We start from the raw sequence: 144,179 nt of genomic DNA, 5'->3' as shown, positions 1-144,179 counted from the left end.
AATTTCCCTGACATGTCAACCCACCTTTTGTGCCTCCAGAGGTGGCCCCCAAGAGCATGTGACCTGGGGTGTGGGATCTAAGGCAGGGCTCCCAGAAACCTCCAGGGAGAGAGCAGTTGCCAGGGTGCCCGTCTGAGGCCCACGTCCTGCCACGGGGAAGGAAAGTGGACAGAAGAGCTTCCTTTGCCACCTTGACCCAGCAGTCAGTCCTTTTAGGGACCTCAGACAAGCCTCTACTTTTCCAAGCCTCAATCCCTTCAACTGTAAGAGGGAAGCCATAACAAGCCATAACAATAGCCCCACTGTGAGGACTGAAATGAGCTACTATACATAAAAATACCCAAGAAATAAGCAAAACACAAATGTTTGTGATATTGTTACCATAGATCATCCGTTCTTTCCCTTTTTACAAAGCTCCAGTTATTTTTTCTTAGAACTCAACCCTCTCCCCCATCCAATATTCATCATTAGCAGACTTTTTCTGTGCCACTGTCATAAGCCTGGAAATGTTTGTGACAGCCTTGAATTTTCTAGAAAGACAGCAGCATTTCTACAGTGCAATCCTCTCTGGCCTGACTGCTGTGATTTGGCATGAAAGGTTGGACTAATATATGTACAGGGTCCACCAGTGCCAACACCTTGAGAACCCTTATGTGAAGTCATCTAGTCCTACTGGGCTAGAGATTGGCCAGTCTGTAGTGACCACAAGGAAAAACTAGAGGTTGAGTATAGTATTTAATCTGATCATTATAAGTAGATTGTATATTTGGGAGATGGCAGGGATGGGGGTGGGGAAGGTTAGCTTTCAAATCACTGAGTGCCATTTTGTGTGAAATTATTTGCTAAGAAGTATTAGCTCAGTTCCTGGAGCTTCTGGAAGGATAGCAGATGATGCTTGTTGGGGAATCTCCACCCAAAGGTGGAACTTGGCTAGGACTGGAGCCTCGCCCATCTGGCCAGAGTTTCATAAAATCAAAGTGTACAGAGAGAAACTTTAAACCAGGGCTTCCCAAACCATGTGGGATGAAAGGACTTAAAAAAAATCTTCAATCTGTCACAGACCAATATTTTTGTAAAATACAATAAAAATTAATTATCCTAAAAAATTGAAATTAAAAAATGACATAAAAATACAAGCCCCAAATTTTCATTATTAAATTCAATATATATAAACTATTCCATTAATAGCCCTGGAATGTGTCCAAACACTTGCTCTCAATTATTGAACATACCTTGTAGAGCAAGGTAAGTTACCCGCAGCAGCACCCATACACCACATTTTAAGTGGCTTTGCCTTGAGCCACCTGGACTTTCTACCTTCTAAAGGGAAATTATGAACATTGTTTTTGTTTGAAGGCAGCCAGAATAATTATTAATTATATATTACAGATAAGTCAGTATTCATCTAAACTTCTATGTCTCAGCTCATTGGTTTATTTTCTAATAATTTTCAGTTTGCTCTCAAAGGCTGCCAGGCACTTGCAGATACAGCATCTAATTTTGTTTTGGTTCCTCAAGCATACCTGTATATCCCTCTAAGGTTCATAGAGGCATGCGGTATTTCTTATTTTACCGATGGTATAATTGGACCAAGAAAGGTCATTTGATGATGATGGTGGTGGTGGTGGTGATGTTGGTGATCAGGAGGAAAAAGCAAAGAAGGTGCTCTTTCACTGCAGCTCACACTTCAGGTGGCTGACACTGAAACAGGCCCAACCCCACCTTGCTGGGCTTGCCAAATGCCCCAGGATGTGGTTGGTGAAAGAATCATAGCAGCTTTATCCTGAACAACATCAACCAGTTCAGCTGTGAGCTTCTTTCACTCAGTACAGCCCTGGCAAGTAGGCCAGCCCACCTCTAGAAGAATTGCTCCTGCCAGGGGAAAACACTGTCTAGGGCCTGTGGCTTCAGAGATGCAGGAGATTTTCCGGCTGTCACACTGGACAGGTGAATGCCTGGCTTCAGACAGCTGCCATCTCCCAGCATCATCAAGGTAGCAGACAGGACGGAACCAAATCAGACTTCTCCACACGTTCTAAACACTCAGTGAGCCCTGGACACAAATTGGGGAGGAGTGGAACCCCAAAATGTCCTTCTGTTTGTGGTAATGGACATGCTGCCAGTATTGATCTGGCCATAACATCTTGGGCATGAGTGGTGAAGGTCAGCTTTGTACCCCATGAATATTCATAACCAATAAAAAAAGTTTAAAAAAAAAATTAAAAATTTAAAAAAAAGAAAAATAGAGAAGTAAAGAAAAAAAAGTCCTTCTGTGTGCAGCATGTGGAAGGGGGGCTGGCAATGCACTCCAAAAGCCAATGAGACAGGTGCTTTGCCCTTCAAACCAGAGATGGACACCCCATTACATGGATGCCAAGGGAAAATATTTAACTTATCTAATCTATCAAGAAATAATCGTTTCCACTTTCACTGTCTGTGTGATGAATGAGATAAAAGTCCAGGCTGCCCTCCCCTTCCTAGCACATTCTCTCATTCATATTTTAAAGTCATTATTAAAAGCCAGGTCATCCCTGGATATGGGGGTCTGGTAGACGTGGTCTCTGCATCAGTTTGGGGTTACATTGGCTGCAAATTCTGGAAACCTGACGACAGTAGCTTCACCATATAGGGTTTAATTTTCTTACACAGGTAATTGAAGCAAGTGGTTCTGAGGGGCTGTGGCTCCATCATGTCACCAATGTCTCAGGTTTCTTCTATCGTCCTTCTCTTCAGCTCTCCCCTGCCCCACCATGGCCTCTTCCTTTAAATGATGGTCTGTGTGCTCCAGCCCTTCTTCCCTGTGCCAGGAAAGTAGAAAGAAGCTACAGGAGAAAAGAAAATGGAAAGTCCAGTAGAGGTTCATAGAAGTCCCGTTGGCCAACACCATGGAACACGGCCACCTCCGGGCCACAAGGGAAGCTAGAAATATTGCTGCCTTCTAAGAAAAAAAAATGTCTTTGTTAATAAAGAATAAAAGGAGAATGAATAATGGGGTAGCAGCTGGTAGTGTCTGTTCCAGTCTCTCCTTGTTCATCTTGGGAATAGGGTTACCTCATTATTTTCCCAGTAGGACACCTAATAATAAAGACCACTCATTAAGTACCTATTGTACACCAGAAAGTTTGTCAAATCCTTGATCACTTTTTTCTTCAATCTTTGCAATAACTCTGAAGGTAGATTATTACCATCCTCATGCTATAGATGAAGAAATGGAGGTTGAGAAATGTGTCTTGCCCAAGGCTTCACACAGGCAATGGGTGACATGGTCTAAATTTTAACCCTGATCTCTCTGTCCCTAAAATCTAACTTTCCACTATAACTCCGTATGCATCTTGATTATTGCCTCAGAGAAAAGGCTGGTGCTGAGAGATTCTCACACTGAAGATGCTTCTTCCAAGTGCAGCATCCTTTGCAATCTGGTTATGTTCCTCTTCTGCTTTGTCTCATGGGTTAACTCATTGACATAAGCAATCGGGTATCCAGTCTTAGATGGCCATCTGCTTTATTTTGGATTCTGCAAACAGTTTTGTAGCAAAATTTCTGTAAACACGAATGCTGAAAAGCTCTCCTTTCTCTCTTTCTTGGGGGCCAGTGAAGCCTGAATCTTAAGAAATTGATCAGCCAAGTCTTAGTTCTGAGCAAGAGAAATAAGACTCTGGACAACTAAGCAGAAAAGGAATAAATTAAAAGGATATGGGTGGGATACTTAATAATGCTAGTGTTTTTTGTTTATTCTGTTTGTATGATGAAAGGCTATAAATTCCCTTAAAATAAATAAATAAAAAGATATGGGATTGCTGGTAGAATTGGGGTTGTGGAGAGGTAGAGAATCAGATTTGCGGTTCTAAAGCTTTAAGAACAATACCCAAATCTGATGAGAAAGTCCCTGCAGGATCTGCCCTGCCGAGCCCTCGAAAAAGCCACCAGGGCTACCTCTCCGATACCCCTCAATCTGGCAAACTTATGAATGTGCCGCCACTACTGCCACTTCCATAGACAGATTCCCACTGTCCCCCACACACCAGGCCAGCAAAAATACAAGATCCACAGGAACCTATTTTCTCACTTTGCCAACTTCCAAATCAGTCTTCCGTGGATGTGTCCTGCCTATATCCTAGCTTCAAGTTGAGTTTTCATTCTTAAACTTGAAGGCAAGACTCCAATATGCAGGAATTTGTCTAAGCACAGAGAGACTATTCAAAAGATGAGGGATAGGCAGCACGAGGGAACCTGGTGGCGATGGAGATGTTCTCTATTTTAATGTCAGTATCCTGGTTGTCATAAAGCACTCTAGTTTTGCAAGATGTAACCATTGAGGTAAACTGGGTAAAGAGTACATGGGGTGTCTCTGTATTATTTCTTGCTACTACATGTAAATCTATAATTATCTCAAATTAAAAAGTTTAACTGTGAAAGACACTGTTAAGAGAATAAAGAGACAAGCCACAGACTAGGAGAAAATGTTGAAAAATATCTGGTAAAAGACTTGTATCTAAAATATACCAAGAACTCAAAACTCAATAGGAAAACAACAACCCAACTGAAAAGTAGGAAAAGGATCTGAACAAAGATATATAGATAGCAAATAAGCATATGGAAAGATGCTTAACACTATACATCATTAGAGAAGTTCAAAATCAAAACAACAATGAGATACTACTACAAACCTTATAGAGCGACTAAAATCCAAAACACTGATGGCACCAAATGCTGGCAAGGATGTGGAGCCACAGGAACTCTCACTCGTTGCTGGTAGGAATGCAAAATTGTACAACTACTTTGGAAGACAGTTTGGAGATTCCTTAAAAAACTAAGCATACTCTTACCATATGATCCAGTAATCACTCTCCAGGCATTTACCCAAGTGAATTGAAAACTTATGTCCACACATAAACTTGTACATGAATGTTTATAGAATGTAAACTTGTATATGAATGTTTATTCATAATTGCCAAAACTTGGAGGCAACTAAGATGTCTTTTAATAGGAGAACAGATAAACAAACTGTGACACATTCATTTAACAAAATATTATTCAGCAATATAAAGAAATGAGCTATTAAGCCATGAAAATACACAAAGGAACCTTAAATGCATATTGCTAAATGAAAGAAGCCAGTCTGAAAAGGCTTCATACTGTATGATTCCAACTACATGCCTTTCTGGAAAAGGCAAAACTATAGACTGTAAAAAGATCAGTGGTTGCAAAGGTTCACTGGGGAGGTATGAATAGTCAGAGCACAAAGGATTTTTTAGGGCAGTGAAACTATTCTGTATGTTACTATATTATTGGATACATGTCATGCATTTTTCACAACCCACAGAACTATACAACACAAAAAGTGAATCCTAATGTAAACTAGGGACTGTAGTTAACAATAATGTATCAATATTGGTTAGTCAATAATAACATCTACCACAGATTATAATTATTAATAATAGAAGAAACTGTGAGTAGGTGGGGGGTGTATATTGGAACTCAGTTCTTTGTGTTCAACTTGTTAACTCTAAAAGTGCCCTAAAAAAATGAAGCTTATTCATTTTTTTTAATAGTTTAACTTAAAAAAAGAAAGAGAGGGTCATGATTACAACAGGAAGTTAGTGCAGAATTACCTAAGGGGGTAGAGGGTCGCACCTTTGCCTACTGAGAGGGTGCAAACGGTCAAGTTGTGTAAGAGGCAGCATGAATCATAAATAAATACAAAGGCAACACTGGCAACTGAGGAAAAGTATGTTAAAGGTACTGCTTTACACATTTTAAATCAATAAATTGTAAATTAAGGTACTATTTTACACCCATCAAATTAGCATACAATTTAAGACACCAGCCACCTAGTGTTCACCAGGCCTGTGAGAAACACGGTATGCTAATACCCAGCTGGTGGCAGCACACTTCACAAACACTTCCACTTGCCAGTGTGGTGAGCAAGAGCTATGATGTTCATGCCCTTTGACTAGATAATTCTAGAAATCCATTATAAGAAATGTTTCCTGAGGACCTAATTCAACCAAAGTTAAAAACCCACTGTGGGGACTTCCAGTCAAAATGGCAGAATAGATGGTCCCAGCATCTCTCTCTCCCACAAATCAATTTACAAGTATAAAAAAGTAATGACAGCCAAACCAGGGCCACTAGAGCTCAGGGGAAGAGGAGGAGAAACCTATGGAGTGCATGAAGGCAGGAGAAGCCACGATGAGAGAAAGAAGAAAACGCTCCGATCGTTTTGAATCCCAGCCACTTCCAGGCTGGAGCTGCTGAGCACATGGAGCAGGAGCCAGCAAAGCCACTGCTGTGCCATTCAGATGAAGTTGCTTGGAGGCTGCAGGGGAGAAGAGGGCCTTGGTGGCCTCCAGGTGAGCAAGACCACTAATAAGTTTCCTGTGGACCCACATAGGAGCAAGGAGCCACAACAACTGAAAAAATGGAGCCACTCAGAGGCCAGTGAGTCATCGCAAGGGACTGGTACCTGTTCCATCCCACGGGAAGTGTTTGGAGTGCAGGAGGTGGGGGTGACGGGCCCACCAGGGGAACACTGGGGCACAGCAAGGACAGCTGATCTGCCCCCCAGTCAGCACAGGACTACTCAGTGGAGACTGGTCAGGAATACAGAACTGTAGCAGGTGCAGTTTGCTGAAAAGACTCAGGCCCAGACCAGGGTTTCTACACAAACTGGGTGTGTCAGATCTCACAAGTCCCAGAAGTACCTATAAAGTCAACCATTAAAATCTGAGCTGCACAAAAAGCCTTCCCTGGGGAATCAGCAGCAAAGCAGCAATTAGCTCAACCACAGAGCTCAAGTACTGGTCCCCACAGAAAATTCCCCCATTTTACAAGTAAGCAAATTAGTTCCAGCACACAGTTTAAGTCGTAGAAACAGCAAATAATCCAACACAGAACTGAAAGAAAAAACAAAGTACCTACAACCAGAGACAAAGTTTGATATAACTAGTAAAGGTCTCATTTCACCAAAGAACACGTATACTACCTAGAAGGACTGGAAGTCCCCTGGGCTACCAAGCCAGAAAGGGGGTAGGGCTGGGGGCCTCAACCATGCCCCCTGATACCCACAACCAGTCCCAAGGGTGGAGGCCTCAGGCCTTGGTCACATCCCCTGACAAGTGCAACCACCCCAGCAATGACCACTGAGCCACCGCAGGAAGTGCCCCGGGCTCTCCTGAGCCAGGGCAGTGGGGGGCTGAGGGCCTCAGCCACGCCCACCCAACACCCACAACAAGCCCAGTGAAGACCACCAAGCTGCAGCAAGAAGGGCCCTGGGTTGCTGAGCTTGGGTGGTGGGGGGTGAGGGCTTTTGCCACACCCCCCTGACATCTGCACCCAGCCCAGAAATGAACAAGCCACTGCTGGAAGCCCCCTAGTCTCCTCTGTGGGAATGAGGGGGGTGCCACAGACCTCAGCCTTGCCCCTCTTCCTTTCTCTTTCTTCCATCCCATTTCCTTCCTCTTTCCCCTCTCCCCCTCCCTCCCAACTGCTCCACAACAACATCATAGAATATAAAAAATAATAATAGTAATAAAAAAAAACCCATTGTGGAATTATTGTTCAGGAAAAATGATCTGGTCTCTAATAAACTGATAATACTTTTTAAAGTAGGGACAGGGAGATGTTACAGGATGAAGAGACTTATAAGATGTGATAACCAAATGCAATTTACGAACTTTGCTTGGACCCTGATTTGACTGAATAAGTGTTAAAACACTTTTCTTTAGACATATGGGGAAATTTTAATATGGACTGAAAATTAGATGACATTAATGAGTTATTATTAATTTTATGTGGCAGATAATTGTTTTAAAATAGTCATTATCAGAGATGCATTCTGAAATATTTGTTGGTACAATGACATGTTAAAATAATCTAATTTTATGTATATTTTACAATAAAAAAACAAAAAAAATGGGGGGGAAGGAGGTAAGGATGGGGAAGAGATTAAACAGGATTGGCAAAAGGTGGTCATGGTTGAAGATTTGTGATGACTACATTGAAGTTCATTATACATTTTTTATATACTTTTTTATATACTTGAAATTTTCCATAACAAAAAGTTTTAAAATATCCTATGATGGCGACTAGTCCTTATACCTTACTGTCTGTCCTAGGTGGTTAGCTCGGCACCTAGCCACCTGGCAAAGACTCTATTTCCCAGCCTTCCTTGCAGCTGGGTGCAGCCAGGAGACTAAGTTCTGACCAATAAGATGTAAGTGAAAGTGATATGTGCTACTCACAGTTCTTGTGGTAGAAATGATTGTACACCTGTCCCCTGGTCTCTGCCATTTTCCCATGTCTATCCTGCTGGAGTCAGAAATACTGGGAAAGAAATCAAAGAACCCAGACCCCTTTTTTGCCCTGTAATCTCAGAAGTTTATTCTCTACTACATAAAAATTGGTCTGAAAGATACTTCTCTGTTGTCCAATTTTAGGAACAATTTCTATGACTAAATCAAGTGGTTGTTCATTCAAAAGTCACTCGTGGAATATTCCATGAACAAGAACTCTCATTAGCTTAGTTCAGGTCTCGTAAATCAAGAAGGAATCCATGAACCTCAAAGCCACAAGCTGGGAACTTTTGCAACAGCTTGTTCAAGAATTTTATTAGCCTCCTGGTCACATAATATTGATTATGGAAAATTAGAATTCAGCATCTTCTCTGTGCCAAGCATTGTGCTGGGTTTGAAGAAAACATATAAATAAGATATTGTTTCTCCCCTTTCTAAAGATCATGTAGTTTGGTGATTTAATTTATACCAGACTGAGAACAGAAATGCATGCACTGTTGAAGGAAAAGTAGCAGGCTTTTAATATGCTTAAGCAAAAAAGTATGAATTGATTAATAACTGTCAAAATGTTAATAATTTCATCTGATATATGATATACAGAGTAAATCACAGTGAAATATATAGCTCCATCTACTGTAAATACTTTGAATTGGACATCTCTAGGTTTTGTCTTTATGGGTTTACTTTCATAATGAATTTAGGAGTTTTGTAAGCGATGTCACACTCAGAGCCTTTTGCCAGACTCTGAGGAATATAAACATAATTAACATTAGGATGCTGCCCTCAAAAAAGGCAGCCTCTGGTCCAGGATGACATTTGGTGACCTGTCGACCTTGTGCTGCCCCAGAAGGGCTGAGGTTTTAGGGTGCAAAAGGAATTACTCTGCTTTACCTAAAGCCACAGTCATTGGAGAGGGATGAAAGTAAGTGATGAGCAGGGGAAGGACTTTGGGGAAGTGCTAGAGAGGTGGGTAGGGAAATGCAAGTGCAGGGAGAAGGGGCAGGAGTGGCCAGTGGTGCTCCCACTTAGCCTGGGCTGACCAGCACTTCAAGGCAATGAAAGCGTATGTTCAGAGGTGACAGCTCTGGGCCAGACCAGGTAATTTGTTTACAGCAGTTATGCCTAGCACAGGCCAGACAGAACCGGGAGAATCTTCAAGCAACTATTGTCTAGTAGATGAAAAGGATAGTCAAGTAAAAACTATATTCTACTATAAGTGCTAGAATAAAAAGTATATGCATGTGCATTGGAAGTAGAGAGAAGGAAGAAATTCTTTTTGACATAATCACATGGTAAGTATGGCAAGAGCTCTTTAATGTGCTCACTTGCTCTCCTTAAAAAGCCACCACACCACTCTGGTGACAACCCACTAAACCATTAACCCATTACTCCTTGCCACACCAGGGCTCCTATGCAGGAATCACTAGGATAGTTGTTTCTGATGTACAATCTCTTCCCAGGACTTCTAGTTGAAACAGTATTCTTTCTTCCATAACCACTGGAAACCACCGTTGCATTTAGTAATTCTTCCCTAGGTGATTTTTCTCAGCCTCCCAAGTAGCTCTCTTCACACAAATATTGGGATCTAACCCTTCATGAATCTTCTGCTAAGGCCAAACCAGTCTACTTACCCTTCCACAAACCCCTGGTGGTTTTTATAAAGCTCCTTAATTTTTTTTATCATGGTAAAATAAAGATAACATGATTTATCCTTTGCGGGCTGGCCAGTTAGCACAGTTGATTAGAGCATGAGGTTCTAACACCAAAGTCAAGGGTTCGGATCTCAGTACCGGCCAGCTGCCAAAACAACAACAATAACAACAATTTACCCTTTTAACTATTTTTAAGTGTACAATTCACTGGCATTAAGTACATTCACAATGTTGTGCAACCATCACTCTACATCCATTTCCAGAACTTTATCATCAGCCCAAATGGAAACTCTATACCCAACAAACACAAACTCCCCCCACCATCAAACACAAACTCCCCCCACCATCAAACACAAACTCCCCCCACCATCAAATACAAACTCCCCTCACCATCAAACACAAACTCCCTCTTTCCCTTTCCCTTCAGCTCCCGGTAACCACCATTCTACTTTCTGTTTCTATGAATTGGCCTATTGTAGGTACCTCAAGTAAATAGAATCATGCAGTATTTGTCTGTTTGTGTCTGGTTTATTTCACTTAGTATAAAGTTTTAAAGGCATATCCATTTTGTAGGATATATTAGAATTTCATTTCTTTTTTATGGCTGAATAATATTCCATCGTATACACACACACACCACATTTTGTTTATCCATTCATCCATCGATGGCCACTTGGGTTGCTTCCATCTTTTGTGTTGTGTGTGTTTTGGTTTGTTTTGTGCTGCTATAACAGAATATCTGAGATTGGGTAATTTATAAAAAACAGGGAGTTATTCCCTACAGTTTTGGAGGCTGGGAAGTCCAAGGTTGAGGGGCTGGCATCGAGTAAGGACCTTTTTGCTGCATCGTCTCATGGCAGAAGGTGAAGAGCAAGACAGCATGTGTGTGAGAGAGAGCGAAGGGGCTGAACGCATACTTCTATGGGGAACCTATTCCTGCAGTAACGGTATTAATAAATACATAAATTTTGGGGAACACATTCAAACCATAGGACTGTGCGTGTATCTGTTTGAGTCTTGGCTTCCATATCTTTTAGACGTATACTGAGAAGTGAAATTGCTGGATCATATGGTAACTCTGTGTTTAACTTTTTGGGGAACCACCAAATTGCTTCCACAATGGCTGCACTATTTCATATTTCCACCAGCAATGCACAAGAGTTTCCAATTTCTCCACATCTTTGGCAACATTTACTTTCCTTTTTTTTTTAGTAGTAGCCATCCTAATGGGTGTAAAGTGGTATCTCACTGTGGTTTTGAATTGCATTTCACTAATGGCCAGCTTCTCACAACACTCTTTCCCTATCAGTAAAAATTCAAGCCCAGACTCTTCCCCACCTCTGCAAATCCCACCTGCTCTTTAAAATCAAGTCAACCTCTTTCACTGATAGTGAAGCTAACTTCTTTTCTTTTAAATTTCTATTTATAATTCTTCTTTGGCAAATAATCTTGGACTACCTTGTGACATCTTTCTCCTATGGGATTGTCAGCATCTTAAGAGCGTATACTGTGTGCTATTTTCTCATCCCAGAGGGCCCAGCACAGGGTTATAAGGGTAGGGAATTCCTATCCCTCAGAGGTGCTCAAGTATGTGTTTCTATCCTTGTTTATTTCAGTTATTCTTGCTACATGTGTCTAATGTTAATGTGATCTACAACTTATGGAATGCTTATTACGTGCTCATAACTTTATACACATTATTTCATTGAATTCTCTCAACTCATTGTAATGGGTACTATTATTATTCCCACTTTATGAAGGAGGGAACTGAAGCTTAGTAAGGAAACCTAGTAAGAGTTGGAGCTGGATTCAAATTTAGATTACCTGACTATAGAGACGACGTCTTTCCCACTATATATACTATCTTATGACCACACTTTATGGAAAACATGCCAAGAATCAATGGAATTTCAAACTTAGTATTTTTCATAATCATGACAGAAATGCAATTTGAATAGCTTAAAATATAATGGGGACAGAATTGGGTAAAACTGGTTTTAAGGATACCTTGTGTCAGGGACTTAAACAAGTAAAGTTGGTTAATGTTAATCTCTCTCTCCCCCCACTCCCAACTCTACTCCCTGTCTCCATGTCTCATCTCTACTTTTCTGTTTCTCAGCTTCGTTTGCTTCTCCTGGAATGGGCTCTCTTTATAGTTGGGGAACATGGCTTCCAGCTGCTTCCAGCACCACACACTTCCAGCACCCTGGTCAGTGAGGCTAAGGGATTCATCTTCACTAATTCCAGGCAGAAAACCCTAGGCAAGGATTCTGATTGGCCAGGCTGGGGTCATGTGGCCAGGAGAGCAGTGAACAGTGATTGCTCTGCCTTCACATGCCCAATTCCAAGGTTAGGTAGGGGTAGGGTCTGTGACTGGAGTTCCCACAGAACGACACTGTTGGAAGTGGAGTCATGTGGACGAGAATTTCCACTTATGAAAGGGTGTTGTTCTGAGGTTGTCGCCAGGAAAGGAACCAAACACTTAATTAAGAATTTTAACAGAGTCTTTATTAGCTGGCTGGCGACTTCCTCCCCTAAGGTATTTTGGGAGAACAGCCCCAAGCTTTGGTCTTGTGGGGTTTTTAAAGGCAAAACCCACATCCTGTTGGCATACGGTTTTGTTCAGGTGCACAAAGTAAGCTAGGGAGCTAGGTTACAGAAGTCAAAAGTGAGCCATTAGAGTAATCAAGCATACAACTTTTTATTGTGTATGGTTTTTGTTCCTATGTAATGGTTCACTGTGTATATTCCTGCTTCCATGCAATGGTTTTTGTTTCTATGAGAAGGTCAATGGTTTTTCACCTGGAGGGGGTTTAGCCACCTAAGAAGATGGCATTGGTATTGCTCAGGGTCCTCTGTTACAGTGTGCCATACCAGAACAAAACAATGTGTGTGCACTATGCTACAACATGAGCCACTGTCTTCTGTGGGAGTGAGTGAACTGTGTAACTTGCTTTGAAACTACTTGAAAGAAGGTATTTCTAGCTGAACTTTAAGCAGAGAAGGGTATCTTCATACTAGTCACATGATGAGTGAATATGTGTTTGTTATATGGAATCATACTAAGACTTGGGTCTTCTCCTTTCCCACCCTCTCACCCTTCCTTCCTTCCATTTTTTTCTTTTTTGCTATGTGCTGGACTTTGGAGCTACACAGATGAATAAGACACAAACACCACCATCTATGCCCCTGAGGAGCTCTGCTTAGTGGGAAAGGGCTGGGGTGATGGTGGGGAGACAGGGAGAAGAGCAAACATTATGGCATCAGCGCTATGATCAGGGGTGAAGTTGCTGTGAGAAAACCCTCTTTGCAGGAGAGGAGCCAGGGAAGGTGACATGATGAGGTGACATCCAGGTGAAGTTTTAAAGGACAAGTAGCTCTGCAAACAGAGACAAGGGGAGAAGGCTTCCCAGTAAATACTTCTAGAATAACTAAGTTAACAACCCAAGTAAAAACATAGGCATCAAAACATCCTGTCTCTGGAAAGGAGAGCATTTTCACAGCAGCACGAGGAGGTCACTGTTGCCAGAACACAGACAGCAAAGAGGCTGCAAAAGCAGAACATAAGGCTGGAAATCCAGGCAGAAGACAGGTTATGGAGGACTTTGAATGCTGCACTAGGAAGTATGGATGGGTGCCATTGAAGATTTTGAGCAGTGGGACAATTCAATCAGATTTGTTGTTATGAAAATCAGTCTAGAAACAATGTGGCATAAGAAATAGAAACAGATGATCCTAGATATGGAAAGAGAAGAGTCTTGAGGTTAAGGAGATATCAGGGAATTCATACCTAATAGCCTCTTTTTTTTCCTCTGAATTATTAGGTAAGGGGGAAGGTCATAATTGGACAGTAAATAAGCAAGGAGGTGGCTTCCACCAGTGTTTGGTTTGGGATGTCATTCCAGGGGCCAGTTACACATCTCCTGAGACCTCAGTGATGGTAAAAGAATTACAGTGTCACGGGGTAAACTGGGTCCCCACAAAGTTCTTATGTTGAAATCCTAACCCCCAGCAGCTCAGAATGTGACTATGTTTGGAGATAGGACTTTTACAGAGGTGATTAAGTTAAAATGAGCCTGTTAAAAATGAGTCTACCCAGTAGATTGATGTCCTTATAAGAAGAGGAAATTTGGACACACAGAGACACTTCGGATGTGAGAGCACAGAGAAAAGGTCACATAAGAACACAGTAAGAAGGCGGCCATCTGCAAGCCAAGGAGAGAGGCCTCAGAAGAAACCAAACCTGCCAACGCCTTGATCTTGGAAATTCTAGCCTTTAGAACTATGAGAAAATAGATTTCTATTGTTTACCCCATCTGGTCTGCAGTATTTTGTTATGGCAGCCTGAGCAAACTAATATATACAGTTTGTTAAAGTACTCCCAGGCACTCGACGTACATAGGTAGCTACCCTGGCAGATGCCTTAGTCAGATTTGCATGGTCCATATCACATGGGGGAAAATGCTAGAGAATTCCATGGAAGAAATTCTGGCGTGTGAGAACTAAGGGAAAGAAACCATAAGAAGTTCCACATGTCTAGGAAAACGGGGGTCAGTGAACAGTAGGGAAGAGTAAAGGAATGAATGATAAAGCTACTTAAAATCAATTTTAAAATCTGTAGTTCTGTTTAATAGCATTTTTAAAAAGTCTGGCAAACTTGATTTTGTAATTTCAAGCTCCTTTAGAAATTGGTTTTTCAGAACTACTAATACTGCATGAATGTTGTTTACTAAGTAACAATTCAATACTAATTAAGATTATACTTTTTTTTTTTTTAAAGGAAACACAGCTGATGCTCAGATATGGGACAATTATTATATTCCAATTGGGGGAAAAGTTGATTGAATACTATGACACTGATGTGATTACCACATGGTTATAATCTTCTGTTGTTTTATTTTCCCCTGCAGGGGTGAAAAGATACTGAAACTTTATAGGAGAGCTATTCAGAGTACTGGGAAAAGCAGAAAGTAGTTTTAGATAACTTTCACTGGTGAAATACTGCATAGTCTGAAGGTCAGGATTCTTTAGTTCTAAATGAAATGAGTCTTGGGGATTCAGTACTAATGTGAGGGTAGAGGACAGATTGCAGCAGAAGTGTGAGTCACACCGAAAAAGGAGATGCCAAGAAATAATGAGTTAATTTTACTCAAAACTAAAAAGAGGCATGATATGCTTGTGATCTAAAACCGCAGAAAAGGGATTGAATGTGCTTGATTGGTATATATTTTTTCCGTACATTTTATTCTAACTGAAAATGCTGTTTGAATAGATTAAGGTTGATGTTTAGCTATTTTAATTATTTTGTTAAAAACTAAGTAACAACAACAAAAGAATTTTAACCCTGTGGCAAACACTGTTAGTCATAGTTAAGAAGGCCTTTTGGTCAGATCTCGAAGCTCTAATGGTGGGAAATGTTTTACCCTAATTGCACTCTCTACTTCTAGAAAATACAGTCTTGGTGGCCTTGAAACCACAACTACATAGGCATATAAAAGAGAAAAGTATAAACATTCACACTTTTACTTCCCAAGTGTCTCTAATTTAGCTCCTTCTCTCTACCATTAAGACTATCCTCACAAAGCCACTACATCTTTCACACTACTGCAAGTGGACTATTGCAATTTTGCTCTTCTCCACTGTCTACGGTGGGTGGAGTTAACTTTTAAAAATGTAAATCTGATCACATTACTCTTTGCTTAAAAACCTTTCAGTGTCTTCTCTTTTAGATGAAATAGTAAACTCCTAGCATGACACGTCAGTTCCTTTTCTGTCCTGGTGTCATTTTCCTACATCTCTCCTCATCTCCTACACTTTGTTTGGATCACTGGACTTCTTTTTTAGTTTCTTGAATAAACCACACCTCCTTGCTTCTGGACTTTGGATATCCTGTTCCCTTGACCTACAACACTCCCGACCTTTTAACTGGCTAGTAATACTTCAGGTCTCTGTTTACAGGTAGGTTCCTTACTTAGATCTTTCTTGACTCCATGGACTAGGTTAGGGTCCCCCTATTGCATGGCCCCATATCCATCTATGTGCATCTGCTATCATAGCAATCATCAAACTCGACTGACACCATTTGTCATTCTTTCCTGCCAGACTGCAAATTCCATGAATGCAGGGATCACATCTACTCTCTTCAACTCCATCGCTCTAGCACCTAAAATACCGTTTCACACAAAGGAAAGTGCTCAGTGAATATTTATTGAACAAATGAGTGAAAAAAAGTTGTAACAGCTGTCACTCAGAATTTCCCTAAGGAAAAATCTCTTGGGGGAAATATGTTGATAAAGCTGATCGGCGGGGCGAACCCTTGCTAGTTATGGATGTCAGTAACCACTGAGAGGCCACCAGTTAATATTTAAATGAAAAAGCTGAATTTAATGTTTGCTTCAGAAAGGGAGAGCTGTACCTGTAAGGCACAGTCTTTCTAATTAAAGCAATTCTGATCATAAATAGGTATTCAGGAAGTTTAGAGTTCAGGGAATGGTGGAATTTCAGAAACATGAGTATCTAGGGATTGACTGATCATTAGCTATAGAAGCATAGCTATAGTTACTAGACTGGAGACTTGTTAATATACTGACTCAGGGCCAGTCCCATGGCTCACTCGGGAGAGTGTGGCGCTGGTAGCACCTAGGCTGCGGGTTCGGATCCCATATGGGGATGGCCGGTGCGCTCACTGGCTGAACGTGGTGCCGAAGATTGCAATCCCCTTACAGATTAAAAAAATTTATATATACTGACTCAGAAAGTAGGGGTTGTCACTGGCCAGTTTTCAGAAGCATTTGTACTGATTGGAGCTGATCGATCTAGACTGTTTCTGGGGGTTTCTTTTTATAGCAAAAGAACCATTGGTTGTTCTGGGAGGTTGAAGGGTGAGGACTTTTACTCTCAGACCCTGAGAAATGAAAAAACAAAAACAGTAACAAACTACCAAAGAGGACAGGAAGAGAGAGAAGCAAAGTGAAGGCTCAGAGGAACTTCACAGTAAAGGGGTATCCAGGGGACATTTTGAGAGCAACTATTTAAAGTTTTTTTCACTGATAGGCAAACCCTCCTCTTTCTCCCCATACTGTCTCCCTCCCTTCCTCCTCACACTCACTTGCATTCTTGGTAAGGGTTGTTAGGCTTAGCAAGAGTGAAAGAGGTTGCTGGGGAAATGGAGCAAACTCATGTTTGAGTCAGTGTGGTGAGGCAAAGATGGTTGGTGCATTAGTTGCCCAGAGCCCAGGGTGGCCATGAAAAGTGAGCTCCACTGGGAAGTCACAGATTTTGTTTTAAAGTTAGGTTTGAGCTGGTCGGTTAGCTCAGTTGGTTACAGCATGGTATATAACAGCAAGGTCAAGGGTTCGGATCCCCATACTGGCCAGTCAACCAAAACAAGTAAACAAACAACCAAAAAAGTCAGGTTTATTGAAGACTAATTTAAATTCAGTAAAATTAAGTGTATAGTTCAATTAATTTCAACAAGTATTTACAGATGTAACCACCATCACATCAGAATATAAGACATTCCTATCACCCTCAGAAAGATCCCTCATGGTCTTTTATATTAAATCCCCTCCCTCTCACCTTTAGCTCCTAATAACTACGGATACGATTTCTTTCCCTGCAGTTTTGCCTTTTTTAGAATGTCATAGAAGCACAATCCTATAGTATGTAGACTTTTGTGTCTGGCTTCTTTTGCTTTGCTTTTGAGATTCAATAATGTTGTTGCATGTATCCGTAGTTCATTCCTTTTTTATTGCTGCATAGTGTTGCATTGTATGAATGGACCACAATTTGTTTCATGCATCAATTGATGGACATTGGGGTTGTTTCCAGTTTTTGGCTATTATAAATACAGTTCCTATAAGCAATCACATATGGATCTTTGTGTAGACATCTATTTTCATTTCTTTTAGGTAAATATCTAGGAGTAGGGTTGCTAGGTTACATGGAAAGTATATTTTAATTTTATAAGAAACTGCCAAACTGTTTTCTAAAGTGGTTATATGGTTTACATTCTCAACAGCAATGTGTGAGTTCTATTTGCTCTATATCTTTGTCAGCACTTGATAAGGTCAGTGCTGTGGACTGAATGTCCCCCAAACTCGTTGAGACTTAATCTCTATTGTAACAGAGTTAAGAGGTTAGGAAATCCAATTATGGTATTTGAAAGGGAGGGCCTTTAAGAGGTGATTAGATTGTTAGGACTGTACCCTGGTGAATGGATTGATCTATTAATGGAGTAAAGGGTGTGGTTCTGATGGATTCAAAAGGAGAGCAAGTTAGAAGTTAGCTCTCTCTCTTGCTCACAATGTGACATCCTGTGGTGCTGTGAAGAGTCACCATCCACCAACAAGGCCCTCACCAGATGTGTTCCCTGGATTTTGGACTACCCAGCCTCTGAAACTGTAAGAAATAAATATTGGTTTTTTACAAATTACCCAGGTTCAGGTATTTTGTTACAAGCAACAGAAATGGACTGATACAGTCTTTTTAATTTTAGCCATTCTAGTAGGTATACATTGTGGTCTTAATTTGCATTTTTCTAACAATCAATGATGTTGAGCAACTTTTTATATGCTTCTTTGCTATCTGTGTATCTTCATTGGTAAGGCATCTGTTCTAATCTTTTGCCTTTAATTTTCAATTGTGTTATCTGTCTTTTTGTTATTGAGTTGTAAGAGTTCTTCATATATTCCAAATACAAGTCATTTGTTAGATATGCATTTTGTAAATATCTTCTCCAAGTCTGTGGCATTTTTGTTTTCTTAGCTGTGTCTTTTTCAAAGAGAATTTTAAATTTTTGAGATGTCCAATTTGTCAATTTTTAAATCTTCTGGTTTACACTTTTTATTCCTATCCAAAAATTATTTCCTAACCCAAGGTTACAAATTTTCTCCTATCACTTTATCTAGAAAACTTACACTTTTAGGTTTTACATTTATGCCTATGATCCATTTTGAGTTAATTATATATATATAAACACACACAGGTATGGTTTGAAGTTTTTTTTTTTTTTTTTTTTTTTTTGCATACAGATGTCTAATTGAGCCCTAGTTGTTGAAAAGACTGTCCTTTTTTCATTGAGTTGCTTTATCATCTTTGGCAAAAAAATCAATTGACCATTTATGCATGGATCTTTTTTGGATGTCCTTTTCTTTTCTACTGATCCATATGTTTGTCCTTATGTCAATACTACACATCTTGATTATTGTAGTTTAATAATAAGTCCTGAAGTCAAGGAGTTGCATCTTCTAACTTGTCAACTTATAACTTTTACAAAAGAAAAAAACACCTTCTGGGATTTTGATTGGAATTGCATAGAATCTATAGACCATTTTGGGGAGAACAGACCTCTTCATAATACTGAGTGTTTGTTCCATGAACAAGGTATACTCTCCATTTATTTAGGTCTTCTTTACTTTCTCTCATCAATGTTTTGTAGTTTTAGTGTAAAACTCTTGAACATATTTGTTAGATTAATCTCCAAGTACTTCAAGTCTTTTGATGCCACTGTGATATTTTAAAATTTCAATTTCCAATTATTCATTGCTAGTACATAGAAATGTAAATGATTTTTGTACATAGACCTTGTATGCAGTGATCCTGGTAAACACTTATTAGTTCTCGTATCTCTTTGGCAGATTCTTTAGTATTTTCTACAGTTTTACTTCTTTTTCTTGCTTTTAATTTTCATTTTTTTATATGAAAATAATTACAAATATAAAAATTGCAAGAAAGTATAAAGAACTCCCATATGACCTTCACAGAGAAATCCCATTCACTTTTGCCAACTATACCAATAATATCTTCTAGGGCAAAAAATCCAAAACAGGATTGCACATTGCACTTAGTTGTCATGTATCTTCAGTCTCCCTCATCCTGAAACTGTTTGTTTCATTTTCCTTTGATCTTCATAATTTTGTTTTGTTTTGTTTGGCTGGTACAGGAAACGAACACTGGACCTTGGTGTTATCAGCACCACACTTTAATCAACCAAGCTAACTAGCCAGCCCTATATCTTAAATTTTTTGACAATTATAGGCCAGTCATTTTGTAGGCTATCCCTCAATTTTGGTCTGTCTTCTGTTTCCTCATTATAAGGCCCCTTCAAGCTGATTGCTTTGTCCTTTTGAAATATCTCCATCATTCTTGGAGCATTTCTATACTTTCTGGCACAATAGGATGTTCCAAGGTCATCTTATACTTTCTCTGGCCCAACCCTGAAATCAGACATTTCTCCAAGGAACCCTAGTTCCTTTTAGTGGAGAATGGTGTTTAGATCTGGGTGTTAAATACTCTCTTGGCTACTGTGGTGCTGCTACTCCAAGGTCCTCTCAGTGGACAGAGCTAGGAAATATATGTATGTATATACATTTACAGATATATATGCATATATTTTACTATTACATTTTTATTTGCATCTACATATATTGAAAACCATGACTTCTCATTAATACCTTAAATCCAATCTCACCAGTTTCTTGCTTTTCCTCTTATTTCTTACCCCCTCCTCCAACAGTGAGAAATTTGGCTCCCACTATCCTCAACACAGATTTTTCTTAGTATAGTTCACCTGTATGTGATCACCTGCCTGACCTTTCAGGGAGGCTTCCCCACCTTCCTTGTTTGGGCTCTGACCCCCTACTGAGTTGACTTCCTAGTTGAAAATGGGGGTGGCTCTATTCTCCTACATAGATGGAAAAGAAGAAAGAAGCAGTCAGTAGAGAGAGACACATAGAAAACAATCACAGGGAAGGGGCACAGAGAGTACCTTTTGGTTCCTGGAAGCTTTCCAACTCCTAGTTCTAGTCTTTTGCTAAGATGTAGCTGTATTCCTGCTCCTGGCTTTTGTGAGAAACTCCTACATCCTTACGATAAGTTCTCTCATTTTGGTTAAGCTAGTTCAGGTTGGTATCTGTTACTTGCAAACACAGCGATTTAAACAAAGGTACATTTATATCCTGGCTTGCTCTACAAAAAATTAAACAAACTGTGGAAATAATCAGGGCTAAGGGAAAATAAAAATTAGCTTACAGAAAATGCATACCACATGGTGCTATATTATTGCTTAACGTGGGCTGAAATATTAGCTCTAAAATTTCTAGTGATCCAAACAAAGTGTGAAACACTATCCCTCACAAGATTTTATGTCTCCAGATTTAAAACAAACCAGCAACTGGAGCATGAATAGATAGACCACTGGAACAGATAGAGCCCAGAAATGAACTATTCAATAAGTGGCCAATAGCCAACTATGTAGCCATCCAGAAAATAATTAATTTGGATCCATACCTCACCCCATACACTGAATCAGTTCCAAATGGATCAGTGTTTGGGTTAGGGTTAGGGTCTAAATGTCTATCAATAAAGAATTGGTAAATTATGGTATATCCCTACAATAAAATGTTATGAGGGTTAAAAAAATAGCAAGGAGCTATGTATATACTGCTATAAACATATCTTCTGAATATATTAGGTAAGAAACGCAAGGTATAGTAAATGTGTATGGCACGTGGGGATTATTTGTAAATGAGGAACACAGCTTGTATATGCATAAAAATTTTGAAGAATAAGCAAGAAACAGTGGTTAGCGGTTTGGAGCATGAGATCAGTTGTGGGGGAGAGACTTTTTTCACAGTGTATCTTTTATATGCTTTTTCATGGATGAACCATGTGTATGAACTACTTATTTCTAGAATAAAAATAAAAAATTAATGAAAGTCAACCAAACCTTCTTGGCTGATGGAGAAGCCCAGCTAGTCTTGACAGATTGTGAGGACAGCAGGAGGGGCTACCGGTTTTACCTGGCCACACATTTCCACTGCCAGTGTACCCCAGTGTCTACCCCTATACTCAGATGCCATCCTTCGCATAAAGGATTATCCCCAGAAAGCCTCTGCATATATTACTGGGGAGATCTATTGCTCACAGTGCTTGACACATTATTTTTTTGAACAGGCAGGTCTAACAAGAGCATTCTGACTAACTTCCTAATTTTGCCCATAAAGTTGCTATGTTTAGGTGAAACTTCAAGCCAATTTACAGTACATATATGATGAAAATTTGAGCACAGTAATGATTGAGCACACCAGCCCCGACGCCAGACTACCTGAGTTCAAATCTCAGTTGTGCACTTATTAGCTGCTTACTTGCTGAAAGTTACTCAGTTTCTTCATCCGTTAAAATGGGGAGCAATTACAGCACTCACCTCACAGGGTCCGCATAAGGATCATGGGCATGTAAACCCCAGGCCAGCCTGTCCGATAGCAATATAATGCCAGCCCCATATGACATTTAACATTTTCTAGTACCCACATTAAAAAACAAAAAGAAACAAATTAATATTTGTCCCAATATATTAAAAAATATTATCATTTCAATATGTAATCAATATAATAAATTACTAATAAGCTGTTTTACGTATTTTGGTAAAGAACACATACATCTCAATTCCAAATAGCCCTATGTTAAGAGCTCAATAGCCCTACGGGCTGGTAGCCGCTGTACTGCACAGCGCAGCGCTAGTCAGTGGTGAGCACATAGTAGGTGCTGCTAAGCGCTAACTCTTGGGGGCAGAATGACACTTGGTTGCTGTTGCCATACCTCACCTGCAGTAAACCAATCTATCGGGGGAGTCTTCTGAAAGAGAAGCCTACATTTTGGGATAACTTAAAACGATTTCCTTTAAGCCAGCCACTTCAGTTCCACCGATGTTTGAATTCCTAGCTACTAGGTATGGTAGACGGTTCTGGCCTAGGCAAACGAGCAACTTACATAAACGAGGCTACCGCCCACCTCTCAGTGTCTGGTTACCCCAGTTGTGGGGAGGTGGGGTGCTGTGCTATTTCCTCAAACGCGGAGGCTCCTGCACCACTAACGCGGGGAAAAGCAAGCGAGTGGGAAGAGCCTTTTAAAAGGGGAAGGAGTTGGTCAAAGGAGCGCTGAGCTCTCGAACAATTAGGACCGTGGGAAAGGGCCACGTTTAGGGGGCGGTGGGTGCCGGAAGGTGTAACAATGGAGGCCAGCACACGACCTCGGCGCGCCGGTTCCCGGACGATTGCCGAGGCGCGGGGCCGCAGACGAAGCAACGCCGGGTCCCGTCCAGCGCTGGGCCTCAAACGCCGCCTGGGCCTCCGCGGCCCGCGCCCGCTGTCTCCCTGCTCCTGACTGGCTGGGGAGCCGGGATTTAACCTTTCACCGCCGCGCTCTGTCCAATCACAAGCTCGCTCTCATGCGGCCGCGGGGCGAGTGCAGCGCGGGGGCGCGGAGGGGCGGTGCGGGAGCCGGTGGGATTCTCCAAGCGGCTGTGCGCCGTTGCCGCGGGCCGTGCGCGGGCTGCGGGCCGGCCGGGCGCTGCGCATTCTCCGCAAGCGCCGGCGGGAGGGGTCGAGGTGGAGGCGCGGCGAGGCGCGGGCTGCTCCAGGCCCAGGTGAATGGAGTAACCTGACAGCGGGGACGAGGCGACGGCGAGCGGGAGGAAATGGCGGCGGCGGCGGCGGCGCCGGGCGGCACCGGGAGGCCTGGGCTGTGACGCGCGCGCCGGAGCGGGATCCGATGGTTCTTGAAGGCCCGCGGCGCCCCGTGCTGCAGGTGAGGCGGGCTCCCGCGGAGCCGCTTTGTGTCCGGGGCCCGCGTGCCGGCCTGGGCCCGCGCGGCGCGTTAGGGCCTGGCCCGGCCAGCGCTGGCAGATGGCGCGGCCTCTGCGTCCCCGGGCGGCGCGGCCTGCGAGTCCGGCGGCCCCCAGCCGGGCTCTGCTCCTGGGCCCCAATCCTGGCGCCTCCTCCCAGGTCAGCCTGTGGAGACGTCCTGTGGCCGCTCTGGTACAGGCTGGGGATCTGGGATGATCCCCGTTGTCACTGCTCATCCCCCAGCCGCGAGCAGAGGGTTTTTGACAGATCTAGTCGCGCACAGGAGAGTGGTGCGGGGTTAGCAGAGGTGGGCGCGCATGACGGCGGCTCGGAAGCATCCGCGGGCCTGCGCTGGGCCCCGGGGACACCGTCGAAGGGGCCGGGCGGGGATGAAGCCGGGCTCGTGAGGCTGGCAGGAAGCGTGAGCCTGGGGTCTCTCCCGGGAAGGATCGCGTGTGTTTATTGGCAGGTGACCAGATCCGGGTCCCAAGGGGCGGGTGGCCGAGGCCATCTTTTTGCCCCTCCTCTCAGATGTTGTTGTACCCAAATGCCTCGACTCTGCGAAGGAGCCTTTCTTAAGGGTCTTTAATTTTGGGGAAATCAGTGTATGTTTTAAGTTAGCCGTCAGATTTATGCAGATTATCTAGAAAAACTGAGCCTCCCTGATGGCTGTGCCTGCAGGACAGCTAACAAACCATTTAAAGTGTCTTCAGTATCCTGAAGATTTGCAAAAACACAGAAGGGGGGGGGGAGTTCTTTCTCTTCAGGGTTCAGCCAGTGCGTTTGTGGAGAAAGTCGTGGTTGAAAGGAAACGTTACTGATATACGGGATAAGTCTACTCCAATTATATAAGTATTCTTACACTCTCAGGTTTTAAAAACGTTCATCTGATTAGGGTATTACTTGGAAGTCTGTGCTTCTCTTTGAATTTTCTCAGTCTTTACGATTATGATTTTCAGTTGTCCTCGTGGTGCTTGTTTTCAAGTGCAGCACACTCTGTCAGTGGAAAAGGGCTCCAGTTAGGAGTTAAGTAACTTGCAAAATATTTCTCAAAAATGTGCTTTAAAGGCGGGTTAACTAAACTGAAAATGTACTGGTATAAACATTAAAATTTCTAAATCAAAATACCCCTCCTTGACAAGAGCTCAAATAATTTATTAAAAGATGGATCCTAGATGAGCCTTCTAGCGAATAGTAATTACTGATATTAATATTTTGGGGAACTAAGTTTTGGAATAAACAGTTTATTTTGCGGAGTGTCTTCTTTAAAGCGATGTGGCACACTTATATGCAATGTATGCTATATATATATACACACACACACACATAAATATATTATTATTTCAAAACTTCGTTTAGGACATATTTTGTAAAACTCTGTCTATAGATTAAGAATTCTAAAGATTGCTTTTAATATGGTTACTATAAACATTGATAATGGTAACATAGGTTTATGGGTTTACTTGTGGCACCACACTGCTGTTTTAAGGAAAAATGAACTAGTCAATTTTAATTTGGGGAGAAAAGACCTTTTCCTGTAATTGTTGGGGCTTGCTTTGCCTTCTATGCTACCATCTTATCAGTAAAGTTTAAGTTTTGAATGCTGTGATTGTGTCTGTGGCTCTGTGTATGAGTTGTATAGCTAGGTTGGTTTGCCATTGCTGAGCTTTATCAGAAGACATTTTTATTTTGATGTGGCTCACATTCTTATTTGATAGTAATTTTGTGGTGTTATATAGTGGGTAGTACTTGTAGTGTAGTGCTACCTTCTAGGGAGAATGACTTTTATTGCATTGAGAAATTTTATTCTCTGTTGATGTCTGCCATATGCAGATGCTTGTTTCATTTGAGAAGGTATCTATTTTCATAACATTCTCTCACTTATGACCTTAACATGCTATGGTCAAGTTTGCATGTACTTGTGGCAAAGGAGATAAGGGAAACATTTTATTAAGTGCCTCCTTATTATGTGCCAAGATGTTTCAGGGTTTTTTTGTTGTTGTTGTTCTTTTTTAAATATATATTCCTCACCTTGACCTGAGACAAACTCAGTATTGTTTTTATTTTCCAGGCAAGGAAACTAACACTCAGTGATTATTGCCCCGAGTTATGAATCTATAAGTGGCAGAGCCAGGATTGAATCATAGTTTGATTTCAGAGTCCTTGCATGCTTGTTCTTTTCACAGCATTGCATTTATTGCATTGCCTTTCCAAGTGGATTTTAGGGGGAAAGTCTGCATAACACATAGTAAGTCTTGTGGAATGCATGAAGCTCTAACCTTAAATGTTCAGATGACTCCTCGTTACCTGAATATATTTCAAATTGTTTCTTTTTTGGGGTGGTGGTGGTAAGATCTATGTAACATTTACCATTTCAACCATTTTTAAGTGTATAACTCAGTAGCATTTAGTACATTCACATTATTTTGCAATTATTACCCCCATCCATCTCCAGACTTTTTCATCTTCCCCAACTGCAACTCTGTGTCCATTAAACACTGAACTCCCCATTACCCTACCCACAGCTCCAGGCAGCCACCATTCTACTTTCTATTTCTATGAATTTGACAGCTCAAGGAATCACGTACAAGTAGAATCATCCAATACCTGATCTTTTGTGTCTGGCTTATTTCACTTAGCGTAATATCTTCAGGGTTCATCCATGTTGTAGCATGTGTCAGAATTTCCTTCTTTTTTAAGGCTGACTATATTCCATTGTATGTATATATCACATTTTGTTTACCCATTCATCTGGTGATGGCCATTTGGGTTGCTTCCATCTTTTGGCTAATGTGAATAACACTATTGTGAACGAAGGAATACAAATATCTATTTGAATCCCTGCTTTCTCTCCTTTTGGATGTGTACTCAGAATTGGACAGATTGTTTCTTGATCATCAAAGCACTAGACTCAGAATTTACTGCAATGTGAGTTTCTCAGGGTTCTCAACAGTGATAATTTCCTATAATGAGTTCCTCTGTGTCAATAAAAGACTGTAATCTCCTTGAAGCCCAGGATTTACTCATTTTGTGATCTTGGTTCCTGTCATGGTGTCTGGCAATTAAGTATTCAGATAACTGAATTCATTCAGTTGATCAAACATGGAGTGATGTGCTTTGTTGAATGCCAGAGGTCTTTTTTTAACTTGTGTAAATAAATAGAATGTTGGAGCCAAGCGATTTATTTTGTTTACCTTGTGCTGTGCTGTTCGGACATTCAAGAGTTTAGCTCATCGTGAAAACCCAATGGATGCATATGTATTATACTTTTTCAAAGGTTTCTTTGCAATATTTTCTTTACTGTGTACTTAACGACTTGCCAAAGTATACTGTAATCTTCCAAGGCAGCATTATTTTCTTGGTTCTACCTCCTTAACCTGAGGAACTTGGATCTTTAAGTCCTTATTTTCTAATTCTTTGTTGTTTATCAAATCGTTTGCACAATGAAGGCTGGTTTTCAGTTCTTACTAATTTCTGCTAAAGAGACTTTAGTATGAGTATATTCTATGCAGAGACAACCATTTATTTAATAATTGATCATCTGTCTACTCTGAGAAGGGATTTGAGAATGGTCTTATAATAATAGAAAGGTATTTGAGAGGACTATGAAAATAATGGTAAAAGTTGGTGGGGGTAAGTGTGTGGAGGGAGAGAATTAGATGAGAGGCTTAGGGCAAGGACAGCTCAGTGCCTGCTATATAACTAAAGTGTTTTTTCTTTTATTTTTTATTTTGCTAGAGTGAAAGAGGAAACAGGACTAATTAGAGTTGGCATTGATTAATGAAAGGAAGCATACTAATTAATAGGGGAAGCAGATTTTTCTCTTGTATGAAGAATAATTAATCATTTTGATTCTTACATAAAATAGCATTAACAATATATGGAGAAATGTTTTAAATTTTACAAATGATAGAGAAACATTTCTCACATGCCATTTTAGAGAAACTGGATGAAAGCCTAAGGCATAATAGAAAAGCTTTAGTAACATACATTTGCACTATTACAGTGATTTGATTCATTAGAGTTTGGTTAATTTGTCTTTAAGGTGGTGTCACTCAAATGTCAATTGTCTCATTCAGGCTTTAGACAGATGCCAAATAACAGCCCATTCAGGAGTGAACTCTCGTCTGGACAGTATAGGCTGTCAGGATGTTCCCGATAGTGATTCTCTGCCAGTCTTTAGGAATGTGTGTGGTATATACTCAGTAAATGAATGAATATAGAGAGAAAAGCATTATTTTTGCAGTATAGCTGATGAAATTGAAATTTTCAGTCATGTAAGAAAACCTTTGTTAAAACAAATTCTGAGTACAAAATGGTTTTCCAGTTTACCTAAAATTCTCAATGGATTGCTTGTACTCCTTTAACATGCAGTTATTATACATTTTAATTAAGTTACTAAGATGATGCCACAAAATACTGTCTGAGGATGTCAGTAAGGCTTTTACTGGAAGTAAGACATGACAGGCTTAAGTTTGGCCTTAGGGCTTTGAGTTTTGAGGCTTATGACAACATTAAATATTCTTGGTTATGTTAAGATTTATAGTAATAGTAAAGATTAAGTTCTTCATGCATATTCATTGCCAGACACAGCGCCTGGCGTATAGGAGGCACTCGGATTTGAATGAATAAATTATAAAAGTCTATTTTTTTAAATACTTTTTGAAGTATTTAGAAGCTAATATAATTTTGTGGAGAATAATACTGCTTGCATATTAAGGCTTTTAAAAAGATAATTACTATTCTGATTTTGGACAAATCATGCTACTTAGTCCTTCTCTGTTTGTGAAATACATATGATTATGTACATATTTAACATTGCAGACTGAGGGAAGTGTTCAGAATCATGGAAGAAAATTGCTATAAAAATGGGAGTTTTACTGGTACTATAGACTTTCTCATTTTTGAGGTAGGCTAACCCTGAATGTTGGGTGGTTGTTTTTAAGTGACAGCTCAATATTTGCAATACAGTAAGGATTTTAAAAACACATTTGAAAAATCCTTTTGGGGATTAGAAAATAAGGTCAGATAACCAGGTTAGAATTTTAGAAAATACTATACTTACAGAACTTGAATAATCAGAGAAAGATCTCAATTTAAAAACTGATCTTTGAAACGATATAGAAAGGTTCATTTAAAGGGAAAAAGAAAGGCAGTAGACTTACCTAATACTTTGGGATGTTTTGAGATTCCTGGATTTCTGTCTTCATTCTGTTGGTAACAGCCTAGGAGGGCTAGTGTAACATTGTGAACACATAGCCTCTCCTCTTACGTGCCCTGCTGTGCAAACATTGCTCATGGCTAGCACCGATTAGTGGTAGTTTAACTTTTTCCCCTATGAGAAATTAAATATTAATGTTTTATCATAGCATTTTCGGAATATTTAAGAGCAAGTGTTTTGGTGTCAGAGAAACCAGGGTTTAAATCTTGATTCTTACAGTTTGTAGCTGAGGAACAATGGGCATATGGCAGCCTCTCAGCTTCCTTGTCTGTAAACTGTCATTAGCATTTGATAAAATTTAGGTGATATTATTTTTCCTATAAATATGTGCTTTAGAGAAAATTTTGCTGTATTCTTAATGTGATTAGATTATACTGTGAACCCTCCCCCAATTATTAATATTGAAATATATGTCCAGTTTTATAATGGAAAGTGAAAAGTAAAAGAGGGCTTGAGAGCAATATTTCATAGTCAAATTTTCTATGAGGATTGTCCATTCTGGTTCAGCTGTTTTAGTTGAGTCTGTAATAGTGATACCAAGTGTAATATCTCTGACTTTCCCTAAATAACCCATTATTTATCTATTATACATGAGTAAGCATATCATCCTTGAAACTATACTTTAAACAAGAGTAAGCTTTTTATATGTCATATGTGCTTGACTAGACCAATGTTTCTTACTCTTTGGAGACTTGATTTTATGAAAGATCTGAATTGTATCCCAAGAAAAATATACATGTACATACTTACAATTTTATGTAAAATTGCGGGAGGTACAGGGACCCCTCATGAACCCCATTTGTAGACACCTGGTTTTGGTTATGTTTGCACATACAAAGACAAGTAATAGGTTGATTTTGGAATAACAAGATTCCAGATAACTGAGGCAGATGTGATGGAACTGAATGAACAGTGTAAAATAGTCAGTGATTAACAAACCTGTGTTCTGGTTTGTCTTTACTTGAAAGTAACTAGCTGTGTAATTAAGTGCAAGTCACCTGGTCTTTCTAGACTTAGTATTAATTTTCTCACTAGTAAAAGGAGAAATTTAATAAGTCTCCAGGGTATCTTACAGTCAGTAATCTTTGAAACACCCATATAATTGAGGGGCTTCTCTATTTCTAGCTGGTAATGTAGACTAAGTATGAAATATGTAAAGGAGAGACTGCATTTGTTAAGCATTAAGGTTTGTATATAGTAACCATAAGTAAGAAAGGAGGTTTTAGAATTGTGAGATGTTCTGAGCAGGAAATATAAGATGAAAACCCTGGGAAATAAGCCTTGAAAACTAGATACATTTTGCCTTGAATAGATGGCAGGATATTTCAGAGACAATTGAGTCGTTTCATCTTCTGTTCCCACATCTAGCACCACTTAGTAAATATTTGTTTATGAATGAGAATCTGACAGGAACTCTTTAAAGCTTTGCATTTGGTCAGTATAGCAAAGAGCAAGTAACCCACTGAGAATCCTCTATTATTGAGGAAAGAAGTGTCTGATGAGCACCTTCATGTTCTAATTTTAAACGCTTATTATATTTTATATGTAATACTTTACTAAGATTACCCTTTTTTTTTTTTCAGGGTCATGTATATTGTACAGCTAAACATTAAAAAGGAAAAAAAGAACAAATTTCTAAATCTTTATATAGATCTCTAAACTTGTCATATAATTTTGAGTGTTTTAAGGACAGTGCAGAATTCTGTTGATAAAAATATATGAAAACATAATAAAATAATCTAAATTGACATTTAAATGCAGTATATAAATGAAAATTAACATTGAACTGGAGCTTAAGCAAGCTGAATTTTTTAAATGCAATTAAAAATTTTTTTATTGTAATTCTTTATTGCTTTTGTAACATATGGACTTTAGTTTCCAACCCTTCTTCAATGAAATATGTGAAATAAGGCATTGTCAAACAGTGCTTTTCTTTTGGGATATGTTCATTATAAAAGTTCCCATTGATAAATGACATACTTCTGAAGGAGAATATTGTTTTTACAGAGACTGTAGCACTAAGTCTTTGTAAACTTCTAGCTTTTTTGTTGCTAAACATTAGGATTCTAGGAATTGTTTTTTTATGTATGAGTTTAGTCCATATTTTGGCCAAGAATAGGGAGCTAAGTAATTTTCTTAAATCCACCTTAGCGTAGTTTAAATCTTGGTTGTTAAAATATATATATATATATGTGTGTGTATGTATATTTTATATATATTATATATAAAATAATTAAAATACATAAAAATATTAAATATATATAATATACCCTAACCCTAACTTATACATACATATGTGAAATTTGTGTCCTGTCTAAGCAGAAATGTTCTGGCAAAATACCTGTGTTGTCTAGATTGTGTTAAGTAAAAATTACACAGTACATACTAGTTTCTGTAATATAAATGTACTTAGTATATTTCACTGTTCAGGAGCCCCTAGTATGATGATAAGGTGTCTTAAGGTGGCACTTTTCATTTCACTAGAGAAGTAAAACTTTATGTAGATTCATCCAGGATTGTGCACTGCATTCAGTTGTCATGTCTCTACTCTTTTAATCTGGAAGAGTTTCTCCGCTTTTGTCTTTTATGATGCTGACATTTTGAAGAGTACAAGCCAGTTATTTTATAGAATGAACCTCAGACTTGGTTTTATGTTTTCTCATGATTACATTCAGGTTTTGTACTTATGGCAGGAAAAGTACATAATACATGTTGTCAGTTTGATACATGTTGTCAGTTTGGTGATCTTAACTTGTCACTTGGGTTAAGGTGGTATCTGTTAGGTCTTCAGGTTTTCCACATATAAAAATACCAGTTTTCATTTGTAATTAGAAGATAATCTGTGCAGGGATACTTTCAGACAATGTAAGTATTCTTTTGTAATTTCCACCCAATTTTTAGCATCCATTAAGGGTTTTTGCTTCACTTAATAATGTGATGGTTAAAAATGGTAATTCTTCTGTCATTCCTTCTACATTTATTAGTTGGCATTGAATAGAGTTTTGCCTGAATTTAAAACCTAACAAAATAAAATTTCTGAAATGGAAAATTAAAATTGAGAAATATTGCGAGTGTTTGTGTTTTCCCACTTATACCTGTAACTTTTAAGAACTTTAAGTTGTTTCTGAAACCTTTTTAAGGTTAGAATCAGATTAGTTTGCATTAATGTGGGAGAGAATTTTGTAGTGGTTGTGAATATCTGAAAAGGATACTAGGATGGGTGTGGTTGGATGATGTTAAAATTATCATTTTACAAATTGTACCTCTCTGGCTTTGACAGTTTCTAGTTGGCCCTGAACTCTTCTTTTTGGCTTGGGATGCCAAGGATGACAACATTAAACTTTTAAAAATCATCTGGGTTGTTAAAGTACAAAGTATTAAAATTGGGTTTTGTATTTGACCTTTAAAAAGCTGTTTTAACTCAATAGAGATTAATTTAAGGTTAGACCAGTAAGGCTTATTCTTAACTTAGAATTAATCAATGAAAATGTGTTTATGGATATCTTCTCCCCTACATTTCAAACTACCTAGTCATTACAAACTTAAACAACTAATATGCAATGGCAACTAATATGGGGTTGGCCGGTTAGCTCACTTGAGAGAGCACGGTGCTGATAACACCAAGGTCAAAGCTTTGGATCCCGGTACTGTCCAGCTGCCAAACAAAACAAAACAACTCCACAGAAACAGATAATATGGGTAATAGATATAATTAAGCACTGATTTGGGTGGTAGAGATAGCTCATGTGTGCTGAATGAGAGGGGAGTCAAACAATAGAGTTTTTCAGGGAAATATTGGGAGTGAGGTGCATGAGAGGTGGGGGCGGGGAGTAGAAGATCATCTGTTGGTAGGTACTTGTTGTGGTATTTGTTATAGGGAAGGCAGATATCATGAGATGTTGCACAGAAGCTATGTTGTGGTAATTTACCCCTTGTCTGGAACTTTTAATATATTTGCTTTCCTGTCTCAACGTTTGTTAAACATCCATCATATTCAGCAGCCTCTTAGGTTCATTTTATCTCAGGATTGACCTCTTCTTTAGTATCCAAGTATTTACATTATATTCTCTCAAAACAGCTTGACGTATAGGAAATTGTGGCTCCTTTTTCCTCATGTACGTTCTTACCTGGTATAAAGATAGGCAGAAGATAGTCATGAATTGAATAAAAAATTCTAGCACTTGTAGCAGTGTTAAGGAATTGGAAAGTTACAGAAATTTGGAATCAAATATTAACCTTAAAACTCACCCTGAAAGCTAGTGGTGTATTACATATTTAAGTCTCTTGAAACGAAACTCAGGGTAAATGTCATTATAGGTAACTTGAAGGGGAGGGGTGGTATCTGTGCTGTTTTGATGTGTTGGAATATTGTCTTTCTGACAAGTACACCAAGTAAGTGGGCCCTTGGCTGGCAGCCTAGAGATACTTTTTATATGGAAATTTTGATGGATGGAATTTATTAAAATGGTATTTGACCTGTGTTCAACTCCAATTTTGGACAAATCTAATTTTAGGCATGATTATGTTGAAATCTAAACATAATACATTTATGTTACAGATTTAGAGAAACCCAGAAATTTGTTTGGTTCATAGAGTTTTACATGAAAAGAAGGCTAGGGAATTTGTGGTTTAAATTATAGATACTGAAGTAAATTTTACCACATTTAGTGGCTTAAGAGTGGAGGAGTTTTTTTTTTTTTTCTCATTACCTAAAGCAAACAGAATCATATATCTCTAAACTGTAGTCGTACATCACTTAATGAAGGGGATACCTTCTGAGAAATGCATTGTTAGGTGAGCAAACATCATAGAGTGTACTTATACAAACCTAGATGGTACAGCTTACTGTACACCTTGGCTATATGGTATAGGCATTATAATTTTGTGGGATCACCATTGTCTATGCGGTCTATCATTGACTGTGATATTATGCTGTGTATGACTCTATTGTTTTCACACACACCACTCTCAGTTTGAAAGTTTGTTTTCCAGTTTTAAAAGCAATGCATGTTCATATTGTAGGGAATTTTAAAATGCAGAAACATTTAAAGGAAAAAAATTTTTCATTGTAATTAGTTCATTTTCTGTTGCTTATAACATAATACCCGAGACAGGGGAATGTATAAAGAAAGGGGGTTTATTTCTTACAATTTTGGGGGCTGGGAAGTCCAAAGTCCAGGGGGCACATCTAGTGAGGACCTTCTTCACGGTGGGGACTCTGTACAGAGTCCCATGGCAGTGCATGATACCAGATGGTGAGAATGGCAAGAGCTCTTTTATGTGCTGTCCTTACAAAGTCACCAGTCTACACTCGTGATTACCCATTTAACCATTAGCCCCTTACTCCATGAATGGATTAATTTATTCAGGAGAGCATAGTCCTCACAATCCAATCGCCTCTTAAAGGCCCCACCTTTCAGATATCATAATTAGATTTCCTGTTCTCATATCAGTGTCACAGTGGTGATCAAGTTTCCAGCTCACACTTTTGGGGGACACATTCAACCCATAGCCCTCACCATCAATTTTTGGGTGAATTTTCTCTCTCTCCTTCCCTCTTTCTTCTCTCTTTCCCCTCCTTCCCTTCCTCTGTTCCTCCCTTCTTTCTCTCCTTTCTTGAGTTTTTAAGATACAATCATGATCTTACTGTAAATAAAAAGTTCTGCTTTTCATTTAATGCCATAACCTAAGTATTTTTGTTCATTACAAACTGTCATCATTTTTAATGGCTGGATTAGATTTCATCATGTAAAATGAACCATGGTTTATCAAACCGTTCCCTCATTCACTGTTAGATATGTAGATTTTTTTTTGGTGGGTGGGGTTATTTCTATATGAAGTTTTTCTGTGGTAATGCTGTAGGCTAGATTAATGTACAGGATTTTTGATTAATAATGACAGATATGATAATTAAAAGTAAAAATGTAAGTATTTCTCAAGCTTTATATTTAACTGTCCAAAGGTACCAGTGTTTAAATTCTTGAAATCATTATCCCTTAACCTCTCAATCTTTGATTTGACCTTTGTCTTTTAATAATCTATATTTACTAAATAATAGTTAACTTCTTCAAATATTTATTTTATATACCGTGGCTATTTTGGGTATTCCCTATCTTTTTATCTTGTATTTTATATTTTCAAAACTTATGCATTTGATTCTTTTTATTTCTTGCCCATCTATGGAACATTTCATTGCCTAAGGATGAAAACATTTAGTGAGACCATTAATGAAATGATGTTTTTAGTGATGACTGTCCATCCAGTAGGTAGCACGTAGTATTTTTTGTTTGTTTTTTTCTTCAAAAGTGAACTAGTGGATACAAAGCTATTTATTTCATATAACGTACCATGTTCTGTGACAATTTTTCTTTCTTTTTTTTTTTTCACAGCTGGCTGGTACAGGGATCAAATCCTGGACCTTAGTGTTATAAATACCATGCTCAAGTCAATTGAGCTAACGGGCCAGTCCTGGTTTTCATTTTAATATAAATTCATAATGACTAGGTAGTTTGAAATGTAGGGGAGGAAAAACTTTTTCTCTTAGGTTATGTAGCTGGGATCTGCAAATTAAACTGACCTAAGACAGATGAACAAATTGTCTTGATGACCAAAAAGGCCTGCAAATTGTATTGATGTTAATGTTTTTATGTGCACAGGGGCTTCAAAGAAAAGAAATGAAACCCCAAAGAAGCACTTAGATGCAAAGGCTTATATACCCTCTTAACAAAGGGTGATAAATTGTGAAATAGGAAAGGAAAAGTGGTTTGGCTTCTAGGGCCAATAAATTGGGAAAAGGTAACTAGGAAGTATGTAGAGGAAACTAATGGGTTAGATAAGTGTTATTTAGTAACGTTTGTTTATGCAGACTCATCTCAGTGCCATCTTTGTCTGCCATGATAAAGGTCATTCTTCTCTTCCTGGTACAGGAGAAAGTGGAATTTATGCCTTACTTTTAGGAAGAAAGGGGGAGGGCAGAGAACTTTTCCTAAATCTGTTGATTCTTAATTGCCTTCAGCTCAAAATAATCAGTATGCCAAAGTGGCATATTTGGGGGTGAAATGGCCTGGTCCCATCCAGGAGTTTGTGGTTTTTAAGGTTAATCTGGCTAAAAATACTGTATAAAATCTTGTATACTTTAAATTTATATGGGAATGCATTCTCTATATTCAATCTTAGGAATAATAAAACATTTTAGATTTTTTTCAAAGTGGTTCCTTAAAATTTTAAGAGTTTTAAGAATTGTTTATAAACAGTGGTTTTAGGTAGAGGTGGTAATATAATTTTAAAAAAACTATTTGTTGATCATTTTCTATGTTCTAAGCACTTTTTCCTCATAATAGTCCTTACCACATAATAGTCTCTTCCACATTTAATCCTCACAGTAGTCAGATGTTCTTGTTTTCTAAGCAAGGAAACCACCTTACAGAGGTAGTGGAGTCTGGATGTAAACCTTGATCTTCCTGACACCAAACCTCCTGCTGGCATGAGATAATTTTTAAATGAAAGATATTTACCCAAAAAAACCAAATTGCTTTCTACATCTTTTGTGGCATTACTCAGTGCCTCCTCCATAGGGAGTGGAATGACTGTATATTAAGAGGTGAGAGCATCAGCTTGACTTATGGAGTTAGCTAAAACAGCTGAGAATTTTTCTTCTCTAGCTATAATTTAGAAAAGGGGGATAGGTGGGAGTTGTTTTTAATCAACTTGCATCCTTTTGATGCATGGATTCATTTTTAATGTTTGCTTCCTTAGCTCCACCTTTATCTTTTAAACTTTCCCCAGTCTTCTCAATGTTGTTGAGCAGCATATTTTAAGATTTTTCCAGTATTTAAGTTCCACGAAGTGGACTTTTGTTATTTGGCATAAATACTATGTGAGAATTAGGCAATGTTTAAAGAAGTAAAAACAAAAAAAACACCAAAAACCAGGCTGGTTGGTTAGCTCAGTTCATTAGAGCACGGTGCTGATAACACCAAGGTCCAGAGTTGGATTCCTGTACTGGACAGCCACAAAAAACCAAAACAAACAAAAACCAATGTTGGAGAAATATAATTAAAAACAAAATCTCCTAAGAGAAAGAAAACAATTTTATTATTGAATAAGCGTATGAGACTGTGATAAGCATCACAGGCAGTTGCTAAAGAGATTGTAAAGACAAAGAAATCTTACTCTTATATAACTAAGTGGTTACAATCCAATACATCCATGTTTTGAAGATAAAATTGCTAATTTTCTCATATCTTTATTATTATTGGTAGATTTTACAGTTTGGAGACAGGTGACATATTAAGGCCCATCTGCTCCTAGGAACTGGGAGATTGGGTTTAGTTTCCTTGTTGATTACATTTCAGATAGCTGTCAGATCCTTGAGGAAATATTCCTTATGAGAACATTTCTTATGAGACTATGAGTCATGATACTAGAGGCTTAGATTTAGATAAATTGAAAGGGAAGGAGAAAGATTCTGAAAAAGAAAAGGAGAAGTCTTTTCTCCTTTATTTTCAACAGGGAGAATTATGCCTCTCATTTTTAATTTATATTTGCTCTTATGCTGACAATCATATAAACCCATTATTTTATATCCATAGCCATGGATGTCCTTAGTGATTTAGGCTTGGTTGCAGTTAAAATAATGCCTTGAATCGCCAATAGCACTTTTGTTAAACATTTTTTAGTTTTCTCCGTTAGCTTATAGGAGTACTTTTGACAGTGTTTAATATCACAGTGTTCATAATAGTGTTGTTTTTCCTCTTGTTTACCGTGAGACTTTATGGAAGTTGTGCATTTTGGACTTTGTGAGAGTAGGAATGAAATCTGGACAGTAATATTCGTAAAGTTAATAGTACCAGAAACTGTGACATAATAAAATAGATGAGTTGGAAGTTACAAATTTTGAAAATTCACACCAGGAAGCTTTAGATGCCTTTAGGCTTCAGATGGAAGGGTTAGCTGCCTCTTGTTACTAGCCTTTGAAAGGATAAACCTTACTAGTGCCTTTAGATGCTAATGTGGGTTAAGTTTGTTGGTTTGTATTAAAACTTGTCTGAGTATCTGGTATGTGGTGTAGGGGTGGAGGGAACATTCCTTCCACCCTCTGAAGGTTCGATAATTTCTGCTTCTGGAATAAATTTGACAGTAGAGAGTTTAGGAGAAAAGACATGCAAATTTATTACGTGCCTATGCATGGGAGTTCTACAAAATATGAGACTCAAAGAGGGGTCAGATTGTTGAAACTTAAATAGCATTTGGAGCTACAGAAAGAAATGGTCTGGGACCTCTGGTGGGAAGGTGGCAACACAAGCTTTGTGAGGGTGAGGGGAAGAAATGTATGATAAGCAAAGGTGTCTTATTATGCAGATAAAGTCTCAGGCAGCAGTGGTTCAGAAGACTAGGTGAAAGGTCTGTCTGGGCATAGAGACCGTTAGTCTCCTCTCCTTTAGAGTTAATCTTCTCTGGTTAATGTGGATTCCTGCGAGGGAGTTCTGGACAATTGCATTCCTTCTGGGGGAACTTCTCTTAGTCAGATAAGGGAAACTTTAGAGAAAGCCTCTCTCTGTGCTTCAGGAAAAAGAAGATGGAGAGATGGGCTGGGGGAAGGTCAGAGAGAACTTGGTTCCGAGGCTGCTGCTTTAATTCAAAGTACTCAGCATGTCATAGTGTCATATTTAGGGGTATTGTTTACTGAGCCCCAACGTTGATGTGTCTGTTTCAGAGTTATCTTAAAGGGGCCTATGGAACAGGATTTTGTAAGTTTGTAATTTAAGTTGTGTTCATCAATTAAAATTGGAAAATGACATATTGGCTTTGTATTGTCACATAAAATAAGTTGTCATTGTACTTGGCTTATTACCTTTCTAATGTTTATACAGAATTGACTAGGGAAAGAATTTGGATAACTTAGCAGTAATTTTATAATAGTTGTTGCGTTGAATTTTAAAGGATTGTCCGTTTGTTATTTTGATTATGGTTGTAGGGGCGGAAAAGTGATCCTTCCCCCCCCCATCATAAAGGATGACAGCTAATACCCCATAACAAAAGACAGATTGGCAAGAGAAAAGCATAACAAATTTATTACATGTACACATATGCACGGGAGTCATACAAAATATGAAAACTCAAAGAGATTCTCCATGTGAATGCCTTCATTGGGGAGAGGGAAGTGAAGAATGTAGACAGTTCTTTTGAGGGGTCATAAATGATTATTAGCGAGAATGAATGGACCCATTGTTCAGACAGTGGTTAGTAAATAATTCTCTTTAGAATTGAATGGTAGCAGAGAACAGAGTTTCTCTGGGCTCCATGTGTGGTCTTTAATTTTCATTCTCTTTTTAATATGAGTTTTCATCTTCTCTGGTTAATGAAATTTCAGGGAAGGGATTGAAGGCAATTGTGTTCCTCTTTGGGGGTCTAGTTTCTAGGCAATTAAGGGAACTTCAGAGAAAAGCTTCATCCTGTGCTTTGGTAGAGACAGGGTTGAGAGACAGGAGTGGAGAGGAGGTCAGAGAGACCTTGAGGCTGCTTCTTTAAATTCAGCATGTCATAGCAGCATATTTCAGAGGATCATTTTCTGGGCCCCAACATGGTGTTACTAGAAAAGAGGTGAATATGAATCAGAAACAGTCTAGAGTGTGACACATCAGGCCATGTTGGTGTGTGTTGTTTGCATCTTAGGAAGTGTCAATATAGAATGTAATTAAAGGGCAAATGACGTAGGAGGTAACTTTAGAAAGCACAGACTTGGACATACTGGGACGTAGGAAGATATGCTCATGTAAAGCATGATGCTGATTTACCATAGTGTTTGTTAAGTATTTTTAAAGCCAAATTTTACTTGGGAAAATGTAATTTAATGCCAAGAGGTCTCCCTTATATCTAATTGGATTGTAATAACAAGTTTTTTTTTTTTCCAGTCATATTAGAACATAATACAGATTTTGAAGGACAGCTCTTTCAGCCATGTACTGTCTTCTTCTCTCCCAGTATATAAATATATTATTTTATCAGGGATCTTCTTCTGATAAGTTGAATGAAAATTTTGTCAAGTAGCAAATTTCTTAAAGTTGATTTTTAAAAATGAGGTGTCTCTTCTAAAATATTCTCTCTGATTGCTTTTAGGTTACCTAGGGTATGCATTAATACAGACTTGGAAACTCTGACAGAACTTAGAATCAGCATTTGGAGGTAAATATGTACATACTAAAGTAGTATTAAGGTTGTCCCATTCTTTGTAAACTTCTTAGCAAAACAAATTTGTGTGTGAAATGAGAAAGTTTAACCTCCATGTGAATGCCTTAAAGCACCGGAAGTAGATAAGTGGAAAGAGACCACTGCCTACATGTTCTTCCTGAGCTTATGGTAACAGAGGCATTGCAGTAAGCTAATGAGTGTAAATAAAATCTGGTGTCAAATCTAACAAAATCAATATTTGTTGATTAAATTAAGCTTTTCATATCAATACTTTATATTTTCTTAGTTTTTGATTTATAATCTCTTTTAGGAGAGCTACACTAAATTTAATTTCTCCCCAACATTAACATTGTTAACTGTGTTCTTGAATTCTTTTATCCATAAATGAATTCTATGAAAGAGTATATAGTGTACATTTAATTGTTCTTTGAGTTTGTGTTTTTAATTTCATTTTGGGAAATTGGAATTGCTGATGGATTTCATGCATGTATTAAAGACTAATTACTAGGTTATTTGGATTTTTCAGCCAAGTACCTCTTCTGGTGACCTTTATCTCTTTTGAACATATGAATTTAGAAAAAACACTTAATTTTTTTTCCCTGTAATCAATCAAGCACCTTCTTTAGAATTTATTTACTTTGTTTGAGTTCCTTGTATTCATTTCAAAATCTTTTCTTGAATTTTTCTCTAGCTTTTTATCAACCTGTCCCAATCTCTAGGAATTTGGCATGCTATTGTTGCAGCTCATTCTCTTGTTCTTTGTTATGGGATAAGACTTGGTATCCTAAAATAACCCAAATGCCTTTTGTTTAAAATTTAATACAAAATAATGGTCTTTTATTCAACTCTTTATATCAGTAGGGCTGTCTTGTAGATGTGTTTATATTCAGTTTACAGGAATCTTAAATTTGGCTATTTTTGCATTTATTTTTAGAGCAGAAGCTTGGCATGCTGTGATTTTCCAATAAACTGCTATCACAATGTCAAAATGCAGTTCAGACAACAGCAACACAGAGATCTCAAACATTAAAACGGTAAATCTGTGGTTTATCATATGTGGAAAGAGGAAGACAGTTTATTCTTGTCTTTTACTAAATTTTTCTAAATGAATAGTATATGGAAGCTGTGAAATAACCTCACCAATTTCATGAGTATAAATTGTTTGACCAGAAATTTAAAATCTGTAGTGGAAATACAGTTCCATGAAGTTATTCCTTTGGCTCTGCCAAAGCAGTTAACGATAGTCAGTTCATCTATGAAACTAGAGAACTTTTTTACTTACCAGCAGGGATTCAGAGCTTTTCATTAAGGCCAAGTTAAAAACAATAACAAAAAAATCTATTTAAATGTGCCAGAGAGAATAAAAATTGGCAAAACTATAGGTTTTTCTGTTTTCACATTATTAGATTACCTATTGAGTTTTTAAATCTTGGATTTGCTTTCCCTAAATAAAAATGCATTTCTGGGGCCAGCCACTATATACTAAATGAATGAAAATTAATTTAAATATTATGACCTTTTGGAAAATATAACTGGGAGGGTTATATTGCTGTCTTTCATTTTCTTATAAATCCTCTCTCCTGCACCACCCACCAAGGGGTGGGGTAGATGTGTATTTCCAAAGCAAATAGAAACATCTTGAACTATCCATGATTCTGTTGTATACATTATTGTGAAAATCATGATTCATGAACCTCATTCATGAACCTCTGATTCAGTTTATCAAATATTTATTTAAATGTATGTATGGAATATAGCAGGAATTTAAGAGATGCAGAGAATGAGAGACACATCTTGTTGTTTCGGAGCATGTGTTCCAGTAAAAGAATAAGATGTGTATGTATGTGTGTACGTGTGAATATATGTGATGTGCTATAAAGTATGAAAGGCAAATAGAAGCTCTTTGAAGGTTTCTGTGTTACTCAGGTGAACGTTGTTTTCATTCTACAAACCTTCATCGTTTGCTTGCCATGTCCTAAGTGTGGGTAGGTACAGTGGGTAATATGAATAAGTGTACAATATACAGCTCCTATACTAAAGGAAATCCTAGTCTAATTGGTTATATTTAAGTGAGAATAGAGATTTAAAAGAAATTATCTGAGTGTAGAAGTCTTATAAAATTACAACAGTACACTATTTTATGGATATTAGACATAGGAGTAAAATACAGGATTGAAGAACTTTTAGGTGATCAGTTAAGGAGTATGTTTAGTGCGTTAGAGGCATTCAGCCAACAGATTACTCTTTGGTTGTGAAACTTGCTGGTGAAAGGTGGTGAGAGGTAGGATCACATTCTAAGCTGGGTGAATGATCTGAGCAAAAGGATGGAGGTGGCAGAGGTCAGGCAATAGTGAGTAGGGGACAGTAATGTTCAGAGTACCGTTTGGGACCAGATATCACAGAGGGGTATGCTTTGATTAATTCCCCGTTTTTAAAATTTTTTTAATTTATTTTATTTTATTTTATTTATTTATTTATTTTTTTGGTCGCTTTTTTCGTGACCGGCACTCAGCCAGTGAGTGCACTGGTCATTCCTATATAGGATCCGAACCCGCGGCGGGAGCGTCGCCGCGCTACCAGTGCAGCACGCTACCGAGTGCGCCACGGGCTCGGCCCAATTCCCCGTTTTAATATTAAATTTCTTTTGTACAAATTCCTTTCTAATAGCTTTTATTATTTTCTTACACCTTTTTTTTTTTTTTTTTTTTTTTGGTGAAAGCTGATAGAATCTTTTTCTTTTGACAGGTACACATTTCATTTCTCTATTATCTTATTGCTTGACAGTTCTTTTTCCAATGTAATGTTTCCCATTGTTTGGAGCCTAAATGCTGATTAATGTATACCTTTCATTTCACTGTTTGATGTTTTCTTCACTTTTATTTTCAAGTTGATTTTTAGATACCAGCCACCTATCCTTTTTACCAAACTCTGTGCAGGTCGTGAAGTGGGATGGAGGAAGTTATGAGAAATGGCTTGTTTTCTTAGAAAAAATAAACGTATGTTACTGTTTTGAGATACCAGGAACATAGCCTGGACACTGAGTGCATTTGCATCTCCTTTCCCACCTTTTCCCCTGGTGGTGTGTGGGAATGGGATTGTCACACTTGGGTGAAGTTGGTGTCCTGATGTGAAACTTGGCAGGAGAAACAGTGGCAGTCAAGGGCTTCTTTTCTAAATAGAATTGGGGTCTGCTTTCTTGGTCTTGAGCTAGCTTTCCTGGCCTGCCTGTTTTCCTTTGTGCTCTTACTATCTTATTTTCAAACAAGATTTCTTCCTTATGTTGATTCACTATAGAGGGAAAACTGACCAGATTTTTCCCCAATTTGATTGTTTCTGAAACAAGCATTTGATCCTTTGAAGTTTGAAAAAGGATTTACTGATAGCAAAAAGTGAAAAAAAAAATACTCATAAGGACAAATAAGGAGAGAATTTCTAAGTCTCCAGTCTCAGAAGCTTCAGAACCTGGTTTCTTGGAGTGTCGATGGTGCTAGACTCTTGACTTTTTCCCTACAGATAAAACTTTTCAGCTTTCTGCAGGGCCTCTTCATGATCTCCGTGCTTCTGGTCTGTTGGTTTTCTTCTTTCTGGTCCCTGACTTTCCTTAACGTTCCCCATTTCTGCTTTCTGGTTTCGTCTTTCCTCTTTTTCCTTTTCTTCCTGTCCTCCCTTCCTCCCTCCCTTCCTTCCTTTTGTTTCTGTTCTCTCTCTTCTTTTCTACCTAGACCTTTTATGGGAAGTGATAATAGTGATTTAGAGATTGTTTGGCTTTGTTCATGAGTTGCAGAAAATTCATCACAAGCTAGCTTGGATAGTAAGGAAATTTGTCAGCTCATGTAACTGGAAAGTCCGCTATTAGGCTGGGCTTTCAGGTTGGTTGATCTGCAGTTTGTTAATGTCATCAAGGACCCATTTCTGTATTTTGACCATTTGAAGTGCTAGTTTCATCCTAAGCCTGGTTTTTTTCGTGGGTTTGGGGTAATTTCAGCAGCAGATGGAGCTGATAATTTCCAGAGTTGTCTTCAGAGGGAGAGAAAGAGAATTTTTTCTCTCAGCCTTCAAATTAAAAGCTCTAAACTTTTTGCTGTTGGATTAGCATATAATCAGTTCCTGTGGCCAATGGAGAGTTGTGCACTCATTGGCTTAGATCTGGGTAACTGGCAGATAGCAGAAAATAAGAAACTGGATCCTTGACGACTAAAGTGAGCTACTGCTTGACTGAGACAAAGCAGAGTGGGGCGTGGCTTGTTACCCGTGGAGGAAGTAAAGAGTGGGTATTTGAGAGACAGCCACAGAGTGAACTGTAATTGTTCCTTTGGATGCATAAAGGAATGAAATATTTATTTATATTTAAGCAGAAAATGAAGAAAAAGGTTTATGTTGCAAAATAAGAATAGGACAAAGAATATAAGCTTTACCCATTTTGCCTCCTTTGTTTCATCAGTGCACGTACTCTCTCTCCGTACATCTACATGTAGATTCTTTTTCTGAACAGTTTGAGAATTGGTTGCATACATCATGGCCCTTTTTCCCTAAATACTTCAATATATATATCCTAAGAATGACAATATTATCTTATATAACAATGCGGATATCAGCTTCAGGAAATTTTAACACTGCTGTTTTCTACAGTTTTAAAAATGGGCTCAATAATGTCCTTTATGAATGAGATCAGTATCGCTAAGAGGTACTTGCACTTGCATGTTCATTGCAGCATGATTCACAATAGCCAAGGTATTGAAAAACCTGAATGTCCACCAACAGATGAATGGATAAAGAAATTGTGATACACACACACACAGACACACATACACAGAATGGAATATTATTCAGACCTAAAAAAGGGAAATCCTTCCATTTGTGATAACATTGATGAACCTGGAGGACATTATACTAAATGAAATAAGCCAGAATGACAAATACTATATGATTTTGTATGTAGAATCTAAAAAAGTAGAATTCTTGAAAGCAGAAAGTAGAAAGGTGGTTACCAGAGGTAAGAGGGTGGGAGAAATGGGGAGGTGTTGGTCAAGGGGTACAAATTTTCAGTTATACAGAATGAATAAGAGATCTTATGTACAGCATGGGTATCTGTAGTTATAATAGTGCATCGAATTTGCTCAGAGAGTAGCTCGTAAGTGTTCTCACCATACCTCAAAATGGTAGTAACTATGTGAAGAAATGGGTATGTTAATTAGTTTGACTATAATAAGCAGTTCACTGTGTGTATGTATATCAAAACATTACACTGTGTGCTTTCAGTATAGCTAATTTCAGTTTTTTAAAAAAGTGTTGTATTGCATTGTTCACCTCCAGCATAGGATCCAGTCTGAGATCAGGTATTGCATTTAGTTGTCATTTCACTTTATAGTCTTCTTTAATCTGGAATATTTTCATAGTTTTTCTTTGTATTTTGTGACATTGACATTTTTGAAGAATATAGCCCCTCTCCCTTAAAAAATAGAACATTCCTCTCTCTTCTGGAGTTATTAATTATTGTTATTACTAATGTTATCTATATGAGAAGAAATGGCGACAGTTGTAGCGAGGAGGGACTGCTGCTTGCTGGTTCCTGGATGTACCTGGTTTCTGGAAATGGGGGAAGATGTGTTGGGTATTTACATCACTGCCCTCTTTCCTCCTTCCTTTTATATTTTCATCTGCCACCAAGATGTAGGCTTCTTTCTTAATGCCTTCCACTATGTCTTTGATAAGTCTTGGATTAGTATTTGGGTTGGGTGAAAAGGGAGGGTCAGATTTAGGGATGAACAGTCCTAGACAATGAGCAGCCTGTAGTCGTGAAGAAGTATAGAGCCAGTGGAAAGATCGGTGGAAGTGTCTACACACTGTAGCTTTGGGCCTTCAGAATGGCCTGTTGATTGCAGGAAATTGGGTAAAAGTGACTTCCACATAGGGTTTTTGGCAACTGTGTTGAGAAAAAAGTTTGATTGATGAGCCTGCAAGTCCTGAGGGCCTAAGGAATGGAGAAGCAGATGCTAGGTGTGGGGCAAAAGGAATGGCTGCTGGGGTTTTGGTTCAGTAGAGAATGAACAGATTGTTTCTCATTAAGAACATAGTTCTCATGAAGTACTCTGTAATACTTCGCTTGCCACCTTCCTCTGAGAAAGATCATGAGGGTGACTGTGCCCTGAGGTGCACAGACTTGAGGTGCACAGACTTGCTGTCTTGCCGAGGCCCTCAACTCCTGCAGTGGTATGCCTTTGCACCATTTACTTGACATGGCACTTCGTAGTAACTGGATATTGAATCCTTGTCAAGTGAATTAATCTCTGAAATCAGAATTCGGTATTGTGCCTCTTCATGAAAGAAACTCTATACTTGAGACTTCTTTGTTGATTGGATGCAACAACTTAAGTCATGTGTTGTACCATGGTTACATGTAAGGAGATTCAAATGTTCTGGTTTTAAAGGAACAAAAAGCTGGATTTTCTCTTTCCAGTTTCATAGAGTAATAGCAGTGAATACTCCAAAGCTGTGCAAGGGATAAAATTCTCTTTTATCAGGCAAGTAAATTCTGTTGGCAGTCAGGAAAGCTGGTGATGGACTTTTATACAGATTTGAAACCCTAACCCTCTGTCCACAGGTTAGGAACTTTAAAAAGACTCAATTTTTATTTTGTCATCTTACATAATCAAATTTATCTGTAGAAAAAACTATATGAAATACAGAAGAATGCTTAGACACCATGAAAAAAAATTTAATTTCACAGAATGGTGTGCTTTGTTTTAATTTATCTAGGATATGTATAGTTTTAAAGACACATATTTAAATAGTTGGTCAGCTGTGTGCGATTGTGATAGGTTGTCAATTGAAAAAAGACCTTCTGTGTTCATGGTCTTTTGATAAAATGCCATAATTTTGGTGGGCAACGTTTGAATCTTTCCTATGGTGCAGGCACAGTGCTGAGTGCTTCTCATACATTGTGTCATTATTTTATCAATCATAACATCATAGAATTTACAAGGAATGTTTGAAATATATTTGTGTATATATTTACATGTTTTATATATATACATATATATTTAACAAGGCATCATACACATTTTCTTTTAAAGGTATATTGTGGACAATGTTCTGTAGTAAACATAGATATGTGTTATAATCTTAATGACTTCTAGTATTCCATTATATAGATATACCATAATTTATTTAGCTAACTTTTTATTTAATAGATTTTGAAATTATTTCTTGATTTTAAATAGTAATGCAGCAAGAGATAATCATGTACTTCCATCTCTGCAGTTCTCTGATTCTTTCTTTTAGACAAGTTTCTAGGTATAGAATGCTGGCTTGACTTTTAAAACTATCCTCTTTAGATCAAGAAAAAGCTAAAGCAGTTATAGGAAGAGTTTCAAAGGGCCCATAGGAATGATATTCTGATGTTTCTCTTGTTCCTTTGCTTCCTTTTGTTTTTAACCCTGCATGGTTGTGTAATGGTATTCTTTTTCCCTTTTGTAGTAAGCTGTGCTAGAACAAAAATGCAATGAAAGAAACACTGGATGAATGAAAAGCCCTGCTTTGCAACCCCTCAGCATGGCAGGCCTGCAGCTCATGACCCCTGCTTCCTCACCAATGGGTCCTTTCTTTGGACTACCATGGCAACAAGAAGCAATTCATGATAACATTTATACGCCAAGAAAATATCAGGTACTAATGAAAACACTAATACTGGAGCATTTTTCACTAAAATGGAATAAATTAGCATATAGTTGACACAACTTATATAAAACTCATTTACCCTTACAAGCCTCCCTCTTCTGATTAATTTTCTCATTCAAAACACTTTTGTTCTTAATAGTCCTTTTCTTTTCTAACATCTGCTGGGTAATTGATTTGATAGTTTTATTTGTGAAGTTCCTTATTTTTTCCCCTCTGAAAACCTCACTGTTCCTTTATATCCATTTGGGTGTGTCTGTCCTAATGAGCTGGGTAGGAATCAAGCTTGGTCTGAGAATACCCAACCATGAACTGGCGGAACCACAGTTACTATAAGTTTGGCCATTTATATTATTCTAGAGAAGTATTTTGTCTCTGCAAAAATAATTCTTAAAGAAATTGTGAGTGCCGTTTCAACATATGTTTATACAGCACAACTGTATATTACAGGCATTTTATTCCTCTGATTGTTTGTTATTCTTGTATAAAGATGTAGAAAGTATGCTTTTCTGGCAAATTTATTGGAGAAAGATTTTAGAAAGCAGTGGAATTTCCTGATTTAAAACAAAATCCAGTTTTCTAAATTTCATACTTTGGTAAGAAATATATAATCTTTCTTTCTACCATGTTTCTAGGTTGAACTGCTTGAAGCAGCTCTGGATCATAACACCATCGTCTGTTTAAACACTGGCTCAGGGAAGACATTTATTGCAGTACTACTCACTAAAGAGCTGTCCTACCAGATCAGGGGAGACTTCAACAGAAATGGAAAAAGGACGGTGTTCTTGGTCAACTCTGGTAATAAAAATTATTTTATCAAATTGTGTAGAGGAAATTGGATGAGATTTTATGTTTAAGCAGATTTTCTCTGTGGGTATTCAGTTTTTGAAAGTGAAGAGAGTTTGACAAATTATGTGCTTGTTGAATGAAGCTCTGCTAGCAGAAATATCATTTTGTCCTATGTCTTAACTTTACAGTACTTCTCTTAAATATTCTGATTCTGTATTTCTTTTGAGTGGATTACTTTTGGAACTTAATCTAATCTAAATTGTTATAGTTATTTTTGTTTTTGATGTTTTACCTTCACAAAGTATGTCAAAAAGCACATGATTATGAGGTAGGTAACTTTTTGATTTATGATTTTTTTGTATACTAATTGCAGAAAGAAAGTTACGTGCTTCTTAAAAGTTAGATATTCAATAAGAGTTTAAAATACTGATTTTTATATGTTTAGGATTATCTATCAAAAAAAAATATAAAATGTGAACGTAAGCTGATAGGGACCTAATATAATCATGTGACTCCTCTCTCTTTTTAAAGATTGTCTAACTATGTGCTTTAAGTATGTATTAGATTGTCTTATTTCTTGGTGAGATGTGCTGATTTTATTGAAGAAAGCCGGAGAGGTGGATCTGGAGTGGTTGCCATTCCAGCCTAGGAGGCATAGTCTTAGGTTGGAGGAAATCAGCTGAAAGAATAACGGTGGTGTAGGGTTCTCTGAAGTGAGTGACAGAAGGTGAGGTGGCGGGTGTAGTGCATTTTGGAGGATAACCTTGGAGCTGTGATTTTAAACTGGCTATTTAAAATTTGATAGTTAGGTATAATATATAATAATAAGGATTTCCATAACTGTCTTAATCATTAGTAGACCAGAGATCCAACTAGGTAAGATTTGTCATATTGACATGGAGTATTATGTTTGTAATCAGCAAACCAGGTTGCTCAACAAGTGTCAGCTGTCAGAACTCATTCAGATCTCAAGGTTGGGGAATACTCAAACCTAGAAGTAAATGCATCTTGGACAAAAGAGAGATGGAACCAAGAGTTTACTAAGCACCAGGTAAGACTTTAGAGAAATTTCACTTTTTAAATCCCTACAAGTCCTTGACTTGGTTTGTAGGATGACCTGTATCCTTGGTTGTCTGAGTTAGTTGTGAAAACTCTAACCTGTATTTTATCAGCCTAGAAATTAGCCCTTATGCATTCGCTATCACTAAAAGTCTCATCCTAAAACCAAATTACTAATTTGTGTTCTTACTCTGTAGAAAAGAAACAGCTTTCAGTGTGAATTACTTGCTGGAAAAACACAAATTACTATGACCTATTTCCAACCTGCAGATAGCCTGCTTTTAGAAAATTTAATACTCTTGAGTTAAATGTCTTAAAACTGGAGAAATTTCTTAGATAAGGTCTTTGGGTCTTTGATGCAGATTTCTTCTAACTTGCATGTTTCCATATAGCCAGAATGTGTTGAAGGCCTTTTGTGTGTTGGTGTTGGGGAATTCAAAGTGGTTAAGAGATATTTCCTAACTAACCTTAAATAGCCCACAGTTTGCTTGTATGTCTCAACATATGGGGTTGAGTACTCATTAATAAAGCACTTAAATGCCCACAGAATTGTAGGCTATAAAAAGACTATTTATTCTGTGTCTTCTTCTAGAAAACCTTGTCAGTTCCACAGGGGAAAAAAAATTAAAACAGTGTGAATTGTTTTGACTAAATTTTAGACAGGTTTCTTCAGTCAGATTATGGCTATGGGAACCTAAAAACCTGAAGTAGATTTAGTAGATTTATGATAAAGACATTGTCTCCATTATCAAGAATTTTTTCCTCATAGTATTTTCGCATGTTTTCTTAATTTACTTCTTGGTTCCAATATATGAAATTCTATGCATTTAGAATTTTTGTTTTAATTTGGACTAATGAATTTCTTAATCCTCACCTGTGATACAATGGCCCCTTGATATAATTTCATTAAGTATATCCAGGCAAGTGAATGGCATGTTTTATATACTGATGTCAGTTTTGTTTTAGGTTCTCATTATGACTTGCTGTGTCGCCTTGAATGTTTTGAAAAGTGGTTACTTGTCACTGTCAGACATTAACCTTTTGGTGTTTGATGAGTGTCATCTTGCGATCCTAGACCACCCCTATCGAGAAATTATGAAGGTTAGTCTTCAGACTTTATCAGTCTTAATAATTCATGGTCATATTAGTGAGTATATGCAGGATTTTTTTTTAGATATCAAAAGCAATATATTACTTACCAACATTGAGAACTTAGTTCCATTATATGAATGACTGAATATTGAATATTGAATTTAAATTCTACAATAAATTTTTAAACATCATAATATAAATGAATTATATGCAGTCTTTCATAGCATATCTAAATGTGCCTTTTTAAAAAACAGATCTTTGAAACAAACTGTAGTAATTCCATAAGTAATATTATGTTGTCCTTGGTATATCAATGTTTCCACTGAACAAGTTGTTTTTTGGTATTTGTTAGTGATTTATGATATATTTTAATATGGTGGAGTCTCTCTAGTTATAGCCTTGCAAAATGAAGTCTTTACTGTCAGTATCTTTTATTATGTTAGCTCTGTGAAAATTGCCCATCATGTCCTCGCATTTTGGGACTAACTGCTTCCATTTTAAATGGGAAATGTGATCCAGAGGAGTTGGAAGAAAAGATTCAGAAACTGGAGAAAATTCTTAAGAGTAATGCTGAAACTGCAACTGACTTGGTGGTCTTAGACAGGTATGCACTTCTGATCAACTTGGCTTGAATGAGACTAGTTATAACTGATATTAAGCCTTCAGTGTCTGTTGCAGTGCCTTGCAGAGAGTACCTATTTAAGTGAGCAAATGGCTGTTAAAAGAAGTAAACAAGACTGAGAATTCTTTATGAGAACAGTTTCCTGCAAGTGCAAGAATCTAACCTTGTTTCCACAGAGAGTAGCAGATGGAGGCATTTCTGCCTTAGGAGAAATGTTGCGTAAGCGTCAGCCCTTCCTATTGGTCGATGTTGCCAGCGACTGGGATCTTTGATAGTAAATTTGGATTCTTTTCTGTTGATGTGTGTGCTTTATTGTTTTGACATAAATATATCACATGATGCTTCGAAAGAATGTTAATTTATTTAGAGAATTCAGCAATATACTTTACGATACTTGGAAACACCTGATTGTTTTGAAAATAGATTGCAGATTTCTGGGAAAGATGCTGTTTATTTCTAGGTTTGACTCTTTTTTGAAGGGGTTGCTATTTTGTGTTTCGTTAAAATACACACACAGACACACATACACAGAACCTAAATGTTTAAGTTGGTGGAAGGGAGTCTGTATAAATTAGTAGGAAAATGGGTCTTTGAATAAATAACTAATTTGTCTTATATCCTTATGACATATATTCTTAAACAAGGCTAAAGATTACGAAGTGGTGGTTCTTAGCAGTTATAGTAAATAGAGAAGACTGATTTCTCAGGTTATGGAGTTTAGTCAGAAATGGGTTTGAACACTAGCACCAGTAACTGTAAGTTGTATGACCTTGGGTGAGTCACTTCCTTCTCTGAACCTATAAAATGGCATTGACATTGGTTTCATGGGATTCTTTGATGATCAGTTATATAGACACATGGAAAAGACCTTGCAGTGTGCCTGGCATTTAGTAGAAATTTGGGAAAAGTTCTCTTTGTAGAGTGAGAGGAAGAGGTAACTTCGGTAATTTTGGTTTCATCAAACTCAGATATCAAAATGCTATATGAAATACAGATGTTGTTACTTTTAGGACAGGCTGTTTTTGACTTTCCTGGGCCAACATTAGGATGTAGAAGTAAAAGGCTGTATTTGTGCTTTCATCTGACCTGAGTTAGATTGCTTGGCCTGTGTTACTTGAAGTTTTAGGGAGAAGTAGAGGTATTAGAGCATTTAAGTAAAACTGGTAAGTAGTCTGTTGGAATAAGCATTACCTAATTTTCCAAATGTGAGTTTTTGGTTAAGTATAAATTCTGATATGAGTTGAGAAAAATGAAAACTGTAGTATTTAAGTATATCTTTACTATATTCTATTTCAATTAAAATCATTGTATGTGCTTTTAGGATATTTAGTGCCATTCTTGTCATATTTTATAAAAGGCATGAAAGAGCCAAGGATTGATGTCAGAAATGAATGAAAGGGGAATTTCCCTAATGAGGTTACAGTAAAAATAAAATTGACATTTGCAAATGATAAAATTTCAGTGGTAGGGGACCTCCTCCTCCCCCCATGATCTAACCTCTCATCCCTATTTCTGCTTCTGAGAAGTAATCATTATTGAGTTTCATGAGTATTTTGAACATCGTTTCTCATTCTGGCTGATGCCTAAAGGGGCAAAAGATAGAAATCTAAAACTAAAAAAACAAGACAAAAAAACCTAGGATACTAATGAAATCTATTCCTGAAATTCTTTGAATGCCAGCCTTATGTAGTCATTCTTTGAGACCTAACAGGCAAACATAGTAGAGATAAAAGTGAGTTCCACTTCAGGAAGGCATGTTTTGAGTCTGCCTTTTATCCCAAGTAGGTATACAAACTGAAACTAAGAAGTTTCTTTTCTCGTTTAGATATGTAAATGGATCATAATGTTATAGTGAGTTTTAAAAAAATTAAGCAAAGGGTGTTCAGGGAGACAGTGGGGTTTACCTGAAAGAAACTTCAGAGGAAGGCAGTGCTGAATTTATTTAGATAGAGCCACTTCATGGTTCTGAGCCTTCATCTCCTTCGGTGAGTATAAATCAGACGGTGGTAAAGTCCCCAGCATGGTGCTTGGAATGTGGTGAATCCTCAGTTCGTATTCTTGTTTTTTCCTCTTCTTCACTGTCCTTTTGAAAACATCTTTTGAATAATACTTTACTGGTCTACAAAAAATGTTGTATATATTTACTGTGGAGAAGTTCTTTAGTTTAGAAAAGTGATAATTAAAATACACCTAAAATCCCACCACACTGCTAACAGTTTGGCATATCTTCTTAGTATCTATTTTCTTTCCCTTGTTATTTTGAAAAAACATTTTTTAAAATTAAAAGTTGTGTTTTCACTATTGCAATATTGACAACTTTTTATTCATGTGTTTCTTTTTGTTGGAACACAGTTGATTGTACGTGTCTGTGGGGTACAGCATTGAATATCAGTACCTGTGTACAATATGTGAGGCTCAAATCAGGATGATTAGTATGTTCAACATTATACAACGTAATTGATTTTCTTGGCCCTTTACCAATTCCTTCCTTACTCCTCTCCCCCTTCCCCTTTTCTACCTCTGGTACCCTCCGTTCTGTTCTCTTCTTCTGAACACTCAACATATTATTGTGATTGTTGTATCTTTCTTTTTTTAAAATTTATTTGCTTTTGGGTTTTTTTAGCTCCCACTTATATGTGAGGACATGCTGTATTTCTCTTTCTGTTCCTGGCTTATTTCACTTAATGTAATTTTCTCAAAGTTCACCTATGTTGCTGTGAATGGCAGTGTTTCATTCCTTTTTATGGCAGAGTAGTATTCCGTTATGTAAAATATACCACACTTTCCTTATGGACATTTAGGTTCCAACTCTTGGCTATTGTAAATAGAGCTGCAGTAAACCTGGGAGTGCAGGTATCCCTTTGACATGATGATTTACATTCCTTTGAGTATATCCAGCAGTGGGATTTCTGGATCATACGACAGTTCTACCTGTAGTTGTCTGAGGAACCTCTATACCATTTTCTATAATGGCTGCACCAATTCCCCTTTCTCTGCATCCTCACCAGCATTTGTTATTCTCTGTCTTTTTGATACTGGTCAATCTAACTGGGGTGAGATGATATCTCAATGTGGTTTTGATTTGCATTTCCCTGATACTGAGTGATGTTGAGCATTTTTTCATGTGCCTTTTGGCCGTTTGTATATCTTCCTTTGAGAAATGCCTATTCAGCTCCTTTGCCCATTTTTTAATTGGGTCATTTATTTTTTTACTGTTAAGTTGTTTGAGTTCCTTGTATATTCTGGATATTAATTCTTTGTCGGATGCATAGTTTGCAAATATTTTCTGCCACTCTGTAGATTGTCTTTTCACTCTGCTTCTTTTGCTGTGCAGAAGTTTTTTAGTTTGATGTAATTCCATTAGTTTATTTTTCCTTTTTTGCCTATGCTTTTGGGGTGGTCTTTGCCCAGTCCTACTTCCTGAATTATTTCCCTTATGTTTTCTTTTAGGAATTTTATAGTTTCTGAACATTTATTTAAGTCTTTAATCCATTTTAAGTTGATTTTGGTATATGGTAAGAGGTACGGGTCTAGTTTCATTCTTCTACGTATGGATCATATTGACAACTTTTGTTTCTGATCTTAAAGATATACTTCTCAGCCATGTGAGATTGTGGTAGATTGCGGACCATTTACTGACAGAAGTGGGCTTTATGAAAGACTGTTGATGGAATTAGAAGAAGCACTTAATTTTATCAATGACTGTAATATATCTGTACATTCAAAAGAAAGAGATTCTACTTTAATTTCTAAACAGGTAAGCATATAAAAAAAGTAAGTATAGTAAGTATAATAAAAAAGCTTCTGTTTGTTTTTAATATTGAAATAAAAATATGCTTCTACTGAGGCTATTTTGTACACATTTTAGCTTATTATTAACTATAGACCTCCCTGATTTAAAGAGATGTGTTAGGATTCGTGTCATGTTATATAAGTATAGGGAGTGAGATCAATTTTTTTGTTTTATTTTTGGTCAGATGAGTTAGTTCCTGCTCAAAGCCTTTGAATTCTTCCACTGTTTCCTAGTGTGTGGAACTGGATATGAGCCTGTCGTCCCTGAGTGGTGCAGATTTCAGAAGAGATCCCTCAGGGCAGTGGTTCTCAAAGTGTGGGCTCCACACCAGCAGCATCAACACTCCCCCCACCCCTTGATCTTGTTAAAAGTACAAATTATGGGCCCCACCCCAGAACTGCTGAGTCAGAAGTTCTGGGATAGGATCCTTAGAACTGAGGTTTGAGTTTTGACAAGCCCCCTGGTGATCCTGATGCATTAAAGCTTTGAGAACCACTGCCCTAGGACATTGTAACCATTTGTGAATGTTAACACTGTATTGAGTGTGGGTCTTAATTTCTCTCGTGCCAATTTTTTTCTGGAGCAGCAATGCCCAGACTTAGTCTTTGAATTCTTGATAAGTCTGTATTCAGTGCAATATGTCTTCTGCTTGCCTGCAGAACCGGCGATTCCTTAGTTCCATGCTTGGCTATGGATTTACATTTGTTTCTGAGCTAGTTGTAAGATATGACACTTTGGGCAAGCTCTAAGATCAGAATTTCGATTTAGCTGAGACTTTAAAGTTGAGGACCCCTGACCTTGTGTTGTTGTTCTCATTGAACCTTTAACAGAGGACAGTTGTACAGTGGTACAATCTAACCATTGTAGCCAGAAGTGTTGGCTGTAGACGGGCCAAAATTCACCCACAGTTAGTTCTTAGTCTTTCCCTTTTTAATATTCAGTGTAATGGAATATATGTAAAACCAGGGAATGTTGTACATAGATAATGTTCAAGGAAAATTGTTTCTTTCTTGATACCTAAAATAAAATTGCTGTGCTATATAATTCTTTGCATAATTTTGCAGGAAGTAAATGACTCAGTTGTAATTCTAACTAATCACAGATCTAAAATTAATGTTTATTAACCTTACACCATTGCATCCTTTAATTTCGATTTGATTATTTTTGCTGGAAAAAAGATGATTCCAAGCATATGTGTATGAAATAATAGAGCTTGAAAAGACCACTGGCCTCCCCCCCACCCCCCCACCTTAGATAATTAATTTATAATGTTTATATTGGTGGGGTAAAACTTATTTTAAGGGGCAATTTCAGGATGGCGTAATCTCACTTAAACCCCATATGAAAATGGTACAGGATTATTATTTACTATTTGGCTTTTAAAATTTGTTTTGTAGATACTATCAGACTGTCGTGCAGTATTGGTAGTTCTGGGACCCTGGTGTGCAGATAAAGTAGCTGGAATGATGGTAAGAGAACTACAGAAATATATTAAACATGAACAAGAGGAGCTGCACAGGAAGTTTTTATTGTTTACAGACACTTTCCTAAGGAAAATACATGCACTATGTGAAGAGCACTTCTCACCTGCCTCACTTGACCTGAAATTTGTAACTCCTAAAGTAATAAAACTGCTTGAAATCTTACGCAAATATAAACCATATGAGCGACAGCAGTTTGAAAGTGTTGAGTGGTATAATAATAGGAATCAGGATAATTATGTGTCTTGGAGTGATTCTGAAGATGATGATGAGGATGAAGAAATTGAAGAAAAAGAGAAGCCAGAGACTAATTTTCCTTCTCCATTTACCAATATTTTATGTGGAATTATTTTTGTGGAAAGAAGATATACGGCAGTTGTTTTAAACAGGTAAATCTCTAAGTTTAAGATCTTTTCCATATTAGAACAAGGTAGCTTATTGTTTTGCTAAGTGACTCACTGTAGTAGCTTTAGGAGCTAGCATAAGGGTTACATAAGTGTCCTTTACTTGATCCATTGTGGTTCATATGTAAAGCTGTACTGGGATTTACAGAGAGAATGTTTGTAAATACAGTAGCTTTCCCAAAAGGCTAGTTTTAAAATGACTGAGATTTTTTTTCTGAAAGGATGCTAATCCATCTAAAATAGAGAGCAAGTATAGAAAAATTGTTACATTTAAGTAAAGCACTCCTTGTTTTGTATTCAGTTGTTATATTTAATTTAATTTAGATGGTTCTAGGACCTGAGAGGATGAAAATCTGCAGATGCTCAAGTTTCATATGAAATGGTGTATTTGCATATAACCTATACATATCCTCCCATATACTTTAAATCATCTCTAGGTTACTTATAATACGTAATTCAATGTAAATGCTATGTAAGTAGTTTTTATACTGTAATTTTAAAAAATTTGTTCTATTTTTTAACTATTTTTGTTCCACGATTGGTTGAATCTGTGGATGCAGAACCTGTGGATACAAAGGGCTGACTGTATTTATGAATCTTTATGTGTTAGGAATTGTGTTAAGTATTTCACACCAAGCTTGCTCTTTCAGGTATTCGTAGGATAAATTTTATCTGGGTATTGTGGCTAATTTTTTTTATGTTAACTTTTTTTCTTAAAAAAACCCACATTAATTCAAGTTTTTAAGGCTGTAGTGGAAAAAGTTTAGAACAACTGGATTTGCAATTTGGATTGGTTCATAGACTACATATTAAAATTTTCTGAATCTGAAGAGAATAAGAATGTTGGGGAAGAGTTCTGAGAATATTAGCAAAGGAGACATTGAATACAAGTTGTAGGTTGTGGATTCCAACTCCTTTTCCCGTATTCAATAAATGTTCATTTTTCCTGAATATAGACCTAGCCAAGGAGCTATACTTCAAATCTGTGTCAGATGGTCACTTAACATATGGTCCTTTTGGTTTGTGGATAGATGCTCTATTATTTTCTGCCCCCCAAAAAGGCTCTTTATTTTGTACTTAAGGCAATCTACTTTTCTATAAGATCCATTAATTGGCCAGAGTTTATCCCTAAGAACCTTTTTTGCAAGTAGTGATCTCTGAGGAAAAATTAAGCTTTGTTTCTTGAAGTAATTTGGATTTTTTTTTTTTTTTTCCTTAACTGCTTCTGAACGTTTAGGGGTTTAAAAACTTCTGAGTAACGAGAAATTGGACTCGAGGGTAGTCATCTGGCAGTTTTCAGTCTGGTAGTTTTCATAAAGTCATTGAGCCTGATCCTTCTGATGAATATGAAGTAAAATAACTTTAGGTTCTGAATTACACTTAAATCAGAAGTTTAATGTTGGAAAGGGACCTCACTGACTTATTTTTATAAAAAAAGAGAAAGTGCCTCGGGAGGAAAAGAATTTGCTTTAAGTTAAATTGCTAGTCAGTGGAAGAGACAGTTCTAGAATTCTAATATCCTAACTCTAGTTTCCAGTTCTTTCTACAATCATAATGCCCCTGGGCATCAGAGAACACTAAAAAGCGGTGCTTTACAGTGGGAAGACAGCCAGGAGACGGACCAGGGAAAGCATGACTGTCGAGAGACTACTTAGAATGGGGAAAAGGCATTGTGGGAATCAAAAAAGTTTAACACCAGCACATTCTAAGCCTGCTTCCATGTATGATGGTATAAGGAGTAAATAAATTTTCTGGGACTTGGAGGAAATGGGGGGTTTATTTTCTGCTTTTCTCCTGTTTTCTGGATGTATTTTTATGTAGTGATGTGCCAGTTTTCATTGCGCGAGAATTGGCCAAAATCAGTCAGTTACTTCCTATTGACTTTAAGGATCAGATTAATTGTGATCAAGTTTAATAAAATGTGGCAGGAATTTAGTGTTGTATGATGGGCAGCTAATTAAATGCACAATAGAGGTCTTGTTCCAGTAAGCTTTTTAATAAGCTTAGAAAAACTTCCTGAAATCCATAGTCTTTCCTTCCATCAGTTTAATGGGAGGAAAAACCCTTCTTCAGTGAACATTTTCATGGGAGTGTAAGCCATTGTAATGCACATACAGTTTTCTGTTCTCCTCATTAAAAAAGTAAATCATAGCTACTTCTGTATGTAGTGTAAGTATGCAAGCAGTCTTAACGTTTACAGTTTTCCTTTTACCTTACATTTACATAGAGATTCATGAGTTACTTTTATATGTATTTTAAAATTTTTCATAACACTCTATGAGGGAGGGAGGTAGATGTTCTTACCATATTACAGAAAAGAAACTAAAACTCAGTTTGTGACCTTCCCCAAGTTATAAAGATATCAAGTGGCAGAAAATGGCTTCCAGTCTCCAAGTCTAGTGTTATTTTCACCATGCAATTTACTAATATTCTGTGATACCGGCATTGGACAGACCTGAATTCACATCCTGTCTCTACCCTTCCCCACCCCGTTTTTTCCTAATAACTTTTTTTGTTTGTTTGATTGTTTGTTTGTGACCGGTAAGGGGATCGCAACCCTTGGCTTGGTGTCGTCCGCACTGCGCTCAGCCAGTGAGCGCACTGGCCATCCCTATATAGGATCCGAACCCGCGGCAGGGAGCGCCGCACTCTCCCGAGTGAGCCACAGGGTCGGCCCCCTAATAACTTTTTATTTTGGAATAGTTTTAGATTTACAGAAAAGTTGGGAAGATAGTACAGAGAGTTCCTGTCTACCCCTCACTTAGTTTCTTATTGTTAACATCCTGTATCACCATTTGTCACAACTAGTTGTTTGTCACAGCTAAGAAAGCTAACATTGGTTTATTACTATTAATTAAACTCCAGACCTTATTTGGATTTTGCCAATTTTCCCACTAATGTCCTCTTTTTAATACAAGGGATCATATTGCATTTAGTTGTCCTGTCTCTCCAGTCTCCTCTGGTCTGTTACAGTTTCTCAGTCTTTCCTTGTTTTTGATGACCTTGACAGTCTTGAGGAGTACTCACTGGTCAAGTGTTTTGTAGAATGCCCCTTCATTTGGGTTTGCCTGATGTTTTTCTCAGGATTAGACGAGGGTTATAGGATTTGGAAGAATACCATGGAGGTAACATGCCCTTCTCATCACTTTATGTCAAGGGCTCACGGGATCAACATGAATCATCACTGGTGATGTTAAACTTCATCACCTGGTTGTGATAGTGTTTGCCAGATTTCTCCACTGTAAAGTTACTGCTGTTCTCTTTTCTTACTCTTTCTTATTCTTTGAAAGGAAGTCTCCAAGTCTAGCCCATCCTGGGAGGGAGGGTTTAATCTCCACTTTCTGGAGAGGGGTTTGTCTACATATATTATTATGAATTCTTCTGTAAGGAAGACTTGTTTCTTTTATCCTATTTAATTACTTATCTTCTTATATTTATTGAATTATGTATTTTTATCAGAGTGGACTCAGGTTTATTTTATACTTTGGGTTATAATCCAATATTACATTATTTATTTTGTTGCTCAAATTGTTCCAGCTTTGGCCATTAGGAGCTATTTGCAGTTAGCTCCTGTGTCACTTTGACATACCCTCATCCTTTTGTATTTTTGTATTTTGTACACTCCCTTACTTTTTAGTACTACAAAATGCACCTGCCCCAGCCTTAGAATTGGCCATTTTGCCAAGGAGCCCTGGTTTCTTTTCTGCTCAGTTCTTGGGTATATATATTTTGTGAAAGTTATTTAATTTTTTAAAGCCTCTGCACCTCCATCTGTAAAACAGTAATAATACTTCCCTCTCTTACTGGTTTGTTGATAGGAGACAATGTATATAAAAATGGCTGTTTTATCACCTGGCACACAGTAAATACCAGTTCTTGTTCCTTAGGCACACATTTGGGGGGATGCACTATCAGGTTACTACACCTGTCAGTGATAGTTTTTTTGGTAAGATCATAGAGGAATTATTTGACTTTCCTACACTGACAAGAAAATAAGGAGCAAGGGATACTCTTAAAGGTATTGTTGGTAACATAATTCAAGTACTTGTTATTTGTATCTTTGAATTTTTTTCTCTTATGATTGTCTGCATTAATTAGCATATTTAGTCAAATCACAATTTTCAGTAATATATCTGCTAATTTTCTGAACCTACCATGCACTTTTGGTCATGTTATTTTCAATCTAATTGGGGAGGCACTGTGCATGTACACACAAACACAGCCATGAGTTAAGTACAGAGATCGAGAGTAAGCATTTAGAAAATCATACAGCAGTTTGATAATAATTTTACGTCTGCTCAGTATAATAAAATTGGCACTTGAATTTTAATGCTTTTTAAATTTTCTTTTTTAAAAAAATAGTGTTTAATATTTTTATTTTTGAAAGTTTCATTTTAATAGTTCATTTGGTCTCTGGATTGGAAATATTAAAAAAAAAAAACCCTGGTTCTTCACTACAGACAGTTTTGGAAGCACTGCACACTAGAGGACAGTACAGTTTATCACACAGCTTGCTTGTGGAACAACTTGTATAAACTCAGTACAAAAAATCAAATAGGACTTTGTTTTACTATTCTGTGGTTCCATGAAATCTTTAAGCAGATTGTGTTATTTGTAAACTCCCTGAGAAGAATGGACACTTATTTTGTTTCCTCTGAATCCTGCAGCTTGGCACATGGTTCGGCATTCTTTAAATTTATCTAGTCGAGAAATAAATTTTTCTCTCTAAACACTATCAGCATAGGTGTATGACATTTAATTATTGCTCACGGGAGATGTTATACATGTGCATATTGTCTCTTCTGTCCTCTCCAGTTTTGATGTGTGTTTCATTAAGGAGAAATAAACTTACTGTTAGAGCTTCTATTTCTCAGCTAATTGTAGTCTGCCAGATTAATAATTTTGGTAAAGTGAAATATACTTTTGCCTAATTAGGAGTAGCTTGAAATGTGTTTTTTAAACCTCTGTTACATTCAAATTGATACTTATATAAACTAAAACTTGGAAGTACATGCTATTTCTAAAGTAATTCATTTCATATTTTAGACTTTGAGGCATGCTGTTTGTTTTCATGTAACACTAATTTCTGTTACTGGCATCGTAAGTTCATTATAATAATTAAACCTTTGAAGATAATAAGGAAGTTTCTGATTCTGGATATTTTAAGCACCTGAACTATAGAACAGACTCTTACCCTAACCTAGACATGCAAGTTTCTGTTGATCGGGAGGCAGGAGATATTTTAGATGGCTACTCAAATTTTCTTCCAGCTCTTTGATATTAGTCTTTTTCATGTATTTTTTTTAAAAAAGGATAGTTTGATGTAAAAATGCAATTTTCTAATAGGAATTTATACTATGTAGTATGACTTCAGAGGAACCATATGGAATCACTTATGTCAGGTGGGGAACCATTTATCCTGTGTGCTGAGTTTTTGAATGTGGATACTTCTAAAATAGCTGTAATGGCAGCACTAACTGTTAACCTTCTGTATCCATGTAATGTGATCCCATCCTGTAGCTCTTTTCCACGTCTTAGTTAGAAGACCAGCTTTAGGTTACTGGCATTCTGGGTTAAAACAGAGGAGCAGGCTGGGGAAGAGAGACAGAGCTCAGGAGTCTTGTCTTTCATGGTGGGAGGGGGTAGGGAACTCTTTGGCAGTTCTGTGCAGGAGTCCAGTACTCTGCTATGGAGAACTTTAGTCAGTGGCCTGGGGACCAGAAGGTATAGGGAATTGAGGTGATGAATCATTTCTTTCCCAAGAGCTCTATTGTCACATATAGAGGGGGCAGGAGGTTTCCTGTACTGTAGAAATTCTCCCTTTGGTATCAGGCACGTGATCCTTGTTCTGTGTAGGCATGGCCATAGAGAAAAGAGCATGACTGCTGCTGAAGCTGGCCGTGCATCTAGGGGAGTGTGCTGGGCTTCTTTCCTTAGAAGTCTTGTCCCAAAGCTAGGATGTATGCAGATCCATGTTGCTCTCTGATGAGCTCAGTCTCATCCTGGGCCACATTTCTATTAAGTCATCATCGCCAAATTGGAAGTTGGAGGTAATGTGACCATTTCATTTGTCAGTATAACTCAGCCTTGTATTTGGTATTGTAAGTACTTGGTCCACAGATCTATGTGATGAAGAAAGGCAGTGATTTTTTCTCTTTAAACTGCTAGAAAAAAAGGACCCAAGATTATTTTGTTAGGTATGTTGGCAAAAAAATACATGTATTTCCATTTTAAAGGAGACCTTACAAACAAAAGTTAAAATATTTTTCCTCAGCAATGCTTAACTTCCAAATGTGTATAATTTTCTTAGATTGATAAAGGAAGCTGGCAAACAAGATCCAGAGCTGGCTTACATCAGCAGCAATTTTATAACTGGACATGGCATTGGAAAGAATCAGCCTCGTAACAAACAGATGGAAGCAGAATTCAGAAAACAGGAAGAGGTAACTTAAAATAATTGTACAATAACAATTTTCAGAACATATACAGACAAACTGCCTGTAGGAACTCCCTTTCTTCATAATTCCTAGCACTTTTTTGGAATATAGAATACTTGTTCATATATAAACAATCTGTCTCCTATGAAGTAGCTGTATGGTGATTTATATGCCCAGAACTGGAATAGTTGACTGGCAAATCAATTTTGTGTCTTGATTGTCATCAGTCAGTTCGTTTTCCTTTATTTGTTGGGTTGATGTCACACAGCTACATTTCATAGGAAAACAAAGCATGTATAACTCCTGTCAACTCCATATGACTATGAAACGACAAATTGAAATCTTTTCCTGGAAAATGTTTTCTTTTTTTCATTTAAAATCCTACCTTGGTTGAATATTTTAAGAAATAACACTATATTTTTTAGATTTTAGCTTAAGTTTTTTCATGCTTTTTAAGTTCTTAATATAGGAAACAGCACTGTAAAGATGCTAAAAGATGGTCTGGCTTACAAACAAAAACTTTTCACTTAAAGTTTATTATTTAACTTAAAATTTGAAGAAATTTCCTGTTAAAGGCATGATCTACATCACAGCTTTTTGACAATATTCCAGGTTTGGGGAGTCCAGGAGTCCCAGATAAATCTGACAGTCTGAAAACCAGCTTATGTTATTATTTCACTTATCTGGATTGGGCAGTGAATGTGATCTTAAATCTCATGTGAAAAAAGCTTTCACTTTACGTTTTAATCAATTCTGAGTCCTTAAATTAAAAATTTCTCAAGATGCCGAAAATAAGTAATGTCTTGCTTGTAATTTTTAATTCTGGGTGAATTAGGGATTTTAATGATAAAGTTTTGATATCTTTGGAGGGATGTTGGCACAACCTCACAAATGTAGGATACCATTATGTAGGATCATAATATCAACACAACTCAAGAAATGGATTCATTTGATCACTTAGTTGGTTAGATACACTTGTCATAAAAAGAGCCAGCTCCTTCAACCCGAAGGCATTCTGTGATTTGTGATGTGGGCACTTCTATAAAGTAGAAAGACACTTTAATTTTTAGGTAACATTCAGTTGAAAACTACCATCAATAAATCAGAGTTTCTTTGGCCCTGTATTTATGCATCCTGAGTTTTCTGTGATATTGTCATCTTCTTTAGACTGTCCTCAAAGATTTAGCATGCCCACAGTATATGTTGTCATTTATTTTTTCTCTGTTTTCTTTGGAAAATTTCTTAGAATTCCTTTTCTTGGTGTATTTTTTTCAGGTACTTAGGAAATTTCGAGCACACGAGACCAATCTGCTTATTGCAACAAGTATTGTAGAAGAGGGTGTTGATATACCAAAATGCAATTTGGTGGTTCGTTTTGATTTGCCCACAGAGTATCGATCCTATGTTCAGTCAAAAGGAAGAGCAAGGGCACCGATCTCTAATTATATAATGCTAGCAGATACTGACAAAATAAAAAGTTTTGAAGAAGACCTTAAAACCTACAAAGCTATTGAAAAGGTAAGATCAAAAATTAATATGGTATCTTTGTCATTCTTTGTTTGCATAGAAATAGATAAAACTGTTTTATCTACAGATAATAGTCTCAATGAGGTGCACAATGTATATACTATGAGGAAGTTGAAAATGATTACAAAGACCCTTCAGTATTTTACAAAGTGTTTGAAAGTTCACAACAAAAGAGCAGTGAAAAGGGTCAGTTGGATTACTGGGGAAGGATATCTGGGAAAGTGTACTGACAGTGTAGTGACTCAATCGCTTGAGTTGCGGAGAGATTGGAGAGTGATGACATAGTGATTATACTCAAGAAAGACTGACAGTCACGTGTGTGGGGGGGTACACTACAATATAGGTGTTGTACTGTATGGTGAGTGTCTCCACATGATTGCAACTGAGAGAGATTCACTGGGTGGAGTTTTCTGCAGCAGGTGACTTTGGAGTATTGAAGTATGTATAGGAGAGATGTTTTGTGTCGAGACATTTCTCTATAGGTACAGAGGCAGACAACCAACGTATAGCAAAGAAGACATTTGTTCTCATCACAAGTTGTCTTTAAAATGTTCAGATCTTGAGAAACAAATGTTCCAAGTCAGTTGATGCTGGTGAGACTGACATTGATCCCATTGTGGATGATGATGATGTTTTCCCACCATATGTGTTGAGGCCCGATGATGGTGGTCCACGAGTCACAATCAACACGGCCATTGGACACATCAATAGGTATGGTATCAAATCACCTGCATGGGAAACCTATGAGTTTTGCAAGATTTAGGTCTAAATGTGCAAGTACTGTCATGTGTTGCTTAATGACAGGGATACATTCTGAGAAATGTGTTGTTAAGGCGATTTTGTCATTTTGTGGACATCTTAGACTGTACTTACACAAACCTAGATAGTATGGCCTACTACACACTTAAGCTGTATGGTATAGCCTGTTGTTTGTGTGTGATTAACGTCCTGCACTCATTAGGATGGCTATGACGTCACTAGGTATAGGAATTTTCCAGCTCCATTATAATCCTATGGGACCACTGTCATTTATGTGATTCATCACTGACCAAAATACCATTATGTGGCATATGACTCTATTGTATTGTTCTTTACATTTTCAGCACCACACTCTCCCGAGTGAGCCACGGGCCGGCCCCTGTTCTTTACATTTTGCAGTCACCAATCTTTTCATTTATGGCTTGAGATATTTTGATGAGAGAGAGAAAAGTTACTTTTTAAATTTATTCTTTTTGATCAAAAGGCAAAAAAGTATTGTGCAGTAATGTTTAGTATTCATTGATAAGGTTGACATAATGAAGGCGTGCTTAGTTTTATTAGATTTAATTTTATACTGCTAACTGATTCTAAATCCTGAAATGTTGTTTTGCACCACAAATGTTGGGTAGTGTTGAATTTTCCATAAGCAATGAATTAAGATTATCATAAGTTAATTTTGTATTTTTGCTTATGTTCTAATTTACTTTGTCCCAGACTGATAGTAACATTTCTAAGAACTAAGAAAAGCAAATATATACCTAGATTATTTATCAAGATAAATTTCATTCAGAGGCAAAATAAAGCAGCAAGCATAAGAATTTCTTTTTAACCTTTTATTTTAAAACAATTTCAAACTTTAAAATGTTGCAAGCATACTGCAGAGAATTCCCACAGACTCTTAAACCCAGAGAGACCCATTCAAGTTTCACAAGAATGTTCTTTGTAGCCGAAAGATCCAATCCAGGATTATAAATTGTAGCCTGTTGACACATCTCCCTAGTCACCTTCAATCTGGAACCATACTTCAGTCTTTCCTTGACTTTAATGACCTTGAAATTTTTTGTTTTTCCTTTTTTTTTTTTGTGACCGGTAAGGGGATCGCAACCCTTGGCTTGGTGTCGCCCACACTGCGCTCAGCCAGTGAGCGCACCGGCCATCCCTACGTAGGATCCGAACCTGTGGTGGGAGCGCCGCTGCGCTCCCACAGCCCCGCACTCTCCTGAGTGAACCATAGGGTCGGCCCAATGACCTTGAAATTTTTGAAGATTACAGACGAGTCATTTGTAGTCTGACTCTCAGTTTCAGTTTATCTGATATTTTCTCATGATTTGACCAGATTATACATTTTTGGCCAGCACATCACTGAAGTGATGCTGTATTCTGCTTGTCCCATTTTAATAGGTGGCACATGATGTTGATTTGTGCCCTTACTGGTGGTGGTAATTTTGATCACTTGAATAAGGTCTGCCAGTTTTCTCTACTGTAAACTTTCTTTTTATTTTTTTTTGTAATTAGTAAATAATTTGTGGGGAGATACTTTGAGACTATTTAAAATTCATTCTTCTTTTCAGTTTGACCCATTAATGTAAGTGTCCATTGATATGCCTTCCTTGAATTGATTACTATGATGGCTACTCAGTGGTGATTTTCTGATTTCATTATTCTGTCTATATTTATTAATTGGTATTCTACTGTAAGGAAGAGCTTTTCCTTCTTTCCATTTATTTTTCATTATTATTATTATTTTTTTAGTTTGTATTTATGGACTCATTTAATGAATTTATAATCTGTTACTAACATTTATTTGTTTTGATGTTAAAATTGTCTCAAATTTGGTCAGTGGGAACCCCCTCACTTCATCTTCTGTGTCTTTTTAACATGTCACCATTATTCTTTGAACACTTTCTTGTTATATGGTACAAGATGTTCTGGATTCAACTCAAATACTTTCCCTGCCACAGCCTTGATATTGGCTACATCTCTAAGAGTTCCTGGTTCCTTTTAGTGGAGGTTGAGTTGTTTAGAAACCAAGATCTTGATGCTAGGTATATTCACTGCCAGTGGGGTGTTACTGCTGCCAGGCATTTTAGTGGGCAGAGCTAGAAAGTTTATTTATATATTCACATGCATACTTACATCTGTATTTATTTCTATGTCTGACTGTTGATACTTCCATTTTCAGTATGACACTAGAGGGTTCATTCTGGATGTCCTCTTTTCTATTTTTGTACTTGCTTTGTCCAGTAGTAAAAAGTCCGACTCCCACTGTCCTCCAAAAAACTGTATGTTCAATCTTCTCATATGTAGCCAGTCTTACTACTCTGCACGGCTGCCACCGTGTTTGGGTGCCCTAATTGCATAAATCCTAACCTTGCAAGACTGCTGCCCATTTCAGCACTTTCCTTATGTGGGCTCTGCTTGTCCCAGCATCCTCCTTACTCAGCCCCGGCTTTCTCTGGGCCAGCTTCCTGCCCTGCCTGCTCAGTGCTGATCTTGTTATGATGCCCTCCTTGTGTTGACACTGACTGTCCTTCTGCCCTCTTCTGATGCCTTTCTTATACATTCCCTGATAGTTTCTGGCAGATGTAAGATTATTAAGGAACAAACATTGGCAATATGTTCTCTTAAGGGTTCAGAACTAGTACTTTGTGCACTGTCCAATATGGTACCACTAAACACAATGAGGCTGTTTAAATTCAAAGTTCAATTTAAGTTAAAATAAAATAAAATCAAAAATGTAGTTCCCTAGTTGCACTTGTCACATTTCAAGTGCTCAGCAGCTACTGCCGTGTTGGACATTGCAGATACAGGACATCTTTGTGGGAAGTTCTGTTAGACAACACTGTTTGTCTTATTGGATGTTTGAAGCAATAAAGTTCAAACTCCACATGTAAATACCTATCTGGTGGAGGGGAAGAGGGACATAAGAAGTAAAAATTTAGGTTGTGAATGTCAGTACAGATTTTATTTCTCAGTTGTAAATTCAGCCTCAAAATTTTTTTTCTTCGCAGATACTGTGCTAGATTACCAAGTGACCCATTTACTCATCTAGCTCCTAAATGTAGAACCCGAGAGTTGCCTGATGGTACATTTTATTCAACTCTTTATCTGCCAATTAACTCACCTCTTCGAGCCTCCATTGTTGTAAGTTTAGAAAAAGAAATGATTGTGCCTTTTAAAGTATGTCATTAATGTATTTTTTTCAGCTTCTCTAGGACATGCAAGTTATAGGTAAATTTGGTTTTAAAATCTACATTAAAGAGTAGATTTATAAATCTCTTTTGTAGCCAACTACATGTTCAAATTTATAATAGCCTAACTTACAGACTCTTAGAATTGGACTAGATGACCTCTGAAGTTTCCTCCAAGTTCTTATTAATGTGAACATTTCCGACAGAATCATTCAGCTGTGGCTTAGATACAGGGACACAAAATTCATTAAATGTGGTTGGGCTGCTCTCCTTAGTTTGCTGTTTCTGACTCAAAATCTGCCTTTTGTAACTGCTGTCCTTGGTCCCAATATTATTTTTCAGATATTCCAAAGTGACTCATTTCTGTAGCATATAAAAATCTGCTCAGTAATTTTAATCTGTGTTATATTCCCATATATATATATATTTTTTTGCTGTTACATATTTGCAAGTTAACGAAAGTAAGATGTTTGAAAATCTTACTGAAATTTAACTTTATCAAAAATTATAAAATCTTGTCATGACTTAGTTTTTACTGGGCAGGATTTTTTAAAGATGGATATTTCAAATATTGAAGTTAGGATTTATAAAAATTTATTGGCATTTTTCAAAATAAAGAACTTTGGTAAATTGAACTCCAGAGATGTTGGGGCAGAGGTTTCATAGATATTTCATGTGCTAGTGATAATATAGCTATGTGCATATACAATAGAAAGCTATTTTGTTATTTTCAGGGTCCACCAATGAGCTGTGTACGATTGGCTGAAAGAGTTGTAGCTCTCATTTGCTGTGAAAAACTGCACAAAATTGGTAAGGGTGTTTGAAAAGCATATGCAAATAAAGATAAATTATATACATTGTATAAAAAGCATATTGAGGATTTTATAGGTCTCTAAGGATTTTGTAGAGCTGTGAAGTTGCTGCTCTTGGTGTGCCTTGGTGAATATAAATATATTATGTAACTTGAATGTCCTACAACATTATGGGAGCTCTTTGTTTTCTACAGCTTAATTGCAAACCCTGTCATTTATTTGCTTCCTTTACTGGACATAAAAGTCTTCTCATTACTGTTGAATCATGAACATTTGTGTTTTAATGTATCAGTCTCTCCAATTAGTCCATACTAGCCTAGAAATTAATCTTTTTTTTAAATAGGAAGACTTTTTCCAGGATCTCTTTATTTAGAAATGATACATGCTGTTGTCCTGTTTAGATGTTTTTATTTTTGAGTCTTAGAACAGAATTTGCCACCCTGCTCATACCAGATGTATGAAAGCCAACATAGACTTTGCCTGAAGTATCAGATCTGATTACTTTTACATTGATAAAGGCAAAGGCACTTTAGGTTTTATTACTTTTCCAGTTACTTCCTAACATAGTGCTCTTCCAGTATTATTTAGAGAGGCAAAAATCTAGATTGTTTATGTTAATTCTTTTTAAATTTCTTAGGTGAACTGGATGACCATTTGATGCCAGTTGGGAAAGAGACTGTTAAATATGAAGAAGAGCTTGATTTACATGATGAAGAAGAGACCAGTGTTCCAGGAAGACCAGGTTCCACAAAACGAAGGCAGTGCTACCCAAAAGCAGTTAGTATTGGTTAGAACTGAATAAAAATCTAGCCTTTCTGACTTTTTATTTCCTGCTACATCAAATCTAAATTCCTCTGCTTGGTTGGCTTCCCAGACTCTGGTAATTGGCCTACTCTGTGGACCTCAGTTCATTTCTCTGATTCATAACTTCTCTCAGATCAGCCCCTTTACTTTTGCATGTCCTCTGTCTCTCTTTCCACTTCAGACAGTTTTTGTTTTTCTTCTCAAGAGGATTCTTGGACTCATCTATCAGATTCTACCCAGAATGAGTTTATTTAACTTAAAGAGACATTTTTTATTTCATTCAATTTATTGGTATGATTCTTGTTTTATTTGTGACTGGGGCTAAGACAAAAGAGGATTTGTATGCTAAAATAGGCAAATGAAAAGATGCTCTCTCAAGGTGACAGATACACTGGAAGTTAGGATGTGGGCTATTGGGAGTCCAAATAAGTCATTTCAGTAGAATGTGTCTAGCATGATCTGTGGCATCGTGGCAGGATTCACACATTAAAACATCTCTGGATCTGACTTCTAGTTATAACCATACTTGGCCGAAATATTTATTTATTTATATATGGTGGCTGGCTGGTATGGGGATTCGGACCTGTAACCTTGGTGTTACAAGGTTGCTCTCTAGCCAACTGAGCTAACCAGCCAGCCCCTTATTTGTTAGCATTTTTATCTCATAGGAGCTCCAAAGAAAAGCAAAATTTTCCTCTGTACCTTCATATTAGCATAAGTGCGTGGTTCTTTTGTAGTTCTGCAGTTGTGAGTTTTTACTTTTAAAAAATTTACACCCAGCTAAGCATTTTCAAGATTCAAAATCATGTTGGTTTTTTAAAAATTATGAATGTTATCCATTTTTTTGAAATGCTCGGTTCCCTCATACCCAATTTGCTTATTGGACTAGTTTTATATGATAAACATCACTAAAGATAACTGTTCTGAGAAGCATAATACTGCCTTGCATCCTGTTTAATTGATATATTCTGTGTTATGATATCCTATTAATCATAACTGTCTCTTAGCCATCGTTTCTATACCTTTTAACTACAGATGCAGTTATTTGCCATTGAGCCTCAGAAACTGCAAGACCCTAATCTAATTAGTAAATGAAAGCTTAGAAATAATGTCAGATTAATTTAATTATGGTTTACTCACATAATGAGACAACCTTAAAAATGATGATAGTGATTCATATTGATTCTGAAAGATATTCTCATTGTAGTAATTGGGGATAAAAATTAGGTTATCTCACACACACATGTGCACACACCAGTGTTGTGTGATTCCATTTATATCGAAAAATATTAGTATGTATTTTTATATATTATACATAGACAGAAGTCTAGGAAATTTATAGTATTTCAAAATGTTAATAAAGGTTATTTTTGAGTAATAGGATTATATGTGATTTTTAAAAATTTGCCTGCTTTTATTTTCTGTTACCCTACAATGAGTAAATACTTAAAAAGCCCAAGGTAGAAAAGAGTTTTCTAGTCAAAAGAAATAAATCAAATGAATGGTATTTTTTAAAAAGACACTACAGTGTTTGATTGTTTTCTATAATTTTAGTGTTAGCCATATAGTCAGCAGTATTACAACGTAGGTGAACTTGGGCCACTGTGCAGCTCAGACCTGAGAAATGCTGACTTCCCCAGCAGGGTAAAGTAATTAGTGCTGTGTATTTTCTTAGCTTTTTCTCATCAGCATTTAGTAAAGCCACAAATATGTTTTCTTGCCAACATCTGGAAAAGAGGCTATTATACTTGAGCATGATGCTTAATTTTTCTTTCAAACTCTAGATTCCAGAATGTTTGAGGGATAGTTATCCCAAACCTGATCAGCCCTGTTACCTATATGTGATAGGAATGGTTTTAACTACTCCTTTACCTGATGAACTCAACTTTAGAAGACGGAAGCTCTATCCCCCTGAGGATACCACGAGATGCTTTGGAATACTGACAGCCAAACCTATACCTCAGGTAGATACTTCATAATGGATATTTATGTTGAAGATATCTTCTTGTTTTTTTTAAAAAGAGGAAGAGGAAAAAAGAAAACTTTTTAGTAGTAAGTGCCTTTTCTCACCTCATTATATTTAGTATTTAATGATCGAAGTGTCTCTTCTGTTCCCCTGATAGAAAGCGTCATTCCTCTTCTGAAGTTAAGTGTAATGGAACAAAATACCTTTTAACTTTGAGGGTGCTTTATTTTTCTTTTTTGCCAAGATTCCACATTTTCCTGTGTACACACGCTCTGGAGAGGTTACCATATCCATTGAGTTGAAGAAGTCTGGTTTCACATTGTCTCTACAAATGCTTGAGTTGATCACAAGACTTCACCAATATATATTCTCACATATTCTTCGGCTTGAAAAACCTGCACTAGAATTTAAACCTACAGACGCTGATTCAGCATACTGTGTTCTACCTCTTAATGTTGGTAAGAAGGCCCCAGACTTTAAAGTGTTCGTAACTAAAAAATGAAAGTTTTGCTTGGCAACTAGCTTATTGGATATACTACAAAAATTTCTTACTTGGATAACTCTAAATTAGACACATATATGAATATATAGCTTAAGTAAGAATCTTATCTCTATTATATTTAAACAAGCTAAAGAGGCTTTTTCTTCCCTAAGTTAATGACTCCAGCACTTTGGATATTGACTTTAAATTCATGGAAGATATTGAGAAATCTGAAGCTCGCATAGGCATTCCCAGTACAAAATATTCAAAAGAAACACCCTTTGTTTTTAAATTAGAAGATTACCAGGATGCAGTTATCATTCCAAGGTAGGTATTTAAATGGAAAAGAAAATGGTGATGATATTTTGTTTCAAAAGATGCACTTGTTCACATGAGAGTGTAAATGATCTATGACTTCAGCATTGATATTACTAATAGAAAATTTAGCTATTGCTTCACCGGTGGACCTATTCTCTCCTGCAAAAGCCAAAACCTAAAACACTGTGAGTGAAGGGATTTCACTTGGTGATGGTCAGATAATTTAAAATGTTGACAGGCTTTCTTCTTAAAATCTCTATCCTTTTCATCCCCAAAGTCTTATTATAGAATTTGGTCATAAACAATAGTTTTATTTCTTAAAATCTTTACAAGGAATAATGTTATTAAGCTCAATGAAAATAGTAAATCAGAATGCTTTTTCTCTTTTTGTAAAAATTTAGGGAATGGGTGTTTTGGGCAATAAAATTGGATATAGATATTTTGTAAAAAAATTAGAGTATTCAGTGTAATTCAATCGTTCTTTGATTTTGTGGGTTTTCTTGCACCTCAAAACCATATTTTAAATGTTATCAGATTATCACTATCATAGATGATGCGATAATATATTTTATATGGCAAGTGTCTTTTATATTTAGCATTAGTAATGTACAAAGTATTTAATCAGTTGTTTAGATATTGTTAGTTTTCCATACTTCTTATATTAATGAAATAGATATTTGAAGGTGCCATTTAGGTTTCATGTGTTAACAAGGTATAGATATTTAGAGGAAGAAGAAAGTAGGGGAGAATGGAGAGTCAGTGTATACTTGCTAGGAGAACATAATTTTTATTGTCTCAAGTACACTCGAAATATATCTAATGAAAATTTCATTAGTGTTATTTTTAACTTTTTGAATTCTTAATCATAATTTGTGTTTTCATATTAAAAACGGTTGTGTTTTGAGAATACGTGATTTAAACCAAAAAGAAACTCATTCTTTTCCTTTTTTAGATATCGCAATTTTGATCAGCCTCATCGATTTTATGTAGCTGATGTGTACACTGATCTTACCCCACTCAGTAAATTTCCTTCCCCTGAGTATGAAACTTTTGCAGAATATTATAAAACAAAGTATAACCTTGACCTGACCAATCTCAACCAGCCACTGCTGGATGTGGACCACACATCTTCAAGGTAAGGCGCTTCAGAAATGGCATTCAGGTTGCACTTGAAGCATTCTTTCCAGAGGTCAGTAGGCACATGCAGAGGCATGCCTCTGAAATCAGGAGATCCTTTGCACACAGCCTTGCCCAGGGGTTGGCCCAGGATTCTGCAGTTTAAATGAGCTCTTCAGGTGATTTGTAGGCACACTGAAGTTGGAGAGCCACTGTGAAAGTGTACTTATTTTTGTCTGTTTGAAAAAAATTGTTTTTGGAATTTTTATAGACTTAATCTTTTGACACCTCGACATTTGAATCAGAAGGGGAAAGCTCTTCCTTTAAGCAGTGCAGAAAAAAGGAAAGCCAAATGGGAAAGTCTGCAGAATAAACAGGTAATGAATTAATTGTTACTAACATATCTTGATATTTATAAAAATAAGTTTGAATTTTATATTATCAAGTTAAATGAGTGATTTGTGAATGTTTTGGAAGTTATCTAACCCTTAGATTTTGTTTTGTTTTAATTAATATTATGTGTCGAATTTTATTTGAGTATTCTTTTTGATAAGTTTTGAGAGTTTTGCTTTTTATATTTGGTCCATTCATGTAATTATATCACAAAATCATTCTCATAAATCCTAGGATAAATCCCTTTTGGACTTAAAAGGATTATTTTTTAAAATATTTAAAAAAATTAGATTTTATTAGCATTTATGATTTTTGTCTTTATTAGTGAAATTGGTCTTTTTTAAAAAAATTCTGTTGTGTGTGTGCACTTTATATGTATCCACTTTTTTCTTGTTCGCAGATACTGGTTCCAGAACTCTGTGCTATACATCCAATTCCAGCATCACTGTGGAGAAAAGCAGTTTGTCTCCCCAGCATACTTTATCGCCTTCACTGCCTTTTGACTGCAGAGGAGCTAAGAGCCCAGACAGCCAGCGATGCTGGTGTGGGAGTCAGATCACTTCCTGCAGATTTTAGGTAAGCCTGTATTATCAGCCAGAAAGAACATAGGTCATAAGATTTTATTTGTGGAAGAATGGAGTTAAGATTTTAATTTTATATAAAATAGTTCTTAAAAGATGAGAAGGAAAATGTAGATGTCCTAATACATGAAATAAATGCATTGTTTGACTCCTGAGTGAAAATCTGTATATTGGGTCATTGAGTCCTATGTTTTTGTCAAGCTGCAGAGGGAGACGAGCTCCTTAGGTCAGAAATAATCACTCTTTTTGCAGTGATGGCAGTTGCAGTAAGAATGAAAACGGTTCTTTGTTACTATGCCCACATTTTAAGACTGTTTTCTCTGTTAAAAAGCCAAATATGTGTTACGTAAAAATTGTCTCATCATGTTGTCTTCATTATTTTCTTCCCATTAGTAAAGTCTGCATTTTAAAGAAATTATTGGTTTAACCACTCATTAATTTTTGGTTATCCAGTTGTCAATACCAAGATGTTTCTAGGAATTGAAGGAACTTTATAATAGTAATAATGACAACTATACTTATTGAATATAGTGTCAAACACTAGTTTAAATGCTATAGCTTCTATTAGCTCATTTAATCCTCAGGACAGTCATATGAGGTAGGAATTGTTAGCCTCATTTTCAGGTGCAGCAGCTGAGGCATGGAGAGGTTACGTAAGCTGGCCAAAGTTACTCAGCTCATTAATCAGAGGGCCTGGGATTCCAACCCATGAAGTCTGTCACTCCAGGTCCTGCATGCTGCCTCCAAGCTTTGTGATCTTCTTAGCTACCACACTGTGCTCTAGGGTAAGGGGTTAAAGCAAGAAAGTAAACCCTGTACTGCTTCGTAATTTACATTTCTGACTTGAAACCTTGTTTCTCTTCTAAAGTAGTTTGCTTATGGGGATCTTTTTTCTTTTTTTTTTTTTTTTTTTAATTCAAATTGCTGTTGCTTTAAGCCTAACCTTTTTGAAGGATCTGATAAAAAGCTCTAAAAATGTCTTTGCAGATATCCTAACTTAGACTTTGGGTGGAAAAAATCCATCGACAGCAAATCTTTCATCTCAATTTCTAACTCCTCTTCAGCAGAAAATGACAGTTACTGTAAGCACAGCACAATTGTAGTCCCTGAAAATGCTGCACATCACGGTGCTAATAGAACCTCCTCTCTAGAAAATCATGACCAAATGTCTGTGAACTGCAGAACGTTACTCAGTGAGTCATCTGGTAAGCTCCAAATTGAAGTTTCAACAGATCTTACAGCAATTAATGGTCTTTCTTACAATAAAAATCTTGCCAATGGCAGTTATGATTTAGCTAACAGAGACTTTTGCCAAGGAAATCAGCTGAATTACTACAAGCAGGAAATACCTGTACAACCAACTACCTCATATCCCATTCAGAATTTATACAATTATGAGAACCAGCCCAAGCCCAGCGATGAATGTACTCTACTGAGTAATAAATACCTTGATGGAAATGCTGACAAATCTACCTCAGATGGAAGTCCCATGATGGCCGTGATGTCTAGTACGACAGATGCTGTTAAAGTGCTCAAGGACAGGATGGATTCTGAGCAGAGCCCTTCTGTTGGGTACTCCTCCAGGACTCTTGGCCCCAATCCTGGACTTATTCTTCAGGCTTTGACTCTGTCAAATGCTAGTGATGGATTTAACCTGGAGCGGCTTGAAATGCTTGGCGACTCCTTTTTAAAGCATGCCATCACCACGTATCTATTTTGCACTTACCCTGATGCTCACGAGGGCCGCCTTTCCTATATGAGAAGCAAAAAGGTAAGATATGGTTCTTTCATTTTGAGAAGTTAATTATTCACTGTGCCTGGAAGTGGTTTGAAGTGTTGGATAATCTCAGAGGATAAGAAAGTGACCTGCAGAGATTGCTGCACCAGCCAAGCACAGCTGTTCCATCGTACCACTAGGGCAGGTGGAAGCCTGTGGCGGAACCACCCAGCAGCAGACATGCTTTACACTGATGATGCCCTCAGGTTTTGGGGGTTAGTTGATGTATATATGCCTTATTTTTTGATAGAAGTTCAGTACCAATAAAACTTTGTGCACCTAGATGATCTTGAGGGAAATATAAAGAAATACTCAGCATAGACATTCTAGGAGCTTGTGCTTTAATTTAGTTGAGTTGAACATTTATTTGGGAGTGTATGTACTGTTGTAAAGACATCCTCCACTCATGGAGGAGCTCATCTTCAAGGTTTTGGAGCATCAGGGAAGGGAAAGAGCAACACTTCACACAGCTCAGTTACTCTCCAGTGTGAAGAGTGACACTGGAGTTCTGATTAAATAATTGCTGGATAGCCCAAGGGAAGGCTGCATTCTTAAACTTGGTGTAGAGGTAAGATTTAAGGAAGAAAAGTAATGAAGGTAAGATATTTAAATAATGATAGAAGAGGTGTTACAGGGCAGCATGAGCCTCCTTTACAAATAGATCATAAAGCTGCCAATTACCCTCAGCACTCAGAAGAAAGGAATAGCTCTTGTGACCAAGGGAAGGCATTAATGGCAGAAGTACATTTACAGGACAGATAAATGGCCGAGCATGTTAGCGCTCAGGGAATGAGCTGTGGCTGCAGTCAGGAGTGTGGGAATACCTGAGAGAAGATTTGAAAGGGCAGGTGGAGTGATGCTGTATTGTGGAAGGCCTTGAATATGAGGCTAAGGAATCTGCGTGTATTTTAAGTGTTGTTGGCACTGTTACAGGAATTTGAGCAGGGGACTATTAATAAGTGGTAGTTTAAAATGATTCATCTAGCAGTTGGCCTTATAGCTCAGGGGTTAGAGCGTTAGTCTTGTAAAATGATTAATACGGTAGCAGAGGGGAATGTGTGTTGAAAAGCAAAACGAAAGCAAAGGCAGAAGCAGATATTGGGGTAGAACTAGAGTTCTGGCAGTGAAGAAGGGGTTGAGGTACATGGTAATTTCAGAAGAAATAATAATTTTAGCTAACACAAAGTGCTTAGTCTGCCAGACACTACTCTAGTCCCCTTACACATATTGTCTAATTTAATTCTTGTCATAATTCTAAGAGGTGTATACTTTTATTCTACCCATTTTATGGGTGAGGACAGTGAGGCAGGAGAGGTTAACTTGTCCAAGGTCAAATGGCAGGTAAGTGGCAGGGCTGGGACCAAACCCAGACAGTCTGGCTTTGGAGAGCTGGCTCTCCACCCTCCCACTAGCCTGCTTCTGATATTACTCTGAAACACGGGGCCCCAGACGGATCATTTTACAAGTGTTGTCTCATTTAATCTCACTGAACTGTGGAGAAGCAGCTGACATGTCCCCATTTTGCAGATGATGAAACATTCCTAGAGAGTCTGATTAGCTCGTGGAAGGTCATCTGGATAGTCAGGAGTGTGTGAGGCTGGAGTCCTCACCCCTAACCGCTATCTTCTGCTGCCTCCCAGGACAGTCCTGAGACAGACTGAGGAGGCAGTCATATAAACAGGGAAGTTGGGGGCTGTGGCAGTGGTGGGGCAAGATAGACGTGTGGGAAATCAGGGTTGGGGTTGAGAATGTGGAGTGGAAATGTTCAGATAAGTGAGAGTTTCGGACTTAGATGGGGTTTTGGAGAATAGTCCCCATAAGAGTGACAATTGAGCTCTGAGAATGGATGAGATTTCCACAGGGTGGTTGCAGGAAGAAAATACCAGAGGCTGAGAGTGTGAGGTAGTAAATTCTATTAGGTAAGGAAGATTATTTTATATCACAAAAATTCATCCATCTATCTGCTCAGAAACCTTTGACTCCTTCTTTCCTGCAGAAATCATCATCACTCCCTCAGCCTGGTGTCATGCTCACCCCCTGATGGGTCTTATGTCCTAAGCAGGCTGAAGCTCCTTGCTGCTCCTTGTACCAATGCCATGCCCACCCACCCGCCCTCGGTGCCTTTGCTGGTGTCGCTCCTGTTCTCAGAGTGCTCGCCCCACTTTGACCTGTTGACTTCCACTATCCTGGCTTTTGCCTCCTGTCTGCGTTCTTACTTAGTTTCTTCCTCCTCCATCCTGCTGACCATTTCTCTCAACTTTGATTGTCATTTCCCTCCCTTTTCAGTCCCTGTTGCACTTTGTCCTCTTAATGACATTTGTGATGCTTTGTTCTCACAGTATGGCAAGGGAAACCGGCATTCATTTCAGCCTCCTGCTTTTCAGGCAGTGTGAGAGAGCACTTTTGCACAGAGTGATTGTCATATATGTAGTTTGTGAGGACTGCTCCTCTGTCTCACTGGCTTGGTTTCCTGATCGAGTGCCTCTCGCATGGTGGGTCCTTCTTCCATAGTAGTTGGGTTACATGGTAAAAGGGCTCATGAAGTACTTACATAATAAGGAACGCAGTTTTTACACAATGAAAATGAGATTGACAATTCTAGACCCTAGTTTCCAGTAAAAACTAGGCAGAAATGCAATGATTTGAGCAAATTAGGGAGGAGACGGAGGCATTAGGAATAACAGACCAGAGGGTAGACAACAAAGCTGTTTAATTGATGTGAGTAAATGAATGGACTTGTTTTTTATGAACTTTTGCTCCATCTAAAAATAGTTACCAGCGGTGGGAGGGGGGAAAGGAGGGGGCTTAGGGAAAAATTTGGTAAGGGACACAGAATAATTACAATTTGTAATAAGGAACATACTAATAATATTGATTTGATCATCACATATTGTACACAAATACTGATAGTCAACTCTGTACCCCATAAATATGTATAATCAATTATATTTCAATTAAAAAATAAAAGTAAATAAAATACAGTGGTTGAACAAAAATTCTTGAAATGCCATCTAAAACAAAGGAATAATATTTGAGAGAACATTACAATTGAAATCACATTTGTGGCTTAGATTCCAGGGATATAAAATTGTTTTAGCTCTGTTCATTGCCAGCTCTAGTTTTCACTTTGTAACTAGAGTTGATGACATTTCCTTCTCTTATTTCATTGACAATATTGTGACAGCTTGACTTTTTAAATGGATTCTTTTCTACTCTTGATAGTTCCAGTCAGTAATTTGCATTTTGTATCATCAAGTTCTGTTTTCAAAACTTAGAAATTGTCTGAACTGTTTTTTCTGACTCATTCATAAGGAATTTGCATATTTATATACATTAGTTTTTTGTGCTCTGCATTTTACATTCAGAAATATTTAACTACTATAAAGGATACAGAATACCTGAGAATTAAATATTTTTTTCCTATCATGAATAAGTAGGAAAACTATATAATTCTTATAATTAATGACCAGTTATAGTAATATGAAGAACATTTAGCTAAGGAAATGTTAACATGCCTTGGATGAATTCCAGCAGTGATCATTTATGGATAAGTTTCTTACACATATTTTCTGCTAAAGGTCAGCAACTGTAATCTGTATCGCCTTGGAAAAAAGAAGGGACTGCCTAGCCGCATGGTGGTGTCAATATTTGATCCCCCTGTGAATTGGCTTCCTCCTGGTTATGTAGTAAATCAAGACAAAAGTAACACAGATAAATGGGAAAAAGATGAAATGGTAAGTTTTTGGTAACCGGAGGAATTTATTTTTTGGTGAGCCAGAGAATTTTGTTCTATTAATTTTTTGTTTTCTTTCCCTGGTATGTTTATGATAGAGTAGATAATTGATAAATTGAATTAAATTTCCTCAAGTAGACTGTCTTTTCTTTGAATTCAGAAATAGTGTAATTTTGGTAGAGGACGATGTCTGTTATCTTTTCCAAAGCAGAAGAGTATAATGTTTTGAAAGGAAAAAAAAAAAAAAAAAAAAAAAAGCAAAACCCCTTAATGTTTTACTTTAGTATTATGTATTACAATTTATCATAGATCCTTTGCTCTGTTCAATGAAATAACTTTTCAGTGACCTATGATCTCCAATCTGTCTGTGAAATAATTTCAGTAAAGGCTTGCTCTTGCATCTCAGGTTTTTCTCAGGATTATTTCTCCTCTTGTGAACTTTAAAAAAAAAAAATCATCATACATAAAGGTTGTAGTTTTCTGGAAATAATTTAAATCTTGTCAGTGACTTAAGAGGACTCCAGATATTGGCAACAGCTGCTTCATTTTGTCTCGTCTTGAAGGCCACCAGAGGGCACCTCAGAGGGCCTGCTGTAGAAGGAGTCAGTCCGGTGGTTGGCTGGGAAAACTGTAGTGCCTCTTCCAAAGTTAAAAGCCGTCTTTCAGGCAGTTTCATTTTTTTGCATGAATAATAAATTGACCTGTTGTTATTTCATTTTTACTTCAGATCAACAATAATAATACTGTTTTCTTCACAGGTTATATTTCCCAAGTATACATTTTCTTCTTGTCTTCTTTCTGACATGTATAGCCCTCATAGCTGTCTTAAGTATTTCCAGGTAGCATGCTCTGTGACTTTATTCTGATTTTTGCCTGTTTGTTGAGTTATATTTTTAACTCATGTATAGTTTGACTTATTACAGAAATAGAACTGATCTGGAAAAACATTAAGAGAATGCAAGTTAGATCAGAATAATTACTTTTCTTATTAATTTAGAAATACATAGAACCTTAGAGGGAATTCTATGTGTAGATTTTGAGCTTTAGAAAAAATACTGCATTTCTGTGAAAAACATTTCAGTGACAGTCATCCTTTGTATATGCTGTTGTATAATACATTTGGCTCTTTAAAAACAATTGTAGCATGAAGGTGACATTGGCATGTCATTTTGGTTTTTTTTTTTTTTTTTTCAAGATCCAACACAAAGTTCTTATATTCCTTAATGTTTCTGATGACTAGGCACTTTGGTTCTTAGAATACATTACAAATATTGTTCAGATTTTCATTTAATAATTTGTATTTATTGAAATAGGTCCTTGCATTATATAGGAAGGAGTACAGTGTGGTTTTGGCTCATTGCATTTCTGTTCTGCTCACCTTGCTCTTGCCTTTCAGCAAAGAGGTTTAAGTGAAACCTTCACACACAAATGCCTCTTAGAAGAGAGTGTGGTAATAATAACTCAGGCAGAAAGTTGACTCGAACTGTCTAAGGGTTTTATGCTAGTACTTTTTCTTAAAAGGCTTGAAGTGCTTTTAGAAAACATTTTGTGGGGTAACACTACTGTTTTGCAGATGAAGAATCTGAAACCCAGAGACATTAAAGGACTTTGCTCAGGATCACACTGTTTATTTGTGATAAAAGCCAGTCCTTTGTGTTTTCGTACTCTACCAGTTTTAGCTTACAGATGCATTTTACTAACGATATACAGTATAAGGAATTTTTTTTTTTTTTTTAATTATTCAGTCTGATTTTCAAAATTGCAATTTGGCCTTTTTTGTCTTAAGGACCAAACAATAGTGAAAAACATCTCCTGTTACCTTGGAAAAGTGTAGGGTTTTTAACAGGAAATAATTCCTTGAGATCTGCCACTATAGTTTCTTCTGGTGGCTTTCCTTATTCTTGAAAAGGTTTTTTTTTTTTTTTTTTTTCTTTAATTGAAGGAAATGAGAGATATATAGTTATAGATATATGGCTTGGTTCACTGCTATTATTTCTTTTCAAACAAATACTGTTTGTATCTCTTTTGAGTCTGGTTTAAAATGAAATACTTGCAGTATTTAAAAAATGCTTGACAGCTTGAAAAACTTTTTATCAGAATATTCTGGAAAGTTGTTATCAATCAAAATTGAAGCACGCCATCCTGCCTTTCCCCCCAAAGTTTTCTGTTGTTTTTTTATTGTGTAACAGAAATTTGGCATCTTTCTACCATTGCAAAAAAGTTACATCATTACCAAATCCTAGTCATTATTAAGGTTGTCATTCATAAATAAGCTCTTGCCAAAAAAATTGGAATTAGCAAAGATCTTTTGACTAAAATAGGGTTGTTGTGTTTCATGTTAGTCTAAATTTTCTTCTGTTTTTGCCAGTTATGCTATAATCTGTTATCCTGATTACCGCAGCTCAGAGTGGAGGGGAGAGTTGCTGTGCGATTTGTTGAATTCATAGCTTAGTTTAGTGATCACTTTTATTTTTCAAGCAAAGCAATTTAGTTTTATGTTGTATCAAATGTACTTTGATTTGAAGTGGAAATAGGGACAAAAGGTTTATTATAAAACCCTATTGTACATTTTTAGTGTTATAAAGATTTTAAAAATAATTTTATCTGTTTTTATATTATACTTTTAATTGCAAAGGTAATGCTTTTTTCTACATTTGGAGCTTTATTTTATCAATTTGAAAATCAGGTCACATTTTAAAACTTCATCAGCAAAACTGAAGATCTGTGTGATCAGTACGTTCCTCGTGTGTCCTGCCAGAGTTAAACTTCTTAGTTGAAGTTGTGTTGTGAATTTTAATTTTAATTTTATATCCATATTCAAAATCCTTAACTTAAAGCTTCATGCTGGATAAAGGTCATTTTGTAGCTTAGAAAATGAACATTCAAAGAACATGTTTTACTTTGTTTATATGATTAAATAACTTATTTTATGTTAATTGAAAACAAATGGCCATGATTTTAAAGTTGCCTTTTAGTATTTGTGGTTGTCATTTGAAATTATCCATAACCCTTGCTTTTATTGAGTTTCAAACCTTTTAAATACAACAGCTATGTCTCCCCTCCTTCCCCATTCCCCCTTGTTTCAGACAAAAGACTGCATGTTAGCTAATGGCAAACTGGACGTGGACTATGAGGAGGAGGAAGAGGAGGAGAACCTGCTGTGGAGGGCTCCAAAGGAGGAAGCTGATTATGAGGATGACTTCCTGGAGTATGATCAGGAACATATCAAATTTATAGATAACATGCTAATGGGATCAGGGGCTTTTGTAAAGAAAATTTCTCTTTCTCCTTTTTCAACCACTGATTCTGCATATGAGTGGAAAATGCCCAAAAAATCCTCCTTAGTAGGTAGTATGCCGTTTTCATCAGATTTTGAGGATTTTGACTACAGCTCTTGGGATGCAATGTGCTATCTGGATCCTAGCAAAGCTGTTGAAGAAGATGATTTTGTGGTGGGGTTCTGGAATCCATCAGAAGAAAACTGTGGTGTTGACACAGGAAAACAGTCTATTTCTTACGACTTGCACACTGAGCAGTGTATTGCTGACAAAAGCATAGCGGACTGTGTGGAAGCCCTGCTGGGCTGCTATTTAACCAGCTGCGGTGAGAGGGCTGCTCAGCTTTTCCTCTGTTCGTTGGGGCTGAAGGTGCTCCCAGTAATTAAAAGGACTGATCGGGAAAAGGCAACATGCCCTACTCGGGAGAATTTCAGCAGTCAACAAAGGAACCTTTCAGTGAGCTGTGCTGCTGCTTCTGCAGCCAGTTCACGCGCGTCTGTATGGAAAGACTTGGAATATGGGTGTTTGAAGATTCCACCAAGATGTATGTTTGATCATCCAGATGCAGATAAAACATTGAATCACCTTATATCTGGTTTTGAAAATTTTGAAAAGAAAATCAACTACAGATTCAAGAATAAGGCTTACCTTCTGCAGGCTTTCACACATGCCTCCTATCACTACAATACCATTACTGGTAAGGAGCCCCAGGACCCAGCTTCATTTCTCTGAAAATGAGACTTTGTATTAATAGCATTGTTTTGGTCTTGTAAAAAATGATCTGTGCATGGACAGTCTTAGTGCTTAATATGCATGGTGGGGGAGGAAGCGAAAGAAAAAAAGCATTTTTTATTTTCCTCTTCTTTTCGAGAGCAAGTCCTGCTTTGTAACTGATAGTTGGGAGTATAGCTGTCTTATATTCTCTCAAATACATCATATGCTACATACTTTGAGAAATGTGAGCTTTAGTACTTCGGTGTGTTTTTCCCATTTTATCTTACCCAAATATCTTTCTGATGCCCATTCAGTGCTGCTGTTGGTTTTTGATTTATTCACATATTCTGGATGTATTTTCACATCCCTTTATTGTTCTTTCTGGGCAAAATGGCCCCTCTCTTAGGGTCTTTTTAAATCTAAGGATGGATAGATGAAAGAAATGACTTCACAGGCAGGTGTCATTGCCCTTGCTGTGCCTTGGCTGTCACTGTTTACTTGTGATCTGTTCTTTCCCTCCTCCAGCCTATTCGATTAGAGGAAGAGTAAGTCCCCAAGACCACAGTCAGCTTCAGCTTGTGAAACTCACCTAAAGTTTATATTTTATTTTCTGTATCACAATAATAAGTGCTCGAATCCAGAATACCAAAACAAAGTACAAAGTTTGTTGGTCATGTAATAAAAACAATGTAGGTTAACATGATCAGCAAAATCTAAAACCATACCGGGAAAAACTACCTGATTCTGGACTAGAAAGATTGACGGAACGAAAGCCTAACTTTCCTTGCTGAGAAGAAATGAGGCACAGCTTTCCACCATGCTCTACTGGAAGTTATGAGACCCGGCTGCTCAGCCGTCCCAACCCCCCTGCCTCTTAACTCACTGGGTGTTCTAGGGCAAGTCACCTCATCTGTCTCTGCCTCAGTGTCCTTAGCTGAGTGGATTCTTCTGATCACTGTGAGAAAATAGAGGGGCTGATTAGCATTGGCAACTTTCCACAATTTGACAGGTGACCATTTTTACCTAAGGTCCTTGCCCACTTTCACAGCTCTTCTCAGCCTCCTGGTTTGTGTCAAATTCAGCATTTCTAGTCAAGTTGAGAAGAGGGTCTTCTTTCCTTGGCATCCTGTGGATCACATATAACCCAGGAGTGGCAAAGAATGATGTCACTTACACACATGTTCCAGAGTGTGAGACAGTGTGTAATGATGGCAGTGAGGCGTAGAGCATGTAAGGTGCATGGGGCTCGGGATCACTGAAGTGACGATGTGTGACCAAGCCTTGAGAGTAATGTCCCATGCTTGCCTGGCAGTACATTGCCAAAGGAAAGGGCTCAGTGATAAGGACAGCCCCTGGGAAATGTTTTTCTTCTTAACAAGCATTAGTCTTTGGGTCACTTGAAGATTCTTTGACCCCAATTAATATATGAGAAATAGGCTTAATTTGTCAGTTAAATTTAATTTCTAGAGGCTGTAGTATGGTATGTCAAGCCATTTTCTCATTGAGGAATATATGTAAAAATGATCCTAAATAAAAGTCTTTTAAATGGGTTTGGGTCTCAGACCTTTGTGTCAGTTATGTATATGGAAATAATGTAAGTATTGGTGCACGAGTTGATGATTCCACTTTGGATCCCCTCTCAGATTGTTACCAGCGCTTAGAATTCCTGGGAGATGCGATTTTGGACTACCTCATAACCAAGCACCTTTATGAAGACCCACGGCAGCATTCCCCAGGGGTCCTGACTGACCTGCGGTCTGCTCTGGTCAACAACACCATCTTTGCATCATTGGCTGTAAAGTATGACTACCACAAGTACTTTAAAGCTGTTTCTCCTGAGCTCTTCCATGTCATTGACGACTTTGTGCAGTTTCAGCTTGAGAAGAACGAAATGCAAGGAATGGATTCTGAGGTTAGTACTATTTTAAAATATGTTGAGTTCATTGTTGAGAAAAGTCATCCAACTAGGGGCCTTGGTGGTTTCAGAGTTCTGACTACATAGCTGTCCAAAGGCATAGTTCTCTGGGGAGAGCTGAGTCAGCTGTAGTTCTCAGGTAGGCCTTTAAAACTTGACCACCTATGGACCGTGTGGTCATTCAAGTGAAAAGGAGCCAGGGGGTTTCACTTATTTTACTATTCCCAGTCCTTCATTAGGGCTTCTGATATTTAGGTGTGCGGAAGAAGTGCACCTCCTCCCCCGCCCCCAAAGTAGGGTTAACCTTAGTAAAAGCTCAGTGTGGTTTATCTTGCCTTGCTTTCTTTTTTAAATGGATCAGAAATGTTTGCTAATATCTAGGTAAGCATCACAAATGTATATTCTGCTTCTACTTAAAGTGATAAAATCTCATTTAAAAAACAAACTTCTGAATTTTTAACCATTGGAATTTGGGAGGCTTCTACTCTAAGTTCAGCCAAAGGTTCTTTGGTAATAGAGCTAATTCTAATGCGTTTGTGAACTATTTTGAATTTTTGCAGGAAAGGATATTGCTTAGATCTTTCCAGTCTCCTCTGATCCTTCACTGACATCTATCTTCATACCTGTGTACCCAGGAGAGCACTCTCATTTCTTGTTCTTCTCATTCTGATTTCTTTGATTTTTCTTATTTTTGTAGGTTTCTTATGAGTCAAGGAATTTATTCCTAACTCTGGTAGCCATTTTGTCCTTGCTTTAATTTTTACCTTCCCTTTCTTCAGTTGCACCAAACCATTGTTAGAGAGTAGTGAATTTCTTTGGCTTTCTGCAAGAAAAATTGAGAGCCTAGATTTTGAAGTCTAGCCACAGGCAAAGTGTCAAGCCCTGACAGCTGCTCAGGCACGTGCAGAAGGGACTCAGTAGGCAGGACTCTTACCCTCACTGTACCTTTGTCCTCTCTTCTAAGATGAATGACCTGAGTCAGCACAGCTGCTGTAAGACCAGGTATAGAACCACCTCACGTACATTCAAGTGTTCCTTCTGTCTCATTCTTTAGAAACATTAAAGCTTAAATTTTGAGGAATTAGCTAAAATTAGATTTAAGCTCTTTTTTGATACCAGTGGGGCACACTGGTTCTGTTAATTTTTGTTCATTCTCTTCCTTCCTTTAGTTTATATAAACAAATGTATAGAAGTTACAAAAACTGATTGAAAATGTCATGATCTGACTTTTCTTACTTACTATTTGATCTTCAGAAAGTCTCTCTACCTCTCTGTGCCTCAAACTCATCAGCTGTAAAAAGAGAGAATTAAACTTGATAAGTTCTAAAATTCCTATCACAAAACCATGATATATAAACAATAAGTATCTTGTTTTTCTAGTAGTCAGCATTATAAATATATAGAATTTTATGTGGCTAGACAGTCTATTTAGAAATTAATATTTTTCCCCTTTCTCATACACAAATTATTTGTATTTATTTTAGAAAAATTAGAAAATACAAATAAAAATAATTAATTAAGATTACCCAATTATACTACCTCAGAAATAACCAATATTAACTTTTTGGGATATATTATTGCTTATATATATATAGACAAAAGCATATATAAAATATAAAATGGAATTATATTATGCATAGTGTACTATAACTTGTTCTTTTCACATAGTATATTGTGGATGACTTTCCATATACTGATTGGCATCATGATTTTTAGTAGCCACGTGCTAGTGAAATATATGGCTAATTTATTTAAATGGTACTTTATGGCTGGGCATTTAAGTAGTTTTGTTAGGATTTATAATAAACAAGGATATGATAAATATGCTTATATATCTGTTTACCTCAAGATAAATTCCTAGAGATGGAATTGCTGCATGAAAGAATTATGAACTTTTAAAAGGCTTTTGATACATATGTAAGATTTTATTCTGTTAGCTTAAATATCTACTATGTGTCAGGTACTCTATTAAAGTGAACATGTATTAAGTGGCTTAATGAAAAGGGAGCTTAGAGGAAAATATCTTCCAAATAGAATTTCCCTGCCAAAAAAGTAGCAATTTCTACTCCCCAGAGCAGTGTACACCTTTGCCAGCACTGTATTAATTAGTATTCTGTTTAATCCTTGCCAATCTGCTAGCAGGTAGTACTGTTTTAATGTGCATTTCTTTGATTATGAGTGGATTTGAAAAGTTTTTTTCATAGGTTCATTGTTTATAGTTCTGTGTTAAAGTTGTTTTTTGGTTTAATTTAGAAGTAATCTTTTTTTTCTTTGCTGGGTATAGAATATTAAATGAGGTAGGGATTTTTTTCTTGAGAAGTTTGGGGGAAAAAATTTTTTTAGATACGATGTTTGTGAAGAACCCATTACAGTGTAGTAATGCCATATACGGTTGGTATTGTTACCCTGGTTAAAAAAATAATAAAGGTCATATCCTAGAAAAGAAACACACATCTGTGGACTGATTTAAAAAATGGCCTTTTTGCTTACAAGTCACTTTTCTCTCTGTAATAGCTTAGGAGATCTGAGGAGGATGAAGAGAAGGAAGAAGATATTGAAGTTCCAAAGGCCATGGGGGATATTTTTGAGTCACTTGCTGGTGCCATTTATATGGATAGTGGGATGTCTCTGGAGATGGTTTGGCAGGTGTACTATCCTATGATGCGGCCGCTAATAGGTATTGTTGGCTTCCTTTTGAAAGAAAAAAAACCAAAATTGAAAACAACTTCAGGGATATTATTCACATTATCCTTTCATTTTGATAACAGAAAAGTTTTCTGCAAATGTGCCCCGTTCCCCTGTGCGAGAATTGCTTGAAATGGAACCAGAAACTGCCAAATTTAGGTAAGCAAAAAATGCGTGTGGAAAAAAATTAAATTACTTAAAAGCAAGGGGGAATAGTTCTCAAAGATGCCATAAACTAATGACTCTAAAGAATATTTACACTGGGGCATGCTGTTATCCACTTTCCATTTGTAGTCTGAGTGACTTGTCTTTTTTTCTTTTTGTTTTTATAAAGTAATGCTGAATTAAAGAAGAAACGGCAGCCTGTTCTGTCGTTGGTATGCAATAAGTCGTGACACATTTCCTTTATGTGGTGTCAGCTTGTATGTGGGACTCTCTGCCTGCGAGTGCATACTCAGTGCTGGTTGACAATAATAACAAATACTTCTAATTCAAGCTGTTTGGATTTTTTACAGCCCGGCTGAAAGAACTTATGATGGGAAGGTCAGAGTCACCGTGGAAGTAGTAGGAAAGGGGAAATTTAAAGGTGTTGGCCGAAGTTACAGGATTGCCAAATCTGCAGCGGCAAGAAGAGCCCTACGAAGCCTCAAAGCTAATCAACCTCAGGTTCCCAACAGCTGAAACCCCTTTTTCAAATTAAAAACAAAACAAAACAAAAAACAAAATTAAGGGGAAAATATTTAAATCAAAAAGGATGATTTAAAGGTGTATTGAACGGAATGAATTTAAGGCAGAATTTAAAGTTTGTTTGATAACAAGATAGATAACAGAATAAAACATTTAACATATGTATAAAAATTTTGGAACTAATTGTAGTTTTAGTTTTTTGCGCAGACACAATCTTGTCTTCTTTCCTCACTTCTGCTTTGTTTAAATCACAAGAGTGCTTTAATGACATTTAGCAAGTGTTTAAAATAATTATTGAGTTTTTTGTTTTTTGGTTTTTTTTAGTTTAATTTCTGTCAGCTTTGCTTAGTGTTAGAAGGCCATGGACTTAAACCTGAAATAGTCTCTAGAATCATATAGAGTCCCCTTACCATCCCTCAGTGTGTGCAGTAGTGCCAGTCCTACCGTAGCTGATCAGCTGAATAGAATGATAGAGTTTTCAAGAGGGAGAAGTACGCCTGTGTTGTCTTTTCTTTCCATGTTATATTGTGTAAGGTGTGTTCCCGGTTGCTATTGCACTTGATAGTAAGGGACAGAATTCTGATTAGCATTGGCCGGCATGTTGGTGAGTTAAATTTTAGTTTTCTGATGCCACATAGTCTATAAAAAAGGTTCTTGCCTTAAAAGTAAAACCTTCATGGATATTCTTTAATTTCTGATCTTTTCGAACAAACTATTTTACATTCCCTTCATTTTATTATGCATTAGATATTGAGACAGCGTGATATTTACAACTCACTAGTATAGTTGTGACTTAACTTATTACAGGATTATAGTAGCATTTCTGTCATATGTGTACTAAAGACATTTTAAAAACCAGAATATGTAATCTACGGATTTTTTTAATATTATAATAAAAATGATCTTTCGCTAAATACCTAATTTTACTAAAAATCTCCTGCTACGTAGTTCCACTGATGGAAGTGTTTATGGCAAATAATTTTGCCCTGTAGGCTGTTGCTCTAACAAAATAAACCTTAGACATATCACACCTAAAATATGCTGCAGATTTTATAATTGATTGGTTACTTATTTAAGGAAGCAAAACAGAGCACCTTTACTCTTTGTCTTCTCACATAAATTTCTTACTGTACTTTTCACAATGTTGCATGCATATTTCACCTACCAAAGCTGTGCTGTTAATGCCATGAAAGTTTAACGTTTGTGATAAACTGCCGTAATTTTGATACATCTGTGATTTAGGTCATTAATTTAGATAAACTAGCTCATTATTTCCGTCTTTGGAAAAGAAAAAAAACGTTCTTAGGCATTTGCCTAAGTTTCTTTTAATTAGATTTGTAGGCACTCTTCACTTAAATACCTCAGTTCTTCTTTTCTTTTGCATGCGTTTTTTTCCCCTGTTTGGTGCTATGTTTATGTATTATGCTTGAAATTTTAATTTTTTTTTTTTTTTTTTTGCACTGTAACTATAATACCTCTTAATTTACCTTTTGAAAAGCTGTGGGTCAGTCTTGCACTCCCACCAACATACCAGTAGAGGTTTGCTGCAATTTGCCCCATTAATTATGCTTGAAGTTTAAGAAAGCTGAGCAGAGATGTCTCATATTTTCCAGCACATCATCCTGAAGTTGATGCTTCATATAATGCTGCATTTCTGTTTTACATTACATCTGAATACTGTACTTCTTGCTTTATCTGTACCACCCACCCGCAGAGAAACGCCTCTGTGCGTGTGCACACACAGAGAACCGTCAGCTCTTCTTTTTAAGGAACCCCGAGTGAAGGGGATACTGAGCTTCTCCAACGTTATTTGTTGTCTACAATCTTAGTCTTGAATTGAGATCTAAACTAGTAAATGAATTCTTGAGCAAATTAATTTAGGTGACTCATTTTTAAAATGTTTAATTTTGATTTGGAATCTCAGCTGTCTATTTGATTTTAAAAAACCTTAATGTAAGATGTCATGGCAAGTTCACACCAAGCCATTCTTGAATTATATGACTGTAAAAGTGCACAATTGACAAATAAGGCTGGATGTGAATTCTGTGAGGGTGATTTGTGATAAAGTTATATCACAAATCTCTTGATAAACTACCTGATGCCAGGAGCATTGTGTCTAATGCATTTATCTCAGTGTTTCGGGATTCTCTCGCCTCCTGGCACCAAAATCAGACGGTCTTTCACAGCTGTGATTCCCGGGGAGAGAAAAATGCCTCAATATATTTTGTAACCTTAGGAATATTTTTTTGTTAATACTAAAAACTTCAGACTTGGATATGATTAGGTCATACATTCTCAGGGGTTCAGATTTCCTGCTACCATTCAAAATGTTTTATCAACAGCAAATTTTAGCTATTTCAGTTTTTTGTTGGAGAAAAATAGCTGATTTTAATTTGACTCACAGTTTGAAGCATTCTATGATCCCTGGTTACTAAGTTTAAAAATAAAAAGTATGAGCAAGACATATGAAATGGTTGTGAACGCTTTTGTGCTGCTGAATTTTAATGCTGTAAAGTTTCCTCCATTTTACCTTGTTGAAATGTTTTGCCTCTGTCAATTAAGGAAAAAAATCAGTCTCTGTTGCCCTCCTTTACGACCATGTGTGCCATCCTTTTGTTCCTGTGATTGCAACGTGAGACCGAATGTAATATGGAAAACCTACTTGGGGGTGACGGGGGCGGGGGGTGCTTCCAGCACATGTGCAAAGGACTGGTGAGGTGTATCTTGAAAAAGCAACTGCAGAAATTCCTTATGACGATTGTATGCAGGTTAGTTGGCATGAACCTTCATTGTAAATGTTTTTTATTTTTTTTATAACATACTTTCCGCAGTCCTAACTATTCTGCGTTTTGTAATAGCTTTTTCCCCTCTGTTCTGTTCATGTAGCACAGATAAGCATTGCACTTGGTACTGTGCTTTACCTCATTTCAAGGAAAATATGCTTAACTGAGAGGAAAAATATGGTTTAGCCTTGCTGCTGTTTTGATTTGCCGAATTTGAAAAAAATAACTATAATTCCTGCAATGTGTCATATACTTGCACAACTTAAATAGGTCATTTTTGTCTGTGGCATTTTTACTGTTTATGAAAATATGACAAAGATTTGTTAACTGAACTCTTAATTATGTTCTTAAAATGTTTGTTACATTTCTTTTTTCTTTTACATTATGTAAAGTGATTAAATTCAGAATGACCTGTAATGCTCCTGTAATTATCTTTTAAAATACTGATATTTTTACTTTCTTCATAATAGCTTGCCCTCAGAGATATTCAGATACCCGCCCTGTTTGAAGAGAGACTTGAGGCTACTTTGGTTCTGTTAGTTCAGTCCATAAATACAGTTATTTATCCAGCAGTCAGCTCTGTCAGTCATTACCTGAAAGCAGGCAGTGACTGCAGAGTGCAAAGAATAATCAAAATCCAGAGCTGTCACAGTTCACTCTGAAGGCCCAGTTGATTTAAAACTTTACATCTTGCTCTATTGGGGCATCTAATTACTTTACGCAAAATTTAAGCCACCAAACTGAGACCTCGATATCTTTATTTAACTGCATCTGAAATTATGTTAGAGTCCTTAACCAGTTTGCATTATCTGCAGAAGAGAAACTCATGTTATGTTTATTACCTATATGGTTATTTTAGTTACATTTAAATAGATATATTTTTCCAACCACTGGTTACTTTTAAGGAATTTAATTATTTCCAAATAAATTTCTTTATTTTATATTGTACATGAAAAGTTTTAAAGATATGTTTAAGACCAAGAATATTAAAATGACTTTTAAAAGTTGTTGGAGACACCAGTAGCAATATATAGGGAATTTGCATTGAGACCATTGTATTTTCCACTAGCAGTGAAAATAATTTTTCAAAGGTAACTTGTAAATATGTTTTAATCATTATTCATTTCTTTTTCTAGTCCATTTTTATTTGGACATCAACCACAGACAATTTAAATTTTATAGATGCACTCAGAATTCACTGCAGCAGCAGGTTACATAGCAAAAATGCAGAGGTGAACAGGAAGTAAATTTCTGGCTTTTCTGCTGTAAATAAAGTGAGGGAAAATGACTAAAATCAAGTAAAACTAACACATATAATTTGATTGACAAATATTTACCATCACATGCTGCAGCTGTTTTTTAAAGGACATGATGTAATTCATTCATATAGTAATCATGCTGCAGAAATTTGCAGTCTGCACCTTATGGATCACAATTACCTTCAGTTGGTTTTTTTTTTTTTTTTTTGTAATAATTGTAGCTGAGTAAATCTCCAATAAAGTTATGGTCTATTCACTTTGTGTCCTTTTATCTTTTTCCTTTCTTTAGTTTTAGTTCAAGTGGGTGATAACGTTTAAATAGTGGTAGCAGAAATGATCTTTAAAATGTTTTAATTCCATGGTGAATCATATGAAAATGCATATTTTAATATGATAAAATTTTGTTTACTGAATTCTGCTTCATGTCTGCCTGTAGAATTGTATAGTAACAATTGTCTTTTTCAAGTCTTAAATAATACCAATGTGTTTTTCTGAAATTCTGTCACACTGATTGATGTATTCCAGGGCTTGGATTATTTATGAAACATTTGACACATTCCTTAAGTGAATTTGGTTGTTTCGAAATTGGACAGAATGTTCAGCTTCCTGGTTTTTAGGATACATTTCAGATATTGTTGGTTAAGAAAGAATTCTGTAATTTCAAGCTTTTGACCTAACCTTTTTGCAACTCAATAAACTAAGCACTAATAGGAATCATTACTTGTCTGTAGGAACAAGATGGTGAACAGATTTTTTTAAATGAGAATAAATTTTAGTTTTCTTTTGTAAGTTTAAATAAAACCCTTCCTTTCCCCTCCCCCCGACTGTCTAAACTAAAGGAGAAAAAATTATATGTATTTTAATCCTGAGAAATTTGGGTAAGTTCTACATGCGTGTATGTGTTCCTGTTATTGCCCAGAATTACTGGATAGTTCAGGCCAAGCCTCAGTGCCCCAGCCCCTTCCTGCCACCATTGACCCTACCCTCCACCAACAAGCAACTACTCACTTCCGCAACTCCTGAGCCTATCAGTAAAGAACACAGGCCAAGCATATCATTTTGCAGATCGTGATGTGCATGAAAATAATCCACATGGAACTGAAATTTTTTGTGTGTGCAGATCTGTAAGCATAATGCATGTTATAGATGGAACGCTAGATGCTGGTCTCAGCTGGCTCAGGTATGTGCAGCCACTCATCCCTGCAAAGACCCAAGAGTAGGTAGACGTGCTGGTGGGGACAGTGCTTCCTAACCTGTATGCACAGCAATTTGTGAATAACACTTAGACCTTTTTTTTCTTTTTTCTTTCTGTGGTAAAATATACATAAAATTTGCCATCTTAACCATTTTTAAGTGTACAGTTTAGTGGCATAAAGCACATTCACATTGTTGTGCAACTAGCACCACCATCCGTCTCCAGAATTTTTTCTTTATCTCACAGTGAAACTCTGTACCCATTAAACAGTGGCTCCCCTTTTCTTTCTCCCTCCAGATCCCTGGCAGCCCCCTTCCTCTTTCTGTCTCTGTGGATTTAACTATTCTAAGAACCTCAATCAAGTGCGATCAGACAACGTATGTCCTTTTGTGTCTGGCTTACTTCATTTATTTCACTTAGCATAATGTCTTCAGGGTTCATCCATAGCGTAGCATGTGTCAGAATTTGCTTTTTAAGGCTGCATAATATTCCATTGTATGGATAGACCACATCTTGTTTGTCCATTCACCTGCCAGCGGGCACTTGGGTTGCTTGTGCCATTTGGCTGTTGCGAATAATGCTGCTATGAACATTAGTGTACATACCTGTTTGAGTCACTGCTTTCCGTTCTTCAGAGTGTATACCCAGAAGTGAAATTGCTGCATCATGTGTTAATTCTATGCTTAATTTTCTGAGAAGCCACCATATTTTCCACAGTGTCTTCACTATTTTGCATTCCCATGGGTGGTGCACAAGCGTTCCAATTTCTTCACGTCCTCACCCACACTTCCTGTTTTCTGTGTTTTTGATAGCTATCCTAATGGATGTATAGTGGTATCTTATGGTGGTTTTGATTTGTATTTCCCTAATGATTAAAGATGTTTAGCAACTTTTTATGTAGTTATAAGCCATTTGTATATCTTCTTTGGAGAACTGTCTATTCAAGTCCTTTACTCATTTTTGAATTGAGTTATTCCTTTTTTTTTCATTAAGTTTTAGGAATTCTTTATATATTATAGATATTAAACCCTTATCAGATAATTGTTTTGCAAATATTTTCTCCCATTTTGTGGGTTGCCTTTTTACTCTTTTGATAGTGGCCTTTGATGCACAAAAGTTTTTAATTTTGGTGAAGCCCAATTTATCATTTACCTATTTTTTCTTTTGTTGTCCTTCTACACACTTATTCAAAGCCTATGCTGAACTCTGCCTTTGTCTAATTTATACCTCCCTGACCTTGATCTTAGACCCCAGCTGTCTGGAGCCTGAGCTTTCTTAAAGCTTTAATCTGGGTGTTCTCAACTCCGTGTCTCCCCCAACTTTGGAAATTGATCACAACCCCAAGTATCACTGAAATCAATCTCCTTGCCCTTCCCTGGATCAGGGAGAGGGGCTTTGGAAAATTACATAGCTCATTCTAAGGTGGCAAACATTTTCTTTAAAGGATATCTTTTGTATAGGAAATACAATCACGTGGTTAAAATAAAAACACCTGAAAATGTACAAAAAGCTCTACAGTGAAAGGTATGTCTCTTCATGAAGTCCTTTTCCCCAAAGGCAACCACTATACCATGAGCAATTTCTTTTAGTATTTTTTTTCCCAGACGTTTTACACAAATTAGTGAATGGCTGTGTCTCTACCACTCTTAAATGGTAGCCTACTCAATAATTTCTGCACATCAGTGTTTTAGCTGACATTTGAGAATATCTCATATCAGATCTACCTGTTTTTTTTTTGTTTTTTTTTTACTTTATAATTGAGGTAAAACCGTAATGTGCATAAAGTGCACTAATCTTAAGTGCACAAATCAGCAAAGGCTGAACGATTAACTCAGTTGATCAGAGCGTGGTGCTGACAACACCACAGTCCAGGGTTTCATCCTGTACCAGTAGGCTGCCAAAAGAAAAAAAAAAATACAGCTCAATGAATTTTTGCATATGTACATATGTGAGTGTACATGCAAAAAGCATTTGTGGAAAAATGGAATTAAAAGATAATACAAATCTTTGGATGAACGTTTTGAAGACTGGTGTGTATGTGTATATACACACTTGTATAGCCACTTGTTTTCTTTGTAACATTCACATACTATTCCACTGTGTGGAGGTACCCGCATCTATTTAACCTGCTTAAATATTTGTATTATTCCCAATTTCCCAAAGAAATTCCCAATTTCTTTGTTAGAAATAAAGGTGTAATTTATATCGTCACACATACTTACTTGAGCATATGGAAGGGCACTATGTATCTTAGGCACTAAAACAGTTTCATAATTCTGAAGTCCAAAAAAACACTGAAAGTCAACTTTTCTGGAACTTATTTGACAGCAAAACCTGACCTATACTGACATCTCTCTGCAAGCAGCATGTCTATTCTTAGTGTGCCTCTTGCCTAGGTTACACACAGAAATATTAATGTGTCATTACCAGTTCTGCTGCAGACCCTGCTGAGGGTGTTACATAATATGCGGTATATGTACTGAATTACCTATCTAAAATCTGAACTGAAACGAATTGATCTCAAGCCCTCAAAGATTTCAGATAAGGACTTGTGGACCTATGATACTAAGACTTATTGAACATGCAACAGGTGCTGGGTCTGCCCTTAATGTTTTACACATTTTATGCCATTTACTCCTGCACAATTATGAACACCGTCACTTTTGGAGGGAAGTGGATTGTAGAGATTCAGACTGAGAACGAGTCAGACCGCTTGGTTTCCAGCACTGTGTGACTTTGGGCAAGTTATGTAACCTGTCTCCAGTCTCATGTCCTTGCCCTTTCAGTGAAGAGCGAAGAGTCATCAGGATTAAGTGAGGATTAATGATGGAGGTAGTGCTGACACATAGCCGAGCCCATAACAAATGTTCCTTGTTAATACAATCCTCATTTTACAGATGGGCAAAGTGAGGCATGGAGAATAGTGTGCTTGAGAGCACAGCAAGAGTCAGGACTGGGCCTTGAACCCATATCTACCTAAAACGAAAGCACTTTAACCACTATGCAATAATTCTTGTAATTTATGTGGGTCTTTTGAAATAAAGGAATCAAAATATGAGTTTGGATGTATGGATACACAGTCGTCCCTCAGTATCCACGGGGGATTGGTTCCAGCACCTTCCAAAGTCTGTGGATGCTCAAGTCCATGATATAAAATGGGGTAGTATTTGTATGTAACCTATGTGCATCCTCCTGTGTGTTTTAAATCATCTCTAGATTACTTTTAACACCTAAGACAATATAAATGCTATGTAAATCATTGTACTGTATTGTTTAGGGAATAATGACAAGAAAAAGTCTGTACATGTTCAGTACAGATGCAATTTAAAAAAAAAATTTTTTTTTCTATAGTGGTTGGTTGAATCCATGGATGCAGAACCCACAGATATGGAAGGCTGGTAATAGATAGATGGATGGATGTTTCCTGTTGAGAAGCAAACCAGATGGTGACTCCTAAAACCAACATGGGCAGCAATTGAGGGACATACTTGTTTTGTTTGATATGTAACCCTACTAGCTCATTTCCCTGTTTTTCAGAGGAGGAAAAGATTCATCATAGTCTTGTTCATTAGATGAGAGCCGGAGTTGGAAACTACTGTTACTCTCATACCCAACTCCCATTAGCCTACAAGTTAGGGACATGCACAGGAGTCATTTAAGGGCTGTATGCGTGAACCCAGTTGATAGAGTTTAGATGTGTTGTCCCCCCAAAACTCGTGCAGAAATTTGATCCCTAGTGTGGCAGTGTTGGAAACTGATTGAATCACAGGGGCAGATCCCTCATCAATGGATTAATGCTCTCCCTGGGGGAGGGAGGATTAATGAGTGAGTTCTTGCTCTAGTAGTTCCCGCGAGAGCTGGTTGTTTAAAAGACTCTGGCAGTTCCCCTCTCTCTCTCTTGCCTCCTCTTATCATGTGATCTGCTTGTACCCACCAGCTGCCTGCCGCTTTCCCCCTTGAGTAGAAGCAGCATGAGGCCCATGCCAGATGCAGCTTGGTTTAGTCCGTTTTGTGTTGCTATAACAGAATTACCTGAGACTGGGTAATTTATAAAGAAAAGAGGTTTATTTGGTTTACGATTCTGGGACAGCTGCATCTGGCACGGGCCTCAGGCTGCTTCTACTCATGGTGGAAAGTGGCAGGCAGCCGGCAGGTACAAGCAGATCACATGGCGAGAGGAGGCAAGGTGGGGGGGGGGGTGCCAGGGTCCTTTAAACAATCAGGTCTCGGAGGAACTAAGAAAGAGAGAACTCACTCACTAACCCTCCTCCCCCAGGGAGAGCATTAATCCATTCATGAGGGATCCGCCCCCATGACTCAATCAGTTTCCAACACTGTCACACTGGGGATCAAATTTCCACATGAGTTTTAGAGGGGACAACACATCCAAACTCCATCACAGCTGTCCCAGAATCATAAGCCAAATAAACCTCTGCTCTTTATAAATTACCCAGTCTCAGGTATTTCTGTTATAGCAACACAAAACAGACTAATAGACCAGTCTTGGTCAGATAAGCCATTACTACTTCATTTTAAATAATGCTCTGCCAGATGCAACAAGAAGCAGGTGTTTGCTTTATCTACTTCACTTTTTTTCCTCCTATTTTTGAGGTCACTCTGTTTTGAAGAAAAAGAAAAGCCCCTTTACTTCAGTAAAACCACTCCTGTTAGGCTATAAGGTGTCATTGTAACAGGACTAAAACAAGGAGGTTTACCTGGTCACACAGTTGACAAACTGACTTTGGGAAGGAAGTGATCTTTTCTACTCAATGGGTGAGTGATGCTGGGGCTTCAACTCCAGCATGTGCTCTTTACACACACACATGCACGCACACACACATGCGCTCATGCATTCATGCATGCACAGACATGACCTTGCAGCAGAAGCATGGCCCATGGTGGCATTTTTACCCTGCAAAGTGAATGGGATAGTTTCTGATATTGGTAACCTCCTCCCAGTTTTTCTTGGCTGGGGGATGGGGTGGTTGTGGTTGGTGTGTGCATAACTGAAAATCTAATTAGGAAGTTATTAGATGATGAACACGTACCTGAAAATTTTTTTTTTTAACTATTTGATGAGCTGCTTACTAACGTTGAACATTCCCTGTTGCTATTTTTGTTTTTAACATACCTCTCATTGTAAGACTTCCCACCCACCCTATCTTCACTCTCCTCTCAGTGCCTAAATTTGCCTTTGAGATGGAGACTTGAGCAGGTTCCAGGAACATTAATAGATGTGATATGGCAAAAAAGAGTTGCATGGTGCTATGGTTTGGATGTGTCCCCCAAAAGTTCATGTGTTGGAAACTTGGTTCTCAATGTAGCACTGTTGAGAGGTGGGGCCTTTGGGATGTGATTGGGTCATGAGGCCTCTGCCCTTATGAATGGATTAATTCGTTCATGGATTAAGGGGTTATCGTAAGTACAGGTCTGTTATTAAAGTCAGTTTGGCCATCTCTTGGGAGCCCCCTTGCCATGTGATGCCCTGTGCCACTTCTGACTCTGCAGAGAGTTGCCAGCAAGAAGGCCCTCACCAGATATGACCCTTTGACCTTGGACTTCCTGGCCTCCAGAACTGTGAGGAATAAATTTCTTTTCTTTATAAATTACCCAGTCTCAGGTATTCAGTTATAGCAACAGAAAATGGACTAAGAAGCACGGTTAACTAAATTTGGGCAGTCATGGATTAAACAAAAATTTAAAAAGGGTCCTTTGCAGGACTTCTCAGAACCTTTATCACACTAAAGTGTATTGGGACTCTTTGAGAGAAGGCAGCATTTCCCAGACTTATTAGGAGATTATTAGGCAACCATAGTTGCCTTCACAGTAAATCTTATAGTACTGGCATCCTGAGCAATATACTTCAAGACATGCCCTATTAAGAGCATCTGGGCATTTGGTGACCCACATCTCTCTGATGGTGCCTGGGAACCCGATCTCACTGTGATCCATCAGCCAGTGGGCCCATGGTCACACCAGAAGGTGACTGGCTATCCCTGCAGTTGGTGGATGCAAGAGAACCCTAAGGTTTTCTAATCACTGGGTCACTTTGGCTCCCTGTTCATGGTGGGTGAGCACAGGTCTTGTGGTCTTGGCTAAACCTGGCTTGCAGTTAGTGGTCCTGAAGTTAAGCTCCTATTGAAATGTGTCTTTTATGTCAAAACTAGTTTTGCCAAGTCCAGGTATGGACCCCTGACAGTCCCAGAGAAGAACAGAACTGGTGAAGTTTCTCTCCCCGAGGAGCTGCACCTCACCCATCTCTTTCCAGAATCTGCAGCTCTTAGGGAGGTCTTTGCATGTGCTGTTGACTCTGACTGAGACTATCTTTTCCCTCTCCCTACCCATCCCTCCAGACCTAGCCCCTGGGACACCTCCTGCCCATGTGCATCTCCACCCTCCGCCTGAGCCTGTCCTCTGATGACCACTACAGACCCATACCCTGCTCACAACACATCTTACCCTGTTTTTACCATCTCGTCACATGTCTGTGTGCCACTGGAATGGAAAGGCGAGTCCTAGTCCCCACTGTATGTTCCAGGTCCCAAGTGTGGCTTTGCAAACACATTGATGTTCATTGGTGCAGAATATATTTATGTAAATATATATTTACAGTAGGACCTAGGTCTGTTGATCTCAAAGTGCTATGCTGTCTGCTGATGTTAATGATGAGGAGATGACGTGCAGGACAAGGAGCAACATGGGAGTGGCAGAGGGTTACCAGCAGAATAGAGGGTGGGAAAATGCCTGTTTTTTTGTTCTGTTTTTTAATAATGTTTTCACAAAGGGGAGTGGGATGTGGGCCCCTCCTGAATATTGGTGTGTCACAGTCTTGGGTGAAGGTTGGGTCTCCTTGTCAGTCTGACACAGCTGGTGCATGTAGAATTAAGAGACCTCAGTGGAGAAATGTCTAGAAAAGCCTGTGCTTTTTCTAAAGATTCAGTTTGAATGGGCACCATGGATCTTATAGGGAATCTTTTCCCTTTTTTCTTTGACTACTAAACAGCTCAGTTCATCTATCCACTTAAATATTTATTAAGCACCTTCTACCTACAGGCACTGTTCTAGGTGCTGGGGATAGAGCATCGAGTAACACAGTGTTCCTGCCGTCATTATAGGCAGTTTCATCCTACTGGGGCAGACAGACCACAGCCAAATCAGTGGATAGTTACCTTACAGGAATAAACCTGGTGTTTCTATTGCTAGGTTTCCCATTTTCCCTTTGCCCTCGTCCATCCTAACTGTCCATCCTGTCCTGTTACGGCGTCCATACTGTTATTGTTATGTGGCCACAGATGCTCTTGGGAATGAGATGGGCTGTAAACAAACACATCGATATTCATTGGTCCAGAATGTATTTATGACACAGCTTCTAAGCATTCAATGTGAAGCTGACCTAGGTGAGTAGGGTGGTGCCTGAGGGGGCAGATAGCACTCTTGAGTCACAGCTTTAAACTTTGTACTTGCTTTCGCTGCTGGGTCCCAGTGGGACAGGGTATTCCATGGGTACAGCCCCAGCTCAGCCATTCAGTGCAGACAAGGGAGACGACCCAGCTGTGGCTCTGCACGCGACAGGGGGCATTGCGCTCTTAATTTTCTCCCTCTGAGAGCCCAGGCTCAAATGTGGGCAGACAGTGGGACATACGTTGCTTTTATGGGAAAGTGTGTTTGAGCGTTAAGTTCTTTTAAGAGCCATAAGGCCCACTTTGGGTTTTGTTTGGTGGTTAGTTTCTTTTACATGTATTTACCTATTTTGGAATAAAGGGCTGAATCAGTCCTCCCAACAAGCCAGAATTCCAACTTGAGGTTATGCTTATAAATAGAAAATCTAGGCTTTCCAGAACTGAGGCTCTCTAAAACCAGTTTTGTTGACAAAGGGGAGGAGCTGTCAATGCGTGGTCTGAGCATTTCTAGGCATCTGGCATTCCTGAGTCTCAGACTTTTCCCCAGGACAATCTGACTTTAACCCTCCTGGACCCAACACTGAAAGGAGCAAGTCAGTTGGTGCCTGGGGAGACTGTGTGAGGGTGGCCCTGGATCTGTCACTCACTAGCCAAGCCATCAGCTTCTTGGGGCCTCGGTCTCACTGTCCCTAAAATGGAGCTGGTCCATGGGATTCACATAACAGCTGATAATACTGAAAGCCACCAAAATTTAATTTGTGAATGCAAAAGTAATAGAGATTTGAATCATGGCTGGTCAAGAATGTAAATTCCTAGAAGCACGGGTCATGATTTTGCTCTTTTGCTGAACGTATCATTTCTGCATTCATTCACAAATATCAGTTTAGCATCTGCTATGGTCAGGTCCCTTCTGGATGCTGTGGAGTCAATGGGATTCAGTCTACTAGATGTGTCCGTCACATGCATGGAAGCTTACTTTGAAGCGGGGTGGGAGTGAGCCGGGGAGACAGATCTTAATCAAGAAAACCTGATAGTTTGGGAGAATGATCCTTACCATGAAGACAATAAAACAGGGTGATGTAATTGAGTGACAGGTGTGGCCAAGTTTAAAGTTAATCTTGAAGATTTATAGTGATCACATTCCTTAAATAATTCCCTAAAGATAACATTCATTGAGTGCTTAATATTCTAAGCACTTTCTCCTATTTCATGTAAGAGTAGGTCCCACCGCTGTTCCCATTCTACAGATGAGTAGAGAGAGGGATGTTGAAGACAGCCCTAAAAATGAATCATGGACCCCACCATCAGGGCTCAAATTAGGGTGGGGACAATGGTATATAATCAAATAATTTCAGTTCAGTGTCCTCTCAGATACGGACTCACCAGGGCACAGTAGAAGAAGGCTGGAGGATTAAAGGAACCTTCACAGGAGTGATGCTTGAGCTGGGTTTTGAGGGATGAGCAGGAGTTCTCCTCACAGTGTGTCACCGTAGTAGTTGTTGGTTCATGGAACCGTGGACGTTTGTGATCTCTTCAATAGACTACATTATTCTTTAAACAATCGGTCTCCAGGGAAGCTCCTTAGATATTGGTGATGTTATTTGCCCATATCATAAAGCCCTAAATATTTTTGAGAAATTATTTAAGGGATGCAATTGCTGTAACTCTTCAAAACTAACTTACACGTTTTAACCCCAAATTACAATTTTAATGTGGATAATGACATCCCTGCAAACATTCTGAGGACAGGCTATATTTTTCTAGGATGTAATTTTAAACCTGTATATCCTTAAGCAAACCTTTTTCCCTCTTGGAGTCTTGGGTTCCTCAAACATAGGACGGGGTTCAACCAGACTGGTAAATCCCCACACAATCAGGATCTCTGGGGTTAGACCTGGGCATCTGATTTTTCAGAAAAAGTTTCCCAGGTGATCCTAATGTGTAGCCAAGGGGGGAACCTCTGGAGTAGAAATAGGGTCCCCACTGTGTGCCACCGAATGCCAAGGTGACCAGAGGTAGGGGGCTGCTGTGGATACTGGGTCTCCCCTCTTCTCTCTAGTTCAGCCAGAGCTGTTCCAATTTTATCTGTTCTATTTATTGAGTTCTCTTACAACATTGTGTTGGGGGAAAAGGCTTGACCACCAAAAACTAACATTCGAAAACCTCTGAGACAGAAGCCTGTTAGGACCGCCCAACTCTATGCCTGTGGTTCTTCACGGGTCCCTCCACCCCCACCCTGTGGTCTGGATCTTGGTACTATTTCTGCACTCTGTAAAGCAGCTGCTGCCTTCTTTCCCAGACCTGGCTACTTTTCCTTGATAGGTGAGTTAATCCCCAAATGTGGCAGCGGCAGCATTACAATGAGGTTTTTGATTACCTCGTTATGAATTATGGTGGAATGCCCTAGTGAAGGGTTGAAGGTATTTGAGATCCTTTGGGATCAAATGCAAGATATTACTAAAATGAGACTCCATTTAATAGGTGATAAATCTTGATATTTTAAGTTTAATATAGTTTGATGGTTGTAAATCCAGTGAATCTACAGTAGGAATTTGCCGTGTGTTGCATTTATGAAATATTTAGTCAGGTGTTTTTAAAGGTACAGCTTTTCTCATAAGGTACTCATTTTCATGGGCTTAACAAGAAAATTTCATATTGTTATCAAGTATGCTGCTGTTTGGGGCCTTTGAAGAAGGAAAGGCATTGTAGTCTCTTTTTTTGTATTAAAGAAAGCCCTTAGAGAGTACTCACAGTAATAACAAAATCAAGAAATAGATTTTAGTATACATAAGAATATATTTTAGGATAAGGAAATGGTAGGATAAAAGCAACTTAAAAGTGAGCTTATATTTGATGTTTAGACTGTAAATATTAAGAAGGATTACATGTACGGGGTTGAAATATGGTCACAACGTGGCTGTTGGAGCAAGTCTACTTGGTTGGTGGCCAGGAGGCCCTGAGTTCATAACTGGCCACATGTATTTGTTTTCTATTACTACGTAACAAATTTAATGGCTCAAAACACAGATTCATTGTCTCTTGCTTTCTGTGGGTCATGAGTCTGGGCACAGCTTAGCTGGGTCCTCTGCCCATGGTCTCACAAGGCTGCAATCAAGGTGTCACTGGGGCTGAGGCCTCATCTGGGCTGGGAGCCTTCCAAGCGCACTTGGTTATTGGCAGAATTCATTCTCTTGGAGATGCAGAACTCCTGGCAGCTTGGCTCTTCAAGGCCAGCAGGAGAGTGGCTCTCCCTGTTTCAAATCTCTCTTCTCAGGGAAGGCCTGGATTGTCTTCTAAAAGATTCACCCAATTAGGTCAGGCCCACCTAGGATAATCTCCATTTTGATGAACTCAAAGTCAACTGATTAGGGACCTTAATTCCATCTGCAAAATCCTTTCACCTTTGCCATATAAGGTAATCTTACCATGGCAGTGACATCCCATCATATTCCCAGGTTCTGCCCCCACTCAAGGGGAGGGTATTAGGCAAGGTGTGTACATTAGGGAGCAGGAATTTGGGGGCCCTCTTAGAATTCTACCTGCCACACAACAAATGTGACCTTAACCTCTTTGAGCTTTACTTTTGACAGCCATCAGTGGGGATGGTAATTCCTACCTGTCTTAGAGGAACGTCATCAGCCTCAGTGAGGTACTGTGCTAGAAATCTGGGAGTAAGCTGGGAAGTCCCCTGGGGCAGTGTGCCATGGCCCCAGGCAGGCAGGAGGTACCTGGATGAAAGAGTTAGGGATTGTTACTAATGTTGCGCTTCTGCTTCAGCCCGAAGATACTATCGAATACACGGAGTAGATTTAAAAATGAAGGTGCCACGGACAAATAGTCAATTCCCTTTGCTCTGTCCAGAGAGCTGAATGAACGCACACTGAGACTGCTCACAGTTCACTTTGCACAATGGTCACCTTTCCAAATCCCCACACTCTTGATGGCCACTGCCATCATTTTTTGGATTAGGAGTGGATATGTTGCCCAAGCATTTACTTTGACTCCTTAATTTTCTCCCAGCTGTTCTTTAGGATCAGAAAGACACTATGGTCAACAATTCTGTGATTTACCCTATGAGCACCGTTCAGTAGGACGGTGTTTCCCCCTCCTCATCCCTGCCCTGCTCTTCCCTGTCCCTCCCCCAGTATTCCACGTTGACCATTTTCCATCTCACAATTAATGTTGAACCCAATTGGAGACAGATAGGGAAAGACAATTTTTAAAACAGATGCTGCGAGTCGCTGGTAAGTTATTGGTCAAATAATATTTGGAACATAGATAACTGCTTTTGCCATTGCGACCGAAGGTATATGCTGCACAGCCGTAATTACAAATGCAGGGAAATGGAGGGAAAATCCATCTTATTTAAAAGTGTTTTAGTGTCAGCAAACACATTGCGATGCCATTAAGAAAGTTTTTGTTAACGACACGTTCGACTTGAGGTTTTTAATTTGTTTGAAGTATTTTGGTAAAACAGAATTATGTTGGAGTTTACATAAAAGTAGAGAATGACATGAAAAGTTTTAACTTAAGCAGCAAAATATAAAGGCTAATCTTATTTAAAAGTAATATGTATGTCTTGATTGAGTGCCCAGATACGCTCAACTGGGAATTTTTAGTGGAATCGGGTCTAAGCTGTTACACTGAGTTATACCGAGAAGGTTTTCCTGAGCTTATATTGCCAGACCTGAAATACTCTTGTGGCTGCATTTAATAAAGAAACGAAAGTCTTGAGTAAGGGGATATGATTTTTTATGACAGAAGGAATGCAAATAACTTTTAGTCTATTGCCTTGACCGGGTTTGGTTTGATTTGATGGAGTTTAATAATGACTTATAACCTGTGCTGACAATATGCAGGCCCGCACAACGTCATTTAACTCATTTATTCTGCTTGCTGTAAAAACAAAGAGATGGCAAATAAATATATGGAACGTTCATTGTTTGTCAGAGGGCCCAAGCCAAGAGTTTTCAGTGACCTTTTAAAATATGGTCCCAGGCTAGTACTAAAATGTCTGTCACTCAACACACACACTTGCATGCGCTGGCCTTTTAACCCACGCATCTTGTGTTTTTCTCTTTCAAATGGGTGTATGAATTTCCAATCAGCTGCAGTGATTTAGGCTTTTGCATTGGAGGATTACTGTAAATTGCAGCCTGACAATTACAATACGCAGGGCACCAGCGAGTTATTAATGGGCTCGCCTACTGATGGCCTTTCATCACAACCTCAGACCTGCTGAGCCACAGCCTAATTGGATCCAGGGGTGGAGGCCCCTGCGGATGAGGCGAGTGGGGAGCGGGGCTCCCCAGGACCCCGCCTGCAGCAGAGGAAGATATCAATTGATTATGGATGGCTCCTGTCTGCCAGGTCGGATCTCCAATTCACCTCCTCCTTAATGACTTGTATTGGCTTAAGGAGTTCTGCATTATTTGACAGCGTCAAGCTCAGCTGACAAAGACCAGCAGGTGACTTTAATTGAGGACTTCTATGGCGAGAGATTTTATGCACGACAGAGCAACAGTTCAACAGACACAAAAGAGGCCTGTAAAAAAAAAAAAAAAAAAAAAAATTCCACAGCAGTTCTAGAAGGAGACTGGGACCAGACCTGGAGTTAGCTACTTTACTTTCATTTAGTTTACACTTTTTTCACCCCTTCAGTGGTGGGATCAGGAGGGAGACCCCTTCTCCTACCCCCCTGCCCCTGGAAATTCTGCAGCCGTCTCTCCTCTCCTGGGTTTCAATATTTATCTTTAGGGATGAATTATGTCCAGGCATAAATTATGTTTGACACATCTTGATGCTGGGGGAAAAAATTAAATTTTTCACTGCTCTGAAAAACATTCCGCAGAACACATCACGCTCAGAGTGTATCCTGAAAGAACTGAGCATGCTGTTTTGTTTTACAAAATTAAATGGACGGCCTGTCTGAAGCATCAGAAGGGTTGGAGGATAATGATCAGTGAGTGAATGAATGAAAAAAAAGAAATGACAGCTGATAGGATCGCAGACTTGGAGCCCCGGGAAGAAGGAAGGCTAAACTGGGTCCAGCCAGAAAGCTCCTCCCTGTTAGGGTCAGACAGAAAACTCTTTAGGAGATGCCGCTGTTTTCTGGAGGGTTGATCCGGCCGAAGGCACGGCAGCATCCAGGTGGTCGGGCAGCCAACATTTGCTGCGGGCCTTTGATGTGAGCTCCGTTCTAGGGCCTGGGAGGACTATATCTGCCTTCTTGGGCCCTCTGTGGGAAACTGATCTTGATCCAGCACCTGGGAACTTCTGTCCTCTTCACCTACCTCCACCTCACACACCACCCCCACCCGGGACCCTGCACTCCGCCTCGCCCAGCTTCGTACCGTTATCCCGCTATGACGAGTATTTTCATGCCTCCGGCCTTTGCTCATGCTACTTTCTCTGCCTCAATTTCCCCTCCTCCTCCTTCCTTCATCTTGCAAACTCCTGTGCGCCCTTCAAGACACAGTTTGGTCACCTCCTCCAAGAAGTTTTCCAGTTCCTCCCTCACCCTTTCCCCAGGCATTCTGGCTCCAGAGCCCACACTCTCACCCACTATCCTGTGCTGCCTCCCACAAAGGGGTAAGAAAGCACTTAAATATCCAGAATGACCGGCCACAGCACAGTTTGCACCCCAAGGAAGGTACCAAAGGTGTCCCAAAGTTCAAGAGGAGGGAGTGATGAATTCTGGGGGAGGTGGGTGGGAGGCAGAATCAGAGGGCACCTTAGAAGGGAGGTGGACCCTGAGGCTGGGAAGGAGTCTGGGGCTGTGATGGGGGCAGGGTCTTCCAGGCAGACCTTGGACTTGGGAAGTCAATTGGGCGCCAGTGCCAGATGGTTTAAGGACTGGGAATGTTGCCAAGAAGGACTGCTGATGTAGAATAACGATGCAATTGGGAAATTCCAGGGTCTGATCAGACCAATAGCCTAGCTTGGTCATAAGTTATGAACAGGTTCGCAGATGCCCCCAAACTTTCTTCTGCTCCCCTTCTTCCATGCCCCTCCCCCCACAACCCTTGCTCAGGTTCTCAGCTGGTCCCCCACAGCTGCCACCAGCTCATCCTTCCTTTTCCACCCATCTCTTCACTAACCCTCCACCTGCCCACCATGTGGACCATGCAGGACTAGACTCCATCCTTTTGTGGTATGACCTTGGGCAAGCTACTTACCTGCTGACCCTTAGTTCTTGTGTCACTAAGATGAGTGGGCTGGCTGGAGCAAATGATCGGAGGAGGTGGCGACGTAACATAAGGGAGAAAAGCATAGCTCTGGAGTGAGGCATGGCTGGATCGGGATACCTATTGTGCCACTTAGCAGCTGCCTGACCTTTGGAACTCCCTCTCTGGGCCTCAGTTTCCTTCTCACCACAAGGTAACCATGACAACACCACAACAGCATTGTTCTGAGTGTGCATGGGGCCTGGCACACAGTAAGTGTGACATAAACGTGCCTATTATTATGTGAGTCACATTCTGGGTCTTGCAGATGATTATGCACTCCTGCCAACTGTCCCCCCACCCCCAAGTGAGGGGAAGAGATGCTGCTCTTGGCTGTACCCTCATTTATTTTGGGGCTGCCTTGGATTCATTTTCCCCACAGGGTCCAGCCCTTGGGAGCCATGAACACCAGAGCTGCCCAGAACTGCCAGGCCAGGCTGGGAAATGCTCGCTTGAGAGGCATAGTTAGGTCAGTTATTCCATGACTGAATTGACCCTCTGGATGTCATCATGGCTTTGGCCTGTTCTCCTTGCAGCCAGTCTCTGGAAGGGCCTCATTAGGCAGCCGTGGGGAGGGTGATCTGGCCAGGTCGTTGGATTCGCTCTGCCGGGCATAGCTCAGGCCTTGGCAGAGTCACCCGCCCTAGACTCACCAGGGCCCTTGGGCGGCTTGAAGTCATCTGTGTCCCTTCGCTCATTCCCCTGGGGAGGGGCAGGGAGGAGAGTCGACTTTCTTCCCTGTTGGGAAGCTCCTGCAGGAGGGTTTTTGAATTTCAAACTCCTCCCAGACACAAGGCCCAGTGATGGATGGATGTTTTTCTGGCCAAACCCAGCCTAAGTTGGAGTCTGCATTTCAAAGCATCAGGCTGCAAAGAGCTCGGGTGGGATGATAGAGGCGGGAGTAGGCTGTGACGGGGAGTAGGGTTTGAAAGAAGAGGAGAGGCTGGGGGTTTATGGAGGGCACATGCATGGGGGGTGGCCGTGCAGGTGTGTCTGTCCCTACAGATATGAGGACACTGGTGCCTCCTGAGCCAGTCTGGCCCCGCCTAACAAGGCTCCGGTGACAGGCATCCAGAAAAAGGAGTGACCTGTCAGGACAGCTGGCAGCTGAAGCCCTAATCCCTCAGTGGGGTGTGGGATGCAGCCCAGCCCCCGGGGCTGAGAATGTTAGGGGTTGGGACTGTGATGAGTGTTTCCTCTGCCCTCCTCTGGGAATGCTGGACTAGGGGCTCCTCCCGCCTCCTCATGCTGCTAGAGTCCCGGAATGTGAGAGCCTTGCAGGGCTTTCAGGTCTTCCAGCATATGCCATCCTTCCCTCCCCCCAGGCCATTTTCTAAATGAGGAGACTGAGGTGCAGAAAGGGGAAATGGCCTGTCCTGTGCCCCACCTGCCTGGTAGTAGAGATGACGTGGCAGCTTGCCTGGGACTTTTGTGCTTTGTACCACATACGACTTTCTTCCTGTCCACTTCCCCTATCCCCCCATCTTCCATGTCTTATATTTTTCTTCTCTGGGATCCTTCTGTTTCAGTCATTCCCTAAGCAAAAGGAAGAAATAAGAATAGAGGTGCTATGGTCTGAATGTGTGTCCCCTCCAAGGCTCATGTGGGAGCTTGGTCACCAGTGCGGCAGTGTTGAGAGGTGGGGCCTTTAGGAGGTGATCGGATTGTGAGGGCCTTGGCCTCATAAATGGATTAAACCATCAATAGGTTGGTGGATTAATGGGTCACCGTGGGTATGGACTGGTGGTTTTATAAGGAGTGCACATAAGTGAGCTCTTGCTCAGCCCTTGCCATGTGATAACTCACCTTGCCACGAGATTCTGCAGAGCCCCCACCAAGAATAAGGCCCTCACCAGATGCACCCCTCAACTATGGACTTCCCAGCCTCCAAAACTGTAAGAAATACATTTTGTTTCTTTATAATTTACCCAGTTTCAGTCATTCAGTTATCAGCAACAGAAAACTGACTAAGAGGGAATATTGGAAAGCGGTGTGTACCCATGAGAAATAAATGGGAAGGGGATGGGAGAATTAGAGGGAAGATTCTAGATGGCAGAAGCCATCTCCTGTGTGGGAAGGGAAGAGGGAGGAAGAGGTGGCCTAAGAGTGGGAGATGTTTAGAGAAAGAGAGGGGACCAAGACAGGGAAAGAGGACCTCTAAGGAGGGATCCTGGAGACCACAAATTTTGTGGTGGCTGAGATGCCCTAAATTCCTTTTGGAATAATGTTAGGTACAAACAGATGATGATGGTGATGGTGATGGTGATGGTAGTGATGGTGGTGTTGATGACAGTGGTGATGATGATAATGGTGATGATGATGATGGTGATGATGGTGATGATGATGATGGTGGTGATGGTGATAGTGATGTGATGATGATGATGGTGATGGTGATGATGATGGTGATGGTGATGATGGTGAAGATGATGATGATATTGATGATGGTGGTGACAGTGATAATGATTGTGTTGATGATGGTGGTGGCAGTGTTGATGATGGTGATTATAATGGTGGTGACAGTGATAATGATTGTGTTGATGATGGTGGTGGCAGTGATGATGATGGTGATTATAATGGTGGTGGTGACGACCATGATGATGACAGTGATATTGATAATAATGATCATATTAACTCCCTGTGTGACCTTAGGTAAATCCTTTATCTTCACCAGGCCTCAGTTTATCCATTTATGAAACAAAAAGGCAGAACACTATTCTCCCTCCTCAGTGATTCTGAGATTGTAAGAAAGAATCAAAAGGATGTAGGAAAATCTTTTAGGAAAGAAAGAAAAAGGATTGGGGGAAAATAGGCAAGTTGGGACCAAACAAACAGGAGCAGAGGGGAAACTTTTGTCCAGTCATGAGACCAAAGAGACCTCTCATGCCTGGACTGGGAAGCCCATTACTCCACTGCTGGGGGATGAAGAGTTGCTCCTGCTGGGATGGAAGTGGGTTAATGGCCCAGCCCATGCCTGTGCTGACAGCACCTGATTTCCCAGCCTGCTAATTACATCTACCTGGCCTGAATTTGGCTCCACAAAATCACCACCCCACCCCCCAAAGGGCCTGGAGCAAATCATTAGAATATCGGATTTCCAGCCTCTGGGGGATGAATAGGTGCTAAAAGGGGGCCAAGCTGGATTTGTCAAAAACCAATCAGCTCTCACACACAAATACCCCTCTTGGTGCAAGCAACTTGCCTGGTGTTTAGGGTGTGAGAGTCGTGGGAGGGGTGCAGAACTGGTTCTGGGAAAGCACTTAACCCTAGGGCACCAATTAGTTGCCCTGTTTGGTCTCAAGGGCCAGACAGAGCCCAGGGGAGCCAGGGGAGGGCCCAACTGCTGGGCAGGACCAAGGCCAGAGAAACTACCCTGTGAAGCACTTACAATTCAGTTCTCCACCCAACTGGTGAAGTTTCAGAAGCCTCGGGTTTTCAGCCTTTCGCGGAATCACTCTTGCCTTCTTCTTTCAAGGGCCAAATGGGCCCATAGTTATGACAGAACTTTGCAAGCTGCAGAGCACTAAGCAAATGCAACTCATCCATGCATTCCTTCAATCAAGAAAGTCTTTAGAGCAAGTACTGTGCGCCAGGCTCAGGAGGCTCCAGGATCCTACCTTCTGCCCTGGCCTGCCATGTCTTCCCTTCCCCGGGTTCTCCCTCAGCCTCTGTGGCCGTGGCTCCATGTTCCACACTGGCTCATCCTCTGCCAGCTCTGGGTGTGGGGATCCTTAGGCTCTGTCCTGGGCTCTCCTCTTCCCTTCCTTCCTGACTCCCTTCTCATTCTCTCTTGGTGGTATCATCTACTCTGATGGTCTTAATTACTCGGATGGATCCATAGGTCCAAGTCTCCAGTACAGGGCAGTCTGTCTTGCTTCTACATGCATACATCCGTCCTGGACATCTCCCCTTGGATGGACCTCACCGTCAGCTCATGGAGAACTGGTCATCTTCACAGCCCCTCCAAAGCCACTCCTGTCCTCTGCTTCCCTTCTTCATAAAGGGCACTACTATCCATCCAGTTTGCCAAACTGGAAACCTGGAAGTCACGCTTGTCACCTCCCTCACCCTCTCCTCATCCCCCTGCACAGTGAGCCCCAGGTCCTGCCAAGCCTTCCTCCGTCAGGGCTCTTGCCTCAGTCCTCCTCCCCCTCAGCCCTGCCAGAGCACATGCCTCGGCAGCCTCCCCTCTGCCCTGGACCTCGGGGCAGACTCTCCACTGCTCTCCTCCCCCGGTTCAGTCTTTTCTGGTCCATTCCCTGCATGGGTGCCACAATGATCTTTCTAAAATGCAAATCTGATTCCACCACTGCTCCCTCCCAGCAGACCTCTGATCTTATTGGGCCATTTCCCTGAATAGGATACTTAGGGGAGCCACTGTCCAGTGGTTTTCACCTCCTTACCAGACTGAGTCACTTAACATTAGGCCTCAGCTTCCTCATCTGCAAAATGGGACAATACATGCTAAATGCACGCAATTGATAGGAGGTTAAAATGAGGTAAGGTATGTCCAATTTTCACAAACTGGGTCATGACTATCCATGGGAGAGGTGTTTGTGTGTGTGTCTGTGTGTGTGTGTGTGTGTGTGTGTGTGTGTGTATGTGTGTGTAGCAGAGTGCCAAAGAGTCCAAAGACACACAGGGTAAAATGAGGCCCTTTCTCATAATAGTTTTACTCAATACTTGGTGGCGAAGGGGAGTTCAATGTGCTTTTATATTAAACCCAAAGTGGACACACTATGGAATCAAATGCAAACTTTGCATGAAAGCTAAAGAAGTCCAGCAGACACTCTTGGAGCCCTGCCCAGGTCTCCTCACCCTTAGCACTTCAGGACTCACCCCCCAGCTCCCAAACACAGCACCAGCATTTCTCTGTCCAAGGGCTTTCTCTGGCTGGGGAAGCCCACTCTGCCCACCCCCATGCTGACTAGAAGGGCCAGGGAATTAACAACCGCTGGCAGCAGGCTTCAACCAATGAGCCATGGGAGCTGGTGTATCAATATCGCAGCTCCCTTGCTCATGGGGGCAGTGTGCTAGTCTGTTTTGTGTATCTATAGAAGAATACCTGAGACTGGGTAATTTATAAAGAACAGAGGTTTATTTGGCTTACGATTCTGGGACAGCTGCATCTGGCTGGGCCTCAGGCTGCTTCTATTCATAGTGGAAAGCGGCAGGCAGCCAGCGGGTACAATCAGATCACAAGGCGAGAGGAAGTGAGAGAGAGGAAGCAAGAGAGAGAGGGGAGGTGCCAGGGTCTTTTAAACAACCAGCTCTTGCAGGAACTAATAGAGCGAGAACTCATTCAGGACTCCCACCCCTCAGGGAGAGCACTAATCCATTCATGAGGGATCTGCCCCCGTGACTCAAACAGCTCCCAAGACTGCCACACTGGGGATCAGATTTCCACATGGGTTCTGGGGACAAAACATTCAAACTCCATCAGGTGGGACGTGTGTGTGTACGAACCCTGATGTGTGTGCACACATGCACGTGTCAGGATTGAGCATCAGTTGTCTTCATTGTAACATTTGGGGCTTGACAGCACACCCTTTACTGGCTGGCTTCTCTTTCTGACCTCACTCCCCATCCTCCTTGGATGTTGCCTGGGATCCTGCCACCCCCTCACACACAACCTGCCTGTACCCAGCCCTGGCCTCAGAGTCTGCTTCTGGGAGAACTCAACTAAGACAGAAGCCGGCTACCGACAGCAAGCAACAAGGAAAGCAGTCATGACAACAATAAAAATGAAGGCCGATTAGCATGCTAATTGTTTTCCATGCATTGCCCCCGCCTGATCCTCTCCTCTGCGGTAGGGACTATTTACAGATGAGGAAGCTGAGGTTTAGAGAGGCTAAGCAACCTGCCTGAGGCCACCCATCAGTGAGTGCGGGCTGGGGTTCCAGCTCCTGAAGGAGCCTGGAGCTCATGCTCCAACCTCTAGGCAAACAAACACTTTGATTGGTGCCCTTTGATGGAAGCTTCCGGAAGCCTTATGTTGGGGAAAGCCCTGGATGGACTGTAACCTGGGAGTTCTCCCGGTGACTGCTGGGCTGGCCAGGTGGCTGATGAGAGGGAGTCTTACGTGCCCAGAAAATATCTAGGCCACTCCCGTCTCACCGCTCTTTATGAAACACTCTGCCTAGTTAACTGATCTCTCTCTTTCCCACTTGATAAACATGTAGGGCACAAGGGCCACGTCATCAGCAGAAGGCGAAGGTGAACACAGCTGACCTTCCTGTCGAGGGGCCAGGGAGCCACCTAGGGAAGGGGACCAGCACACGCCCACCAAAAAGGAAGCGTTGTGCCAGGCCCAGTTGCTGTGGCCTTCCAGGTAATGTTGCTCCTGCTCCTGGATGTGATGTTCTAAGGAAAGCTCAAAATCCAGATTTTTATATAAAATCTCCCATTTTTAAAATATTGACCACTATTTAAAAGCATTTAAAATCCACTCTTTGGTAGCCCAGTTAACCCCATCTGGGGACTGAGTTTTTCCTACAGGCTGCCAGCTTGAGACCCAGGCCGTAAAATATCAGCCAGAAGCTACGAGGGTTAAATTGTCTCTACAAGGGATGTGGCCGTCTGTCTTTTCCATAGGGGAACCAACTGCAGTGGATTGAATCGCCCCCAAAGTCATTGAAACTTAATCCCCACTATAACTGTTGAAGATGGGAAATCCTATTATGGTACTTGAAAGGTTGGGCCTTGAAGAGGTCATGAGATTCTGAGGACTGTACCCTCATGAATGGATTAATAATAGTGGTCACGGGCGTGGTTCTGAGGGCTCTAAAAGGAGAGCACGTGAGGGTCTCTCTGTGCTCCGCCATTTTGCCACATGAGACCCCTGCATTACTGTTACCACAAAGGCCTTCACCAGATATGTTTTTGGACTTCTCAGCCTCAGAAACTCTAAGCAGTAAATTTGTTTTTTTACAATTCAGCCAGTTCTAGGTATTTTATATAAGCAAGGGAAACAGCTAACACACCGAGGTACCCTGACTTTCATTACAGCAAAAGGAAGGGCCCATCCCCAGGCCCAGCCCACCTGAGAGGATGAAGTCTTTTACTGAATGATCTCATTACAAGACTGCACTGGACTTCCTGTACAACATGGGGAAACTGAGGCTGACAAGGGAAAGATCTCGAGTTCCCACCCTCCAGGCGATGTCTGAGCCAGAAGAGGAACACACCCCTCCCCAGCTTCCTGGGCTATGTCCCCCCTGCTGGTTTGGCCCTGGCAGGGTGGTGGGAGGTGTCCCAGTTTGGGCTGTGGCCGTGGGAACCCTACTCTCTGGCCTCTGTGGGTGGTTTTGCCTATCGGTTTGTTTTCAGGGGCTGGGGCTGTACAGTTTGCTGACAACTGCCAAAGCCTGGGGTAAGTGGTGAGTCACCAGACTTCAGAAGGGTTGTGGGTGTTTATTTAAAACCTTAAAAACAGTTTACAGCCAATGGATCACAGTTTACAGGCAAGGAATTCACTGCTGGATGGTCCTGAGCATCTGTGGAGAGGGCACAACTCTGGCTGGTCCGCAGGCGCTAAGGCCCACGCGTGATGTGCTTGCAAACAGGCCGCTCACTGAGCAGCCCTGAGATTTCCGGGCCCCCTCCATGCTTTGGGTTCCTCCATTGTTGTGGGTTGAATTGTGTCCCTCCCAAAAGATATGCTCGAGTCCTAACCCCAGATGCCTGTGAATGTGACCTTATTTGGGAACAGGTTCATTATAAATGTAATCAAATGAAGATGAGGTCATCGTGGATTAAGGTGAGCCCTAAATCCAGTGACTGGTGTCCTTATACAAAGGCCATGTGGAGACACAGAGACACGTGGGGAGTAGAAGGCCATGTGAAGATGGAGACAGAGATTTGAGTTAGGTTGCAGGGAGCCCAGAAATGCCACAGATTGCAGGAAGCCACCAGAAGCTAGAAGAGGTGAGGAAGGATTCTCTCCTCCAGCCCTTAGAGAGACTGGTCCTGCTGACACCTTGATTTTGGACTTTTGACCTCCAGAATAGTGAAAGAATAGATTTCTGTTATTTAAGCCACTCAGTTTGTGGGTTTTTTCTTATGGCAGCCCCAGAAAAAAAATATACCCATCCACCTCCAAGGCTTCCGCTGGGATCCAGTCATCCGGCACCTCCCACCCAGGGCTCTCCTGGTCCAGACCCAAGTGCCACTGGGCATGTCCACCCAGATGCTCCTCCATGCCCTCCTGCTCAGCCTCACTGCAGCAGGGTCTGGGACCTCCTTTGGGGTGACCTTGAAGGCTTCAGAGGCCTCCATGTCCCCAAACCATGGGGCCCTGGAGCAGGTTGGCAGGAAATGGCAGACCCCACCTGGTGGCCCATAGGACATGGTCATGAACATGTAAATGACAACTTAAGGGGACTCCTGGAAATAGCTGAGCATGGCACAGAGTCCTGCCTTGGAGGGTGGGGCTGGGCCAGGGGACAACCACTTGGTGTTGCTGCATGCACCCCTGGTTCTCCCATAGGTTGAGAGCATGGGGGTCAGGTGTCCAAATGATGCTGGAGAAGAATTTGCACAGCCCCTTGCTACCCACAGTGTGGTCTAGGACCAACGGCATCAGCTGTTAGGTTGCAGCTTCTCAGGCCCACTCCAGATCTGCATTATGAGATCCTACATTTTACCGGGATACCCAGGTGACTTGCATGCATGTGGCATTGGCATGAGGACATAGCAGGCTGCCTGGGCGATCACTCCAAATGGGTTCTGCAAATGCTGGTGTTCTGTGTTAATAAGGGTAGAGGACATTCTGGACTTTCAGGCTCCCCAGACTTGTCCTTCCCCACTGTTTCTAGCCTCACTCAGGTCTCCAGGTGGAAGCCTGGGTATCAGCCTGAATCTGTCCCTCTCTTGACCCTATTGCCGTGCCTGGTCACCAAGCCCCAGGGAATGTACCTCGCAGGAAGGAGGACGGTCTGTGCTCTCTCCATCCCTAAGGTCAGACCCTCTCCCCTCTTGCCTGGATGACTCTTAGTCTTCTGTCCCCTCCAGACCTGCCTCCTTTAAGCCACTCTGCACCTGGTGGCCAGAATGACCTGGTAGAAATTCCAGCCTCACCAAGTCAGGCTCCCACTTAGCCCCCCACCCCACCCCACCCTTCACAGAAGGACCCACATCCCGGCCGAGCATACCCGGCTCCTGCGCTCTGCACCCTTGGGCCCAGCCCCCAGCCCCTCTCCCCCGCGTGCCCCTTCCTTCCCTTCTCAGGGCTCCTCTGCCTCCCCGTGCCCCCAGCCCCCACCTGGTCGATGGCTGCCTCATCCTTGAGATGCCTCCCCCTCCAGGGGCCTGTCTGCAGCCCCAGACGAGGCCAGGCCCCCGACACCCACGTCCCTGCACAGCGCTCTTCCTTCTTGGCTCCGATCCAGGCGGTGACCATGGGTGGTGACCACAGCGCACCCGGGAAGGACAGTGCGTCTGCATTGCCACCACTTAATGAGAAAGAAAAGCAGCAGGCTCGATGGGTTGTACAGAAGGGGAGCTCCCCATGCCTCTTCTCTCCTTGGGGCCCCCCACACTGGGGCCGGCTTTCTCTCCAAGATCACCTCTGCATCCATCCAGATGTGCACACACCTGGAGACACAAGACGGGGCTGGGAAGAACTGGGGACAGTCCTCCTCCACCTTGAGCAAGCCTTCCCTGAGCATCGGGATAAGCTACCCCATTGGAGAAACTTGCCAAGAATCAGCCCCACCCAAACCCAAGAGCTCTCTTCCCAATCTCCTCCCCCGCCGGGCCAGCAGCATAATGACTTCCCCCAAACGCCTGCCTGGTCATGCCCATGCCTGCGCTGAAGTCCTTTTGGGGAGCCCCACGGGTGTTGAGTGGATGAATGAATGACTGGGTTATGGATGAATCAGTGAATTATTCAGTCAGCCTGGAAGTAAAGGGGCAAAATATGAGATTTCAAAATGCTGATCCAGACAGTGAACCAAAGCAGCAGGGGACCTGCCTTCTCTCCATGGTGGGTCCGCAGCATGGCTCGCCTCGGGGGAGCAGGCACTCCTGTCATCATCATTTTATTTTCTAGAAATTTCTCATATTGAGCCTAGTTTACAAATATTAAAGGCACACATCTCTGGGGTACGGGTGGATGAATTTTTGTACATGTAGACACCCAGGTTACTACCCCCTAGACCAAGATGTGAGATGTTTCCGGCCTCCTGTGGGCTCCCTCGTGCCACCTCCCAGCCCCTAACCCACCCCAGAGGCAACCACTCTTCTGGCCTCTCTCAACTTAGAAGTTTTGTCTGTTCTCGAACTTTACAGAGACTCAGCCAGATAAGGCTTCTCTGCCTGGCATCCATCATGTGGTCCCTGTGAGATTTGGCCAGCTGAGCATGTGCTCCAGTGGTCAGTTCCTTTTTGTTGTCGTGGGGTATTCCATTGCACAGGCCTGTCACCTTACAGAGAATGACAGCGGAATGTAGAGACATTTAATGGCATGCCCATGGTTGCACATTTACTAAATGATGATGCTGGGAGCCCTATTTTCTGTCAAGACTTGTGCATGTTCCTTAATTTCCTACTGCCTTTCCAGACAAAGTACGCTGATTAGTAAACAGGGCAAAGGATTTTCCCAAGAGCAGAGAGAAGGAAGGAAGCCCGAGGCTTTGGCCCCTAAGCATAATGACTGTGGGCAGATCAGGCAACCCTCCTAAACCACATATTTCTCCCATAAAAACTGGTGGGACTGGCCTCCTTAAAGAATTAGTATGTGCTCAATAAATAATATCAAATATCTAAACAAACTAACCAATGAGCAAACAAAATCTTGCCGTGTGATCTTGGGCAGGTCCCCTTCCCGCTCTGGGCTTTGTCACCTCCTCTGAGGAAGGAGGGGTGGGTTAGTGCCCTGGGAGCCCTGGCAGCTCTCCAGGCTTCAGGGCCCTGCCTCGGTGGCCTCCCAGGCAACATGGAGGTTATTTAGTCTGCTGGGTTGGGTGAGCTGGCTGGGCCAAGCTTCTGCTGCCCTGGTGGTAGATGGGGCAGGAGGAACACTGGGGGCTGGTGGATGCCACGTTTGTTTGATTTGAGTCCATCCCTTGGTGTCCACAATTCACTTTTGTTTATTTTCCTAAGAAGCCAAACAAGTCAGTGAGACTGAGCAGCTCCGAGCCAGACAGACGTACGTTTTCACTGTAAAAATATTTTTGCGGGTCAGAAAATTGCACCAAAATGTTTTCACAGGCAAAAGGCTGCCGTGTGCTGCTCAGCTCTGCAGCCAATTGCTGGCGATGGGGGCTGCGTATGTGCACCCCAGGAGCACATTTCAGTAATGAGAACAGCCATAAACACGTGTGAAGCACTTACTATGTGCTGGGCAGTTTGTCGGTATGTACTTTACTTGTGTGATCAGTTTGCACCCTCACTGTTCCCTGTGAGTTCAGTAGGATTGTCATCAATTCCATTTTGCAGATGAAGGAAATGAGGCCCAGAGGGGTTGTGTGACTTCCCCAAGGTTACTCAGCTGGCAAGGAACAGAGCAAGGATTAGAGGGCAGGTTCATCTGACTTCAGAGCCTGGGCTCTTACCCACCATGGTGCAGCCCTGAGGCCCTAATTCAAGTCTGGGACAAGTGCTGGGGCTCTCCCTCAACCTTTTGTGTCATTTCTTGTATGCAGGAATGTTAGAGCTGGTAGAGGTGGTGAAGAGGGCTTTCTGTCATCTCCGTCTTGTACAGTCTCGGAGATTAGTGACATTGCCACCCTCCAAGGCTGGTGGGCCTCCAAGGCTGTCCTTGTGGCCTTGCTCTGTGAGGTTAGATATTTTACATAAATGCGGCCCTTGCGGCTTGGCTGAGCAGTTTAAGCTCTTTATGTGACATTTATGCACAAAAACATCATAGAATGTGTCATAGACTCCCTTAGAACCACATCCCACATCCCTCTGAACTGGGATTTGGGGACTTATAGTGGAGTAGCACTATATGACCATTATTTTACATTCATATTCAACTATATGAATAGTTGAAAAACTATATGAATAGTCAGTGAAAAAACAGGATTAAAAACGAATTTAAATAATGCAGGTGGTTTTTACTCCCTCTCCTCAGTCCCAGGGACAATGCCTGGGACCGAGCCTGGGACAGCCGTGGAGAATCCACCATCTATCCCTCAGCCCCAGTTCTCAGGAGCTTCCCAAAGTGACAGCCTTCTGCCTTACCCAGAGGACTCCAGGGCTTACAGGTGTGTCTTTTTCCTAAAATGCAGCTCTAAGTGCAAGCCCACTCCTTAGCCTGGTGCTCAAGTGGAGAAGTATGGTTTGTTGGCACACAGGAAAGGAAATCCCAGGTACAGCGGGGGCACCTGTGCTGGGGCACAGGAAGAGGAAGTAGAGAGTGTGTACATTTGACTTTCCATGACTTTTGCCATCTGTACTGATGTAGTCTCTGACCTGGGAGGATAGATTTGTCGTGTGGGTTTATTTTTCTCTTCCCTGAGGGCAGGGCAGGGTGACTCTTCATGTCCCTGGGGCATGGCACAGAGGAGCTCCTCACGTGTGCTTGTGACAGATGATATGGAGTTAGGGTCTTGCTGTCCTCAGAGCAATGGAGTCATCCCCTGGCTCTGCAGAGAAGTGTTCCCAGGTCACAGACCAACCATACCTGGAGCTGGGGCTCCAGCAACAGTGGTGACAGGAGCAGCTCATGGCTAGGACAATGACACCCTCAGGTGGAAACTTCCAGAGTGGCTCAATCAAGCCCCCAGCACACTCTTGGGGCTCAGTAACTAGGGGATGGAGGAACATGCCTTGGCCTTCCAGCCCCTTTCCTGGGATATCCCAAGTTTGTGCCAGGCACCTGTCTGCTCCCTCAGGTGGCATAATCTCCGTAACATCACAATGCCAAGAATATACTGCATCTTTCTCCTGTTTTTTGTCTGTGTACACCTAGAACGTGGATAGTACCTGGCACAAAGGAGATGTCTGTAAACAATTTTTGAACCAAATTGTATAATATTTAGAACCATTTAGTCCAGGCTAGCACCCCTTGAAGAGGACTAGAGATAAGGGGGGTTCTCATGTCAGTATGGAGACAAAAGGAGGTTTTATACCCCAGGTATTTTCTTACAAATCAGGAGAGCTATCTGATGCAGCAGTGTGTGTTTGTGTTTGTGTTTGGGTGTATGTTTTTGTGTGCATGTGTGTTTTGGGAGGTAATGGGGAGCATTCCTGGGGGGTGCTGTGCTAGTGGCACATGCCAGAGAGGGGTCCAGGTGCTGGTGGCTGGAGCATGGAGAAGTAAGCAGAGAAGGTAGGCAGCAGCCAATCTGCTCCCAAGGAGGAGAGCAGAGAATTGAGCTAAAGGCTCAGGCAAGTCTGGGCACATGACAGATGCAGAGAAAACCAGCAGCCTAGAGACAGGGTGGGGGTGGAGGGCAGGCCCTGAGCTTGTCAGCCAACTGTGCCACAAGGCTGCTGCTGCTACTGCATCATGTTTCCTGGATGGCCTTGCATGCTGTTCACTCTGCTGAGCTCTTAAGGACACCATCCCATTCACTCCTTGCTCCAGCCTCAAGGTATAGGATTCTTACTCCCATTGTCAGTAGAGGGCATGACCCAGACATAGGAGATGACTTGTTCAAGGTCCCACAGCTGGTGAGAGGCAGAGCTGCTGGCAGACCCAGAGCTCAAGCCCCCATGTTTTGTGAGGATCCCAGGAGCTGCTTGTTGGGGGGATGTTTCCACCTTCTGCAATGACTAATTATATGTGTCTACCTGGCTGGGCCATAGTGCCCAGATATCTGGTCAAACATTATTCTGGATGTTTCTGTGAGGGTATTTTGGATGAGATTAACATTTAAATTGGTGGACTTTGAGTAAAGGAGACTGTCCTCCCTGATGTGGGTGGCTCGTCCAGTCAGCTGAGGGCCTGAATAGAACATAAGACTGACCTCCCACCAGCAAGGAGGAATTCTGCAGCAGATGACCTTGAATTGCAACATCAGCTCTTCCTGGGTCTCCAGCCTGTTGGCTCACCCTGCAGATTTTGGAGTAGCCAACCTCCATAATCAGGTGAGCCAGTTCCTCAAAATAAATCTCTTTACACACATGCACACACCTACTGGCTCTGTTCTCTGGAGACCCCTGATTAATACACCTTCTCAGGACTGTCAGTAGGAATGAAAGCCCAGCACTGGGCAACCTGAAATGGACTACAATGGATCTTTCTGGGCATAAAGTGTGGCCAGAAGATGGTCAAACTGGGAGCTATGAGAGTCAAAATGGGTTTCAGGGAAGGTGGGAGCAGAGCAGAAGAACAGTGGTAGTGTCTGGGGGCAGGACACCAAGACCAGGCCATCTTCAGCCACTTTCTTGTTTGTAATCATGGCCAAACCATTTTCCTGCTATGTGCTTTGGTTACCACTCTGTGCAGGTCTCTCTTTGTACTAGATGGTCATCTGGGACCTCCCTGCCTTGGATACTCAATGACCTTCAGAAAAATGGAGGAGAAATGAGTGCCCTTCAAAGGCACATATCATCCTGCCACCAGTCCCTTCTGCATGTGACTGGTAGGGACTCCCCTCTCACTTCCATCAGCTGTGAAGCTGTGGAGACAGAGCTAGGAAGGAGGCCTGGGGTCCAGTCCTGTGCTGCCATTTACTAGCGATGTGGCCTTGGGCAAACCAGTTTCAATTCCACTTCCATTTCCCCTATCTGCAGAATGGGGTGGTACTACCCAGCCAGTTTGTAAGTAGGTGAAAATGTGAGCCTGGTACTTAACACATATTTCTAATAAAACACACCAGTATCTCTTGCTGCACTCCTGCAATGGGCATACATGAAGAGTATGACCTTGCCTTCATTTTAGGGGGTTCACAAAGTCCATCTCCTCATGGCCACCCCATGGGAGGCTTCTTTGGAATGGAGTCACCTCTGGGTGAATGCAGCAGAGCAGGTGTGGGGACTCTGCTGTGGGCTGAGATGTTGCTGTCCTGTATGATCTCAGCCTTCCTTCAGCAGATGTTTCCTGGTGTCCTGGGCTTTGTGCTGGAAACTGAGAGCCCGTGGTGGTGTGGGGAGATACACCCAACAGGCTGCAGCTCAGTAGGTGAGTGAATGCTGTACTGGAGGAATTAGCTGGGAGCACCGAGCACAGGACGGAGAACCAGCCCTGCCATTCTTTTCTTCTACCCACAAAACTATAGAAAATGAAAAGTAGGCAGTTCTGTGAAAAACAGCACTTCTGATACACAGGAAAATGAACTCCAGTGCAACTCAAGGAAGAGTTTTGTGTCTATCGGTTCTCTCCAATGGCCACTGCCTGTCTTGGAAGGGATGAGCTCCATGTCACTGATTTCCATCCATCCGCCCATCCATCCATCCATCCATCCATCCATCCATCCATCCATCCATCCACCCACCCACCCACCGTCTAACCATCCTTCCTTCCATCCATCCTCATCTTTCCTTCCTTCCTTTTTCCTTCCTTTCTCCCTTCCTTCTTTCCGCCCATTCATCCATCCTTCCATCTTCCTGTCTCCCTATTCATTCATCTATCCAGTGCTCAACTGGGGATGCAGCTGTGGAGAACACAGACCACGCTCTGTTCCCATGGAGCTTACACCCTTGTGGGGAAGACAGGCAACCAGCAAATAAATATACGACAGACAATGATAAGTCCCATGAAGAAAAATGCAGCTGGGAAAGAGGATGGAGAGATTTGGTGGGGATGGGAGATGGAGGACTGGGCTGTAAATTTAGACAGTATGGTCAGGGAGGGATTTCCTAGCAAACGGGCATTTCAGCAGACTCCTGCAGGCAGCGAAGGTCTCTGGGAAAGTGTGCAGAGTAAGGCCCTGAGGGTGGAAGATGTTTGGTATGTTCCAGAAAGGACCCACAGGTGGCCAGTGTGAGGAGAAGAGAGTTATCGAGGTGTGAATGGTAGGAGAGGAGGTCGCAGGCCTCAGGAGCTGGAGTCCAGGGGCCTTTAGACCACTGGGAGGCTGTCTCTGGTTCACTGAGTGGGACAAGGGGCTATCTGGGATCCTATTTTCATGTTAAAGAGATCATTCAGGCTGCCAGCTGTTAAAAGATTGTAGAGGGGCCAGAGACTGTTGAGGGGATTGGATGAGATCGTCACAGGAGTGAGGACAGGAGACTCAAGGGTTTCAATTACAAGGAAGTGAAATCTTCTTGGGCTTGTGGACTTTTTGGGGTGTCCGGGCAGTAAAGGCAGCTTCCCACAGACAGCACTAATTCTAGTGGCAAAAGCATGCTCCTTGCACGGATCATCACGGCCACTTGAGGGCCTACTGTGTGTCAGGTGTAAAGCTAAGCACTTTCCATGTATCTTGAACAACACAGTACCCTTGTGTGTTAGATTGTCAGGGCTGCTATGACGAAGTGCCACAGACTGGGTGGCTTAAACAACAGAAAGGTATTTTCTCACAATTCTGGAGTTGGAAGTCCGAGATCAGGTGTCGGCAGGGTTGGTTTCTTTTGAGGCCTCTCCTTGGCTTATAGATGGCCATCCTGTCCCTGAGTGCTCACATGGTCCTCCCTCTGTGTGAGTGTCTGTGTCCTATTCTCTTCTTCTTATAAGGACACCAGTCAGACTGGACTGGGGCCTACCCATGTGACCTCATTTTACCTTGATCATCTCTTTCAAGGCCCTTCCTCCACATACAGTCATGCATTGCTTAATGAGAAATGCATTGTTTATACACCCTAGAGTGCACTTGCACGACCTTAGATGGTACAGTTGACCACACAGCTTGGCTGCATGGCATCGGGGGTGTAACCTCGTGGGACCACCATTGTGTATGCGGTCTGTGGCTGGCTGAAACATTGTTGTGTGGTGCATGACTGTACAGACACATTCTGAGTTACTGGGGGTTAGGACTTCAACATACAAACTTCAGGGGACACAATTCAGCCCATAACACCTTGTGAAGTACAGGGCTTGTTCTCTACTCACTAACCAGGAAACTGAGTCTCTGGGAGGCAAATGAACTCTCATGCTTGTCACCTGGCATGTGGACGGGCCACGCACATCCCATCCATTTCATGTCAAAGCTTTTTTGGCCACCAGCCCACATCACCTCAAAACAGCATGTCACTTCCCCATGTGGGTCCTGTCCCTGCAGGCACACCTCATCTGAGACAGGGGCCTGGTCCTGGCCGCAGCCCTGCTCCCTGACATTGCTCTACATCATGTGGCACCCTGTTGGTGGTGGCCGCCATGTAATCGAACACCCCTGAGTCAGACATCGCAGAATTAACAATCCTCCACATGGGATAAACAGAACCTAAATCAAATGCCAGCAAAAGGATATTGCCTTTTAAATGGGTCCTGACAGCTGTGGAAAATATTATGCCCAAATAGAATCCTCACATATGACAGACATTAATTCTTAAAGAACCCCTAAACGGGTCCTCTGGATCGTTTGTAAGATTTTATTTTATTGTGGATTGGATGTATTGAAGTAAGACTATAATCTTATTGTGCTCTGACCTCTGTTTTTATAGCTCTGTATAAACAGCAGTTACCGTATTAGATGGAGAGATGTTTACAGCTGGAGAATAAAAACACGCCAATTTACTGTGTTGTAGAAACCCGAGAGCAGCCCGAGGCAGGGCCTGGGTTTTGTATGTCAGAGGCTCTGTCCTGATGGGAGCGGACAGCTCGGGCGGGCAGGACCAGGCAGGGCACAGGCCTTTGGCTCCTGTCGGTGGGGGGGGACGCAGCCTGCAGTTCCAGAGCGTCAGGGGTCTGCTGCCGACCTCCCTGCAATGCTGAGATCCAGACCTTTGGGACACCAGGGTGGGATCCGGTGTGAGAAGGCTCACGCCCCAAGAGGGTTTGGTTTTCTGTCTTGAGCTTTCATTGCTTCCTGGATGCGAGGCTGGGCCAGAGAAAGGGCAGGGGCTTTGGAGCAGGGCAGACCTGAGGCTGGTCCTGGCTCTGCATTAAATGATTCTGGGACCTTGAGCATAGACCCTCTGAGCCTTGGTTTTCACCTCTGTGAGGTAGGATTGAAAACACCTGACTCCCTAGTTCTTGTGGGGAACAGATGTGATAATAGACAGAATGTGTCAGACGCTCAGAAAGTTCCTTTCCTCTGTCTCTCCCCTTTTTAAATCCCATTATATCTTCCTTATGGTGGACTTGACAGCTCTTCAGGAGCAGCCTTCCCATGGCAGCCTGGCCACTCCGTGGAACCCCTTTAGGGTCCCCAAAGGAGTTTCCCGGCCTTTGTTTCTTCCTTCCTAATTCACAGAGCATGGATTTCCAGCTGGGGATAAGTGCTAAAGAGAAAAGGCGGAGGAGAGGGATGGGGCGTTGGGAGTGGGGATGTAGTTTTAGGAAGGGTGGCCAAGAAAGGTTACATGGAGAAGTTAACCTTTGAGTGAAAACCCAAAGTAGTTGGGGGATCCATCCATGTGACGGATGGACAGAGGACTCCAGGTGCGGGTAACAGTGGGTCAAAGGCTGGGAGGCAGGCACAGCAGAGGTGTTTAAAGCTGGGGCGAGGGGACAGTGAGAGGGTGAGGTCAGGAGCCTGACAGGGTTAGATGGCATCACACAGGTGTCCAGTGGGTATGTGGCTGGCTCACACTTGCTGGCTGCAGCCCAGGGATGGGGCCAGAGTCCTAATGGCTCTCAATGAGCGGAATGCTGGAAGAGTTTGGGGGTCCGCATGTCAAATCACAGCCTAGACAGGGATGTCATTTGGTTAGTAATAGCCATGTTAAAGGATCACCCAACACTTGCTAAAAAGCATCCATCCATTGGGTGTTAGAATAGTTTGTTGAGAAATTTCTACCACAATTAGTATCACCTGGTTTCTACACACTACTAGAAGACGTTATTTTTCAAATTTTTCAATATTCAATATTTTCCAAATTTGTATTTATGTACTGATTAGTGTATTCCTTTATGTTATCATACTAGTTGATAATTATATTGATTATCACTTCCTGGGCCACTGGTCTTGGGTAGTTTGTGACTCCTTCTTATCCCAGATCAGGGGATTTTAGGTGCAACATGAAGTCTGTGGGGAAAGGGAAGCTCCCTGAAGGAATGGCACTGTTGGTACAGCATGTTCAGTTGGTCATCATTTCTGGGGCCTCACACTGGCTTTGTGCAGGGTGGGGCAGGCGTCTCACAGGCGAGGACTCTGTGCCCAGGGAGCTGCCCGTGGCCTGCCCAGGCTCAGGCAGGAGCTCAGCGGGGATGCAGCAGAATGTGCTCCTCCAGGCGTCTGCTCTTCCCAGTTACCAGGCCGTGGTGCTGGGGCAGGGCCGGGGAAGCTTCCCTTCCCAGAGCCTGATGCAGGTCACCTGCTTCCCCTCTGCTCTGTCCTCTCATTGGCCTGCACCTGCCCTCCCCTGTGGGTGCAATTAGAGAAAAGAATTATGGTTGTCTCCAGAGAGACAATGGCCTTGAACACGGGAGGTTCTGAATGGTTCCAAACAGTGAAGGATGCTGCAGCTCAATCCACAGAGACCTTTGGTATGAAGAGTGCTATTCTGGAGGGAAGGACCCTGCTCAGGAGCTGCCAACACAGGAGGTGTTGGAGCAGAGATGGAGACAGTCTAATGGAGGAGGTGTATGGGGGCTGCCTCCAGAAGGCAAGGGTCTGGCTTCCCCACTCCTCCTTGACTGGAGTGACCGTGAATCTAGGACAGGACAATTTTACCCCCCAGGGGACATTTGGCAATGTCTAGTGACATTCTTGGTTATGATCTACAGGGTAGAGGGCAGAGATGCTGCTGAATGTTCCACAGTGCACAGGACAGCCTCCCACAGCAAAGAATCTGGTTCAGAGCGTCCACAGTGCGGTGGTTGAAAAACCCTGGTATGTAGGTGATATGGGTCGAATGTTTGTCCCCTCCGAATGTCTTGTGGAAGCTTGATCCCCAACATGGCAGTGTTGAAAGGTGGGGCCTTTAGGAGGTGATTGGATCACTAGGGCCTTGCCCTCATGAATGGATTAATCCATTAACGTCTAGATGGATTAATGGGTTATTGTAGGTGTGGATGGTGGCTTTACAAGGACAGCACACAAAAGTGCTCTTGCCAGCCCTGGTGATGTGATTGCCTGGTGATGTGATTGCCACGGTACTCTAGAGAGTGCCTACCAAGAAGACGACCCTCACCAGCTGTGACCCTGGACATTGGACTTCCCAGCCTCCAAAACTGTAAGAAATAAATTTTGTTTTCTTGTAAATTACCCAGTTTCAGGTATTCTGTTATAAGCAACAGAAAACAAACTCAAACAGTAGGTAAATTTTAGATCTGATGAGGACCTCAGAAGTCAGCCTACTACGAAGATGGGGAAACTGAGGTCCAGAGAGGGGAAGGGTCTTACTTAGGGTCATAGGGTGAACCAGGGGTAGATCCCAGACTAAAACTCCTCATCCAGCATTCATTCCTCTACACCAGGCCAATCCACCTTCCTAGTTTACCTCGGACAACCCTGGTCTCTGCTAACCCTCTGCCTGTATAGACAGTAAATGCTCAGGGTCCAGCCAAGGGTTAAGACAACATTGTACCCACACAGTCTTGTTTTAGTGTAGACACAGCCATTGCTTACTGTGTGGCCACGGTCAGGAATTATTTTCTTTGCTTTGCTTTCTCCCACCAGAATTTGGACTGAACTCAAACCAGACTTGCCATCTCCTCCCTGAGCCACAAACCCAAGCAGGCTTCCTGATGCATCTATCTTACAGTCTAATCCCGCTACTGCTGGCCCAGTTTCTCCCTTTAACTAAAACCAGCGTCTTTTATGCCTGTGGCCTATGGCACAGTTGTTGGATGATAGGTTCAGCCTCTTTGGCACAAAATGGTTCAATTAAAGATTCCTCATCCCTGGACTGTTGGGGATAGATCTACAGCATAGGTTTCTCATCTGGCCAACTCCCTGAGTGCCTCTTCTAAGACATGGAGACAGGATGCCAGGCCTGGGGGATGAGTAGCAACTGATCAGAGGAGGATACATTGGAAACATACCGGATCCTGCAGTTGAGGTCCTGGGTGTGGGTGCCTGTCTTGTACATGTTCATTACCTACCAGCTAGAGAGCTAGAGGCTGTGGCTACCAATCCTCCCTGCCTATGGGAGTGTGTGGGACTGGCCCATGGCTCTGGCTTGTCTACAAGCATCCTGGCTGAGGAGTAGCCATCTGGGGCAGGTACTCAGGTGGAACAGGGGCAGAAATCACCTGGTGTCCCAAGAACAGAGATAGGGAAGGTGGGGACAGAGAGTCTAAGCCTAGGGTGGCACATGGATTCCATCTTTCTTCTTTTTCTTTTGAAATAATTATAGACTCACAAGAAGATGCAAAAATAGTACCCTTCTCCCATTGGGGACATCTTATATAGCTCTAGTGCATCATCCAAACCAGGACATCATTTGTTACAATATAATTAACCAGACTGCAGACTTTACTTGGATTTCACCAGTTTTTACACGCATTCATGTGGTTCCATCTTTTGAACATCTTTGTGTATATTCTATGATATTTTATCCCATGTATAAATTTGTGCAACCACCACCAAGATCAAGACACAGACTCCCTAGTGCTTCCGGTTTATAGTCACGTTCACCCCTCCCCCTGCCTAGTCCCTGCAACCACTTATCTTTTCTCCATCTTCAGGATTTGGTCATTTTGAGAATGCTATATAAACAAAATCATACAGCACGTAACCTTTTGAAACTGACTTTTTTCACTCAGTGTAATTCCCTCACAATCCATGCAAGTTGCTGCGTGTGTCAGTAGTTTGTTCTTTGTTAATACTGAGTAGGAGGCCACCGTATGGATATACCACAGTTTTTCAACCTGAATTCTGTCAAGATCATCCGCTCTGCTGAGCTGGGAGTGGCTGCCTGAGATACAGTGACAAGGAACAACTCCCAGCCTTGTCTCGGCAGAGGAAGCGCCATGGTGAGCAGCGTCATTGTCCCCTGTTCCTCACTTCATTCACTCACTGCACACGGTTATTTGGCACCGACCTTCTGCAGTGTGAGCAACACAGCGCTGAACAAAACAGACCTGATTCCAGATATCCGGAGACAAACACTTCACACATAAACAGGCAAAATATATAATTATAACTTGTGATAAAGGCTTTCAAGAAAAAGAACAGAGTTCTGGGAGAGAATGTAACTTTGGGTGACAGCTGTGGCAGTCCTGCCGGAGGGAGTGAACAGGAGGCATTGGTTCGTGGCAGGTGGGGGAGTGAGGGCTTTCCAGGCCTGGGAACAGCGTGTGCGAGGGCTCTGAGGCTGGACAGAAGCGCACACATTGGAAGAACGGACAGAAGGCAGAAGTGCTGAGGCTTGACGGGTGGTCCCAGGTGAGGTCAGCCAGGGAGGTGAGGGTGAATCGTTCGGGTCCTGTAGGAAGAGCATTTTATTTATCTCAGGGCAACAGGAAGCCATGAGAGCATCGTGAATAAGGGAGGGACGTTTTCTGGTTTATGTTTCAGAAAGACTGAGCTGGCTGCTGTGTGGAGACTGGACTATAGCAGGTGAGAAGCTGGGATTTTGTTGGAAGGTCATGGTGACCTCCTATGACCATGACCACGGTGGCTTGTTCTAAGGTCTTGGCAGTGAAAATTAAGAGAAGTGGATTGAACAGATTGGAGGGGTTGATATCCAGAAGGTGGAACTGATGTGAGCAATGCTGGACGGGATGCCAAGGGTTAGGGGTGTGTCTGGGCACAACGCTTGCCTTGGGCCTGCTCTCACCTCTCTGGGCTGCAGGCTGTAGGGAAAGGGCTACATGGAGTGGCAGAAAGAGCATGGACAGGTTCCAGGGAGAGTGGCTGAGCTCACAGTCTGCTCCACCATTTACTGGCTGCCTGCACTTGGTGAAGTGACTCAGCCTTTATTTCCCCACCAGTAGAATGGGTGAGATCATTGTCTAATGGAACTGTTGCAAGGATCTAATGGGATGTTACGTGCATGGTGCCCAGCACGGTGGCTGATGCAGAGGCAGTCTTCTCATCGCCTCTCACTGAGGAGGATTGGGTCTCATTTAGCCTGGTCATGCAAGGAGCCTGGCACAGGGCAGGTGCTCCCACAGGCTCGTTCATTTCTTCCCTTTCCTTGAATTTCCTTGACAGTCTTCTTGTCCAGGACCATGTGGAACATGCTGATGGCTGTGGGGATACTCTGTAAGAGCATGGGGCCGTGGTGTGGGGGCCTCAGAAGGCGGATTGGATTGTGTGTAGCATGAAGGATTGTGGTTCATGCTAAGAAAGTAGTCTGGGCCCTTAAATTTGCTGCACCTGGAGTGTTGTCTCTTTTATTTTTAGAGTTTGTGATTCATGTTACGTATTGGTCTTTGGAGCTTTAAAAAGCATGCCCCCGGAGAAAGGGGCTGGAAATGATGACTTTGTAGACTCAAGGGGCAGGGGTCCACCATATTTTCTTTATCCAAATGGATGTTCTTTCTCTTTCCTGCTACTTTTTAACATCTTTGAAGTCAGGATACATCTTGCATCTGCATGTATATTTAGCATTGTGGGGTTTTTTTGGTTCCCCTCCCCTTTCCAAAAGCTGTTGTTAAATCTTTCGATTGATGGTGTTTTACATCGAGGAAATCTGGCTGTGCTTGGCTTCCTGGCCCCGCCAGCCCCTTCCCCGGGATGTATTAAGTCACTGTGAATAAGGCTGGACGAGCCAGACAGATCCTGTCTGAAGGTTTTCGGAGTCCCCTGGCAGTCTCTTTGCTGTCCAAAGCTTCTGAAAGTAGATGGAGATATTTTATTATTTGGTAGCATACGACTTCCTCAGTGTGGTCTCTCGGGGGGTTATTATTGGTGAACTCGGAGACATTTGCTACACATCAGATTTTACCCTCTGACAATGCAAACCACTAACTGAGAAGAATTCATGTCGGTAACTCATACTGCAGAGAGGATGTAAAAGCGGGATGTCCAATGTAAGGCAAGCAGTGCAGGGCAAACAGTCCCCTCCTGCCCTCTCCCCCATAGTGAACAGTCACTGCTGTGTTGTCCTGAGCGGTGGCTGGGCTAGGTGCTGTCAGAGAGGGACTGGCCGCAGACAAAACACAACTCCACACTCAGGGCAAGAGAGCCTGGGGCACCAGCGGGGGCCACACGCTGCAGGGAGAAGCGCTCCGGGCTCTGAATGCACAGGGTTTCAGGGTGGGGGAGCCCTTGACCCTAGGGCCTCCCGTCCCCTGTGCTGCTCCAGGTCAGCAGTGTTGGACACCCTGGTGACAAGGGACTCCCCACCTGCCAAGGATGCCCACTCACCTGTATGCCGTCCTGATGTGTATGTGCAGCTGCCTGCAAGTCTGGCTCTCCTGGTCTCAGGTCTGTGGCTAGGGACACACGGGACCAGCCCTTCCCTGTCCCCAAGGACAGCCCTTCAGAGAGCTGAGAGGTGGTGTGACAGGTGGCAGTGCCAGGAGTGATCTAAATCCCGGCTGTCACTCTGTGTCCTCTGTGATGAGGGGTGACCACAAGGCCATCTCGTGGGATGAAGAGGATTAAATGAGGTGGCACATGCAGGCTGCCCGGGGCTGTGGGGCCTCATAGGACAGGGAGGCAGCCCGAGACGCTGGCTGTTGGTTGTTTGAGGACACTATTTGGTGCACTGAAGTGTGTCCTGTGGGGACTCAAGGACTGGGACTTGTGCCTCAGTCCCGGCTGGGCTTGCTGTGAGCACAAGGAGAGTGAACAGTGCGGCAGAGGGTTCTGGACTGCGGACCTGGAGCCAGGGGTCTGGGAGGGGGTGGGAGCTGGGTGGGGGGCGGAGCTTGGCTGTGAGTGCTCCCCTCCCCCACCGACCGGAGCAACTTCCTTCTGTTTTCCATGTGGTGCTTCTTGGTGGAATGACTTCTGAGAAATGCTGCTGCTGGGATGGTCCGAGCCAGGCCTGCTGTCCCCATGGCCAGGTCACTGTTTCTCCCCCAGCTGTGTGCTTCTGCCTGTCCCTCCTGCCCTGTTCCCCCTTGGCTGGGGTCTTCCCACCATTTTTGCATTGCATTTCATGTATCTGTTCATGCTGCTCCAAATCCTTTTTGGCTTTTGAGCCAGGCAGGATAGATCGACCACTGACCACACGGTGGCTGGTCCTACTTATCTCTCTGTGCCACGCTCATGTTGAGGGTACGGATCTGGGGCTAGGAGAAGTGGGTCATCCCTCCACCCTCTCGATGCCCACACCGCCCCAGATGTAGTACCCCTACACCCCCCGCCTGTGTTCCTAAACTATCCAGGAGGCCAAAGGCTTCTAGACCCCTGCCCCAGTCTGGGCCAAATTCCTTTCCTAGAATGTTTGTTTGATTTTTCTTCCATCTAGTAAACACTCAAGGAGCCCGAGGGCATAGTAGGCACTGTTTAAAGAGAAGTAAAGGGTGAGTCTCCAGCTTAGGGGTGGATTTAGGCTGGAGTTGGTCTCCTGGCAGAGGCTGAGACTCTTAGTGGGAAAAGGGAGGGAGTTGGGCTTAGGACAAGGCAGCAGTAACTAACGAAGAGGTTCCTGGGGGCAGCCCAAGAGACCCAACTCTGCTCCCAGGATTCCTCCTTAGGATGTATGATGACACACTTAGCCTCCTGGGCCCTGTCCCAGGAGATGTGGGCACAGGGCCAGGGCAGGTAGGTGCTTCCCTGACAGGGGCACCCTGATCCTGTGGCATCTCCTGTCCTGAAGGCAGCCTTGGGTGGCATGTCCCATCTTGCCTGTTTATGAGGGAGCATCTGGGTGGCCTGTTGGTCCCTACACAGGCTCTGCTTGCTGCTTCCCTTCCCCAGGCCTTTGGAGGCCTCAGGAAAAGATGGGGGCAGCAGCAGGACCTGGCTGGTGTGTGTCCCCCCGGCTGGCAGACTCCACAGTCATACTGGGGCCCCTCTCCCAAGCTCCCTTTCTTCCCTAACACTGACACCCACACAAACCCCATGCTCTGCCACATGCTGATGGGCACACAAGCTCACACTCAGTGCCACATATTGGCAAGAGCTCATACCACTCCCACAAGTACACACTCAGACTCACACGTGCACACCCCCCCCACTCCACTCACTCTCATGCGTTCTTTTTCTCCCCAGGGAGGGGTGAGGAGGGACGTCTTTGATGGTTATTTTTACGTGCCAACTTGACTGGGCTAAGGGTTGCCCAGATAGTTGTTATGACATTATTTCTGGGTGTGTCTGTGAGGGTGTTTCCAGAAGAGACTAATATGTGAATGGGTAGACTGAGTAATGTGGAAGGCATCATCGCATCCATTGAGGCCCAGAGGGAACCAAAAGGCAGAGGAAGAGCAGATTCTCTCTGTCTCCCTCTGTCTCTCTCTTGAGCTGGGACATCCATCTTCTCCTGCCCTTGGACATTGGAGCTCCTGGTTCTCTGGCCTTTGGACTCTGGGACTTACACCAGTGCCTGGCTCCTGTCACCCCAGTTCTCAGGCCTTTGGCCTTGGACTGAGTCCACTGGCTTTGCTGGTTCTCCAGCTTGCAGACTGCAAATAATGGGACTTTTCGCCCTCCATAATTGCATGAGCCAATCCCCATAAATATCTTTGTTTATTTCTATGCGAATCCTCTTGGTTCTGTTTCCCTGGCAAACCCTGACTAGTACAGCATTCCTCCCTGACAGCACCACCACGTGGAGCGGCAGCTTCCCCCTGACCCAGCACACAGTCATTCTCCTCCTGGTACAGGCAGCCTAAGTTTCTTTTGGGGACTTGCTCCTCCCCTGGTCTCAGTCCATAGGGTTTATCTAGGACTAATGCCACTCCGGACCCCAGGAAGTGACCCCGACCTGGCCAAGCAGAAGCCAGCCTCCTTCTGGCCAGGGCCAGAGTGCAGGGATGGACATGTGCCCTGCTTGACCAATAGGAGTTCTGCTTTGCCTTTGGCTGCAACTTTCTGGAAGGAGGCCCTCCCTTCAGCTGCACTGGTGGACTGAGTACAGAGCTATTCTGGGAAGCAGAGTTCCAGAGAGAGGGACACATTCCTCTGACAGCCGGTGCTCCTGGGTCAGCCTGTGCCTAGAGGCAGAGCCGCCCTTGGACTCCCTTACAGGCACCAATCAACCCTTCTTTTGCCCAAATTAGTTTGGGTTCGGCTTGTATCTGTACCCCCAAAGGCACCTGGAGCAATACAATGAGGGGTTAGGCTGGTGCCAGCTTCGAATCGCTTTGGGGGTGGGGAAGAGCGGGAGCCCAGGGGTAGCTGGTGAGAAGAAGGTTCCATCACTGGTCAGGCAGTGAAGCCAGAACTGGAAACCAGGACTCTGCCTTCCACATCTTTACTCTTCCTTCCTTCGGGCTCTGGGGTGAGACCCCCTGAGAGCCATCAGCAGCATTCTAGGGTGAGCCATGGAGCCTCCCCTTTGCCCAGGTGAGGTGGTGGCCCAGCCCTCCTTCCTTCCCTCTCCCTGACACGTGGCAGAGGTCAGGCTGCAGGTGTCCCCCTGAGAGCAACCTGTGCTTAGTAGTGTGGTAGGCTGACTCCAGCGAAGAGGGGCCTTGGCTCCTTGCCAGCCAGATGGCCAGTAGGTGAGTGGCCCGGGCAGGGAGGGTACAGGGAAGCTCAGCCAGGCCCATGGACAAGTCAGAGCACGCCTGACACAGTACCAGCTTCATTTTGCTTGTATATATTCTCTGTCACAAACAGGACTACTTTACAGAGAAATAGAATGATGTACAGAAAAATCCACCCCCCAAACAGATGTCGCCTTTTCCAGGGAGCTTTCCTGGCTCCTCCAGGCTGGGTGAGGAGTTCTGCTGTCCCCCACGTTAGTTCTGTGCCTGCTCCTAGGTGACCACCTCATTAGCACACTCCTCTCTTCCTGTCTCTGCTCTCCAGTCCTTCACTTGTTCTTCCGGGGGCAATCGAATCAAACGGCTGCACCCAAGTCAGGGTCTGCTTTTGGGGACAGTTTTGAGGGTGAAACCACACAGTCCATCTAAAGAGCTTAGCACCATGCCTGGAGTGCAGTAAGTGCCTCAGCAACGCTCATGGTTGTAGATATTGTCATTACCCTGGTTACATCACTGACACTGTCACTGTCATCATGATCGTTGAGGTCATGTCTTCTCTTTAGGAAAAGGGCTGCCTAAATTACTGAGGATAGATTTCAACTATATCTCCTCCCTGCCCCCCAGCACGGAACCTGGCAGCAGCCACTGGGACATTCACGTTCCAGATCAGCTGCCAATCAGATGTCCTGGCAACTTGTACCTGGTCTTGGCACCTGCCAGAGGCCTTGCTACAGCTGCTCTATCTGCTTTTTTGCCTTTGAACTGTAAGGTAGAGGCTCAAGTGTCCTTCCCTGGAGCAAGTCCAGGGGAGTCCACCCCTCCCTGTGGGCCTGGCAATCCCCTCCAGCTGGGTACCCATGGGAAGATCCAGTGCTTTGAAGAAGGCAGTCATTTTCTGGGCCCAGATGGCTGCAGCCCCCAGCCCCTCCCCCAACAAGATGCACGTCTCTCCTGCCTCATGGTCCAGTGATTAAAGCAACCATATTCAAAGCAACGAGTTCAGCCAAATCAAAGGAAAGACAAAGAATGTATAAAAACCCAGCAGCTTAAATTTCATATTGGAATATCAAAAGAATATTGAAATATAGGAATATCAAATACCAATTCGTAAGTTTTTTTAAATGTTTTGCGTTTACAGACTCAATTTCAATGGGATAAAGACTGCTGTCTTTAAGAGGCTCCCAAATAATGTAAACTTCATTGGTTTTAAAGGAAACAGATCGGAAACCTGGGGCACAGATAGGTTTTCTTTTTCCCTTTCGCCCACAGCTGTGAAAGGCCTAGACTGCAGGGAGACCCGGTGACACTCACTGATTTATGGCTTCCTGCCTGCCCAGTGTCACATGAGTGCTAGGGGAGACACAGAGAAACAGAGCAGGACGGTGTGGTTCCTGCCTTCAAGGAACCTCCAACAGCCTGAAATAAGACCAACCCTTAATCTATCAGAGTTTTCTAGAACCAACAGAAAGTGTGTGTCTATATCTGTACCCAATCATCTATCTATCTAGAGATTTATTTTATGTTAAGGAATTGTCTCATGCATTTGTGGGGGCGGGCAAATCTGAAATCTCAGGCAAGGCAGACCAACAGGCTGGAAATTCTGGCAGGAGTCAACGTTGCAGGTCAAGTCCAAAGGCAGCCTAAAATTCCTTCGTCATCAGAAAACCCCAGTTTTTGCTCTTAAGACCGTCAACTGATTGGATGAGGCCCACCCACATTATAGAGGGTCATTTGCTTTACTCAAAGTCTACTGACTTAAATTAACTGTTAATCTTTACTCAAAGTCTACTGATTTAAAGGTAAACCCCATCAAAAAATCCTTCACAGCAACATCAAGACTGATGTTTGACTAAACAACTGGGCTGTAGACTAACCACATTGACACATAAAACTAACCATCACACTTATCAAATTGCCAAAAAGATGTACAAAGTCCAAGGCTGAATTTGTCTAGTTGTCAAGGCCCTGCAGTGTGCCCAGCATTGTTCCTGGTGCTGGAGAATAGCAGGCACGGGGATGGCAAGGCTTCTGACACCCTCCTGGTGAAAGTGGAGATGAGCTTGTGAACAGGCCTGTGAACCAGGGAGGATCAGGGAGAGAGAGGAGCCTGGAGAAAATGAAACAGGATGTATGAGGGGGAGAAGACCAGGCTTCAGTGGAGGGAGAGGAACCTTGATGGGAAGTCCTGCAGGAGGCGACCCCTAAGCTGAGATCCAAAGAATAAGGAGGAGCCTGTGATGGGCAGCTGGAGGGAAGGGTGTTCCTGGCAGAGGGAACAGCAAGTGCAAAGCCCCGAGGTGGGAAGCAGTCTGGTGTATTCCAAGAACGGAAGGAACCTGCTATGGTTGCAGAGAGAAGGGATGGGTCGGGAGGTCAGAGGGTTAGACAGGGCCAGAGCATTCTGGAGTGGGTAGGCCATTTATATTTCTTCTGAAGGCGATGGGAAGGAAGCCTTTGAAAATTGATAGGCAAGGGAGCAACGTGACCTGCTTTATGTTTTCTGAGAGTCATGCTGACTGCTGGGTGGAGGGCGGTGCAGGTAAATAAGGGTGAAGCCAGGGCCCAGTGACCAGGCTGCTGCGAAACTCCAGGGAGAAGAGATGACTTCTGGAATGCAGTGTGAGGGGCTGCGAGAACCTTCGCTTCCAATGCAGCAACCCTGACTGGTAAGAATTATAAAAAATGCAACTAGCAAGACAATCTCTGGAAACTGCCCCGAGGGAATATAGCAAATGAAGAAACATTTATTCAAGAAAATCTACTCAACCTGTGGCTATTGATCCACGACCCACCCCCTCCTCTCCACTTCCACTTGAGCATGACAGAAGCTGGTAACTCTGGGCAGGTGCAGCCGTGAATACAGAATCTTTCTCCCCCAACAGCCAGCTGAAGGCTATGAAGCCATGGTGTCGCCCCAGAAGCAGTGGGCCACAGCATTTCCCATCCCCTCCAGACTCATGCTGCAGAGGTTCTATACCAGGCAAGAGTGGCTGAGAGGTCTGGGGCTAAAACCTTCCTCCACCTAGGGGAGAAGCTCTACTCCAGGTGTTGTAAGCCAAGATTACTTGGCCCCCAGTTGCTCTTGCCTCAGCTTCCTCATGAAGTGGAAGTTTGACAAGGCAGAAGATCAACAAGAAAATAGTAGGTTCAAACAACATTATAAACTAATGAAATTTAATGGGCATCTATAGAATATTCCACCCAACAACATCAGAATGCTTGGGCTCAGATGGTGAATTCTACAAAACATTTAAAGAGGAATTAACATCAACTCTTTACAAAATCTTCAAAAAAATAAAAAATAAATAAATAAAAAAGAAAATTACTCTTCCCAACTTATTCTATGTGACTAGTATTACCTTGATACCAAAACCAGACAAAGACATTACAAGAAAAGTAAACTACAGACCAATATATCTTGTGATATGGGTGAAAACCCTCAATAAAATAATAGCTAACAAAATCCAGCAACATATCAAAAAAATTATACACCGTGACCAGGTGGAATTTATCCCAGGAATGCAAGGTTGATTCAGTATCCAAGTCAATTAATGTAACATACCATATTAATAGAATAAAGGACAAAAACTCCATATTCATCTCAATAAGTGCAGAAAATGTATTTGACAAAATCCAACACATTTTTATGATAAAAACTCTCAAAAAATTGGTAATAAAAGAAAACTTCCTAAATCTGATAAAGGACACCTATGAAAAACCCACAGCTAACATCTTAATGGTGAAAGACTGAATGCAAGGTTTTGACCTGAAAATTTCCTGTCATGTACTGAGATGGGAGAAGATGTGGTAGGATCAATTTTGAGGGAGGAAAACTAGGAATTCTATCTGGACATGTATGAGCAGTTTGGGAGGCATCCTAATGGAGATGCTGGTAACATGCAAGTGCATGTACATCATGCAGACGTGTGCATCATGCAGGTGCACATACATCATGCAGGCACGTGTGCATCATGCAGGCGCACGTCCATCATGCAGGCGTACGTACATCATGCAGGCGTACGTACATCATGCAGGCGCAGGTACATCATGCAGGCGCACGTACATCATGCAGGCGCACGTACATCATGCAGGCGTACGTACATCATGCAGGCGCAGGTACATCATGCAGGCGCACGTACATCATGCAGGCGCACGTACATCATGCAGGCGCAGGTACATCATGCAGGCGCAGGTACATCATGCAGGCGCATGTATTTTGGCTTATAAAATGCTCTCATCCTCATCATTTCATTGTACCTTCCCCACAGCCTGGGGGAGCCTCTGTCGTTGCTCATCCTTCCATTCTATCAGTGAGAAAACCAAGGCACCTCTGTTAGGGGACTTCATAGACACCCCAGTTGGTAGGAGATGCATCCCAGTGTCCTCCTTGTCCCTCCTGGCTTCATGGGCAGTCGGTGAGATCTGGGTGGGACACCCAGTGCAGCCATTTCCTGCCATAGTGGGGAGGTCCTCAGCAATAATCTCCCTAAACCTCAGTTTTCTCTTCTGTGCATTGGGGCTAAGGTCTTGGAATTCAACATGAAACAGAGTAAGGCTGGGCCTTTGAACCAAACTGACTCCATTTTCCCTGCAGAGGACACTTTGTTACTTTTCCACTCCTCAGTCATGAGATCCCCAGGGCAAATGATTACCCCATGGGCTGCCCTGGCAAAATAGACTGAGATAAGGGAGAAAACCGATATTTACTGAGTTGCAAACCCCCTCCCCAAGGCTTGTTTTACTATAATAATAAAAGTAACCTTAGGACCCCTTTAGGAATTCCCACCTGAGCACAAAGCATCAGGGTGACTGCTACAATGACCCTCCTGGGGTGACAATGATGAACACTACTGCCATCTTGGACCTACTGAGCATGCGCCCATGATGCAGACCAGCCGGGAAGAACAGAATGGGCCACCTCCAGTGACACTGGCCTGTACCCCTTAACTCCTTTCCCAATAAAAGACCCTGAACAGCTCCCCTTGGGGGGCTAGCTTTACTGCCGCTACCCACCTTCTGCATAAGTCTATCTCCTCTTTTAACAAAGCGTTGCTTGCTTTACTGTTGGGTACACTGTTCATTTCTATGACTTTGCATCCCAAGAGCCTAATTTAATCACTGGCAAAAATTGGAAAGCTTTGGGCACGGGAGACGACTCTAGCTGCAAGAGGCCAGTGGCCGGCCACTGGGACTATTTTGCTCCCATGTCTCTGCTGCTGGTAGATCTCTCCTGGTCCCTGGCCTAACTTCTGACAAGGCAATGCTTTATTCTCTTTACCTTTCTATGATTTTCTGAGCCCTCTTTGTTTGGTTGGATTGTATCCACGTCTGTATAAGTGCACCCTGGAGGGCTCCTGGCTATGCTTTGTTTTTCTGATTTAAATCTAGTTGATACTTTTCTTCTTTATGCTGAAAACAGTGGGGAGAACTGCTTTTATCAATTACTGTTAATGGAATAGGTTGGCCCCGCGCGGATTGGGACCAGGCTAAACTGGACCCCACTGCTCCTCTTTTCTCTTTGTTTGTTTGAATGGTTAGACATTTAGTTGAGTACCGGTAATCTGAATAAACCTTATAAACCTTCCAATCCTTGCATCAACGTTTGGACTTTCAGGTCATTTGTTTAATGTGAGAGGACAAGCCGAGCCTGGCCTGTCGGTAACAAACACACTTTGTAAATTCTATGGCAGCCCCATCTTTGCCAGGCCCCTATGGCTTCTCCAGTGGCCTGTGGTGTAAAATGCCCAGGCCATGATAAGAATCGTAAAAGAGTGGAGATAAATCTAGGGGTGCCCAGTCACTGTGCAGGTTGATTTCCATCTGAACACTCTTTTAAATTTTCCATTCTGTGGGATGCTGTGAAGACAAGCAAGGGCTAGCCTGGGTCTTGGCTTCCAGTTACTTGCAAAATATACTCAGCTCTCAGGGATGTCATGGCAATGGCCAATTCTGAGCTTTTGGCAGAGAGGGGCCTAAAAAGAATATAATGATGACGTTTCTGTGGTGTGCAATGGGATTTACTGTTGCCCATTTTCTCCATTCATTCATTCATCACTCATTCATTCCACCAAGATTTATTGAGCACCTGTGCTGAGCAATCATCTTGGGAGGTAGTAAGGACAGGGGTCAGGTCATTATGCCCATTTCACAGATGAGGCTGCCGAGGCTCAGTGAGGCAGGTGATACCTACATCTCCCTCTAGAGGAGGCTGTGAGATCCTGAGCGCAGGGGCAAAGGCTTCCACCCTCATAGTTTCACAGGGCACATGGCAGGTTCTCAGTAAGCGGTGAGTGGGGGCTTGAGGCTCCAGGCCCAGGGCTTCTCTGCACATCGCACATCTGGGGGCCCAGGGAAGTCATTCTGAGAGGGCTCTGGGGCTACAGAGGTGGAGAGGCTGGCTTTATCCACATTGCTGCTCAGAATCAAAGGGCCCTGACCCCTTTAGGACTCTAGGAGCCATTGGTGGCAAACACATGTCCCCAGAGAGGTCCCCTGATCTCTATAGGAGGCTCTGGACTGAGGGCTTCTAAGGCCACATCAGCAGGACAGAAGCCTTCTAAGGTCTGCTGGTGGACACCTGTCTTTCTTGTTTGGGAACATTTAGAGGCAAAGGAAGGGAGTGGTGAAGAGGAAGGGCAGAAGTGAGGGAGGGAAAGACAGAGAGAGAATTCAAAGGCTGATTCTACAATTTACTAGCTATATGACCTTGGGCAAAATTCTTATTTAAATAAGCTAACTTTAGTTTTGTTTGCATTTCCAGAG

The 144,179-nt window shown here is 41.0% G+C and overlaps 1 protein-coding gene across 5 annotated transcripts; it reads left to right on the top strand.

Annotated features, from left to right (window-relative positions):
- The first annotated feature begins 23,235 nt into the window (after positions 1 to 23,235).
- DICER1 (dicer 1, ribonuclease III) lies at positions 23,236 to 94,369 on the top strand. Of its 5 annotated transcripts, XM_063092149.1 has the most exons (28): positions 23,236 to 23,533; positions 39,911 to 39,976; positions 40,917 to 41,016; positions 48,292 to 48,454; positions 49,366 to 49,496; positions 50,471 to 50,605; positions 51,040 to 51,200; positions 54,807 to 54,975; positions 56,409 to 56,881; positions 63,207 to 63,339; positions 64,609 to 64,851; positions 65,417 to 65,571; positions 68,631 to 68,763; positions 69,545 to 69,620; positions 70,260 to 70,399; positions 72,211 to 72,390; positions 72,637 to 72,850; positions 73,047 to 73,200; positions 74,144 to 74,326; positions 74,579 to 74,684; positions 75,101 to 75,276; positions 76,269 to 77,052; positions 80,637 to 80,792; positions 83,878 to 84,766; positions 86,427 to 86,695; positions 89,213 to 89,375; positions 89,467 to 89,542; positions 89,899 to 94,369. In XM_063092149.1, the coding sequence occupies exons 3-28, from the start codon at positions 40,963 to 40,965 to the stop codon at positions 90,062 to 90,064; spliced, it is 5,682 nt and encodes a 1,893-aa protein (XP_062948219.1). In that variant the 5' UTR covers positions 23,236 to 23,533; positions 39,911 to 39,976; positions 40,917 to 40,962; the 3' UTR covers positions 90,065 to 94,369. The 5 variants fall into 5 exon arrangements, with proteins under 5 accessions (XP_062948219.1, XP_062948220.1, XP_062948218.1 ...); XM_063092148.1 differs by lacking the exons at positions 39,911 to 39,976; positions 40,917 to 41,016 and adding an exon at positions 47,459 to 47,647 and having other exon boundaries at positions 23,473 to 23,533; XM_063092147.1 differs by lacking the exons at positions 23,236 to 23,533; positions 39,911 to 39,976 and adding an exon at positions 47,459 to 47,647 and having other exon boundaries at positions 40,929 to 41,016.
- Positions 94,370 to 144,179: the final 49,810 nt, after the last annotated feature.

The sequence above is a fragment of the Cynocephalus volans genome, chromosome 3 (genome assembly GCF_027409185.1).
Source record: "Cynocephalus volans isolate mCynVol1 chromosome 3, mCynVol1.pri, whole genome shotgun sequence".
Taxonomy (NCBI): domain Eukaryota; kingdom Metazoa; phylum Chordata; class Mammalia; order Dermoptera; family Cynocephalidae; genus Cynocephalus; species Cynocephalus volans.
The sequence above is the reverse complement of the archived record's forward strand: the minus strand, read 5'-3'. Positions and strand labels throughout refer to the sequence as shown.

What these genes read in the sequence shown, in the direction of transcription:
- DICER1 (XM_063092148.1), top strand. Translation starts at nt 47,504, where the DNA reads ATGAAAAGCCCTGCTTTGCAACCCCTCAGCATGGCAGGCCTGCAGCTC. An exon ending in AAGAGTTTACTAAGCACCAG is followed by an intron (nt 49,497 to 50,470) that starts GTAAGACTTTAG and finishes GTTTTGTTTTAG; the next exon opens with GTTCTCATTATGACTTGCTG. An exon ending in GGCAGTGCTACCCAAAAGCA is followed by an intron (nt 70,400 to 72,210) that starts GTTAGTATTGGT and finishes TTCAAACTCTAG; the next exon opens with ATTCCAGAATGTTTGAGGGA.